This window comes from Moschus berezovskii, chromosome 2, assembly GCF_049115385.1.
Source record: "Moschus berezovskii isolate FMDL1 chromosome 2, NW_MosBer_1.0, whole genome shotgun sequence".
In the NCBI taxonomy this organism is placed as follows: Eukaryota; Metazoa; Chordata; class Mammalia; order Artiodactyla; family Moschidae; genus Moschus; species Moschus berezovskii.
The window spans coordinates 56,530,902-56,675,080 of NC_142461.1; positions in this window are offsets into that span (position 1 = coordinate 56,530,902).

The window sequence follows — 144,179 nt, forward strand, 5'->3', positions numbered from 1 at the left end:
ATGAGTAGGACTTCCCAGGTGGTACTAGTGGTAAAGAACCTACCTGCCAAGCAGGAATTTCAGGAGATGTGTGTTTGATCCCTGGGTCGGGAAGATCCCCTCGAAGAGGAAATGGCAACCCTCTCCAGTATTCTTGCCTGGAAAATTCCACGGACAGAGGATCCTGGTGGACTACAGTCCATGGGGTTGCAAATAGTCATACACAACTGTACACACACATATTTGAGTGAGTAGAATATTGAAGAGGGTGATCTGAGAGTCCTACATTTAGATTTCATACCACTTGCTCTCTTTTTGCCCCAGGACCCTAAGCCAGGTTGTTTCCTGTTCCTGCAAACTCTTACCCCTTTTGTCTGATTATCTCCTACTTTGCTTTCAGATCTCAACTCACATGTCCACAAGAATGTCCTCCCTGGGACTTCACTGGTGGCTGAGACTTCCAGTGTCTAAGACTTCCAGTGTCTAAGACTATGTGCTCTTGATGCTAAGAGCCAGGATTCGATTCCTGGTCAGGGTGCTTAATCCCACAAGCCGCAACTAAGACCTAGCACAGCCAAATAAATAAATATTAAAAAAAGAATGCCCTCCCGAACTTCCCTCATCATGTCAAATCCTGGCACATATGACACTGTAATTTCACTCATGTTTGCCTGTTTACTCTTTTAATTGTGCTCTAACTTCCCCACCAAACTGAACCATGCCTGAGTCCTGGACATGACCTTTTCTTTTTTTACCCTTGCAACCCCAAACTCAGCACAGACCATCGCACAGTACTTGTTTGAAGACTAAATCAATAATGCACAAGAAAGGTTAAAAGGAGTTCTAAGAAAAGATTCTCTGAATCTAGGTTATACACAACTTAATAAGAACTAAAAAGTCAACATTATAAGGAATTACATTTTAGCTCAATATAATGGACATTTTCTGACAATAATTATTTAATGTCCAAGAATTTACTGAGCTATCTTAAAAAGGAGAGTATGTCCCTTGAAAGTATATGTTTATTATGAAGGATATTGAAGAGGAAAATTCTATAAAGAGTTAGAGATGGACTGAGATCAATTCCATTATTTAAGATTTGTTTCAACTAGAAACCTATGGTCACTGAAGTACAGTTTTTATTAATGGCACTTATGATGATCTATCAGGCTTCCCATGTGGCACCAGAGGTAAAGAACACACCTGCCAATGCAGGAGACATAAGAGATGTGGTTTCGATGCCCAGGTTGGGAAGATCCCCTGAAGAAGGAAATGGCAACCCACTCCAGTATTCCTGCCTGGAGAATCTCACGGACAGAGGAGTTTGGCAGGCCACAGTCCATAGGGTCATACAGAGTCAGACAGGACTGAAGTGACTTAGTGCACAGGCGCATATGATGATCTATGTGTGTCAGGATGTTGTTCAGTATTTAACAATGAAGATATTAAATAGAACTAAAAAAATTCTGCTGGAAATGTATGTTCAATATAAGTCAAAACCAACATTTGTGAACTCCGGGAGTTGGTGATGGACAGGGAGGCCTGGCATGCTGTGATTCATGGGGTCGCAGAGAGTTGGACACGACTGAGTGACTGAACTGAACTGAACTGAAAGGCTGCTCTGGACCCACCCTAGCAATCCTTAAAAAGATCCTACAAATTCCTGGTAATTTAGCTAACAGTGAACAAAATCTAGCACTATTTCATGAAATACAACAAAATTCAGTGCCCCCAAACACAAAATTCATCCAATAAGAATTGCTGAGGTTGTAAGAAACAAGAAAATATTACCCCGAATTATATTTCTATTGCCGTATAACAAACTACCTCCAAAATTTTGTGGCTTCAAACCATGATCTTTTATCCTTTCTTATCATTTCTCTGAGCCAGGAATTCTGACAGAGGCCATAGAGAATGCTTCTTTCTGCTTCACAGTGTTTGAGGCCTAAACTGCAAGATTTGAAGTCTGAGGGCTGGAATTTTCTGAAAACTCATTCAGCTACATATTTGGCATTTACGGTATTAGCCACCTTTTGTAAAGGAAGAGTTAACAGAGCAGGTCTGGTGGCTTATTCCTTGCATATATCCAAGAGAACCTGGAGTCATGAATGACCCTTGGACAACCACTGGGAATATGTCCCTTGGATGTCAGAGATTGTTGATTTGGTTATGTACACCTAGAGCAATGAGCTGTGCTATATCAGCTGTCAAGTTGCTCTGCATAGATATCAAGATGAATGAGGTGCACCTGGTTTCATTGTTGGGGTCCCGGGTTTCAGCTGCCATGGCTGGTTGAATAGCAGGATATGCTTATGTGAGCAGCACACCAGAAAAGCCTTGGAGCCTAGGACTCCAACAGGACTCACTGGGTAGAGACATTTCTCACATGTTCCTACAGTTCTCTGCTAGACAGAAAGCACATTCTATGTGGCCTCTGAAGAAGGACTCAAGCCTGTACTGAGCCTCTCAGGACTCTACCCAATGAAAATATCTTTCTGCTGCTTTATTCTGGGCTTCTCAGGTGGCTCAATGATAAAGAATCCACCAGCCAATGCAGGAGATACAGGAGATGCAGGTTCCATCCCTGGGTCAGGAAGATTCCCTGGAGAAGGAAATGGTAACCCACTCCAGTATTCTTACCTGGGAAATCCCATGGACAGAGGAGTTTTGTGGGCTACAGTCCATGGAGTCACAAAGTGTTGGACAGGACTGAGCATATACACATGCTGCTTTACTCTGTATTTCCTGCCATAATAAACTTTAAGTATGTATATAACCTTCACTGAGTCTTGTGAGTGCTTCTAACCAATCACTGAAACTGGGGTGCCTTGGGACCCTCAAAACACCGTGAAAATATCACCCAAAAGAAAGATAGAAGATGTCGAAGTTATTCATTGCTATATCACAAATTACCTCAGATGTAGTAGTTTAAAGCAACAAACAGGAGTGATGTGGACTTTCTTGAGTTTTACACATTCATAAGTGAATGGTCTGTATCTCATGCCTTTGTTGGTTTTCTGTGAGCTGTAGTTTCTGGGAAATGAGCAGCTCTCATTCCTGTAACTCTTGTAAGCCAGTCATTCGTGTGCCTCCTTCATGAGGATTCAGTGCGGCTGTGGTGCTGTTATCCCTCTGATAGGAACTCTAACTCAGTGTAAAGCCCCAAAGATCTGTTACTTTTTTTTATTTTATATTGTACTATATTTTATTTACAGTGTTGTGTTTGTTTCAGGTGTACAGCAAAGTGATACAGTAACAAAAGCAGTTCCCGTCTTTTGATGGGGAGCTCGTGGTTTATAATATAAATGGCATTAGTTTGAGAGAGGGATAACTTAGGTATGGCATTGGGTTGTTTTCTTTTTGCAGCTTGAGGCAGTTATAAAATAATGTAGCTTTTTGCAACTGTGTATTCTATAGTACTTTTTTCATTTGGTGAAATTTTAACTGTTAATGTTTATGGCATTGTGCTTTGTACCATTTATTAAATAAAAATTTAAAATAAATAAAAAAATAAAGCAACAAACATTGACTCTCTCATCGCTTCTGTGCATCAGGATTCTAGGGTTGTTCAGATGGGAGTTCTTGTTCAGAGTCTCACATAGTCTAGCTGCCAGGCTTGGCTGGGTGTGCAGGATCTGCTCTGCATCCAGGCCCACATACCTGGTGCTTGACAGGAGGCTTCATCTCCTTGCCACTTGGACTCTCCATAGGGCTGCTCATGACCCAGAGGAAGTGATCCCAGAAAGAGATAGGGCCCGAGACAGAAGTCACAATTTTTTATCATCTAATTTCAGAAGTAAAATAACTTCCCTTTTGCCAAGTTTATTAGTTACACAGACCAATTTTGGTCCCATATGAGAAATGACTACACATGGGCTGTGTACTATGAGGTGGGGATCGTTGGGAACCATCCTGAAGGTTGCTAGAATAGCTATATTAACATCAGACAAGGTAGATTCCAGCAGAAAGAATATTATCAGAGATAAAGAAGAACATTTCTTAACAGTAAAGTGATCTGTTCCTCAAGATAATGAAAAATTCTAAACGTGTATACTGAGTTTCATGACTAATTCTAAAACCCAAATAGAAGTTTTCTCCATTTGTGCTTATTGTTTCAAGCATTGTCTTAGGAAATATTTGGCACGTTTCTAAGTCCACCTATGTTTCATCATCATCTTCCTATAGTTGTCCTCAGCAATATCAGGGAAATCCAAAAAGCAATATATTTTTTCTTTTATGAAATAATTACAGAAATTCTGTAAAAAAAAAAAATTGAAGTTCATTTTAAATAGCTCTGCTTTAAATAACAGTCAGTAGGAAAATCACCTAGGTATTAAGAAAGGACAGGGGGATTTCAAGAAATTAGAGTTCAGCAAGGCAAACAGGAAATCATAACCACAAATGAGAAACTATGCCAAGACAGCAGAATGTGATGTTGAGGTGACTGATAACTTTTGATGTTAATGGGCCAGCAAAATTTGACATTGATGGTGTCTCAAAAGTGGGGAGAGGCACTGGAAATTCTAGTAACTAGGCCATGAGCACATGAGGTTGAGACTGCCTTGTTCACCACTGACATCTTGGTATCTAGCACAATGCTGGGCCATGTGAGTAAACTAATATGGAATGTTTATCTCTCTTTGGGGGGAAAAAAAACAACCTGAAATGGAAAGTGAAAGTGTTAGATGCTCAATCGTGTCCATCTCTTTGTAACCCCATGGACCCTAGCCCGCCACGCTACTCTGTTCATAGAATTCTTCAGGCAAGAGTAGGGAGTCATTCCCTTCTCCAGGAGACCTTCCCTACCCAGGGATAGAACTTGGGTCTCCTGCATGGCAGGCAGATTCTTTACCATCTGAGCCACCAGGAAAGCTCTGTCTGTAATGGAAAGTGAAAGTGAAGTCGCTCAGTTGTGTCCGACTCTTTGCGACCCCGTGGACTGTAGCCTACCAGGCTCCTCTGTCCATGGGATTCTCCAGGCAAGAGTATTGGAGTGGGTTGCCATTTCTTTCTCTAGGGGATCTTCCCAACCCAGGGATTGAACCCGGGTCTCCTGAATTGCAGGCAGACACTTTAAACTCTGAGCCACCAGGGAAGCGCCTGCCAAAATGGACTAATAACTTTAAAGACATCTGAATAAGGACTACAGAATATAGACTTTTATGCTTCAAGGTTAGTTTATCTGGTCTCTTCTTAAATTCTAACAGCTTGTGATAAGAAAGATCTGGAAGAACATTCTATACAAGAGTCAAAATAGGCACATTTTAGATGTCCCTTGATGTTCAAGACTCTTCATGATCTGGCTTCTACTTGCTTGTTTAGACTTCTTTTTATAGTTCTGCCTTCTGGAAATTTGCCATTCCAGCCAAATTGACCAAATGCCAAGTTTTCTTGATTTAAGTTGTATATTTCTTCCCACTTTTTTTTAAAAATTAGCTTTAACTAAGAAAAACCCTCTCCCACCTCTCTCCCCATCCCATCCCGTCCCTCTGGTCATCCCACTTTTTATTGTTGTGGTTCAGTTGCTCAGTAGAGTCCGACTCTTTGCTATTTGAACTGCAGCATGCCAGGGTTCCCTGTCTTTCACTATCTCCCAGAGCTTGTTCAAACTCAGGTCCATTGAGTCAGTGATGCCATCCAACTTTTTTAATATCTTTGAAAGGAAGAAGTGTTCTATTAATACATCAGTACATTTGGATGATGGCCCTCATTTAAACACATACTCTATTTTCTTCTCTCAGACATTTGACTGAAGGTATTTCTCCCTCTTTTACATCAGTTGAAATCTAATCAGTGTTTCCAATTTAAATTCAAAATCTTTAAAATACCTCCCTGATCAGCCTTCATAAGAATTAATTTTCTTATGACCTACAGTGGTATTAAGATCTAAGTTTACATATTCTGCTTGATATTGTAGTTGTATATGTCCGTTTTATTTTTCTATCTAGATTATAATAAGTATCCAGAGAGTGAAAACTTTACGTTTTACTAAGTTGTACTTTTTTAAATAGCAATTTGTACATATTTTCCTCATTTTGATGATCAATAAATATTACTCTAGGGAATAAAAGAATAAGTTAATAACTATACAAATTATGCTTAAGGAATACTACTTATTATGAAATAATGGGAACAATAACGATATGAGATGATGTCCATGGTATATGGTTAAACAGGAAAAAAGCAAGCTGCAGGATAGTATATATAGAATGATTTTATTTTTGCTAAATCAACCACAATAAATTCCTCTCTTACATGCAGGATATAAAATGTGTGCATATACTTTGAAAGTTGTTTGGAAGGACATAGGCCTAATGGCTAACATCAATTATCTTTGTAAAGTGGGATAGACATGAGGAAATTATGGAAGTTCAAGATACATTTCCCCTTTTTACGTTTTTCTTGACACACATACAACCCTACGTTACTCGCCTTTGGATATTTTTTAAAAAATCAAAAAAGTATGTGAATATATTTTGCAATGAAAATTAAGGGAGAAAAAAAGGAAAGTTCTGGCTGTCTTTCAGATATGTAGCTTTATGGTGAAAAAGAAGAGAAAGCCCCAAATTCAATACATAGAAAGTTGTGAGTTATGAGATATGACAACCAAGAAATAAGACTAATTCAGAAAACTATAGAACAAAATAGTTTTTTGAGCCCAGGTGTAACAGAATTCTAGGGCCTGGTATGGGTTGATTTAAAACCCACTATCCTACAAAACAAAGTGGAAAGGTCAGGACAAAGGAAAAGTAAGTTATTTTAACAAAAAGCCTCTTGCTTATGTTAAGGTATACTGAAACAAGATTCCTATGCAAGCGACATCTCTCAAATGTTTTTCTTCATAAGAGTGCCCCTACCAAAGGCATATTGCAAGTAGAGAATATTGTGTATGTATGTGTAATCTTGTGACACTATCAATATTATAACTAAATACCCTATATGAGATATTTGTATCTTTACCTTTAGTAACAAGTTTTTAACATTTTAGCAGTTTTTAACATTTTATTTAACTGCTATCCATATACCTGTCACTGCACTAAGTGCTTTACCAGTTTTATTTTATTGGTGTCTCCTGACAATTCTATGATATTATTCTCCCCATTTCACAGATGGAGAAACTGGGGCTTAGATGAGTTAAGCAAGCAATGGTGTCCAGTTTGAACTTAGGATGTGTTCTGCTGCTGCTGCTGCTAAGTCACTTCAGTCGTGTCCGAGTCTGTGTGACCCCATAGACGGAAGCCCACCAGGCTCCCCTGTCCCTGGGATTCTCCAGGCAAGAATACTGGAGTGGGTTGCCATTTCCTTCTCCAATGTGTGAAAATGAAAAGTGAAAAGTGAAGTCGCTCAGTCGTGTCCGACCCTTAGCGACCCCACGGACTGCAGCCTACCAGGCTCCTCAATCCATGGGATTTTCTAGGCAAGAGTATTGGAGTGGCTTGCCATTGCCTTCTCCGAGGATGTGTTCTGCTGCTGCTGCTGCTAAGTGTGTTCTAAGTGATGCCAAATCCTTTGCCTTTCCACAAAGGTGTCTGTCTTATACCTATTATTGTTAGACATCCCCTTATTCCTTATTTCACTTTCTTGCCTCACTATTGTGTGAAGGTATGTCCTCATTGCCCATGTTTGTACTGACATAACACAAAGAATCACCATAACTCAGATCAGTTCTTCCATCTACTCAGCTTACTATTTTTATTAGAAACATAATAAGAATGTTCTGCTGGAAGGCAGATGTTCCCAAATATCATTTTCCTCTATTAACTTGTTGTAGCTCTGCTGCTCCTAAATTCACCTATTTTCTTTTTTGAACAGCACCTATTTTCAGTTTTATTCAGTGTAGAGAGAGAGAGAAGTATGTTAATCATCGCATAAAGCAGTCTAGGTTCACCATCCCTTTTCCACCAACTCTGAAGTTCAAAGAGGCTTAAAAAATGAAAGACTTTTCATAACTCAGCATTAAAGCCTGACCAGACCTGAACTTATTTAGCAACAAAACCCACCCTGAACTGACTTGAGGCTATTTGTAATCTTCACTGATCACAATCAATGGGAACATTTACACATTTCACCAGTGAAATGTCAATTTGTTTTAGTACAGGGTGTTGCCCAGACCTCACGCAGGGTTTTATATATGGGTATGATATTGTATACTATGGGTATATGATATAGGTGTGATGTGGTATACTTCCATTTTTACCTAGCCAAGGTCCAAAAAGTCCTAAGTTACAAACACTTCTGGACTCAAGCAACTCAGATACGTGATTTCAGATGTGTTTTCTTTTTTAAACTCCCCAACCCCCAACCAAATCTTTTTTTTTTAAGAGTTAAATTGTCAAGTATTTTCTGATGTCTCATACTTTGACTCTCTGAACATCTGTGGCCATGCTATACAAACACTTTGTGATTTTAGAAAATTCCAGTGTCACAGTGTAGTTTTTAAAACCTTTATTCTTATACAGAAGTCATTACAGTTTCTCCTTACCCCCACCCAACAGTGTCATTGTTCATTGATTTGGAGCCACTGAAACATTTTCCCCCAACGGACAATTTTTCCCTCCTTAGACAATGTCTAAATATGGAAGACATTTTTTATCAGACTTGATATCTGTCTTGTAAGATATAAGTCTTATCAAGACTTCTTTGTCAGTTATTTGATATTTTTTTGAAATGTGTGAAGCAGTTTATAACCCAAATTTATCATTTGTAGGATCAAATTGAAGACTTTAAGGTGGCTCAGATGGTAAAGAATCTGCCTGTAATGTGGGAGACCAGAGTTCAATTCCTGGGTTGGGAAGACCCCCTGGAGGAGGAAATGGCAACCCACTCCAGTATTACTGCCTGGAGAATCTCATGGGCTGAGGAACCTGGCTGGCTATAGTCCATGGAGTCAGAGTCTGACATGACTGAGCTGCTAACACATTTACTGTAGGATCAGATTAACCATGATGTGATTAAAATTAAGGAGATGCAGATGAGCCTTAAATTCCTGACCGGGGTTCATAAATCTGAATTTTTCTAGATATATTTATACAAAACTCACAGTGTTTATCTTCCCACTCATCTGTCACATGATTTTTCTGGTATTCTGGTATCCTGCTCTCCCAACCTTTGGTGCTAAAGCATAGCATATAAATGAACCTTAAATCTGGCACTTCAGAAATTTTTAAACTGTCGCAGAACTATCATTCATTAAGTGGAAATTTTCATGATAGGTGCCTGAGTCATTAAACTTAATTCTAAGAGCCTAGAAAAGATTCCCAAATGAAGGGGAAGGAAAAGCACTTAAGGCAATTCCTTGCTTTTCTGTGGTCAATCAGTTGCTATGACAGTAGACTCGCTCAGAGAACATGTACCTAAGTGCTTAAATAGCAAAGAGTGCTTCTCCCTAATGAATCAGATTCTGTAAGAAATAACTAAGTCTTACAGTATTTATATGAGCACTATTTCAATAATTAGATCAATAACTAGAGCTGCATGGTGGGGTTGAAAACATTCTATTGCTTACAGTTTTTATAAAAGGAAATTCCTTAGTGATTAACATGTATACATATATATGCCTGCTGTTATTTTAAAAGCCTTCCATATAGTTTAAGTTGCAATAAATTGGAAGTCCACACTCTAAGCCATTAATTAATCCTTCTAACATCAGTGTGGTATACATGAATGCAATGATACCCATTTTAAAGACACTGACTAAAAATGTCAACTATATTTCCACCTTAAAGTAACTTTTCATTCAGAAATAAAACTCAGATTCTCTGCTTCCTGAGTAATCGCTATGTGATGACTGCTTTTCTCCACAAACCAAGCTCTCCCTGATGATTCTCAAATCTGCCCTTTGTCTTCACAGAATCCTTGCTGGGCACTCAATGGGGCTGAGGACCTACAAAACGTGAGGAGGGTGATGGTGCGCTCGGAAAACATGGGAGGTGATGTGCCAGCGGAGTCCTGTAGGTTGGCAGTAGCTCTCTCTGAGTTGCCATCCTTGTTAGCAAGTACCCAGGGCACCAGCCCCCTCCACTGCCCTTTCCCAGCTAATCCCGCCGCTTCCACTCCTGAATCCCTCCGAGGAGGTTCTCTCATCAGCCATTCTTGTGCACAGATCTCATTCTGCTGCCAAAAGCAATAAATGGTCTGTCAGGCTTGATGTGCATAGGGCTGTTAGCAAATAGGAACTGAAAGCCAGAGAACATCATCTCCATGAGGTACCAGGGTTAGTTCAGAAAGCACAAGTGCCAGCTTCATCCTTTAGTGATGGGTCCTCAAAGGATAATTGGAGAGTGTGAGAAAAGCCCTAAAGAAAATCTGAAATATATACTGTAGTTGGAGAATTCTGAAAAGAGAAAACATGCTACAGATTTTTTTGCTTCTTTTCTTTCTTTTTAAACAGCCACACATCTTGTTGATGTGCTAAGCACATGTTTCACTAAATGGGAACTTTATTCGAGTTCTCTCATCTTTTAACATTTATTTATTTTTCTACTTCCACTTAACCTTTTCTCTCTTCTTCTCAGTAAGCGTAGCTATAAAGATACAGGAAATCCATTAGCACTTCTTGTCCACTGAGCCAGCATAGTGCTTATCAAGCCTGAGGAGAAGCCAGTGAATGTTACAGGTGTGGACTGCCCTCAGGAAGGTTACATTCTGGGGGCCTGAGAGAGGCTGGGAGCAAAGCCTGTATGGACAAGTCACTTATGTGGTTGCTGCTGTGATGGTCTGGGAGTTGTCGGAAAAGAACAGGGATTTGTTGGTGTACATTATATATTCAGGACCAAGTATCAAAATGAAATCCTGTAATAGGCTTTGGCATAACCGCAGACTTGAATTATCAGGGGATAAATGTTCTTGGCATAAGTTTTATTTAAAAAAAAAAAGACTAAAATAATACAAAAACCACTGGTTGAAAATTAAAATATTTTTTTGAAATTCATAATAAAAAGATACATTGTTATGTCTCTGCATTCTTTGAAAAGAATGTAGTCAAATATACATGTTAAGTAATTTCTTATTTCAGTCACAGTGAGTGCAGCAGCTACTCATTCAGTGGTCATGTAAGGGTTTTGGGTAGAGATTGCCTTTTGTCTAATCTTCAGAAGGCAAGGGCTTCATTTTTATTGATGGTCCTCATCCTTTCCTCCACTTCCTGGGAACTACAGATCCTCTCACTTTTAAGTCAGTCTACATGCCCATCATCTTGGAAGAAATACCATAACCTCCTCCTGTGAGCTTTTACCCAACCAACTTCACTGTTAGGAGATTTCTTACTTGGTTTCTTCCAAAGAGCTAGCCCCAGCTTTTGTTCTCTGCTCCTAAGTTACTAATATACCTACTTATAGCCCTACTACATAGTATCGCTTTGTCCGGAGCCAGCCCACACTCTGCCACAGAAGGATTCCCTAATTTAAGAAATCAGATCTATTAAACAAGCTATCCAGCTCTACTTTTAATGGCCCTGTGGGCACAAGTTAAATGCTTTTGCTGATAGAGTTGTCAAGAAATTGTGTTTGGAACCTGGACTGAGAAACAGGTGTCAAGATCTACAGCTTTGGCCTTGTACCTCCAGGCCAAGATCAGCAGAGCCAAAAAGTTCAACGTCTAATCAAGGGTCCACCAGGCTTCCAGCTTTTCAATGAGATGGAGGAAGATAAATAGATTTGGAGAACTGCCTGGACGCTACTCTTGAGTAACTACATCAGCCCCTTTTAATTATTTATAGAAGATAGATATAAATATAAATGAATCGCAAGCAAGCAAGGGAAATATTATCTCAGGCTCATGGGAAAGTGCTCAAACTGCAGAGTTTCTGGGGATACTGGACCAGAAATGAGGATCCTTAGAGGCCAGCCGGGCCAGAAGAGCCATCTGACCCATACAGGGCATCACACAGGTTCTTGGAGGACAGTTTGAGCATAACCTCCTCAGTGGATACTGGCCAGCCAGATTTACATGAGCCAGTGGAGGACCTCAACAGAAGAAAATAATTGGTTTTGCCTATAATTTTTGTAGATAGATCTCACTAGCACTTCTGACTTGTTATTTCTAACATGTTTACAAGTCTCCCCAGCCTACTAGCTTCCACCTACAAGTTATTATCTTCTGAATTTTAACCTATTCCAAATTAGAATTCTTTATCTAGCAAGAATTTCAAGATGTTTATGCTGCTTTTTTTTTTTACTTCACACAATAATACCATATATACACACATGGGTATCTAGAACAGTGATGTGCAGAAGGCAGAGCCTAATTCCTGCCTAATTCTGTGAGTTTCATCACCTAATGGTCCAGAGGGCACAGAAGCCTAATCAAAAGTATCCACTGGCTTAATGCTTTATGTGTATCCTTCCCATTTTTCTCCATGCACACATATTTCTATACGTGTGGTACTGTTATCTATAAAGTAAAAGACTGGAAGCAACCTAAATATCCAAGGTTAGAGAAATTTTCATCTATACTATATTATAACCAATTGCTGGGTTATTTTTCAGCTATTCCAATAATCTTTAAAATAAAATGTAGCAATGTGAGAAGGGAACTCAAATGTACATTTAAGTGAAAAGGTAAGAATACCAAATGATTTGTATGCTTTAAAACAACCTATGTAAAAATAAAAGCACATGGGGGAATGAGGACTAAAGAACACATACAAACCCGATTAATAGTTCATATTCTAGGGAGTATGATTGTGGGTAATTTCCTTATTTTCAAAATGTCATAGTCTTGATAAATTGTTTTTAGACAAAATGAAGTATATTACACACATGCACATGCATACTTCTTCCAAGACAAAGTTTAGGACTTTAATAGTCCTTGGATTTTATATTGTCACTTAGAAATACAAATAATAAAAAGGTTTTATTCAAACAGGTTTAAGGGAATTTGTTGGGGTGTATCATTGGAAAGTTAGGAGGTGGACCACCTCAGAGTGAGCTGTTCCAGAGATTCGTGAGGTCCTCATTTCCGGGGTTCCACTTCTCTTGACTCTGCCTTGCTACATATTTCAGCCTTTTTGTCACACTTCTTCCCTTGTGACAGAAAAAAGGCTGCAGCAGTTCCATATTAGAGAAAGAGCAAGGTCAACTCTTCCCTAAACCATCAATCAACAGTCTTTGCCTCACTGTGGCTGGACCAACGTAGACCAATCACTGAAACCAGGGGACTGCTTCACTGGCTTAAAGTCAAATGATGCCCTCTGTACACCAGTCTGTGGTAAGCTGGCTACTGTGCACAGATATTTTCTGCCTCTACCTGTGAGAGGATTATACTTGCCCCACCTCACTGACATCAGCTTTGTCCATAACTTGCTCTGGACATTGACACTGAAATACAAATTATCAACATTCAAGCTCAGAGAGTGACAAGGCTATTTAATGCTGTATCTGGCTGCACTGAAACCATTTTGTTCCTCTGCCAAGTAGAAGGGTTCAGAGCCACAATACTCTTTTTCCCTTTGCTACAGCTCCTGGCAAAATTCCAAACAGAGGCTTCACTGTCAGCAGGGTTAGAGAACGGAGATGAAACTCAGGAGAGCTACAGAAAAACCTGATCTGCATCTTTGGTACTAATATTATAAGCTGCTGAGATTTGGGGTTGTTTGTTATTGAACATAAATCAGTCTATCCTTTCTGGCCTTGGGTCCTGGCTTGGCCATTTCTAAGTTACATGACCTTGGATAAGTTATTTCATTTATCTGTACCTATTTTCCTTATGGTAAAGTAGAGATGATATGTAAAATTCCTGATGCAAACTCAAAAATGACAGCTATTATTATTTGTTGATAATAAGAACCATAATTCTTACTCCCATGGGGGATTTTCTTCTAATTTACCTCGATTTTTGGTAGGGAAAAAGGTGTCATGACCTAAAAGAGGAAGTATACTGTATTCTTTTTTACAAAGGCAAAGTTTATAGACCCAAAGTCGAATATACTGATCATCTGTAGATATAATAAGAAATTCTTCCTCAAATATATAAGTGTTAGTTCCTTAGAATGCTCTTATTTTTTTTAAGGAGTAAAAAAAGATTAACCCAAAATTTCATATGGCAAAAATGCTTTATCACATTCAATACCCAAAATGTGATAAAACTATTCAACAGTACAGTTGGCTTCACTGAAGTAATTTTGTTCCTTCTCTGAGGTATCTATTATTGAAGATAGTCAGGCAACGGATATTGAAATAAATGATTTTTCTATTCCATTGTGAAAACTCTTGTGTTCCCTGCACCCCTTCCCACAAAGTGATATATTCTTTTGTGTGTATGAGACAGAGAGATTATACTCAGAGGAATGCAATTTAAAAATAAAATTTCCACTTTCTTTTTAAATTGAGATTATAATTATATCTAGACTTGAATCTTAGTTGACTTAATTTTGTAATCAATAATTATTTTACATTATGGAACACATTTTTCCTTCTCAGACATCCATCACTGACATCTGGTATCTAGTATGTTTTTTCAGATAGTGTAGATTTTATCTTGCTTAGTTTTCTGGTATCCAGTAATTAAAATATGAAGCAATTATTTGTCTTTTTAGATTAAAAAAATGTGCTCTGAAAAATTTAGTGTGAACTAAATCATGGTTTAACTTCATTAGAATGATAATTCACACACGCTGCTATGCAACAAAGCTACTAGCAACTTTGCACATACACATGTATACACAGACACCAATACTCACACACACACATTTCTGGACCCTACTCAAGGACTTGAGAATTACAACTTTGAAAGTGGGGCTTAAATATTTTTGTTTAAAAAAGTTTCTCAGACACCAAAATCTTTGTTTTTAAATATTATTCCCCACCAAAAGAAACCAAGAATAAGGCCAAGGTAGAAAAAATATAAGATGAGCTTAGAACATTTCTTGGGCCAGGAATAAAATTGCTCAAAGAATGGTAGGAGTCATGTCCAAGAGCACAGAAGGTTACTTGATGGGACTCTTGCTGTCCACATTTGGGAATTTTGGGGCATGAAAATAAAATAACAATATATTATAACCCATTGAACAAAATAAGTCTTATGTTGAAATTAAAAAGGAAGAGGGAGGGAAGGAAGGACAGACTTATAATAGAATGCCAACTAATAAATGTAGAAGGAACAATGTAGCTAGAAAATCTCTAGTTGGGTAAGAATCATCAATAGAGGCTAAAACAAATGGGTGAGAGTTTGATGAGGAATAAAATATTTACATTGTCTCAAAGTACCTCCCTATTAATTACTTATCTATGAAAAAATAAAAATGGTAACTTTATAGTGAAAAAGTCTGGCAGGTGCCCCCTGTGCTGACTTAAAGGTAGCTCCCTCCCAAATTAGATCCACATACTAACCTCCCAGGATTAGGAAGTTAGGTGAATGTGACCTTATTGGGGAAAAGGATCTCTGCACATGCAATTAAGTTAAAGATCTCAAGAAGAAATCACTGTGGATTCCTTGGGCCCTAAATCCAATGACAAGGGTCTTTATGAGACCAGAAGAGAAGGCATGGAGGAGAGAAGGAAAAGAAAGCCATGAGAAGTTAGAGGCAGAGATTGGCATGAGGCAGCCATGAGAAACACTGACAGCCACCAGAAGTCAGAATACTCAAGAAGGATTACACACTAGAGCCTCCAGAAGGAGTACAGCCATGACAACACCTTGACTTTGAACTCTGGCCTCCACACTGTGAGAGAAGACTTGATTTAAGACATTGTGATCATTTGTTATGGTGGCCCTAGGAAACCAAGACACCACCTTAACCAAATAATCACCAGTGAGGGGATGAATCGGCACCATTAAAGGGATGAATCTTGTGGGTTTTGATGAGATGCACTGAGAAGTTCACAGCATTACTTTCAAAATGTTTCTGCTGAAATTACACAATCTGAATCTAATCATGAGGACATATCAGACATATCCAAATTGAGAACCATTCTACCAAGAAAAAGTAGTCTGTACTCTTGAAAAACATTGAGGTTATAAAAACCAATGAAAGTCTGAGAAACTGCTCTAGATTAAAGGAGATTAAGATATATGATTACAAAATACTGTGTGTGTCCTTCACTGGAGCCTGGACTGTGAAAAAAATAAAGTCATTTGAAGGATAATTGGAAAAACTTGGATACGGACACTGAATTGAATAATACTGTATTAAAGTTCCTGTTTTTGTTACTCATACTGTGATTATGTAACAGAATATCCTTATTCCTAGGAAATACACACTTAATATTAAGAGGTAAGAGGGCATCTTGCCTGCAACTTATTCCCAAATGATCCAGAAAAAAACAAGTATCTATGCATATGCATAGAAAAAGAATGAAAAAGTACATCTGGCAAATATTAACAAGTGGGATTTAAGAATTCTTTGTCCTATAATTGCAATTTTTCAGTAATTTTGAAATTATTTCAAAACAAGGTTGTTTAAAAAAGCTTACTATATTATTATAATGTGTAACTAGGTGTGAAAACCACTGTATTAAAACTCACTCTTTAAGGCAGTGGTTCTCATCTGTGTGACTTTACCTCCAGACAACAGATAGAAATGTCTGAAGACACTGATGTTTGGCCATCAGTGCACGGGGTGGGGAAGAGGAGCGGAAGTGGAGAGGCCCTACTGGCACCCAGTGTGTGTAGAGGTAGGGATGCTGCTGAAGTGTTAAAGTGCACAGGACAGTCACTTAAAAGTAATTTTCTAGCCTGTTCAGAAACCTTGCTTAAGGAAATTACATTCTTCACTAATACAACGTGGTTCTAAATACTTAAGGAAAATAGCATCTAATTTCTATGGGTTTAGAATAGGGCAAAATTTTATATCAACCAAAGATTCCCATTACAGGTAAAAATATGTCTGCATGTCAAGACTTAGAAACCACCTACAGAAATGCATACAATTGCATGTCATATTATATACCAAACAAAAGTAGTGGGGGAATGAAGAATCGTAGAACTTCAGTTCATTTTAACATCATATAATATTAGACAATAAGTCTATTGCAAATGATTTCAAGGCATTAGAACAGCTTGGCGAAAAAGGATAAATAGATTTTTCTCAAAAACAGTCATCTGTGGAAAACTGTTTCTCAAAAACAGTCATCTGTGGAAAACTCTTCATCCAGCCCAGCATAATGGAAACAGTGACAGATGGAGGGCAGGAGGAAAAGGGAACGACAGAGGATGAGATGGTTGGATGTCCATCACCGACTCAATGGATGTGAATTTAAGCAAGCTCCTGGAGATGGTAAAGGATAGGGAAGGCTGGCATGCTGCAATCCATGGGGTCGCAGAGCCAGACACTACTGAGCAACTGAACAATAAGAACATACTCATAAAGCAGTATGCTGCTGCTGCTGCTGCTAAGTCGCTTCAGTCGTGTCCGACTCTGTGCGACCCCATAGACGGCAGCCCACCAGGCTCTCCTATCCCTGGCATCCTCCAGGCAAGAATACTGGAGTGGGTTGCCATTTCCTTCTCCATGCATGAAAGTGAAAAGTGAAAGTGAAGGCGCTCAGTTGTGTCTGACTCTTCACGACCCCATGCACTGCAGCCTACCAGGCTCCTCCGCCCATGAGATTTTCCAGGCAAGAGTACTGGAGTGGGGTGCCATTGCCTTCTCCACATAAAGCAGTCTAAATATATCTAAATCTAAAGAGATTTCCAGCTTCTATATGTTCAGCATAGGAGAGCTACACAAATATCACTGTAATTAACAAGTGATGAATCCTCCAGTATTTGTCAGGTGTTCACATAGTAAACCATCCACAAAACTCAATGACTCTTAGCAGCAAACATTCATTTCTCACTCATGGGTGTGTGCACTGACTGAGATGCCTCTGCTTCAGGTTCCGGTGTGTTCTGTGGGCCTCTCACTCTGGGACCAATAGCTACCTAGACATATGGCTGCTACCTTATGGCAGAGCACAGACACTCACAAATACAGGCCAAGCTCTGCAAGCACATACGAAACCTCACTTACATCACATCTGCTAATATACTGTTGGCCAGAGCATTCCATGACCAAACCTAAAGCGTGTCTGTGTTGCAATAAAACTTTGTCTATGGATACAAATTTGAGTTTTCCATTAACTTTCACACATCATAAAATGTTACTCTTTTTTTTCCCCAATTATTTAAAAATGTAAAAGCTATTTTTAGCACATGGGCTGTACAAAAACAGGTAGTTGGTCAGATTATGACCTATGGGTCATTGTTTGATGACCCCTGCATTTACCAGCAAAGTCCTTAGCATGTACTGGTCATAGAAGACTGTACAAAAGAAAGGGAAGGAAATAACCAAGGAGTTTATACAGTTGAGAATGCAAAATGCACATTCCGTTCAGTCGCTCAGTCATGTCTGACTCTTTGCGACCCCGTGGACTGTAGCCTACCAGGCTTCTCCGTCCATGGGATTCTCCAGGCAAGAATACTGGAGTGGGTTACCGTTTCCTTCTCCAGGGGATCTTCCCGACCCAGGGATCGAACCCGGGTCTCCCGCATTGGAGGCAGACGCTTTAACCTCTGAGCCACCAGGGAAGCCCAAAATGCACATTAAGTACATGTAAAAACTATTTAGGAACATTAGAAAAATAATATATAGGAATGCAAGTCCGAAGTCATGAATGTTAGGAGACATGGTACCAAGGAGAAGTTATTAAGGTTTAATATTTTAGGACAGAATTCCTGAAAAATTTTTATGGCTAAATACATGGATTCACATTCTTTCCTTATACACTGAGAAAGGAAACTTTTAGAAATAATAAATGAGGAGTTTCAGTCTGCAGTCTGGTTTTTTTTATGATTTTTTTCCTTACATAACATTAAAATAAAACATTATTTTTAAAACAGTATCGCAAAGTAATTTATACAATACAAAAATGTTGAAAACTTTTGATGAGCACTTTGGTTGTTTTCAATTTTCCCCTTATAAATGTTGTGATACACAACCTAAATCTTTACCTAAATTAATCATTTATTTTTAAGGAAAAAATATCTACAAGTGGAATTTCTGAATCAAAGCATAGAAACAACTGTTTTCAAAACATTTTTCTTCTCATTGTTACCTGATATTAAATCTGGTTTTAAAATCAGGAACATTAATGGAAGACAGTTGACTGAGGATATGACAATTGAGATATTGATCACATATAACATAAGAATGCAGTAATATATATGATTTTTGTATATATATAACAGGGTGGGTAAGAGAAAGAGAAGGGAGAAAAAATTTAACGTGAGAATCATCAAAATTCAATGTAAAATGATACCATATATTGTACAAGAATTACTGGTTGTACTAGGAAAACTCTGAATAGCCAGGCATACTCATACTGATTTGTAAATAAAATTAAAAAAAAAAAAACTGCTCAAGTCTGAATATATCTAAATGCTGTAAAAACCTAGGAGGTAAAATTTTTACAAGATATACTAATGTACTGCTAGTAAATTGTTAGACGTAAGAATTTTTAACTACATTCTATTAATTCATTTCCTTTTCTCAATAAATCATTAATAGTGATTCTCAGTAGGGGTTCTTGAGTCTATGGCTGTGTAACAGATCACTCCAAACTTTGTAGCCTGGAACAACAATACTTTGTTACTGTGACTCAGTTCTGTGGGTCAGCTGGCTCAAGTGGGCAGTTCCCTCTGGGCGTCTCTCATGCATCTGCAGTCTGATGTTGGCTGGGGCTGACTCATCTGATGGCTCAGCTGGGCTGAGTGTCCAAGATGGCTCCCTCCCAGGACTGGCAATTGGCAGTAGTGGTTGGCTATGAGCTCAGTAGAATGTGCTAACCTGAGTGACCACATTTGACCTCTCCTTGGAGTCTGTGACCCTCACAGCATGGTAGCTATGCTCAGGGATGGAGTGTCCTGAGAGTGAGTGAACACTTCCAAGAGTGAGGGTTCCAAAAGTTCCTGGGAAAAGCTGCAAGAATCCTTATGATCTAACCTTGAAAGTCCCAGAATATTTTCTCTACTAGACTCTTTTGTTTCAGCAAATCACTCAGGCCTTCCCAGAAGCAAGAGATGAAGCTTTAGACTCTACTTTTTGATGGGAGAGCAGCAAGTTACACTGCAGAAGTACATATGGATGGAATCTATTATTGTGGCCATCTCTGGAAAATTCAGTCCACCACAGTGGGGAGTTGGCAGGAACTCTCAGAAATTGTAGGCTAATTTTTCACATATTTACATCTTTCTCTGAAGAGAAATCTAGAATATTCTTAAGATTCTCAAAGGAATCTGACCAAAAAAATAAAATAAAAAGGAGAAATAATCACTGATCTGAGATTAGATTATAGTCTATTACATAATGAAGTTTATTCTATCCCCAAATGTCCCTTTTAAGGATATTTAATCTCTACCACTATCTTGGAACTGTTCGGCATCTAGCTGTGACTGACTAAGAAACTCATCCAATTAAAAAGTTAAAAACCAGTCAAGATAATTCCATGACTATAAGTTCAATGAAACTGGATAAATACATACACACTCATGTACATGTATAAAACATGCTCTGAATTTTAAACAGAGGGACCTGATCAAATGGTGTTTGTATTTTGGACTTCTGTTCCCACTACATCTGCCTATATTTGACACTTAGAGAACTCTAATCAACTATTGATACTCTACAGACAGTTCAGAGGAAATTTCTTTTCAGATGCCTGCAGCACAATCCTGCACAGTGTATAATAATTTCCACCATGGAGCATGAGATTTGATTACTTTTACCTCAGCATATATAATTATAACTTAGTTTTGATCACAAAATTATCTGGTTTTTGTTACAGCATTTGATTCTGTGGAAACCTCCCCCACCCACCCCAGAACCCATGACAGCCTCAGAGAAATTCCATTTAAGTAAGAACTATTTATGCCCCTCTATTTGCTATTAGTTTCATGAACTTGTCCCCACTGGATTTGGATGGAAGTAGGAAGCGGAGGGCAGAGGATACAGAAATCAATAGCTAGCCATATTCTTCACTAGAGGTTAGCAGATACATAACATCAGTCTAAAAACCAATCCCAGTTCTTTGTTTAAACACACATTCAAATTCAAGACACAGAATTAACTAACATAAGGGAATTTTGTTGCTTCTGCTGTTGAAGTTAATATGTTTAAGTCTCTTGTTGTCTGGCACATTCATCTCCCACATCACCCTTTTCTAAAGCAGTGACCTGGGTCAGTTGTTCCATAACAGTTCATAACTTTCTGATAATTTTTTTTTCCAATTTGTTTTCCATCTTCCATGTTTCTTTAACTAGAATTTAGTTATAAAGACTTGATTAAATACAGAGTAAACATTTTTGACATGGATACTTCACAGGTGGTTATATGTATCTCATGTGATATCACATGAGGAAGTACACAATACCTATTTGCCCTTCATAGATGGGCAAAGATGCTGATTGATAAGTAGTTGTAAAGTTATAAGGTGACCTTTTACCTTCCTTGGAATATCCAGTTCCTCATTGGTTTCTTAGTTTTAGCATCCATAAATATTTGTTGCCTGAATCAATTATTTCATTAGATGTTATAGAATGGTGAATTATTTTATATTCTATTCCTTCTACATGTGTTCATTAAAATCAGTTCAGTTCAGTCGCTCAGTCGTGTCCGACTCTTTGCAACCCCATGAATCACAGCACGCCAGGCCTCCCTGTCCATCACCAACTCCCGGAGTTCACTCAAACTCATGTCCATCGAGTTGGTGATGCCATCCATCCATCTCATTCTCTGTCGTCCCCGTCTCCTCCCACCCCCAATCCCTCCTACCATCAGACCCTTTTCCAGTGAGGGCCTGCTGCTGCTGCTGCTGCTAAGTCACTTCAGTCGTGTCCGACTCTGTGTGACCCCATAGACGAAAGCCCACCAGGCTCCCCCGTCCCTGGGATTCTCCAGGCAAGAACACTGGAGTGGGTTGCCATTTCCTTCTCCAATGTGTGAAAGTGGAAAGTGAAAAGTGAAAGTGAAGTCGCTCAGTCGTGTCCGACCCTTAGCGACCCCACAGACTGCAGCCTACCAGGCTCCTCCATCCATGGGATTTTCTAGGCAAGAGTACTGGAGTGGCTTGCCATTGCCTTCTCCGAGTGAGGGCCTAAGTATAGGCAAAAGCTTTCTCTTGAGGAAGAAGGAAGCTGTGGCTAGGATAAAGGTCAGGATGACTTCAGTTATCTCATCTCCTCTCTGAGTTCTGAGAAGAGAGGAGGAAAGACCTAAGGTGAGTAGAGGGTGGGGATGCACTAGCCTGTTGATACAACATAGCCAGAGACACTCTGAGCCCCTTCCTGCAGGACTGCTGGGTGATGCTGGCAGACAAGGAGATATGCCCGAGCAGCACTGAACAAAGACAGATGAAATACGAGACATATGTTTATCTGTGCACAGTGTCTGTGCCAAGACTGCAAGACTGAGATAGCCAGACACTTCACAGCAGTGATAGAAACATTTCACAGCAGTTTGTCACTTTAAAAGAATAAATTGTATGAATGAAAAGTATACACCATCCCCCTCCCAGCCCCTATATCATCCAGAACATTTCATTGGACAGCATGTGACACCAGCCTGACATTTTGGGGTGTATCACAGGGTTTGTTGCTATTATTTATCTTGTTCTTATCATGTTGGCATTTAAGCACCTTATCACTGCACTTGAGAGAAAAGATCCCATTTCTTTGGGCTCTGTTTTTAAACGAGTGATTCAGGAGCACTGATATACTTGCTCTTTTAATTTTGAACTGTACTCACATTTCTGCTGGGAGGCAACAACAGGGAAAAACAGGTAAGGTTGGCAGCCCTTGGGGAGGCAACAGATGGGAGAAGAGTGATCTGGAAGAAAAGCAAGGGAAGCGTTGGTTCTTTAGGTAAACTGAAATCTGTTTTTTCTGCCTGTAAGATACCACAAGCTGTCTTACTTGCTTCCCTTCTCACCTTTGCCTCTTTTTTTGCTCCCACCCATCTTATCAAGCACAGAAAGGAGCGACTTGCTATGTCCCATTCTCCACTTTCCCTCTAATTAATTATGTTTCTCCCACCTCTGAGGAAAGATTCTTGCCCCGTCACTTCCCACAGTCTTCTTATAATCTTGGAAATTTGCTTAGTTCAGTCCATCATCATGAATTACTGGAAGAAATTTGGTTACTCTTTTTTATTCTTCTAGCCCTTTCCTCAGTCCTTTATATTTGCAAAATATTTGCTTAAAGCAAAGAGTGTCAGTCATTAATGTTCATACGGGATGTTCAGCACCCCATGGAAAGCTTGCTAGAAATGCTGGTCTTCTACCCTGTATTTAAATTCTGATTGAAGAGTGGGACCCTAGTGATAGCGACGGAGAAGACAATGGCAACCCACTCCAGTACTCTTGCCTGGAGAATCCCAGGGATGGCGGAGCCTGGTGGGCTGCCATCTATGGAGTCACACAGAGTCGGACACGACTGAAGTGACTTAGCAGCAGCAGCAGTGATAACGATGAAGGAAGTGAAAGGTTTCAACTCTCAGGAAAAATGGCTTAAATGTATGAGGAGTGGAGGGTAGCTCTCATATCCTATCAACATTCTCATTCCATTGGGGAAGATTTAGCATGATGTGGGAATTTTGCCTATGCTGCATGCAATGGAATATTAGTCAGCCTTTAAAAGTAACTGATTGCTATACACATAACAAGGATGAATCTCAAAGTACTGTACTTAGTAAAAGAAGCCAGACACAAGAGTGCATGTGACAGAAATTTGATCAGTGGTTATTTATGGGAGGGAGGGGTTGATTGGGAAATGATTTGAGGCAATTTTCTTAGTGATGAAAATGTCTTGATTGACAAAGGTTGCAATTCAGGAGTATATGACTTGTCAAAATCTATGTGTACATTTATGATCTGTAATTTTCATTGTATGCAAATTATATCTTAAATTTTTTAACTTGAGTATACCTATTTTGGGTAATAAAATTTTTTACCAATTTATATGCAAAAGAAAAAATAAACTTTTGAGATAGATGATTTAACACAGTGCTGGAGTCATGGAATGCACTTAATAAAAATGTATTGATGACTAACATCCTTGCAAGAGTGGTTTGCTGCAAGAGTTTGTTTACAAGATGCCTGCCTTCAACTCAGCAATATGCTCAAATTCAGCACTGTATACACGATTCAAATTTCCTAACCCTATAAAATATTTTTAGTAATCCTCCATCCCATCAATCTGGCTATACAGCCTTTTCATGAGAGTATAATAAATAAAATCAATACCTTTTATTACTTCACCATCGGAAACTCTTAGTACATCCAGATTCAAAGGCATAAGGCTGCAAACCTGATCCAATCTTTAGGGAGTATTTTAAAAGGAAAGCATATTGTTACAACTTTGTATGAATAAGGAAAGCTATCCTTATACAAAGGATTTCTTAGATTGAAAAGTACATATAAGGGCTATCAATCCCCATGTATAATCTCTAGCTAGATAAGTATAGGGGGGAAAAATCATGTATTCGTTCAAAGAAATACAATTTCCTGAAAATATATGCTGAATGAATTTATATTTATCTCTATAATAAAGAGTATGCACTGTCAAGTCTCAGAAAAATCAGACAAATCACTCAGTAGTACTCATCTTTCTTAATTGTGCTGTGCGTTTCTAGTGGTATCTGGTCTCATAATGCATATGTGACTATCTTCCTTTCTATTTTCACCCACTTTATATTTTTTTGGTTAAAAAATTATTAAAAAATAAAAGACTACTAACCAAACAAGCAAAAGTGTAAATTAAACTAAAGCTTTAGATTAAAGATAATTTACTGTTAGATTATACATCTGCAATGCTAATGACACAAGTTTGAAAAACTTCTTTATCAGTAGGAATTCCTCCATTATTTCCAATTGTTTTGTTTCAAGAGAATTCACATATAGAGGAGAAATAATAAAATATCACAGGAAAGCTGTTACTGGAGAAATATGGATTTCTTTTTCAATTTCAAGAGGATAAAATTTTTAAAGGGGAAAAAACTACAAGAGATGAAAAATGTTAAGGCCAATTCAAAAACTGGAAAAGTTTTAAATCTTTCAACCATCTATAAAAAGTTTTCATTTTGTAATAAAAGAATTAGAGCTTTAACAATTCAAACTCTATGTATTCCAGCGATCTCAAAGTGTGGTATTCAGACTAGCAGCACCAGCAGCACCGGGGAACTTGTTAGAAATGCACACTCTTGGGCCCCACCCAGGCCTACTGAGTTGGAAACTCTGGGGATGGGTACAACCACCTGTGTTTTAACAAGACCTACAGGTGATATGACTGAGCGACCCTCACTCTCACACTATCACTATCCAGGTGATTATCACACAGGGTGAAACCTGAGAATCACTGACTTATTCCAAAAACATTTATTGAGTATCCACTGTGTGCCAGGCTCTAAGAAAGGCACTGGGGACACAAAAATAAAAACTTAACATGACTCATAGTTTAATCAGTCATAAAGAATATCAGTCAGGAAGATTGTTTTCAAATACAAGAAAATAGGATATTCCTCTGGGTAAGGCTGGATCAAATAGAAGTGCTGAGAACACTGAGGAATTCTATTAAGATGAGGGCAATGGTTCTCCGTCAGAATCGTCCGAAAGATTTTTCAAAAACACAGGTCCTGGCCCTTCCCAGACCTCTGGAATCACAGCCTCCTGGAGTGGGACTCAAGAAAACTATATTTTTAACAGTTCCCTCAGTAATTCTGATGTTTACCCAGAGTTAATGATGCTGCTGCTGTAGAGTTGTCTTGGCTTCTGTGCTCTTCACCCCTCCCTGCGGGCAGCTTCTCCCCGCGTTCTGCAATTGCACGCGTGCTAAGTCGCTTCAGTTGTGTCCAGCTCTTTGGGACCCAGTGGACTGAAGCCCACCAGACTCCTCTGTCCATGGGATTCTCCAGGGGAGAATACTGGAGTGGGTTGCCATACCCTTCTCCAGAGGATCTTCCCAGTTCAGGGGTCAAACCTTTGTCTCGTGTCTCCTGCATTGGGAGGCAGGTTCTTTACCACCAGCACTGCCTGGGAAGTTGCTGGATCATAGTAGCTGTATTTTCAGTTTTTTAAGGAGCCTCCAGACTCTTCCATAGTGGCTATACTGGCTTGCATTCGAACAAATGAAATTGCCTCTGGGAGCACTGCTGGTGAGAGGGAATGTGAACATGCCTAGGGTGAAGTGCAGTTCCCCAGGCTTAACCTCTGAATCAGAATCTTTGGGGACAGCGCTCAGGAATATTCTTTTATTTTCTTACATATCCCCAGGTGATTTTCAAGTACACAACAATCTGAAATGTATTGCCTTGTGGATCTCTCTAAGAAGTTACTTTTCTACTCTCCACTACAGTCTAGTCTCCAAGGGCAACTTATCCAAACTCGTTCCCTACCCTTTTTCTGTCTCTTGACATGTGTGTTGGATAAGTAATGGTCCCTCAAAGATGTTCACATCCTAATCCCTGCTGCTGCTGCTAAGTCACTTCAGTCGTGTCCGACTCTGTGTGACCCCGTAGATGGAAGCCCACCAGGCTCCCCCGTCCCTGGGATTCTCCAGGCAAGAACATTGGAGTGGGTTGCCATTTCCTTCTCCAATGTGTGAAAGTGAAAAGGGAAAGTGAAGTCGCTCAGTCGTGTCTGACTCTTAGCGAGCCCACGGACTGCAGCCTACCAGGCTGCTCCATCCATGGGATTTTCTAGGCAAGAGTACTGGAGTGGCTTGCCATTGCCTTCTCCTCCTTATCCCTAGAATCTGTGAATCCTACATGGCAAAAAGAACTTTATAGTTATGATGAAGTTAAAGACCTTGAGATGAGTGGTTATCCTGGATGAGATAGGTGAGCTCAGTATAATCACAGAGATCTTTATTAGAAGGAGGCTCATGGATCAGGGGGAAAAAAAAAAGATGTTACAATGGAAAAAAGAGAGTGTTCTAAAGATGATACACTGCTGGTTTTGAAGAAAGTGGAGGGTGTTGTAAGCCAGGGAATGCAAGAAGGCTTTAGAAGTTGAAATAGGCAAGGAAACATTCTCTCCAAGAGCCTCCTGAAGCGGGGGAACACATGTACACCCTGACTGATCTATGTCAGTGTATGGCAAAAACCACCACAATATTATAAAGTAATTAGCCTCCAATTAAAATAAATAAAAATTTTAAAAAGAAAAACAAAAGAGCCTACTTAAGGAATGGAGTCCTTCCAGCACCTTGATTTTGGCCCAGCATAAACTCATATCAAGATTCTGACCCAAATTTGTGGTCATTTGTTATAGTAGCAATAGAAGACTAATATAATGTGTGAAATACATAGGAAGGAAAGTAATTCGAGACAAGCAGTGCTAATACAAATGAAGCTTATTGCATTTAGAGATTCTTCCTTAAAAAAGATGACCTATTTAGTGTTCCCTTAGCATTTATATTTTATCAAACAATTTCTTTGATTCGGGGTCTTAATTAGACATATAGTTACAATGATCAAAGAAAATAATTCAAGGATCTTAAAAAAAAAGCTTCAGTTGCTTGACAGCAGTAAGATTTCCTCTTTAGATTCAGTCCTCACAGTTTATCAGAAGATACATAAGGTCACTATTGTGTACAGCTAAAGACATCATTCACTATTGTCTACACCAGATAGCTGACAAGCCTAAAAATACTCAGTTTGGAGGAAGAGTCACGAAAAATACCCATAACAGACATACTCATTGTGATGTCATCAGCTACACAATAAAACTTGTGAAGGACTAGAACCCCGGGAAAAGCCTTCAAAATCCTCTTAAATTATCAGCCACTTTTAAAGATAAAAAAAGACAGGTGAACAACAGTCACATGGCCTCAGTCTTTACTTGCTTCAGTCTTACCAATGAAAGTTTCATTTAAGTTGGGGTTCTCAAAGTTGAGTGAACATTGTTACGTCACCTGAAAGGCTTGGTAAAACACACATGGCTGGGATCCAGTTTCAAGGCTTCTCACTTAGGAGGTCTAGGGTGAAGCCCAGGACTTTGCATTCCTCACACATTTCCCTGGTGCTGCTCTGATGTCCATCAGTCCTAGGATCACATTCTGAAAACTGCTGCCTACAGCCATGGCTGTCAATACTGCCTGGGACTTGTTCAAGCCCTCATGCCCCAGCCACACCCCAGGCCAGTTAAGTCTGATTTCCTGCAGGTGAGACCAGGCATCATGATTTTCAAACACCCCAGATGATTGTAATATGCAGCCAAAGCTGTGAACCACTGCCCTAGAGGCTAAAATAGCAATAAAGAAGCTGGGCAGGTGAATGTTAAGGAGATGGGGCAATAACACTGATGTGAGCCGCCCTGCCCTTTTGCTGCCTCTGAGCCCCAGGATTTCCTCTCAAGCAAATGCTTCTCCTGCTTAAGAGTTAAAGTTTAAAAACAGCATCTAGGGGACTTCCCTGGCAGTCCAATGACTAAGACTCTGCACTTCCAATGCAAGGGGCACAGGTTCCATCCCTGAGTAGGTAACTATTAATAAGATCCCACATGAAGCCAGTACGGAAAAAAAAAATCTTAAAAACAGCATCTGATCTAAAAGGATAAGAATATGATGCCACAACACAGTACCCAGTCAAAATATATGATGTTCCTATGACATTCCTATTCCATATTAAAGCTAGGAGAAAATGGTAATCTGTTGAATATGATAATACAATTCTAAATACCATCTGTTTAAAAATTTATAATAGTTCTGTATTATATATCAAGAAAAGCCCTTAATTCAAAGGAATAGTTTCTTTTATTAAGTAAACCAAAAGTTCAGTGCTTTATTTCTCAAGCAGCCCCAGTATTTTCTTTTTCTTTCTTTTTTTATTGGAGGCTAATTACATTAATATATTGGTTGGTTTTGCCATACATTGACACGAATCCGCCCTGGGTGTACATGTGTTCCCCTTCTTGAACCCCCCCTCCCACCTCCCTCTTCCCCATATCCTCCCTCCAGGTCATCCCCGTGCACCAGCCCCAAGCATCCTGTATCATGCGTTGAACCTGGACTGGTGATTCATTTCACATATGATAATATACATGCTACAATGCCATTCTCCCAAATCATCCCACCTTCACCCTCTCCCACAGAGTCCCAAAGATTGTTCTATACACCTGTGTCTCTTTTGCTATCTCGTATACAGGGTTAAGGTTACCATCTTTCTAAATTCCATATATATGCATTAGTATACTGTATTGATGTTTTTCTTTCTGGCTTACTTCACTCTGTATAATAGGCTCCAATTTCATCCACCTCATTAGAACTGATTCAAATGCATTCTTTTTAATGGCTGAGTAATACTCCATTGTGTATATGTACCAAAACTTTCTTATCCATTCATCTGCAGATGGACATCTAGGTTGCTTCCATGACCTCGCTATTATAAACAGTGCTGCAATGAACATTGGAATACATGTGTTTCTTTCAGTGCTGGTTTCCTCGGTGTGTACGCCCAGGAGTGCGATTGCTGGATCATATGGCAGTTCTATTTCCAGTTTTTTGAGGGATCTCCACACTGTTCTCCATAGTAGCTGTACTAGTTTGCATTCCCACCAACAGCCCCAGTATTTTCTATTGGGTTGGCCAGAAAGATCATTCAGATTTTTCCATAAGATGGTATGGGAAAACTCAAACAAATTTTTTTGGCCAACTCAATGTTTTTCAGGCAATTAATGTCCTGTGAGTTGTATCTAAATATTTCTCTCTTCCACTCATACACACAATTTTTATTGTCATGAATATTCATTGGTTTCAAATAAAGTCTAATTACTCGTCACTCACTTCTCAATTAGCGTTTTATTGTTTTACATTCATAGTTTCTATCAATAACCTTAAAATATCTATTAACCCATCAATATACCTATCATTATACACAGAAGAACTATACAAAAATGATCTTAATTACCCAGATAACCACTATGCTGTGATCACTCACCTAGAGCCAGACATCCTGGAATACCAAGTCAAGTGGGTCTTAGGAAGCATCACTACGAACAAAGACAGTGGAGTGATGGAATTCCAACAGAGCTATTTCAAATCCTGAAAGATGATGGTGCGAAAGTGCTGCACTCAATATGCCAGCAAATTTGGAAAACTCAGCAGTGGCCACCGGACTGGAAAAGTCAGTTTTCATTCCAATCTCAAAGAAGGACAATGCCAGAGAATTTTCAAACCACCCCACAATTGACTCATTTCACATGCTAGCAAAGTAATGCTCAAAATTCTCCAGGCTAGGCTTCAACAGTACATGAACCAAGAACTTCCAGATATTCAAGCTGGATTTAGAAAAGGCAGATGTACCAGAGATGAAATTGCCAACATCCGTTGGATCATCAAAAAAGCAAGAGAATTCCGGAAGAACATCTACTTCTGCTTCATTGACTATGCTAAAGACTTTGACTGTGTAGATCACAATAAACTGTGGAAAATTCTTAAAGAGATGGGAATACCAGACCACCTTATCTGCTTCCTGAGAAATCTGTATGCAGGTCAAGGAGCAACAGTTAAAACTGGACATGGAACAATGGACTGGTTCAAAATTGGGAAAGGAGTACGTCAAGGCTGTATATTGTTACCCTACTTATTTAATTTATGTGCAGAGTACATCATGCGAAATTCCGGGCTGAATGAAGCACACGCTGGAATCAAGATTGCTGGGAGAAACATCAATAACCTCAGATAAAAACCTGGCTTAAAACTCAACACTCAGAAAACTAAGATCATGGCATATGGTCCCATCACTTCATGGCAAATAGACAGGGAAACAATGAAAACAGAGACAGACTATTTTCTTGGGCTCCAGAATCACTGCAGATGGTGACTGCAGCCATGAAATTAAAAGACGCTTGCTCTTTGGAAGAAAAGCTATGACAAACCTAGGCAACATATTAAAAAGCAGAGACATCACTTTGCCGACAAAGGTCCATCTAGTCAAAGCTATGGTTTTTCCAGTAGTCATGTATGGATGTGAGAGTTAGACCATAAAGAAGGCTGAGCACTGAAGAATTGATGCTTTTGAACTGTGGTGTGGAAGAAGACTGTTGAGAGTTCCTTGGATTGCAAGGAGATCAAACAGTCAATCCTAAAGAAAATCAATCCTGAATACTCATTAGAAGGACTAATACTGAACCTCCAATACTTTGGCCACCTGATGCGAATAACTGACTTATTAGAAAAGATCCTGATGCTGGGAAAGATTGAAGGCAGGAGGAGAAGGGGTCGACAGAGTATGAGATGGTTGGATGGCATCAACGACTCAATAGAAATGAGTTTGAGCAAGCTCCGGGAGATGGTGAAGGACAGGGAAGCCTGGCGTGCTGCAGTCCATGGGGTCGCAAAGAGTCGGACATGACTGAGTGACTGAACAAAAACAATATTATTTTTGCTCCGTTTTGAAATAAATTGCAAGGCAGCACTACTTTCTAACACATAGCTTTCTACATGCTGCTTAATGTCAGAAGTGCTGTGAAAATAAATGGGGATTTTTGTTTTTTGTAGTATGCCCCAATTACCAGTTCTAATCTGTTCAGAAAATCCTAATACATAATCTGACATGTATGCATATGTACTCAGTTGCTCCGTCGTGTCCAGCTCTTTGTGACCCCTTGGACTATAGCCTGCTAGGCTCCTCTGTCCATGAAATTTTCCAGTTAAGAATACTGGAGTGGGTTGCCATTTCCTACTCCAGGGTATCTTCCTGACCCAGGGATCAAACTCATGTCTCCTGAACTTCCTGCATTGGCAGGTAGATTCTTCACCACTGCACCACCTGGGAAGCCCACATAATCACATATTTACTCAATTCTATCCTAGATTTGTACAGGATATACAGAAAGGTACTTTACTTTGGAGTTTAGCACCAATAAACAAATATCATAAATCCTTTAAGCAAATATGTTTGCAACATACTATAAGAGCTATTAGAGTCACATTTATTTCTCCCAGGTAATTTGATGTAAAAACTTCTTAAATATTTACTTTCTTCAATAAAGGAAATTCACAAATTCTTTACTTCCTGATAGGAATTTAACCTCTAAATATCTCCTTTTCAGTTTTGTTTAGGTGATGGTAAAGGATTAGACCTGGAAGAGTGACCCTACTCAAACCACATCTGACTCTTTTAGTTAATTTTGTTAAAATGATCCTATGTATGGAGAAGGCAATGGCAAGCCACTCCAGTACTCTTGCCTAGAAAATCCCATGGATAGAGGAGCCTGGTAGGCTGCAGTCCGTGGGGTCGCTAAGAGTCAGACACGACTGAGCAACTTCACTTTCCCTTTTCACTTTCACACATTGGAGAAGGAAATGGCAACCCACTCCAGTGTTCTTGCCTGGAGAATCCCAGGGACGGGGGAGCCTGGTGGGCTTCCGTCAATGGGGTCACACGGAGTCAGACACGACTGAAGTGACTTAGCAGCAGCAGCAGCAGCAGATCCTATGTATTATATTGAAGAGTCTAATCTTCTCCAGAACACAGATCAAATTTTTTATGGTAATTTTAATTAGAATCAGCCCATAGGAAAAATTAAATAAATGTGAATTATAAGATTTACTTCATCACTGTCAAAGAAATTAAAATATGAAAATGTATGTCAAATGGGTTGTTAACATCAAATGACTTATACATTTGCACATAAATTGAACTATTTTCAAACTGGAAGGGAGGTATCCTTGAATTTAGTCATACTGAGTTTGTAGTACAAACATATCAAAGAAATTTTAATCTAATTTCTATTTTGCTTTAACATAAGCTTATTTCTGAAGTATATATGTTTTGTTGATATTTCTCTGATAATGTATGGCAGCTGAAAAAAATTCATGTTATTTCAGGAACAGTAAAAACCTACACCCTTATCCCCCTGTGTTTTAGCAAACATAAATGGGGCCATACCATAAGTATCATACTTTAACTGCATTTTTCTTGCTGTTGGATAGTTTTCTACAAAAATACATTAAGATTTCCATGGTAAAAACCATACTCATAGGTCATTTCAACATTTGGATATATTCTAATGTATTTAACCAATCCCCTGTTGATAAACACTTAATTATTTAACTTATAATTAAATGTATTTAAATTATTCATATTGTAGACAATTTCACCAAAAAAATGAACCAATATTACAGCATGTATCTAAATATTTCTTTTGAATAAATTCCTAGGAATGGAATTGTTGGATAAAAGAAAACAAACATTTTAACTTTTCAAGTGTTTACATATAGTACCACATGACTCTCCACAGATTATTCCAAATTTCATTCTTCATGCTCAGTCACTAAGTTGTGTCTGATTTTTTGCAACCCCAAAGATTGTAGCCCACCAGGCTCCTTCTGTCATGGGATTTTCCAGGCAAGAATACTGTACTGGGCAGCCATTTCCTTCTCCATGGGATTTTCCTGGCCCAGGGATCAAATCCACATCTCCTATGTCTCCTGCATTGGCAGGCAGATTCTTTATGACTGAGCAATCTGGGAAGACGTTTCCTCCTTATATTCTTTCACATTCACCAGCAAATGAAAAGGAAAAAAAAAAAGTTTACCAAGGTGAATTCTCACATGAACTTGTTTTAAGTATACAATTAAATGATTTTTAAGTAAATTAACAATTGTGCAACCTTCTCCACAATCCAGGTTTAGAATATTTCCAGCACCCCCAAAAGGCCGCTCAGGCCCCTTTGTAATGATTCCCCACTCCCACCTCAATACCAGGCCACCACTACTTTACTTTCTGCCTCAGTAGATGTGCATTTTTTCCATACGTCATAGAGATGAAATCATACAGTATGTGGTCTTTTGTGTCTGGCTTCCTTCACTTAGCTAAATGTTTCTGAAGTTCATCCATTCTGTGATGCTATCAGTACTTCATTTTTCTGTATTACCAAACAGCATTTTTTATAATTACAAAAAAATAACAAATCCTCTCATTCAAAACAGGGAAGATTCTTGACGTGGGAGTCACTGCCCTAATAGCATTTACACTGACTGAAAGTTCCTTCCTCCAGGGTGGAGAAGTGCTTTGCCTTGACCTTGATTCTACTTTCTGTAGGCGGCTTCTCTTCTCAATTTTTCCTCCATGGTTGCGGATTTTCCCTCTGGGAGATGCTTCCTTGTCCATTTCCATCTTGGTCATAATTCCAGTGAAGTGGGAGGCCTCCTCCCATGAGACCAAATAGCTTTTTCAGCCCACTTCTTGCTTAGGCAAGTTTAGGGGTCCAAGAATGATTTGAAGGCTCAAGCAGCCAAAGGCTTTTTTACTCCAGGTTTATGATTTCTTTGGCAACATGTTTTTACCACTCAGTCTCACATGCCAGGAATACCACTCAAATCTCTTTCTTAAATAAAATTATTAGCTCTGATATCTTTCCTTGCTTCCTCACCCCTATGCCTCTCTCATATACATACAACTTAATGCCAGCATCATTGAGGTCATACAGAGCATGGGAGTCTTGAGAGAGAATGCTATGCCCTTAATATTATAAATTGGTCTTTGTCATGGGGTCCTCAATTAAAAGAATTTTCAATCTTGTTTTCTATTGTTTGGGGTCTAGAAATGTTAGCTTTTCCAACTCTTTGATGCCCCGAATTTCTTTTCTCTCCGTATTTTCTTGTTTTTGCTTGAAAATCATCCAGCTATTTTCTGATTCAGTTTTTCTTCTAATATCTTCCTAACAGAACCTAGTAACAGTTGATAAACATCACATAATTCTGCTTTCCAGTCTCCTCCCCTAGAGCTACCAGCTTAGAGAGTGCTTGATCTGCTTTCAAACTATCCTCAGTGACTATTTTAACACATATTTTTCCATTGTATTACATGGGTCTCCATCTCTCCATCCTCTGATATTAGTTTCCTTACTACCCAGTGCTGATTCCACATCTTTTAGATTTATATTAGAGAGTTGTAGCTCATTTCCAAAGCCAGCATCCCTATTAGTTAAGATTACACTGGTAGTAAAATGAATAAAACCCCCAATTTTAATAGCTTACCATAATAGAGTTTTATTTTTCACTCATATAATATCAATTAGAGGCAGTGGAAATTAGGGCTATTTCGCTTCACAGACCTTCAGAAACAGCCTGACAGATGCTCTGCTGTCTTTAACAAAGGCCATACAAGCTCCCTCTGCATTGACATACAGCCAGCAGGCAAAGGAGAGAGAGGCTGAGCAGTGTGTGAGTTGACTAGAGGCCACACTTGGGAGCACTGTACATCATCTCATCACTTCTTCCCGTGTTCCGTTGGAAATAATTCCTTCTTGAGTGCACATCTTACAGCAAAGAAGGCTGAGAAATGCACTCTATCTCTGTGCCCAGGAGGAAAATCAAACAAGTCTGGCAAACAGTCATTGTCTGCCATAACAGTGTATGAAACATTTAGCTTTTGGCTCAATAATTACAGTCATAAGGATCTTTGCTAAGAAAGTATTCTGAAAAGAAAAGAGGTTTTTCCATTCTGAGGTCATTGAAAATAGCAAATATAAATATACAAAAAAATAGAACATTAAAGGTAGAGCCCATTTATGTAATGGAATATTATACAACAATTAAAATGATTCTTAATAAATGTTTCAGTTCAGTTCAGCTCAGTTCAGTCGCTCAGTCGTGTCCAACTCTTTGCGACCCCATGAATCACAGCACGCCAGGCCTCCCTGTCTATCACCAACTCCCGGAGTTCACTCAAACTCATGTCCATCGAGTCGGTGATGCCATCCAGCCATCTCATTCTCTGTCGTCCCCTTCTCCTCCCGCCCCCAATCCCTCCCAGCATCAGAGTCTGTTCCAGTGAGTCAATTCATCGCATGAGGTGGCCAAAGTATTGCAGTTTCAGCTTTAGCATCAGTGCTTCCAATGAACACCCAGGGTTGATCTCCTTTAGAATGGACTGGTTGGATCTCCTTGCAGTCCAAGGGACTCTCAAGAGTCTTCTCCAACACCACAGTTCAAAAGCATCAATTCTTCGGCGATCAGCTTTCTTCACAGTCCAACTCTCACATCCATACATGACCACTGGAAAAACCATAGCCTTGATTATATGGACCTTTGTTGGCAAAGTAATGTCTCTGCTTTTTAGTACAAAAATGTTTCTGATGGACTATTAAAAAAAAATAGGACACAAATTTGTATATGTATATTTTTTAAAGAGAGTAGCAAAATGACTGAAAGAAAATGTGCCAAAGTGATAACACCTATAAATAGTATGAAAGAATTATAGGTTTGTCAATTTCCTCTTTTTATGATTCTAATTATTCACACTGTCTGCAATGTAACAACATTATAAGCAGGAATATAACACACATTCTTCTAAAATACAATAAACTCACAATCATATCTAGGTCTTCTAGTACTCTAACCACTTTAAGTATCAATATTTTTAGTAATTCATGAAAGTAACATTATAATAAATAACATATCTTTATTTGAGAGGGGGTCTTCACTGGTGGCTCAGATGGTAAAGAAACTGCCTGCAATGCAGGAGACCCAGGTTTGATCCCTAGGTTAGGAAGATCCCCCAGAGAAGGGAATGGCTACCCACTCCAGTTTTCTTGCCTGGAGAATTCCATGGACAGAGGAACCTGGCAGGCTGCGTCCATAGGATCACAGAGTCAGACACGACTGAGCAATTAACATTTTTCACTTTCCATCCATATTTTTTTTTAATATAAGAAGTCAATATTATTATTTAATTGCATATTCTAGAAAAATACTTCGAAATGGATAAAGATAATTTCTTCAGAGATGACATTACTGTAGGAATGCAATTTTTACTTATATTTCTCCACCTACAATGCCTTTTGGCTTCTGTTTTTCTAGACAGCATATTAAAAAGCAGAGATATTACTTTGCCAACAAAGGTCCATATACTCAAAGCTATGGTTTTTCCAGTAGTCATGTATGGATGTGAGAGTTGGACTATAAAGAAAGCTGAGCACCAAAGAATTGACACTTTTGCACTGTGGTGTTGGAGAAGACTCTTGAGAGCCCCTTGGACTGCAGGGAGATCCAACCAGTCCATCCTAAAGGAAATCAGTACTGAAAATTCATTGGAAAGACTGATGCTGAAGCTGAAACTCCAATACTTTGGCCACCTGTTGTGAAGAACTGACTCATTTGAAAAGAACCTGATGCTGGGAAAGATTGAAGGCGGGAGGAAAAGGGGACGAGAGAGGATGAGATGGTTGGATGGCATCACTGACTCAATGGACTTGAGTTTGAGTGAACTCCAGGAGTTGGTGATGAACAGGGAGACCTGGCGTGCTGCAGTCCATGGGGTCACAAGGAGTTGGACATGACTAAGTGACTGAACTGAACTGAAGTTTCATTTCTAAAAATGTCTAAATTGATTTTTAAAAAGAATATATTCTAATTCCTTCTCTCTCCCTTCCTCCATCCCTTTTCTTCTCCTCCCCCTCATTATCCTCTTCCTCCCTTTTCTCCTCCTCCTCCTTATTCCCCCACAACTCTTAGAATGTACAACCGCTAAAAGCATGTTTGATCTTGCATTAATAAATGGCCTTCATCACCCATTCAGATTTTTAGTAGTTTATTTTGTGTATGTCCACTTCCTTCTGTATTGTAGGTAGACAAAAAAGACACTCAAATCACTAAATTTATAACCACACTGTTGGTTTCTGAAAGTTTAGAATGGATGGTAGCCACACTTCATGGTAAGTTTCTATCAACACTTAATTGGCCAGTCTCAGACTCTTCATAATCAGATATTCCCGAATCTCATATACTCACCTAAAATAAAGTTATAATTCTCACCTATGTGCAGTGCAGCAAATCTATTATTGTCAGCATTTAAGTTAAGGGATGTCGACTCTTCTGTTCACAACTGAGGGTTATTTTATGTTAGAATGAATGATGCCCATCTTTCTTAGCTTTTGTGGAGCAAGGATCACTAGTCTGATTACTTAGCCAATTAATCTCCATGACTCATTATCTGTGTTCCCATCCATGGGAATATTATATATCAAAAGATATTGTGAAAAAAAATCAAGGGATAATGTAAAGCATGCTGTGTTCGTGCTTTCTTCATAGGAAAAGTGGTTTGCATGTAATTGTTTTTTCTACTGACAAATGAATTCATAGCATTCTGTCTCCTCACTCTTACTCTTGTATTTATGCAGATTATTTTCTATTATAAATTGTATTTATGATTTTTTTCTATTTCAGAAGGAGAAAGGCAAAACTTTAAATCCAGATATCTTATTTAATACCTTTATGATTATTTCTGTCTATGAATATATTTTTATCTGTTTTACGACAATGCTTAATGTACAGTGGGTAACTGTGAATGGTAAAATCTTATGGAGCTACTAATACAATTCTGGAATCTAATCTTTAATATTTTTTCCAGGGATTATGCAGAAACTTATAATTATGTTTTACTTTGGATTTATCCCATCTTTACTTTATCTCATATTAAAGTGTAATCAAAATCAGCCTGTTTCCATTCAGTTGCAAATCCCTTTCTTAAAGCACCTATTCAAAAGTTTCCCCAATTTTCATTTTCTCTGTCTTTTCTTATTAAATCCTGATATCTAAAAATTGAACCATATAATAGTATTACCATGTTCTTTAAAAAATACAGATCATATCTACTCTTCCTGTATTTTTACATTATAACTTTTTTTTAATCCTTGGCAGGTTGCAATTAGATTTCTTGTATGCCATTGTATTATAGCAAATACCATTATGATGGTAGAAATAATTCACATTTTTTAGTGCACTATTCAGATAGTCTGTTGAGATGCCTCTGATAACAAATGTCATTCCTGTTCTTTAATTACAGTTTTTAATCTTTTCTGGTTTACCATCACTTCAGTAGATTATTTTATTCTGAAATTCAGAAATTGTCTGAGCTTAATAATGTTTATTAGTAAAAATTATAATATCCCATTGCTTTTTTGCCCCCTCTCCTGGTGGATAAGTAGGAGTAACTCCGTTTTTCCAAACTCTTTGACCTGTGATGTCTGAAAGAACTCTGTGGAGCAACAATTCAGGTTTATCATTAGTAACAATACATTTCTGAGAGTGGTTGTTATATGCATTCCACTATTAATAGTTAGTGATCACTACACTAAAAGTCAGACTGTCAAAGATAGGGAGTTTCTTTGGACTGGGGCTGTTGTTTACAGACACAGTATATAATGAGGCCATAATCTTTACATCATAAAAAAAAATCCCTTAAGCATGTATTTAACTGACACAGTTATAATAAGATGAGAATGTGTGCCCTCTGAGGACAAGGTCTAGGTCCCCAAGACACACAACAGTGCACTGGCAACAGGTTCTCACCAAACAAGTATTAAATGACTGTGCACATGAATGACCCTCACTGGTGCATGGGTTCACTCTTTGTCTCTCTTGCCATGGGCAGGGATATCGTTTTCTTAAGGTTTCAGTTCAACCCAAGCAAGCTGGTAAGAATGTGCAATGAAATACAGGGGGAGATGATGGACTCTATCTACAGTCGGGATTGAGGCTAACTTCCTAGTTGTATGATTTGGATCAAGATGTTTTAACTCTCTTAGTCATGATTACTTTATCTGTATCATAGGAAAAATAATGTCCACCTCCCAGATTTGTTATGAGAATTATATGAAGCAATATTTTCAAGTGCTTAGACCCTACACTGATTTGGACACTGATGACTATTAGTTTTTCCTGGGGAAAGTGAAAGTCACTCAGTCGTGCCTGACTCTTTGCGACCCAACAGACTATACAGTTCATGGAATTCTCCAGGCCAGAAAACTGGAGTGGGTAGCCTTTCCCATATCCAGGGGATCTTCCCAACCCAGGGATCAAACCCAGGTCTCCTGCATTACAGGTGGATTCTTTACCAGCTGAGCCACAAGGGAAGCCCTTTTCTTGGGAGGGGGACTTAAATATTTGTAGCCTTGTATGCCAGTCAGCAATTGCCACATAGCAAACCACCAGAGTCTCAATGGTATGCAACAACAAACACATGTTTTTCTGCAGGTCTGCAGCCGTGGCTTTACTGATGACTGGGCATTTCTATGCTGCAGTTCAGGACCAGGTCGGCTCCCTGTGTTTCTCAGCTTCCTTGTCCCTGAGCGCCACCTAGGGCATGTTCCTCTCACGGTCTTGGCAGGGAAGTGAGAGAACATTGGCTAAAATGTCCTGTGAACATTGTCCTGTGGCCATCCCAGGGTCAAAGGATGGGAAAGCGTGTTCCTTACATGTTAGGAGAGAAAGTCAAGGGGAGAGAGTTAAGGTTTCTGAGCAATAATAATCAAGTCTAACACATCTTCAGTAACTAGAGGTGAGTGAAAATTTTAGGTCTTTCCTCCCATATCCTTGCTTCCAGGTAGAATGATAGAATGTATCAGATGAAATTCTGTCCTACATACAGGCAAGCAGGCACAAAAGCAGTCACAAAAGCTGTTGGGAGCTTGACAAAGTCCCAAATCTCTACTCTTTCAGGTGCTGCAACAGCTCTTGAATGAAAAGTTTATTATAGTGGCAGGATTTATCTAAATTTTTAATAGGAGACAAGTAACGAAAACCTTCTAAACCTGAACCTACTGGTCAGAGTCAGAAATCCCAAGTAACTTTCTGAAGGCTACAGTTACTGGGGTTGTGAGATTCTTATACCTCATGCCTCTAAGAGCAGGACTGCCTATATACTTTCATCAGATCTGTATTTCTTTATCATGACTAATTTTATCAACAAAGAAATCATTTCTAATAAACATTCACATATTTTCAGTAATATAACCGTTAAAAAAAATCTCTGGTGTTGATGAAAAATCAGGAAGAAAATTAACTGAAGTGTTGGAGTAGCTCCTGGGGGGTAAGGGTGCAGACTTCCGAGTTCTGTCTTTTCAATGCTGGATAACCATTTGTGTCATGTATTTGTAATCAGAGTACTTCAAGCGGTAACTAACCATCACTTGGATGTACTCTAAAACTGCTACTGTACGCTGAAACTGAATCATTGACTCTGTTCAAGTGTTCTAAACTATGGACAATACAACACTAGTCAGTGTCCAAAAGAATGTTGATTGGATGGTTTCTATACCTGCCATCTTACATTCCAATTGCAAGTCCCTGTTAGACTGTGTCTCCGGGTTTCTTAAAGAAAAAAAATATATAAAATAATCACTTGTTTGGTCTAAGCATTACCAAAACATCATGTTAATCTTTTATTTGCACTGAATTTTTTGTTTGCATCATAAAACCAAGGATGTAACACTGGGCTGATAATAAATGAAAATGGTAATTTAAAAATAATGTCACAGTTCATGACTTCCAGACTTTATTCAGCCTTCACTTAATAGCAAAACACTCAATACAGCATTAGAATTCTTATTCCTGACTTTTGACTAAACAAACTGATATGAGGACAAATTAATCTGTCTCAGGGACTCTTTTATGGTTGTTCCCTTCAGATCAGCTGGAGAGGGGTAGTGTGACATTCCCTGGAATGTTCCTGCCATCCCAAACCTCAGACTTCATAACTGTCCCTGATTACTCATTTATTTTGAGACAGAGAAGAGAGACAGCAGCTGTCTTTGAATATTTGAAAAGGTGTCAGGTAAAACAGAGAGAAGAGTTATCCCATGTATTCCAGGGGACAGAACCAGGATCCACTGAATCTAAAGAGCTGGACTCAACATGAGGGAAAGCAATGCAACAGAAAATTACTGCAGTGTGAACTATAAACACTGCCTTAATGGTCAGGATGACTGCTGCCTGCAGTGCAGTTGAGGGGACAGAATTAGGTGACTCCTAGGTCATCTTTGCTACTAAGATTTTATGAGTCAATGATTACTAGAGATGAATCAGATTTTCTCACTAGGGTTTTAGCTTCCCTTTGGCCATTTCCTTTTCCTTATCTTCCTTTCTCCCCCTTTCCCATCAGAGTAAGGCTTTCTGGCCAAAAGCTTCTTGGATTGTTTAGTTTCAGTCTCAAGACTTGGGTAGCTCTGTGACACTTACTAGCTGTACTTCAGGAGAAGTGTCAACTCCAAATGATTACCCTGAAGTTATTGCATACATTTCTTTAGGAAGTTAATTTCCATAAAAAGTTTTGCTTTCTGCCTAGTCTTTAATTTCTTCACCAAAACTGGAGAGAAAAGATATCACTAAAAATTATAAGTAGGTAGCTGGTATTTCACAAATTTTTGCTTGCAGTCTTCTCTAAAACTGACAAATTTTTCTCATTTATTAAAGTTATTTTCTCTCCACATGCAAATTTTACTCTTAGAAACATAAAATGTTTTAGTTAGAGAATTTTACCCTTACTTTACATTTATAGTATTTCCACAGTCTCTCTTCAATAAATTCTTTGTGTTTATGGCAATTATGGGCACTTTCAGAAGTATAAACTCAGGGGTAATTTTATTATATACAGAACCAACAGCATTGTTAAGTTACTAGAGCTGTTCCCTTTTATAGTTTTTAAACTGATGAAAAATTATTGGAACTCTTTCAAATCATATGGGTTTAACAAATGGAGTTTTATAGATTATTATTTTTCTGGTAATAATTATTACTTGAATCATTCAGAATACTACTCATTTATAGAAGCAAATACCAAGTAGCAATCACTCATTAGTCCTCCAGTTTTTAATCATCAGTTATAAAGTATCAGAAAGACTATCTCCTCTCATTCAGGTGTGTATGCGTGTGTGTGTGTACATACAGAAGATCTTGCTAAGGCTAAGCAATCTCTCAAATGGGTCCCAACTCTTCTATTTGTGAATGCAAGTACACACACATACACACATATATTTATCAAACACTGAGCCTGCTGTGTAAATAGCACTGTAGTCCACCATTAGTCAGTACACTGTAAATTCTAGGAACTTCTCTCAGAGGATCCAAACTGTTCAAACAGAGAAGTCATTGAGTTCCATGTTTTATGCAGTAACTATAGAACACTTGGGCTTTCCCGGTAGCTCAGCTGGTAGAGAATCTGCCTGCAACGCAGAAGACCTTGGTTCAATTCCTAAGTCAGGAAAATCCCCTGGGGAAGGAATAGGCTACCCACTCCTGTATTCTTGGGCTTCCCTGGTGGCCCAGATGGTAAAGAATCCCCCTGCAATGTGGGAGACCTGGGTTCCATCCCTGGGTTGGGAAGATACCCTGGAGGAGGGCATGGCAACTCACTCCAGTATTCTTGCCTGGATAATCCCCAGGGGCAGAGGAGCCTGGTTGGCTACAGTCTATGGTGTCACAAAGAGTCTGACATGACTGAGCAACTAAGAACATAGAACACTTAGTTTTAGGTAGTTTTATGGATGAAGAGATCACTCAGTTGGTCACTTTGCTGCTGCTGCTGCTGCTTAGTCACTTCAGTCGTGTCCGACTCTGTGCGACCCCATAGACGGCAGCCCACCAGGCTCCCCCGTCCATGGGATTCTCTAGGCAAGAACACTGGAGTGGGTTGCCATTTACCCAGGTATGAAAACGTCCTCTCTTTCCTTGGATACCCAGAGAATGTATTGTCAATAGTTCTTGCAGGGAACTGGGCTCAAAGGTCAAGAGATTCTGTTGCAAAATTATCCAAACTAATGTGTACATTTAACAAACACCTGAGGCTGTTGGTAAATAGAACTTTTGGCCAATAGCTTCTGGGGATTAGAGGTAGGTGAGGCCACCTCAGTTTCCCCATATCTTCCTCAACAAGTGGCAGGCTAAGATGAAAGTGAGTCTTTAGCCAAAAATCTTCCAAAATGCTCAAACATTTTTTTTAAGCAAGCGGACACGAAGACAGTCAACCTGAACTGGTGAGTCTGGGGAAGTTCCACTCTGTCCTCAGACTTGCCAACAGGCAGTTAGCATGAAAGGTTCACTCCAAGGTGTATGCCATGATGTTCTAATGGTGAGAATGGGAACATTCTGATCATGTGCTGGTGCTCCGTGAAACGTGGGACCCAAGACTAAAGGGCTTCTCCTTTAGTCTCCTTTGAGGGCTTCTCCAAAGGAATTGGACAGCTGGACTGACCAGATTCCTATGTTTTCATGCAAGGGTGCTTGGAATTGAGAGTCAACATGTACTCTGAGCACCACCCATTCCAGCAGTGAAAAGCTATTCCTTACATTTCTTATGTTAATGAGAAAATCTGCACGTGCAGATTTCCATAGTAATATTTTCAAGTGCCTGATAATCATAGCTAGAGTATGGACTCCTGATCAGGATCCTTCAAATGATAGCTAACTACTGCCAGGTTATAAATGAAAAATTAATTTCATTCTTACATCATGCTGTTTATGCTGAAGTATTTTTAAAGTAAAGTTTTACAAAGATGATATAATAATCTAATATAATCAGGAACACTGTATTTTTTTATCTATTTTCTTGACTACTAATTGAATAACATTGACAGCATTATTGGAAATCTCAAGACTATGTTAATATGAGGCAAATGGTGAAGTTAAGTTTCCACTTTCTCTATCCCTCATCTTATATTTGTGTCTAAAACTAAATGACAAAAATGGCATCTCTTCTAATCTTTCCTCTCTAGCTATTTGCCACCGCAGTCTTCCCACTTAGCCAGATCAGGGGCTTTGGATTTGCTCTTACTGAACCTGCACAATCAAACATATTCGGGTTGGCCACTGTGGTGAGTCAAATGGTGACCTCCAAAAGACATGTCCGTGTCCTAATCCCTGAACATATGAGTGTGGCCTTATTTGAAGAAAGTGAGTTTGCAGATATAATTAAGGATTTTGAGATGAGATGATCTTGGATTATCTTGGTGGTTCCTATATTCAAAGGCTTGTGTTTTTCTAAGGGCAAGGCAGAAGGAGATTTATCATAGAAAGATGATAGAGAAGGAAGAAAGGGCCACAGGAAGACAAGGCAGAGGTTGGAGTTATTCAGCCACAAGTCAAGGAATGCCTAGAGTCATCAGAAACTGAGAGGCAAGGGAGGATTCTTGCCTAAAGCCTTTGGAGGGAATGCAGTCTTATCATCACCATGGTTGCAAACTTCTGGCTTCAGATCTGTGAAAGAATACATTTCTGTTGTTTTAAGCCATAAAGTTTGTGGCAGCAGCCCCACCAGCCTCATACAGTCACACGGTCATCAGTCTTCTTGAGTCTACCTTTTGGATATCTTTGAAACCATCCCTTTACTTCTAGCTCTTGTCACCAATGTAATTCAGACCACCATTACTTTCCACAAATATTTTAATTGATCAGAAAAGAAGTTATCAGGTAGTGGCAAAGCCAACCTTCTAATCTGAGATTTACTGGGGCATGGTCTTACAAACGCTAAGGTTTGTACCCATGATCTGCCCAACCAAGGACTTCTGGAAATAGGAAAATGCTAACATACTGGATTGTCATCATTGACAGACTTACTTAACATGCCTGGTAATTAAGTTGTGCAGGAGAAACATACACAACTTAACTGTACCTGAGTTCAAGAAACTACAAATATTTCTCATCAGGAGGAGGAGAATAGGGCGACAGAGGATGAGATGGTTGGATGGCATCACTGACTCCATGGACATGAGTTTGAGCAAGCTCCAGGAGACAGTGAAGGACAGGGAAGCCTGCTGCAGTGCATGGGGTCTCAAAGAGGTGGACATGGCTAAGCAAGTGAACAACAAAACCATAGAAGAAGAAAAACAGTTTGTTTCTCTTTTGCTACTGCTGCAGTGTGCTAGAAAACACAGGTCTCTTATGAATCTAAACGTGTACTTCTCCTTGGACTGGAAAAATTACAACAGGAAAAGGATTCCAGTGCTTAAACGGATTAGCCAGATTAAACCCTGAACTAACTGATTGGAAGGAGACTTCAACAAAAGCTTCAGGGCAGGGACAGCAATGAGTCCAACTGTAATATCGATAAGTAGTTGTGCTGTTTTCTGAAATCTTCTGAGCTTTAAAGCCTGAAAAGAAAACATCTTTCCTCTAAGGTGCATAGCCATAGGCAGATGTTCCAGCAACTGTGCCAGTCTACTAAATCTAGAGATCCCAGTCTCCTGGGCCTAACTGGGTTATTGATTCCCAACAATTATTTGACTTCAGGAGGCTACCTACTGCCAGAGACTGAAATCTATTCTAGAATGAATATCGCAGCATGTTTTCCCACTGACTTAATGCAATCTCAATAGTCTTTATCTAAAATGTAGGTATTTAACAAATATCATTTCAATGGGTTACTAATTACGGATTATAGGAAATGGTGCCAAGAGTAAATTCTTTAAACCTTCTCCAAGCTTTAGGACACATCTTCAGAATTTCTCTTGACAGCTGTTTACCCATTTTTAGATTCCAGCACTTCATCTTTTCTTTCCTGACATCTCCACCCAGACACTAGAATAATAAGACTAAAAACATCGCAGCATATCAAATTTGGAGGGAGGCGGTGAGAAAATCTGGGAGAACTTTCTACTTGAAGCCTCTTCTGTTAATGTCTATCACGGCTTCTCATTACCCGAGAACAGAAATCACAGTGAAATGTTTCTGTCACAACACATGCAAGAAATAACTAACTGGATTGTAAGGAGACAGTTTTCATTGTATTTATTTTAGGTTGGGTATAGAAATAGACCATCAAGGAGCATGTATATATGCATAAACACAGATATACATTTTGGCAAAATAGAACTGTTCTGTCATAGAAGTGTGACCATAAAGTAATGAGATTCATTTCCTTGTCAGACTCATAGAATAATTCATTTGTCATTCTGTACATGTTTATATTCAATAATTGTGTTTCAAATGCGACACTGAAAAAGCTAAACTCATTTAAGTATATTGGAGTCCCTTCTCAATTCAACACTCACCTGGTTTGCTTTATGACTCTCACTCAAGCTTCATGGTCACAATGAACATCTAGACAAATTAGGTGGAAATAAAACAGTAGGCCACAACACACAAAGCACCCTCGTTGAATCAGTGGCCATCACCCTCCATCCTGGTAATCCAGTTTCATTTGTTCTTGAAAAGTCCTCTTGTCAAAAAGAAAAGTCCAAAAGTCTCCATCTCCTGCATGCCCGACACTTGTATATCTGACATTCCTTTAACTACCATTTGTGGCCCAGGCACTTTATATATATATAAAATCTCTAAAGTCGCTCACAAACGTGCAGATTATGAGCATCATTACCATTTTACAGATGAGAAAACAGACTCATAAAGGTTAAATGACTTGCCTACAGGCTTACAAGTGATACATAGATGAACACAGATTAGAACTTCTAATTACCAATCTTCCGTCTTATTACCAAACCTTGTGACAAAAAGACAAAGCTCTTTATGCCCACAATTAATGTTAAAATACAAATGTAGTCAGCATAGAATACATAAGACTGTAACTCATACTAAGGATCCAATAAGGAAACAGTGGAATATCTATACCTGAAACAGATGGGGTAGGAAGAGGTCCTCACAGAGAAGGAACAGAGTCTGGAGGCCCTGGGAACACAGTGTGCCTTCTCACAATTCTGCCCAAGGAAGGGTTTGAGTTCTCAAAGCCTTTTCTTGCTTTATCTCATTGACTGAAGAAAAGCCCACTTTCATCCTAAAGCTTCAAAAGTAGCAAGCACATCTAAACTACCCAATTCACCATAAAAGAATTGTTAGGAAAATGCTAACACTATCAAAGATGAATTACTTTAAAGGAAGAAAAGATAAATTATATTTTTCTGAAAGACTGAGTCATGCTCCCCTTTTCAACTGATAATGTTATTGCTTTTGGTTTTTCACAATTTTGATATCTTTGCTTAGCCAGCCATGTTATAGAAGAAACATTCTCAGCCACTATCAAGTCAGGGTTCAGGCCTGAGTTCAAATTTTCAGAGTTTAGAGGAAGGCAGTTCACAAGTAACAAGAATTATAATAACCAAAGAGGAAAATGTGGCACGTGAGGCTTTATGGTTTATTCCTTAACAAACCCAAGAGAAAGTGGTAAGGAGCAAGGCTGCTTATATGACAATGTTTACTGTTGTTGTTCCTAAAGTTCAAAGTTTCTTCAGCTCTGTTAAATTTTCAGCATTCTTGACTCAGTCCTGTGTATCTCTACAGTTTTGAGATGGTCCCTTAGAGAAAGTGCTGAGTCATAAAATTAGACACCAGAAGCAAATAAGTGAAAACATCATTGGGTGAGATTGTATTAAAATGCAGTGAAAGGAGTTCCCTAGTGGTTAGAATTCTGGACTTTCACTGCTGTGGCCCAGGTTCAATCCCTGGCCGGGGAATTAACCATATAGCACTACCAAAAAGAAGTGCAATGAAGTCAAGAAATTTCTACAGGGGCCTTGTCTTTTTACTGAAACAAAATAATTTCCCATACCATGGTTGTCTCACTTGCATTGCTTCTCATGTTTGCAACTTTGGTGATGAAAAAAGAGGAGAGGAGAGAAAAGAAGAAGGAAGGGAGACAGGAAAGAAAGAAAGGACAGAGGCAGGCAGGCAGGCAGACATAAAATAAAGGATTTGCTATCAGTGCCCTCTTCTGGAAGCAGATGAGAGCAGCTCAGAGTACCAGAGCCGTGGCCTTATCTTTCATTAGAAAGTAATGATTCATGCCAGCACACAGTGTCAGCATCCATGTGTCAGATGTGATTTGGTGCTGGCATGATATAAAATCAGAAACTGGATTTAAATCCAGCCTTTGTTCCTAATCTTCTATGACCTGGAACAAATTATTTAAACCATTTGGTTCATCATCATCTGAAGTATTATTAGCCACATATCTGGATTAGAATAACCAGAGGATACAGTTAAAAATGCAGAACCCTGGGTCCACCTCATCTTTGGGATTGAAGGGCAAGAAGAGGTATTTTCAATATCTCCAAGGAAATTCTCAAGTAGTGTTCTGGCTCCAATTATCTTTACAACAATTTCCTTAGAATAAGGGAACTGTGGGCTTCCCAGGTGGCACTAGTGGTAAAGAACCCACTTACCAATGCAGGAGATGTAAGAAACATGGGTTCAATCCTCCTCCGGGAAGATCCCCTGGAGGAGGGCATGGCAACCCATTCCAGTATTCTTGCCTGGAGAATCCCATGGATAGAGGAGCCTGGCGAGCTACAGTCCACGGGGCCGCAAAGAGTCAGGCACAACTTAAGCGACTTAGCACACACACAAAGGAACTGTAAAGCCCCTTCTGACTCTAGTACTTAATGATTTTATAAAACAAAAAGAATGATTGCTCAACAGGTTAACAAATTGCAGTATGTCCATACAATGGGCACTCAGCAATAAAGGGGGATAATTATACTTGTGATGACATGAACTAATCTCAAAATAATTACGCTAAGTGAAAGAAACCAGACCTCCCCCAAAAAAACATGAGTCCACTTACATAAAATCCTAGAAATGCAAAATAATCTATAGTCACGGTGCTTGGCTAAGGATGAGGACAAAAAGGAAGGATTACCAAGAGGCATTATGAAACTTCTATAGTGGAAGATATGTGTCTTATCTTGATTGAAGTGACAGTTTCCCAGATAAACTTTATGAAATTGTACTTTCAGTCTGCAGTTCATTGTATATCAGTTGTCTCAATAAAGTTGTTTTAAAAAAGGAAAAAAAAAAAAGAAACAGACCATGAGCTTGGGGAAGCTTGGCCATCCAAGAAGATTTTCTGTCCATGTGTAGAGGATGGCTGAGTTAGAGGCCAGGAAGTACAACTGTCATTGGCCAGACAGCAGGGTGCACTCATTAAACACAGAGGGACCTGCAAATATCCAAAACTGATCCACTATAAAGGCCAGACAAGTCACCTGGAAGCTATAAAAGCAAAAACTGGCTGTGGCATGCACAATCTGGGTGCCAGAAGACTGCCTGCTGCCGAGCCCTTTGCCCCCAATCACCAAAGCCACTGGGGGTGTTCCCCACGTGTCTCTTAGACCTATCTCAGAGTGGAGAGTGCCTGGACCTGCCCACACAGTTATGTCACTGCCCTGTCCATCACACTCAGCCCAGGCTGACATCAGGGCTTTGGAGACTCTGACTCTAAGGACAGCAGTGTCCACCGAAGGTGATCTTGCCAACACAAAGGAGTCTCAAACTGGAGTCACATTGAGAACTTACTCCAGGCCCTTCCAGAAGAAGGTTCCCGCTCCCATTTTCATCTAGACTGACACCAACAATAAAGTCTGTATCCACACATTCCATCCTCTCACCTTCCCAACTGGCTTTCCCAACCGCTCCAACATGGGGATTCACAAAAGCAAATGGCCTCATTTTGAGCAGAGCACATGGCTGGCACAGTGAGTGCAAGGGAACTGCCTGCCCTGAGCTCTAAGCTCTGCTTTCTGCAGCCTTAAAAGAACTTTACTGGAAGCACTGGCAGAAAGTTAAATTGAATAAAGATCAAAGTTGATAAAATTCCTGGTAAACCCACAGATGGTCCACTTTAAAGGCAATAGTCCCATTCACTTCTGATTAAAATGGAAATTGTCTATAAGGAAGCTCCTTGGAACAAAGTTGAATGATGGCACTTTATGAAGAGAGCAGTTCATTACCCTTAAGTGAAAAATGCACAAAGCCATCATTCAGAGGCAGTAATGGGGTACTGATGGGAAAACGATAATTAAAGGAATGACCTAAATTGAGCTGAACAGTTTTGGAGATCCTTCAGGGCACTGAAAATGGAACAGGGACTCCCCCAAATCTGAACTGTCCTCAGATGACCTAGCTGATCAGATGAGTGTCACATTTTAGATATCAGTCCTGCTACCTTTGACTGTCACAGTATAAACACTAGGAACAAGTTCTGCTCATGGTCTCTAGTCTGGTTTTCTGTTTTTATTGTTCTTCCTTTTTTTTCCCCTGGCTTCATCATGCTGCATGTGGGATCTAGTTCTCTGACCAGGGACTGAACCTGTGCCTTCCACATTGAAAGCGCACAGTCTTAACCACTGGACCACCAGGGAAATCCCTGGTTTTTCTGTTTTTGAAGAAGGCATTCACTTCTGTTTTCTCAATTCCTAATATTTATCTCGAGCTGCTAGGTGGACGTTTTATGACCCAGCCATTGTGGGGATGCCTGTATTTGCATAATCACCCTTCTTTCCCCTCCACACATTACCACCACACCCCATTTCCTGACTCCAGAAACAATCAATTTGGTTGGAATCGTACCACCTTTCATAAAGAATAGAAATCCACTGCTATTTACAGAGGGACGGGGGAGCCTGTGGGCTTCTGTCTATGGGGTCACACAGAGTCGGACACGACTGAAGTGACTTAGCAGCAGCAGCAGCAGCAGTGGCAACATTAAATTAGACTCTAGATCAGCACTGTCCTTCTCATCCTTCCCCTTTCCCTTCATTTCAACAGAACATGCAGACCCATAATGATAACATTCTAAATTCCAAAAGTTAGCTACAGATTGTTCTGTAAATCTTGGTGGGTTGTTTGGTAAAGAGCATGAGAATCAGAGTAATTGGAAGTTTGTGGACCCACTTAGGCATAGCTATCCTGTCCTCTTTGCATTTTAGAGATAAGCACTAGCTGGAGGGTTGAAGTATATCCTGTATATATACAGACACACACTGTATATACACAGACACAGCATGTCCCGCTTACAGAGCTAAGGACCAGTTAAACCTACATATGACAAACAATATGGTTTAGATGTTTGGTCAAAGTTCATCTTAACTAAACAACCAAAACACTTGAATCTCCAAATTCTTATCCCATTTTCTGGTGACTTGGAATGATCTTGGGAGGTCAATTACCATCACTGTAACACTATTTTCTTCTAACTCATTACCAAATCCCTTTGAAAAAGTGCAAGTGTTAGTCGCTCAGTCCTGTCTGACTCTTTGCCACCCCATGGACTATAGTCCACCAGGCTCCTCTGTCCATGGAATTCTCCAGGCAAGAATACTGGAGTGGGTTGCCATTCCCTTATCCAGGGGATCTTCCCAACCAAGGGACCAAACTCAGGTCTCCTGCATTACAGGCAGATTCTTACCCTCTGAGCCACCAAAGAAGCCCACCAAATCTCTCTAGGTATACTGAAAATTATTAACAAGAAACACTTTGATTTCCTCGGAGGAAAAGGAATCCAGGAAGATTAATGAAACAAAGTACAAAACAAACAAAGTAATTCTTAATTATTGAGATTTCTGAAGGCCAGGAGGTGTAATTAAATTGTCATCAGCAAACAAACTGTAGGGTGAGAGTTCAGTGTGATGCCTCAGGTTGGACATAGTTAAGCAGAAGGTTCACCTGAAGAATGAACCTGGTAGACAGTCACTCAAGGTTTCAAGTGCCCCATAAGAATCGGGCAGTAATTATAAAATAGGATTCATGGAAGGCTCGTTCAAATCACAGTGAAGAGCTTATTTCTGAAACCATTCATTAAGTCACTGCCTCTGACTATTGCCATGGCTGCAATCCCTTTTGCAGAGTCAAAAAAGAAACTAATTTTAGCTACATTTTCTTTAACCTCTTACCTTTCCTAGGAAAGAATTTTCTTCAGAGAATCTGAAAGTTGAGTCTTCTAGTAATAAACACTTTAGAAGACAGAAAGAAAAATCTCAGTTGAGAATCTTCTTCACAAGATAACTTGAGTCGTTATTAAAAACAAGTGGAAAGGAATGTCATACTGGTCACAGCTCTGGCTACCTCCTCTTAAAAGTACGCATGTGACAGAAAGAAAATTCTCGTGGAAAAATTAGTAGTACTGTTGCCGCCAGAGATGTGGTTATCATGCACGAGTCTGGGAGTTATCAGTCCCTTGTTTTTAACCAGCATAAAATCCGAAGGAGCAGCACACACATCCAGTCCCACCAAAAAAAGTCATTTCCCGTCTGGGTACATGATGGTGCCATGGGGAAGCTCCTTCATCACTTAGAAACACAGTGAATGATTTAAATTAACTCCCGTAAATTTAAATTTGCTGAGCAAGCAATTTACAATTAACCACCAGACGTGATTTTTTTGGTTTGTTTTAATCATCTTAAAATTAAGGCCTCTTACTATTGGTCTGGGGCTTCCCCAGTGGATCAGGGGGTAGAGAAACCATTTGCAATGCAGGAAACTCAAGAGGCATGGGTTCAATCCCCAGTAGGGAACGTTCTCTGGATCAGGGCATGGCAACTCACTCCAGTATTCTTGCCTGGAGGATCCCCATGGACAGAGGAGCCTGGTGGGCTACAGTCCATAGGGTCACAAAGAGTTGGGCACGACTTGAAGTGACCTAGTACACATGCATGCTCTATTGGTCTGCAGGTGTGTGGCCCAGGAAAAGGTGGTGAAAGAGAACTGGATTCTAAAGTGATCTGCAGAAACTCAACTCAGGAAGAAGTGGAGTCTGCAATTCTGGCTAGAAATTCTCACCCACAGGGTAGAAAACCTAACTAGACTGAGGCACCATGGGCAGATTGTAGAAATGAGTGTGCTGTTCCCACAAGGATAAAATGCTTCTCCTCACAGCTCTGCTCCTTAGACTCCTGTGGGTCACGGGGCTCAGTTGTACTGATGCATATGCTGGAATCTGTTGGAACCAGGAACAAATACTGCTTTAATGCTCACATCACACAAGACTGGCTTGGCCACAGAACCCTGGACCTGGTGGCATTCTGCAGGCATCTTTCATTCCTCCCTTCATGGAGCATGTTTGTTGAGAGCTAAACCAAGATAAGATACCAGGATGATGAAATGCCTGAGAAGCAGTCCTTGATCCACAAGGAGACAAGATAACTTTCAAACATCTATGAATGCAACCTGATAAGGCTACAGAAAGAAGGGGGAGCAAGTTCTGTGAGCACATGGGAAGAAGGAGTGTTTTATTCTTCCTGAGAAAGGTCAAGGAAAACTTCAGAAAGAGGCAGCCTTTGGACCTTGTCTTGAAACAGGAGGATGTTGCCACGTGGGGTAATAGGAGAAAAGCACTGTGAGGAGAGGGAACAGCATGAACCAAGACAGAGACTTCACTCCTCTCAGGGAACATCCAGTAAGACACGTGGTTGAAATGAGAGTGACTGGGTGAAGGGTGAAGGGCGAAGGCAAGATAAGAAACTGTGAAAGGAGGTTATAAACAAAATAGAAAGGGTCTTACAAATGATCTAGGCTTTCTCTTTAGACAGTGAGGAGCCACTGAAGTCTTTTACAGCAGGTAAGATGAGATCAAATTTGTATTTTTTAAATAGGCTCTCTGGCAGCATTGTGGAGGATAAATTTGGGGTTGATGCAGAACTTGGAGAAAAGGGAAGCAAAAGATTCTGTAGTATTAATATTTTCCAAGTGTGGAATGAGGAGGTGGACCACGCAGTGAAGAAATGACAGGTATTCAAGCAACCTCTGTTAGACAAGTGATGGACTTGGAAATTTATTGGATGTGGAGATTGAAAGAAAGGGATGTAGGATGACTCACAGGTTTCCAGTGTCTCTATATGAGAGGAATGTTTCTGCTGTTAAGCATGGGAGGGATCAGGGAGGAAGCAATGAGGGAGAAGTTGTGAGTTGTTTGCTTTTGATCTTCAACTGGGGATCCACAGTCAAGAGTTGGAAATGAAGATCTGGATCTCAAGTTTTGACGACATCTGGAAATTGAGGCTATGAGAGCTTAGTATGTCAAAGTATTCCTAATAGGTGGTGATGTTTTAGTCATCTTGTATTCCTGCCTTTTATCACAATACCCAAAATGAATAAATGTCATTTTATTATCCCAAAGCCAAGTGGCACTAGTGGTAAAGAACCCACCTACCAATTCAGGGAGACACAAGAGACATGGGTTTCATTCCTGGGTTGGGAAGATCTCCTGGAGAAGGAAATGGCAACCCACTCAGTATTCTTGCCTGCAAAATCCCATGGACAGAGGAGCCTGGGGGGCTACAGTCTATAGGGCCACAAAGAATCAGACATAATCGAGTGACTTAGCACGCACACAAGCAGAGAAGAGAGAGAAGGGTGGAACCTGAAAAATACCAGTTTCTAAGGACAAGCAGAATGAGATTGAGCCCACAAGGGCTGAGGAAAAACAATGGGATTGGGATTGCAAAAGCCAAGGAAGAAGAATTTCAAGAAAGAAAAAGGGACAGAAAGGTCAAGTGCTCTAGAGCCCAGGGAGGAACAGAACTTGTTAATCTAGGGTCGCTTTTACCTTCCATAGGGAGATGGATATGAATACTAGTCGGGAAATGAGTAATGGGAGTTTGTGTGTTAACTGCTCAGTCGTATCCAATTCTAGGGACTGTAGCCCATCAGGCTCCTCTGTCCGTAGGATTTTCCAGGCAAGAATACTGGAGTGGGTTGCCATTTCCTTCTCCAGGGGATCTTCCCAACCCAGGGATCGAACGTGAGGCTCCTGCATGGCAAGCAGATTCTTTCCTGAGTCACCAGTGAGTGATGGGAGAATGAGAGATAAAACTGTAGGAGAGGAAAATTCATACTACACTTCTAGCGACTTTGGACTTAGACAGGAGATAAAAAGGATTGGAGATTGAAGGAAGGCTTTGGGGGATTGGGTGGATGATTAGTTTTAAAGGATGAAGTAGACTAGAGTGTGTTTATGGACAAAGGGAAAGCCCCTGGTGGACAGAGAGAGGCCAGAGATTAAAGTCAGTGGATGACAAGAGGATGAGCTGAAGGGGAAGAGGTGGGGGAGTGACTTTTGTAGGAATATTCACATCTAAGCCTCCAAATAGGAGGGAAGGAATAAGCACAAACAAGGACTTGCTCCTTACAAATCAGCTTCTAGGATTATAATTATTTCTTGATTGCATGTCATAAATTTCTCCAGAAATGCCTAATTAGAAACATATTCCATAGCACTTGTTCTAATTGATGTTGAAAAGCCAGAAGTCTAGGTTTCAGTTTACTTTGCATGGGCCAAACAGAGGTTTTTACTTGAAGCTCTTATTTTCAGGTTTTTATTTAGGTCTATTTCAACCTTGAGTTAACAACTAAAAATACTGTATCAGACAAAAAGGGACATAAAAAGAAAAGGCATTCCATTTCACCATTAACTCAGTCTTTCAGGAAACACTAGCTCTCAACAGCTGCAATAAACAGCATATAGCCCCAAACTAAAACCCATTACCTGGCTATGCTGGACCAGTTAGGGACCACTGACATTCCCCACAACAATGGGGTTCAAAACTGTACAACTGGGATCACAGACAGTAAAAAAATAAATCGCTGTCTATTGCCCCTTTCACATGACAGTCTTCTTCCTGAATGGGATCCCTGTAGAAAAACCAGAATTCTGGTCTTTGGTCTTTCACAGCTTCAGTTTTATGATCCAGTCTGCTCAATGAAGGTTTGCTTCAACCACAGTTGTAAATGACAAAGGATTTTTAATCGTCATTAAATTTCTATCTCTAATCACATAATATTTTTCTTCTTCCTTTTCTTCATGTACTAACCTTATCCTGAGAAGATACCAGAGCTGAGGTTCCACATAACTAAAGCTTTGGTTTGAATATACCTAGATGAGGAAGAAATAAAAAGAATTTTTGTCCTAAAATACCTCCCTCTTAATTCTGTGAGGGTTTGATGAACGTTGCATATAGTCTCTCCCACTGCCCCCACAAAAGTACCTTACAAAGTTCTGCAGATGGCAAGTGATGAATGACACAAATACCACGTGCCTCTGGCTGAAAGAGTTAAGTCCAATTCTTAACACAAAATGTATTTTTGTTCTCAGTGGATATTTCCATGGCTGTATGGCTACCCTGCACTAAGCCCTAGGGCACCCTGCATCAGGATTGCTCTGAAATCAAGTGGTCCACTTCCCCCTCTGCTCTCCTCATGTGTCCTGTGTCCCCAAGCCTGCCTGGATCCATCTTTGTTTCTGATTAAGATTTTAGTCCAAATTACTTTTTTTCCTTAATCCAAATTCTTTATCTCCCCGCTTCTAGATAAAAGACAGTTTTATATAAGCCAGAGCATTTTAGATAGAAAATATTGCCAAAGGAAATCTCAACATTGGGCTTCCCCCTAATCTTTGTAGGTCATGTATTGTGAACAAGATTACTAGCTAATGACAGAGAAGCTGTCGCCCTCTAATGGATAAAACATTTTCAAATCCTGAACTGTTCAAATGTACATTCAATTTTTTGCTCTGACTCCATTTACCAATCACCCTCTTAAAAAAATTTCTCTTGAAATTCAATTAAGTCTATCTTTCCTTACAAACCAGTTTCTCATTTTATTTCTAGCAAAGGTTTTTTTTCCTTAAATAATTAATATTCAGAAAACATGGACAGATCTAAGACAATAAAAATCCCATGAGTCAGAAATAATTCCTTTTAACATTTTGTATTCTATAATCTTTTCAGTCTTTTTCTCAGCACTCGCATAAACAAACACATATGTCTTTCATATAATCTAATATTCTTTTTTCTTAAATAAAAAATTTCTAGATATAACTGCTTCTTGCAGCCAATGAAATAGTCCAAAGATTCATAAACACACATACCCCCACACACATATACCCCCCACACACATTTATGCTACCCACCAAGATAGCCAAAGTTAATATCCTGATTTGTAACTATCCACACTTGTTTCCACTCTCATACAAACTTTCATACACACATAGATTCTTGTTTTCACAAAATGGGATTTTGCTTTACACATTATTATGAAAGCAACTTTTCTTTTCATACAGTATATCATGGACATTCCTCTAGGTCAATCAATCAAGATCCAATTCATTATTTAAAGAACTGGATTAATATAACATAGCATGAATGTACCATAATTAGTCAATCATTGTCTTATTGACAATTATTTTCAGATTTTTGCCTTATGTACATGCTTTATCCTCAATAATGAAGATTCCCATAAATATTATTATTGGCCAAAGGTTTTACACCTTTCTAATTTTTAAGCACTTTAGAAGTTCTGGTCAAAATCCTTTGCAAAGATATCCTAACAATTTCCACCCTCATTAGTAGTTGAGGAATGTGCCTGTTCCTGCATCCTTGACAGCACTGAACATTATATCTCCTTTTCATTTTTTTTCCACTCTGGTGAATTAAAAATCGTATCTGATCTTACTTTCATTTGCATTTCCCTGACTACTGGTGTGGTTTTGCATTTTTATGTGTGAATATTCCTCTGAAATATATGTTTAAAGGATTTGGGTTTATACTAATATATTTATTTAATCAATCTCCTACTATCAAACACAAAAGTGGTATCCAGTTTTTTCAAGTTATTAGAGATATTGCAATTAAGATCCAGCTGTGTTATTTTGTGTGTCTATTTCCTGAGGCTAAATTCCTAGAACTAGAATTCTTGTGTTCATGAGCACTACTAAGCAAAGAAATCAAGAACATGGGTTCTGGAGTCAGGCTATTGGATGAAATTTATCATTTTATGACTTGAGGTGTGTAGTCTTTCTCTGCCTCAGTTTCTTTCCTGCAAAATGGAGATAATTATAATATATAACACAAGATTGTTGAGAAACTGAACTTATCAGAACAGATCAACCTCTTGGAATAGTCTCTGCTATCTTCAGTTCAGTTCAGTCGCTCAGTCGTGTCCGACTCTCCGCGACCCCATGAATCACAGCACGCCAGGCCTCCCTGTCCATCACCAACTCCCGGAGTACACTCAAACTCATGTCCACAGAGTCGGTGATGCCATCCAGCCATCTCATTGCAGGTGCTAAATAAGCATTTGCTACTATTACGCACATCTTTAAGTCTTTCAATGCATATGTTACAGGACATTAAAAAGTGAAGTTTGGCCTTGGAAACAGTAGACTCCAGAACCCTCGCTCCTACCCACCATGTTACTAAAAGCCATGAAAACAACTTTTTCAGTTTCAGGCATTCAGTCTGAGAAAATAGACCCACATAAATCAAAAGTACATGGATCTGAATTGCAATGATGTTCTACACCAAAGTTAAATGCCTGAACAAAACATCAAGGATGAAAATAAAGGCAATTCCTCCTCCCTTGGATCACTCAGGCAAAAAGGGCTGAGAGTTTGGAAGGAGAAGTGGATTTCTGACCAGAGTGTCTTTAGTTGAGCTGTGATGCGAGGCCCCATCAGAGGGGCAAGACTAGGGGTAGGGAAGCATGGTGACCTCACCATGCCTGACAGCCTCTTCCTTCACCTTCCTCCATCCTCTGGGAAGCCAGAAGATGCAATTAGTAACTAGAAAGAAAGAAAGAAAGAGAAGAGTTCAATGAAGTGACCAAAACCATCGTCCAAAAGATAGGTGGCCCATCAACTGGAGGCCCCAGCTGGGGGAAGGGGAGGAGAAGTCTGACCTCTGAATGAAGATTGAAGTTTGATTAATAGCTTGCACTGTATAGTTTTCATTTCTGAATTGAGCCAGTGTTATGACTTTGATCGTAGGCCAATCTATTCCATATGAGTAAATGGAAAAGTTAGGGGGCCGGCCAAGTTTTCAGTGACATGGGAGCTCCACCACTGAATAAATTTTCAAGGGGTGATAGGAGACACAAATAAAGAACTCATCATGCTTGTTCAATGTAAATGTTGCACATAATAAAACACTGCCTTCCAGAAAACGTGTCTCCATTTACACACCAACAAGCAGCGTTCGAGAGTCTGTTTTTCCCCTCACCAAGAAACCTTGTGATCTAGAATTTGGTTTCCCCAACAGACTTTAATTGTGTGAAAAGAACAAGCTGAGTGGCCGATGCAGATTTATTGCTTGGCAAGTATATTTCTAATGGTAAATACATAAATTGGCATTTTAATTTACCAGCAACCTCTTATGAGATGAATTAGTGTGAATCAGGCCAGTAACACGAAATCTCTTTTGGAGTTGACAGCTGGGGTTCCCACACACCGGCTGAAGCCCAGACTGGGGTCTCGGAGGCCCAGCAGCACGGGGGGCCCCTGGGAAGCCAGCTGGCAGCCAGGCTGCTCTCTTTAGCACCATTTAAGTGGCAACAAGCAGAACAGCAGGCTTTGAGGAGGGAGGACATGAAATGGCCTCCAGGGACCAAGAAACTGGATGTTCACAGACTGAGAGATCCGGTGTCTAATTGCGAAGCAGCTAATCGTAGAGTATCTAATTGAGAAGGAGCATTGGAACAAGAAGCGGAAAGAACCCTTACTCCACTCAGCGCAGAATGAGTCCTGGGTCTCACAATGAGCAGTTCCTGCAGACAAAAATAGCAGGTCTGGGGTGCTGTGTAAAGGTGCTGGCAGTGGGGCGTGTGCACATTACCGTGACAGGCAAACCCAACATCAGGAAAACACTTAGTCTTCCTGTTTATCCCCAGAAGGACTCACAGCCAAGAGCGAGAGGGAGAGGCATTCTTCCTCATTTCGAAACGAGCCACGGCTAATGCTGTGCTCTCCGTTTATAGACCAAGGACCTGCTTGCGCTAAAACTGCCACATATTATAAACCTCACCGAGAAGTGAATCCATCACGTTCCTGCTCCCTTAAGGAATAGTTTTCCCCTGGAGTACATAGCCCATTACTGCATATCTTGTAGAAATCAAATGCAGACTCTGTCTGCCACCACAGAACAAATCAGTTTGCAGAAAAAATGCACATATCATGACATTTTTGTTTTTCTTTAGCTTTAAGGCTTTTATTTCATGATGGTTATTGTTTTGTTCTTTTTCTTTGTTTTAAAGCAGCAATTCTTCTGGCATTACTGCCTTTGGATGTGAGCCAGAGCTAACGAAGGGAAGTCATACTCACCTTGGTCTTTGGTGCAGAGTCAAGGGTGGTGTTGACGCCAGCACTGAACCACAGTGTGAAATAGCTTGAGGGACCTGCAAATTCCTTTTACTTATCTGGGATACTTTCCTGACCCTTTCCCCCGCTTTCCTCCAAGTTCCTGGCTGCATTCCTCGTATGGGAAGAATAATCTCTGCTCTGTCACCAACACTAGACTCGTTGCTCTGTGGGGTCAGGTATTTATTGTTCAGTACTGTTTCCCCATACCCAACACAGGCAGTGGCACACAGGGAGTTATGATGAATAGTGGGGGAAAGAATCTAGGTGTGAACGAAAGGACGATCTGAGTATATTTAAAGAGGACTGAAAAAAGAAATTCAAAGATTGATGCTAATGCTGGACTCTGAAGAAATTAATATTTGTGAAAGGCCTTCTGTGTATAAGTGATGAGCAAGGCACTTGAAATTTCACTTAATTAGCATGCCCCTCAAATCATCCCATAGTTACTGTATATCAGGCTTGCCTCTACCAGCACAAGCTGCTGCTAAAAACTGAGTTATTTTCATAAGAAGTTTAGAAAAAAAGCAGTGATGACTTTAAGGAAAAAAGATCCCAATGGTTTCTTGAGTCAACCTTTTTTCTTTGTGTGCATGCTAAGTTGGTTCAGTTGAGTGTGGCTCTTTGTGATCCTATTGACTGTAACCCACCAGGCTCCTCTGTCCATGGGATTCTCCAGGCAAGAATACTGGAGTGAGTTGCCATGCCCTCCTTCAGGGGGTCTTCCTGAATCAGATATTGAACCCGTGTCTCTTCTGTCTCCTGCCTTAGCAGGCAGTTTCTTTACCACTTATGCCACCTGGGAAGCCTAACCTTTTTCTTGCCTTACATCTTATCAATATGCACAGCCAGATTGTTTGATTCATCCATTTATCTGTTCATCTGTCAATTTTTAAAGGTAAGTTGTGTAGGGAAGATGGGAAGAGTCAAAAGTCGTTTTATCAGGCAAAACTTTTACATTCAAAGATTATTTTAAACATATATATAGGGGCTTGGCTCACTACATCTGTGTCTGGCTTTAGATTTATTTGAAATGATTAGAGATGGTTGGAAGTAGAAAACCAGTACAATACAACTAGGAAACTGACACTGTACAATTTAATCTCTGAGGAGGCACAAGTACCCCAAGTTTCTGCATTGCTTTAGGGGTACCACCAGGAATGTCATACAAAACTGACATCATCTGAAGAATGGGCTTTAATTAAGGTGATCCTATTGTATTGATACAGTCCTAAAGTCACACAACCTTAATCATTGCTTTCTCTTAAAGATGGAGTCTGGGGAGAAAGGATTGTGTTAGCTTTCTGACTGGTAAAATTGTGGGTAAAAAAGAGTTTGTAGTGCTTTACATCGGGGAAGAAATAGTGCCTGATGCATTTGGAGGCCCTGTTGGCCTGATTCGGCCCTTTGTCAGGCCAAGTTTTGTCAGATGGACATCTTGAGATCATTTGTACTTTTCCAACCTCTGGAAAGACATATTTACATTCAAGAAAAGTCATTTTTTCTTCTAAGGTGCCTTTTGTTTTGCATCCAGGATGCAACAATATTCAGCAGAGCTGAATATTTACAGTCTCAAATGGAGGTTGGAGTTTCAAGACTTGAAACTATAGCTGGAAGTTCATTCATGATAAACCATTAGCCTTAATTTTTGTTATTCTAGGCTGAAGCACAGCTGGTTTTGCTCATTTCAGCTCAAGAAAGGGGATGCAATGGATACAAGAACTCTTTTTGTATATTTGTTTTCGAGAGAGTTACTCAAAACCTACCTACTATATGCAGTCTATGAACAATTCAGTTCAGTTCAGTCGCTCAGTCGTGTCCGACTCTCCGCGACCCCATGAATCACAGCACGCCAGGCCTCCCTGTCCATCACCAACTCCCGGAGTTCACTCAAACTCATGTCCACAGAGTCGGTGATGCCATCCAGCCATCTCATTCTCTGTCGTCCCCTTCTCCTCCCACCCCCAACCTTTCCTAGTGTCAGAGTCTTTTCCAGTGAGTCAACTCGTCGCATGAGGTGGCCAAAGTATTGCAGTTTCAGCTTTAGCATCAGCCCTTCCAATGAACACCCAGGATTGATCTCCTTTAGAATGGACTGGTTGGATCTCCTTGCAGTTCAAGGGACTCTCAAGAGTCTTCTCCAGCACCACAGTTCAAAAGCATCAATTCTTCGGCGATCAGCTTTCTTCACAGTCCAACTCTCACATCCATACATTAGCAAGCCACAATTGAGTGAATTTTAGATAATCCCAAAGTAATTGTTGAACACAATGTCAGGTTTTAAATTTAGTAGAGCTTAGGGGGCCATCGGAGAAGGCAATGGAACCCCACTCCAGTACTCTTGCTTGGAAAATCCCATGGACGGCGGAGCCTGGTAGGCTGCAGTCCATGGGGTCGCTAACAGTTGGAGACAACTGAGCGACTTCACTTTCACTTTTCCCTTTCATGCATTGGAAAAGGAAATGGCAACCCACTCCAGTGTTCTTGCCTGGAGAATCCCAGGGATGGGGGAGCCTGGTAGGAGGCCGTCTATGGTGTCACATAGAGTCGGACACGACTGAAGCGACTTAGCAGCAGCAGCAGCAGCAGAGGTCCATGTGAGCAGAACTCTTAATCTTGTCCGTTCCTATGAAAATGAAGCAATAAGGACTTTCCTCCTTGAAACTGACATCATCTTTCTTAACATTATTGCACAGGCACCCAGATATTCACTGAACACAATTCAAAATTTGCCTCAAATCCCTAGGAAGAATCTTGACCATCCCCACAGCTTTTATGTATTTTTTCCTTTTTTTAATGTTAGATTTGATCTCCATTTAAATTTTTAATCCCCTCCTCCATCTAGTCTTTAAAACATGGAATCACAGGAACATAGCTTTTAATGGACTAATCTTCCTGGGATTCCCCACGATGTCTATCTTTGTACATTTTTGTTATTGTTTAGTAGCTAAGTTGTGTCAGACTCTTTGCGACCCCAAGGATAGCAGCCTGCTAGATTCCTCTGTCCATGGGATTTCCCAGGCAAGAATACTGGAGAGGGTTGCCATTTCCTTCTCCAGGAATCAAACTTGCATCTCTTGAATTGTCGGAGGATTCTTTACCACTGAGCCACCAGGGAAGCCCCTTGTGTGTTTTACACACATTCAATAGTAGAGGAGATGGCCCCACTTTTCCTCAGGGGTTCAGATGTTTTCACTGTAAAGTCCCTTAGATGTCATTAAACATAATCCTCTGTTTCCTTTAGTCCAAGAAATAATTATATATCCACTTAGGTATTATTGAGGTCACTAGAAAGAAAAATGCAGCAAATATTTTGTTTGGGCATTTTTTGACTGTTACCATTTAAAAGCAACTTTTGTTCCACTGGTAAGAGAATTACAGATTTCTATGCTATAGAAAGCAATGGATTGGGGCATAAATAAACATGTTTAATGATTTTCTATCTTTTGTGGAGGGAAAAGGGAGTTTTCAGAAACCCATAAGCATTTCTTGGTGGACTAAGAGGACTTTCTTTATGCATATGGGCTTTCTAGCTTTAAAGCTACAGGAAACTTCTATTTTCTAAATCTTGCCTGACAACCAGTGGTTCACTTGTTCTGGGCCCCACACCACATCTCATGAAATATTTTGCTTCTAAGTGAGTTTTGAAAATAAGACTCAAAAAATAATGACAGAAATACTGCTTTTAAAACCCCTCTATATAAGTTCATAATTTGTATGAAAATACAAAAAGCCTCAAATAGCCAAAGCAATCTTGAGAAAGAATGGAACTGGGGGGATCAACCTGCCTGACTTCAGACTATACTACAAAGCTACAGTCATTGACAGTATGGTACTGGCACAAAGACAGAAATATAGATCAATGGAACAAAATAGAAAGCCCAGAAATAAATCCACACACCTATGGACAACTTATCTTTGACAAAGGAGGCAAAAATACACAATGAAGAAAAGACAATCTCTTTAACAAGTGGTGCTGGGAAAACTGGTCAACCACTTGTAAAAGAGTGAAACTAGAGAACTTTCTAAAACCATACACAAAAATAAACTCAAAATGGATTAAAGATCTAAACATAAGACCGGAAACTATAAAACTCCTAGAGGAAAACATAGGCAAAACACTCTACGACATAAATCACAGTCCATGACCCACCTCCCAGAGTAATGGAAATAGAATAAAAAATAAACAAATGGGACCTAATTAAAATTAAAAGCTTTTGAACAACGAAGGAAACTATAAGCAAGGTGAAAAGACAGCCTTCAGAATGGGAGGAAATAATAGCAAATGAAGCAACTGACAAAGAATTAATCTCAAAAATATACAAGCAGCTCCGGCAGCTCAATTTTAGAAAAATAAATGACCCCATCAAAAAATGGGCCAAAAAACTAAACAGACATTTTTCCAAAGACATACAGATGGCTAACAAACACATGAAAAGATGCTGAACATCACTCATTATCAGAGAAATGCAAATCAAACCCACAATGAGGTACCATCTCATGCTGGTCAGAATGGCTGCTATCAAAAAGTCTACAAACAAATGCTGGAGAGGGTGTGGAGAAAAGGGAACCCTCTTACATTGTTGGTGGGAATGCAAACTAGTATAGCCACTATGGAGAACAGTGTGGAGATTCCTTAAAAAACTGGAAATAGAACTGCCATATGACCCAGCAATCCCACTTCTGGGCATACACACCAAGGAAACCAGAATTGAAAGAGACACGTGTACCAATGTTCATCGCAGCACTGTTTACAATAGCCAGAACATGGAAGCAACCTAGATGTCCATCAAAACGAATGGATAAGAAAGCTGTGGTACATATACACAGTGGAATATTACTCAGCCATTAAAAAGAATGCATTTGAATCAGTTCTAATAAGGTGGATCAAACTGGAGCCTATTATACAGAGCGAAGTAAGTCAGAAAGAAAAACACCAGTACAGTATATTAACGCATATATATGGAATTTAGAAAGATGATAACAATAACCATATATCTGAGACAGTAAAAGAGACACAGATATAAAGAACAGTCTTTTGGACTCTGTGGGAGAAGGAAAGGGTGGGATGATATGAGAGGGTAGCGTTGAAATGTGTATATTATCATATGTGAAGCAGATCGCTGGTCCAGGTTTGAAGCATGAGGCAGGGTGCTCAGGGCTGGTGCACTGGGATGACCCTGGGGGATGGGATGGGGAGGGAGATGGGAGGGGGGTTCTGGATGGGGAACACATGTGCGCCCATGGCTGATTCATGTCAATGTATGGCAAAAACCACTACAATATTGTAAAGTAATAAGCCTCCAATTTAAATAAATAAAATAAAACCCCTCTAGAGAAGGAAATGACAACCCACTCCAGTGTTCTTGCCTGGAGGATCCTAGGGAGGGGGAGCCTGGTGGGCTCCCATCTATGGGGTCACACAGAGTTGGACACAACTGATGCTACTTAGCAGCAACAGCAGCAGCGGCAGAAGGCTTCATGGTAACAAAATAGAATGTATGAAAAAAAAGATGCCTAGTTGGTGTTACAAAGGTGTATAAGAAATAGGAGGTGGTTTCTTATTACTGGATGCAGCCCAAAAGACTCATCAAAGATCAAAATTTACTCATAGAATCTCCTTTGTTAAAATAATATTAATATACTAGCTAATTAAAATGATATTAAGATAGTACTGAATTCCAGCCGAAATTATGAGACATGACATTAATTTCAATGACTTAGTATTAGATACAAATAAAGACATACTAAAAACTGTTAAGAGGAAAATCAAAGAACATTTTTTTCTTATGAAATTTGAATCAAGAGCGGCAGGGAGATATCCCAGATATGCAAACCCTTGGAAAATAGATTCCTCATGCAGTATTTCTGAAATAATTATTAAGGATGTGTTTTAGCAAAACACAAAAGCAAATCCAATTAAGGAGGAAACCTGAGATCTAACAAACAGGGAAACCAGCCAAGCAGTACACTACAAAGAAAGCCCACAGTGACACATGTGGAGCAAACCCATAAAGGAACTACACTGCACCATACAGTTGATAGCAAGGTCAAGGGGCCATGTACCAGCGATATGACAAACGAGTTCTATTTTCTTCTAACAATCAGAATGAGAAATGGCAAACAGAACTTTTAAGAAAAACAAAGTGTCTACATGAAATTTGTGGTCCACATGTAATTAAACCAGATACGGTGTGATTTTGAACTCGTTAGAGAGGAGAATCCATGTGACTCTGATGATCACAGAATTCCCCTCTCAAGACTTGAGGTTCAGTCGGAGAGAATTCCCTACTGACCATACACTGCTCAGTTTTGTGATAAATACCCTTTATATAAATATACCACAATTGCTTTTATTTACAGCTGCAGGACAGAATGTAAATTACTATCCTTGAGGACATAAAAATAAGGGTTTAACTAGTGGAAACAGAAATTTTTAGGAAGGAGAGGTATAGGAACACATACGGAGGTAATTTCTTCATCTCTCCTAAGGGGAGTCAGAGTTATGAAGGAAAGATTGAAGTGTTCTATACAATTATAAAGGCAACAAGTGTAGAAGAGCCTCCCACACTAATAAACATTCCCACTTGACATGAAATCTGTCATTTACTTCAGGTTCACACTGTCCTGGGGGGAAAGCATTCTATCCCCTCTTTTGAACATAATTCTCTCTCTAGGTCAGGACTCTACAGATTCCAAGAAGCTTCTCCTGTTTACACTGACAGCTCAAATTTAGAGAGCATTGTTGACCTCCTACTTCCTATAACAAGCACAAGTACTGAGACATAAAATAGAGGGTACACAAACAATAATCACATTCTCTCACTATCAAAATCCTGCTATTTGGCTGGTAAATCCACCCCCCCCCCCAAGCATACAGTGGTCCAATACTAAGCCATCTTTCAAAGGCCGTTTTAACCAGTTTCTGATAGTCACAATTACAGAAGATGGTCTGACATAACAGGAAAATCATGGACTTCTGTGATCAAACTGAGTTCACATCTTGTCTCTGTCTTAATTCTCCGAAACTTCAGGCGAGTTACTTAATCTATCCCCACTTTAGTTTCTCCATCTGTGAAATAGAGACATTGGCACCCACTCAACAAGTCTGTATTGATGATCAAATGAAATAGCATACAAAGCATTTAGTAAAGTGCTTGGCACATAGTAGGTGTCTAGAATACTTCCTTCCCTTCACAGATGAAATCTGCTAACATACATATTTATTCTTCTTTTCCCTTCACTTAAACATATGTGGTCATTAGTAGAACTTTTAAGAAATGTTCTTTCACATCTCAGTTTCTATCGTTCTATAATCAGAATACTAATTAAACAACGTACATCAGAGCCATACTGGTTAAGCCTCGCCTGGGCTAGACCCAGAAGCTGGATTGCTGCTGCCACCTGGTGGCTAAAAGGAGAAGTTGAGGTAGCTTTTCGTAGAAGGTTGGGTGCTATGGTCAAAAGGAAAAAGGGCCGCCCTTCCCCAAACGCTCACTTTAGTAGAGCTTGGTGAAGGCAAAAAGCTTCTGTTTTCCAAACAAAGTGTCTCAAGAGGGAGATACTTGTTAGGTTGCTTCCATCTTTTGGATTAGAAATTAAGGTCAAGGGGTAAAATTCCGCACGCCAATGCAGGAGATTAAATGCGGGTTTGATCCCTGGTCTGGGACCAGCCCACATGTCTTGGAACAACTAAGCCCGTGAGCAACAACTATTGCGCCTGTGCTCTAGAACCCGGGAGTCACAGCTACTGAAGTTTATGCACTGTACTGCCGGTGTCGGCAACAAGAGAAGCCACTGCAATGAAAAGCCGTGCACTGCAGCCAGAGAGTAGCCCTCTTCCTGTAACTAGAGAAAAATCCTCTCAGCAACAAAGACAAAGCACAACAAAATAATAATAAAGAAAAAAGAAATTAAGATCAAGACGGATCATAAGCAAATAAGTAAAGCTGGCAAAGACAGGACTGGAAAAGGTCAGTTTTCATTCCAATCCCAAAGAAAGGCAACGCCAAAGAATGCTCAAACCACCGCACAATTGCACTCATCTCACACACTAGTAAAGTCATGCTCAAAATTCTCCAGCCAGGCTTCAGCAATACGTGAACCGTGAACTTTCAGATGTTTAAGCTGGTTTTAGAAAAGGCAGAGGAACCAGAGATCAAATTGCCAACATTCGCTGGATCATTGAAAAAGAGAGTTCCAGAAAAACACCTATTTCTGCTTCATTGACTATGCCAAAGCCTTTGACTGTGTGGATCACAATAAACTGTGGAAAATTCTGAAAGAGATGGGAATACCAGACCACCTGACCTGCCTCTTGAGAAACCTGCATGCAGGTCAGGAAGCAACAGTTAGAACTGGACATGGAACAACAAACTGGTTTCAAATAGGAAAAGGAGTGCGTCAAGGCTGTATATTGCCACCCTGCTTCTTTAACTTATATGCAGAGTACATCATGAGAAACACTTGCCTGGAGGAAGCACAGGCTGGAATCAAGGTTGCCAGGAGAAATATCAATAACCTCAGATATGCAGATGACACCACCCTTATGGCAGAAAGTGAAGAAGAACTAACGAGCCTCTTGATGAAAGTGAAAGAGGAGAGTGAAAATGTTGGCTTAAAGCTCAAGATTCAGAAAACTAAGATCATGGCGTCTGGTCCCATCACTTCATGGGAAATAGATGGGGAAACAGTGGAAACAGTGGCTGACTTTATATTTTGAAGCCCCAAAATCACTGCAGATGGTGATTGCAGTCATGAAATTAAAAGACGCTTACTCCTTGGAAGGAAAGTTATGACCAAACTAAACAGCATATTAAAAAGCAGAGACATCACTTTGTCAACAAAGGTCCATCTAGTCAAGGCTATGGCTTTTCCAGTGGTCATGTATGGATGTGAGAGTTGGACTATAAAGAAAGCTGAGCACAGAAGAATGATGCTTTGGAACTGTGGTGTTGGAGAAAACTCTTGAGAGTTCCTTGGACTGCAAGGAGACCCAACCATTCCATTCTAAAGGAGATCAGTCCTGGGTGTGCACTAGAAGGACTGATGTTGAAACTGAATCTCCGATATTTTGGCCACCTGATGCGAAGAGCTGACTCATTTGAAAAGACCCTGATGCTGGGAAAGATTGAGGACAGGAGGAGAAGGGGATGACAGAGGATGAGATGGTTGGATGGCATCACCAACTCAATGGACATGGGTTTGAGTAGACTCCAGGAATTGGTGATGGACAGGGAAGCCTGGTGTGCTGTGGTTCATGGGGTTGCAAAGACATGACTGAGCAACTGAACTGAACTGAAAATCTGAGATTATTTCCTATTCCTCTTCTTCATACCTTCTTTGGTTTCCATGTCCTCATAATGTATATTCTCTTGTGCTCACGTGCTAAGTCTTGTCTGACTCTGTGCAGAAGTAAAGCTAACTCTGCTCAAAAAATTGAACAAAGTTCAATCAGAACTCTTTTCTGTCACTAGCATGGTTCAGTTCAGTTCAGTTCAGTCGCTCAGTCGTGTCCGACTCTCCGCGACCCCATGAATCACAGCACGCCAGGCCTCCCTGTCCATCACCAACTCCCGGAGTTCACTCAAACTCATGTCCACAGAATCGGTGATGCCATCCAGCCATCTCATTCTCCGTCGTCCCCTTCTCCTCCCGCCCCCAACCTTTCCCAGCATCAGAGTCTTTTCCAGTGAGTCAACTCGTCTCATGAGGTGGCCAAAGTATTGCAGTTTCAGCTTTAGCATCAGTCCCTCCAATGAACATCCAGGATTGATCTCCTTTAGAATGGACTGGTTGGATCTCCTTGCAGTATAAGGGACTCTCAAGAGTCTTCTCCAACACCACAGTTCAAAAGCATCGATTCTTCGGCGATCAGCTTTCTTCACAGTCCAACTCTCACATCCATACATGACCACGGGAAAAACCATTGCCTTGACTAGACGGACCTTGGTCGGCAAAGTAATGTCTCTGCTTTTTAATATACTATCAAGGTTGGTCATAACTTTCCTTCCAAGGAGTAAGCGTCTTTTAATTTCATGGCTGCAATCAGCATCTGCAGTGATTTTGGAGCCCAAAAAAACAAAGTCTGACACTGTTTCCACTGTTTTTCCATCCATTTCCCATGAAGTGATGGGACCAGATGCCATGATCTTTGTTTTCTGAATGTTGAGCTTCAAGCCAACCTTTTCACTCTCCTCTTTCACTTTCATCAAGAGGCTTTTGAGTTCCTCTTCACTTTCTGCCATAAGGGTAGTGTCATCTGCATATCTGAGGTTATTGATATTTCTCCCAGCAATCTTGATTCCAGCTTGTGCTTCTTCCAGCCCAGCGTTCCTCATGATGTACTCTGCATATAAGTTAAATAAGCAAGGTGACAATATACAACCTTGACGTACACCTTTTCCTATTTGGAACCAGTCTGTTGTTCCATGACTGGTTCTAACTGTTGCTTCCTGACCTGCATCATGGTAGGAAGACATTATGACAGCTAAAATCCTTGAGCAATAAGATCCATCTGATGAAATAAAAGGGGAGAAAAGATCAAACCCCTATTTCCACCCAAAATCAGATTCAGGCAGTCAGGCATCTGGGGGAGATTTCCTTTTGGCCTGGCACAGAACTCCTCTATCAGAGAAACCAAGCCTCCAGGATCCATTCTGAAGTATTTCACACAAAAGTATTAGTATATTTGCATCAACTTCTACTCAGTTCAGTTCAGTCACTCAGTCATGTCCAATTGTTGGATCACAGCAAACTGTGAAAAATTCAACTTCCACTGATCAGAGGAATTTTCTCAATTCCTTTGGGTGACAATAATTTGATAATGTGTTGATTGGAGGAAACTTCTGTGAAACTCTTCAGCAATGTTGTTGTCCAGTCACTCAGTCATGTCCGCCTCTTTTGCTACCCCATGGACTTCAGCACACCAGGCTCCCCTTTCCTCCACTGTCTCCCAGAGTTTGCTCAAAGTCATGTCCATGGAGTCAGTGATGCTGTCTAACCATCTCATTCTTTGCAGCCCCCTTCTTTTGCCTTCAAGCTTTCCCAGCATCAGGATCTTTTCCAATGAGTCAGCTCTTCAATCAGGTGGCCAAAGTATTGGAGCTTCAGCTTCAGCATCAGTCCTCCCAAAGAATATTCAGGGTTGATTTCCTTTTGGATTGACTGTTTTGATCTCCTTGCTGTCCAGGGACCCTCAAGAGTCTTCTCCAACACCACAATTCGAAGGCATCAATTCTTCAGCGCTCAGTCTTTTTTATTATCCAGCTCTCACATCCATACATGACTACTGGAAAAACCACAGCTTTGACTAGATAGATCTTTGTAACTGAAGTAACGTCTCTGCTTTTTAATACGCTGTCTAGGTTGGTCATGGGGCTTCCCTGGTGGCTCAGAGGTTAAAGCATCTGCCTCCAAAGCGGGAGACCTGGGTTCGATCCCTGGGTCGGGAAGATCCCCTGGAGAAGGAAAAGGTAACCCACTCCAGTATTCTTGCCTGGAGAATCCCATGGACGGAGAAGCCTGGTAGGCTACAGTCCACGGGGTCGCATAGAGTTGGACACGACTGAGTGACGGAACGGAACGAACGGAACGAGGTTGGTCATAGCTTTTCTTCCAAAGAGCACGTTTCTTTTAATTTCATGGCTGCAGTCATCATCCAAGTGATTTTGGAGCCCAAGAAAATAGTCTATCACTGTTTTCATTGTTTCCCCATCTATTTGCCATAAAGTGATGGGACAGGATGCCATGATCTTTGTTTTTGAATGTTGAAGACCACCTTCAACATGGTCTTCATGGTGGTCTTCGTTTTTGAAGACGACCTTAGAGCTGAACATATAGCCAGTTTTCTATTTCCAACTTCAGAAATAATTTGAGAGTTTTCTAATGACCTCTCTGGATGACAAACAGATTACTTCTTTGTTTTTAACTTGATCAAGCATAAGAACAAGGAGAGAATTGTTAACATTTCTCTGGCTGTGCATTTTGGCAACACACCAGCTTCAGCTGTTTAATTTACAGCAATATGGCTGTGGGCAAATCAGGCTAATGAGGGAAACTAAAGATTTAGAGTTAAATATTAAATTTATCTTAGTTTTTATTCTTTTATTGGTTGTTCCAACCAATAAAAAACATGCCTCTGGGATACTCTAGTATGAATGTATCTAGCCTGTGGTGCCTTATGTACAGCCAGAAAGACATGGAACTCTAAATTGCACATGGATTGGCCACAGCATTTGTTTTCTCTTTATTTTATATTGATGGTATAACCTCTACTGGTTGAGAATGTGATACATTGATAAGGTTTATGCTGGAAGTAGCTTGGCCGCAGGTTTTCAGTTCAGTCGCTCAGTCGTGTCCGACTCTCCGCGACCCCATGAACTACAGCACGCCAGGCTTCCCTGTCCATCACCAACTCCCGGAGTACACTCAAACTCATGTCCGCAGAGTCGGTGATGCCATCCAGCCATCTCATTCTCCGTCGTCCCCTTCTCCTCCCGCCCCCAACCTTTCCCAGCATCAGAGTCTTTTCCAGTGAGTCAACTCGTCGCATGAGGTGGCCAAAGTATTGGAGTTTCAGCTTTAGCATCAGTCCTTCCAATGAACATCCAGGATTGATCTCCTCTAGAATGGACTGGTTGGATCTCCTTACAGTATAAGGGACTCTCAAGAGTCTTCTCCAACACCACAGTTCAAAAGCATCGATTCTTCGGCGATCAGCTTTCTTCACAGTCCAACTCTCACATCCATACATGACCACGGGAAAAACCATTGCCTTGACTAGACGGACCTTGGTTGGCAAAGTAATATCTCTGCTTTTTAATATACTATCAAGGTTGGTCATAACTTTCCTTCCAAGGAGGAAGCGTCTTTTAATTTCATGGCTGCAATCAGCATCTGCAGTGATTTTGGAGCCCAAAAAAATAAAGTCTGACACTGTTTCCACTGTTTTTCCATCTATTTCCCATGAAGTGATGGGACCAGATGCCATGATCTTTGTTTTCTGAATGTTGAGCTTCAAGCCAACCTTTTCACTCTCCTCTTTCACTTTCATCAAGAGGCTTTTGAGTTCCTCTTCACTTTCAGCCATAAGGGTGGTGTATCTGCATATCTGAGGTTATTGATATTTCTCCCAGCAATCTTGATTCCAGCTTGTGCTTCTTCCAGCCCAGCGTTCCTCATGATGTACTCTGCATATAAGTTAAATAAGCAAGGTGACAATTTCAGTGTAGGATAATAGTAAGCTTTTCTCTTTGGGGAACTTAATGCTAGCCAGTGCCCTGGGTGGGCTTTCCTGATAGCTCAGTTGGCAAAGAATCCACCTGCAATGCAGGAGACCCCGGTTCGATTTCTGGGTTAGGAAGATCTGCTGAAGAAGGGATAGGATACCCACTCCAGTATTCTTGGGCTTCCCTTGTGGCTCAGCTGGTAATGAATCCACCTGCAATGTGGGAGACCTGGGTTCCTTGGGAAGATCTCCTGGAGAAGGGAAAGGCTACCCACTCCAATATTCTGGCCTGGAGAATTCCATAAGCTGTATAGTTCATGGGCTCACAAAGAGCTGGACATGACTGAGGGACTTTCACTTACTTACTTACTAGTGCCCCGGGTAAGTAGAGCAAGCAAGGATGAAGGTAAAGCTATGGTGAAGGCTTGTCCTGATTTGTGAATCTTGCTATTTAAATCTGATTTCATGCATGAAGAGTACAATAGACCCCCTCTCAATGGTGATTTCACTTTGGGAGGTTTTCAGTTACCCAAGGTCAACCATAGCCTGAAAATATTAAATAGAAAATTCCAGAAGCAAACAATTCTTAAGTTTTAAATTGTGTGCCCTTCCAAGTAACTTGATGAAATCTCCTGCTATCCAGGTCTGTCCCTCCCAGTCGTGAATCATCCTTTTGCCCATCAAACCTTATTAGTCACTTAGGAGCCACCTAGGCTGTCAGATCAATTGTCACAGTACTGCCATGCTTGCGTTCAGGTAATGGAGAAATGTTAGTCACTCACTCATGTCCAACTCTTCGTGACCCCATGGACTGTAGACTGCCAGGCTCTTCTGTTAATGGAATTGTCCAGGCAAGAATACGGGAATGGGTTGCCATGCCCTTCCCCAGGATATCTTCCTGAACTAGGGTTCATGTAACCCTCAGTTCAGTTGCTCAGTCGTGCCTGACTCTTTGAAACCCCATGAAACACAGCATGCCAGGCCTCCCTGTCCATCACCAACTCCCAAAGAGTTTACCCAAACTAATATCCATTGAGTCGGTGATGCCATCCAACTATCTCATCCTCTGTTGTCCCCTTCTCCTCCTGCCCTCAATCTTTCCCAACATCAGGGTCTTCTCAAATGAGTCAGCTCTTCACATCAGGTGGCCAAAATATTGGAGTTTCAGCTTCAACATCAGTCCTTCCAATGACCACCCAAGACTGATCTCCTCTTTGATGGACAGGCTGGATCTCCTTGCAGTCCAAGAAACTCTCAAGAGTCTTCTCCAACACCACAGTTCAAAAGCATCAATTCTTCTGTGCTCAGCTTTCTTTATAGTCCAACTCTCACATCCATACACGACTACTGCAAAAACTAGCCTTGACTAGATGGACCTTTGTTGACAAAGTGATGTCTCTGCTTTTTAATATGCTGTCTAGTTTGGTCATAACTTTCCTTCCAAGGAGTAAGCATCTTTTAGTTTCATAGATGCAATCACTATCTGCAGTGATTTTGGAGCCCCCAAAAATAAGTCAACTACCATTTCCACTGTTTCTCCATCTATTTGCCATGAAGTGATCGGACCGGATGCCATGATCTTTGTTTCCTGAATGTTGAGCTTTAAGCCAACGTTTCCACTCTCCTCTTTCACCTTCATCAAGAGGCTTATTAGTTCTTCTTCACTTTCTGCCATAAGGGTGGTGTCATCTGCATATCTGAGGTTATTGATATTTCTCCTGGCAATCTTGATCCAGCCTGTGCTTCCTCCAGGCAAGTGTTTCTCATGATGTACTCTGCATATACGTTAAAGAAGCAGGGTGACAATATACAGCCTTGACGCACTCCTTTTCCTATTTGAAACCAGTTTGTTGTTCCATGTCCAGTTCTAACTGTTGCTTCCTGACCTGTATACAGGTTTCTCAAGAGGCAGGTCAGGTGGTCTGGTATTCCCATCTCTTTTAGAATTTTCCACAGTTTATTGTGATCCACAGAGTCAAAGTCTTTGGCATAGTCAATAAAGCAGAAGTAGATGTTTTTCTGGAACACTTTTGCTTTTTTGATGATCCAACAGATGTTGTCAATTTGATTTCTGGTATATCTGCCTTTTCTAAAACCAGCTTGAACATCTGGAAGTTCATGGTTCATGTATTGCTGAAGCCTGGCTTGGAGAATTTTGAGCAATTGTGCAGTAGTTTGAGCATTCTTTGGCATTGCCTTTCTTTGGTATTGTAATGAAAACCAACCTTTTCCATTCCTGTGACCTCTGCTGAGTTTTCCAAATTTGCTGGCATATTGAGTGCAGCACTTTCACAGCATCATCTTTTAGGATTTGAAATAGCTCAACTGGAATTCCATCACCTCCACTAGCTTTGTTCATAGTGATGCTTTCTAAGGCCCACTTGACTTCACATTCCAGGATGTCTGGCTCTAGGTGAGTGATCACACCATCATGATTATCTGGATCATGAAGATCTTTTTTGTACAGTTCTTCTGTGTATTCTTGCCACCTCTTCTTAACATCTTCTGCTTCTGTTAGGTCCATACCATTTCTGTCCTTTATCAAGCCAATCTTTGCATGAAATGTTTCCTTTGTATCTCTAATGTTCTTGAAGAGATCTCTAGCCTTTCCCATTCTGTTGTTTTCCTCTATTTCTTTGCATTGATTGCTAAGGATCGCTTTCTTATCTCTCCTTGCTATTCTTTGGAACTCTGCATTCAGATGCTTATATCTTTCCTTTTCTCCTTTGCTTTTTACTTCTCTTCTTTTCACAGCTATTTGTAAGACCTCCTCAGACAGCCATTTTTCTTTTTTGTATTTCTTTTTCTTGGGGATGGTCTTGATCCCTGTCTCCTGTACAATGTCACGAACTTCCATCCATAGTTCATCAGGCACTCTGTGTATCAGATCTTGACCCTTAAATCTCTTTCTCACTTCCATTGTATAATCGTAAGGGATCTGACTTAGGTCATACCTGAATGGTCTAGTGGTTTTCCCCACTTTCTTCAATTTAAGTCTGAATTAGCCAATAAGGAGTTCATGATCTGAGCCACAGTCAGCTTCCTGTCTTGTTTTTGCTGACTATATAGAGCTTCTCCATCTTTGGCTGCAAGGAATATAATCAATCTGATTTTGGTGTTGGCCATCTGGTGATTTCCATGTGTAGAATCTTATCTTGTGTTGCTGGAAGAGGGTGTTTGCTAGGACCAGTGCGTTCTCTTGGCAAAACTCTATTAACCTTTGCCCTCCTTCATTCTGTACTCCAAGGCAAAATTTGCCTCTTACTTCAGGTGTTTCTTGACTTCCTACTTTTGTATTCCAGTCCCCTATAATAAAAAGGACATCTTTTTTGGGTGCTAGTTCTGAAAGGTCTTGTAGGTGTTCATAGAACCGTTCAGCTTCTTCAGCATACTGGTCAGGGCATAGACCTAGATTACCCTGATATTGAATGGTTTGCCTTGGAAACAAACAGAGATCATTTTGTTGAACTTGATTACATCCAAGTACTGCATTTTGGACTCTTTTGTTGACCATGATGGCTACTCCACTTCTTCTAAGGGATTCCTGCCCACAGTAGTAGATACAATGGTCATCTGATTTAAATTCACCCATTCCAGTCCATCTTAGTTTGCTGATTCCTAGAATGTCGACATTCACACTTGCCACCTCCTGTTTGACCACTTCCAATTTGCTTTGATTCACAGACCTAACATTCAAGGCTCCTATGCAATTGCTCTTTACAGCATCAGGCCTTGCTTCTATCACCAGTCCCATCCACAACTGGGTGTTGTTTTTGCTTTGGCTCCATCCCTTCATTCTTTCCGGAGTTATTTCTATACTGATCTTGAGTAGCATATTGGGCACCTACCAACCTGGGGCGTTCAGCTTTCAGAGTCCTATCTTTTTGCCTTTTCATACTGTTCGTGGGGTTCTCAAGGCAAGAATACTGAAGTGGTTTGCCATTCCACTCTCCAGTGGACCACATTCTGTCAGACCTCTCCACCATGACCTGTTCGTCTTTGGTGGCCCCACATGGCATGCTTTGTTTCATTAAGTTAGACAAGGTTGTGGTCTGTGCGATCAGATTGGCTAGCTATCTGTGATTGTGGTTTCAGTCTGTCTGCCCGTTGATGCCCTCTCTCATGCCTACCGTCTTACTTAGGCTTCTCTTACCACGGACATGGCATATCTTCACAGCTGCTCCAGCAAAGCGCAGTCGCTGCTCCTTGCCTTGGACGTGGGGTATCTCCTCATGGCCGCTGCTCCTGACTTTGAATGTGAGGTAAGTGACAAATAGATTCAAGGTATGAGATCTGATAGACTGAGTGCCTGAAGAACTATGGATGGAGATCCATGACATTGTGCAGGAGACAGTGATCAAGACCATCTCCAAGAAAAAGAAATGCAAAAAGGCAAAATGGTTGTCTGAGGAGGCCTTACAAATAGTTGAGAAAAGAAGAGAAGCTAAAGGCAAAGGAGAAAAGGAAAGATATACCCACATGAATGCAGAGTTCCAAAGAACAGTGAGGAGAGATAAGAAAGCCTTCCATAGTGATCAATGAAAAGAAACAAAGGAAAACAATAGAATGGGAAAGACTAGAGATCTCAGCAAGAAAATTAGACATACCAAGGGAACATTTCATGCAAAGATGGGCACAATAAATGACAGAAATGGTATGCACCTAATAGAAGCAGAAGATATTAAGAAGAATTGGCAAGAATACACAGAAGAATTATACAAAAAAGACCTTCATGACCCAGATAATCATGATGGTGTGATCACTCACCTAGAGCCAGACATCCTGAAATGCAAAGTTAAATGGGCCTCTGGAAGCATCACTATGAACAAAGCTAGTGGAGGTGATGGAATTCCAGTTGAGCTATTTCAAATCCTAAAAGATGATGCTGTGAAAGTGCTGCACTCAATATGTCAACAAATTTGGAAAACTCAGCAGTGGCCACAGGACTGGAAAATGTCAGTTTTCATTCTAGTTCCAAAGAAGGGCAATGCCAAAGAATGTTCAGACTACTGCACAATTGCACTCATCTCACACACTAGCAATGTAATGCTCAAAATTCTCCAAGCCAAGTTTCAACAGTACATGAACCATGAACTTCCAGATGTTCAAGCTGGATTTAGAAAAGGCAGCTGTACCAGAGATCAAATAGCCAACATTTGTTGGATCATAGAAAAAGCAAGAGAATTCCAGAAAAACATCTACTTCTGCTTTATTAGTTACATCAAAGCCTTTGACTGTGTAGATCACAACAAACTGTAGAAAATTTTTCAAGAGATGGGAATACCAGACCACCTGACCTGCCTCTTGAGAAACCTGTGTGCACGTCAGGAAGCAACAGTTAGAACTGGACATGGAACAACAGACTGGTTCCAAATAGGAAAAGGAGTATGTCAAGACTGTATATTGTCACCGTGCTTATTTAACTTATGTGCGGAGTACATCATGAGAAACGCTGGGCTGGAAGAAGCACAAGCTGGAATCAAGATTGCCGGGAGAAATATCAATAACCTCAGATATGCAGATGTGGCAGAAAGTGAAGAACTAAAGAGCCTCTTGATGAAAGTGAAAAAGGAGAGTGAAAAAGCTGGTTTAAAACTCAACATTCAAAAAACAAAGATCATGGTATCTGGTCCCATCATTTCACGGCAAATAGATTGGGGAAACAATGGAAACAGTGAGAAATTTTTTTTCTTGGCTCCAAAATCACTATAAATGGTGACTTCAGCGATGATATTAGAAGATGCTTTCTCCTTGAAAGAAAATTTATGACCAACCTAGACAGCATTTTAAAAAGCAGAGACATCACTTTGCCAACAAAGGTCTGTATAGTCAAGGATATGGTTTTTCCAGTAGTTATGTATGGATGTGAGAGTTGGACTATAAAGAAAACTGAGCACCAAAAAATCGATGCTTTTGAACTGTGATGTTAGAGAAGACTCTTGAGAGTTCCTTGGACTGCAAGGAGATCCAACCAGTCACTTTTAATGGAAATCAGTCCTGAATATTTATTGGAAGGACTGATGCTGGACCTGAAACTCCAACTTTGGCCACCTGATTCGAAGAACTGACTCATTGGAAATGATCCTGATGCTGGGAAAGATGAAAGGTAGGAGGAGAAGGGGATGACAGAGGATGAGATGGTTGGATTTCATCACTGACTTGGTAGACATGAGTTTGAGCAAGCTCCGGGAGTTGGTGATGGACCTGGAAGCCTAGCATGCTGCCGTCCATGGGATTGCAAAGAGCCGCACACAACTGAGAGACTGAAGTGAATTGAGATACGGCTCCCTGCCATTATCTGATCGATACTCTCTCTTTCTCTTTCCTGTACTCCTTCTCTAGTTTCCATCCTTTCAATGTCCCCCTAAATGTGGACATTAACAAGGTTCTTTCCTGTGCCTCTTCTGTTCTCACACCATCCTCACAGGAGTGGAGGCGTGACCTGGGAAATTTCCGCTCAAAGAAGTTTCCACTCCTTCCCACATGCTGGTGATTCTCAACATTTCCAACTCCAACCTTTCCCAAGTCCCATGTCCACAAGTGCAACTTGATCCACATCCCACAGTAACCGAAGCTCAACCAAATAGTCCACTACTCAGACTATTTAGCATGCCAATGCCCCAAGACACCCCTACCGAAACCCAAACCGAAGGGTCTGTTAGAGATACCCTACTCAACAGCATGGATCAGCCTGGTAAGTCTCACACTAAGTTTTGGTTTTTCATTCATCAACAAAGTTAGTAGTTAATCTCTTAGGGAGAGAAGTTGAAAGGTTTGAGATTAGGGTTGCTGCTTAAAATTGGAAGGGATGGCAGACCCTGAGCAGTTATCCAGGAAGTAGGCAGACACGTGCAATCAGGAAGGGAGGACGACCCATCAAAGTGCCCTGATCCACATGTGACATATGTGCCAGATAGCTTTTAATCTGTTACAAATAAAGAACTTTAAAATTCCCAAACAAAGCAGAACTCCAGAGGATAGTGCCAAGCTAATGGGATTATAGCACTGGAAAACAGGTCAATGGAAAGAATTCTGCCTTTTAAACTGACACAAATAGCTCAGAAGTGCAGGGCTGCTGCTTCTCTTAACCTAGAAGCATTTCTGAAGGTTGGTACAGGGCCACTCTTTACATAAAGCTCGTCTTTCCCATAGAAAACAGGCATTTGTTTCTTCTTGGGTATCTCTCAGAGAGGGCACTAGGGGGATTTGTCAGACTCAAAGCAGGGAAAAGAAAAACACTTCGAGATAACACTCTCTGGCATATGTATACACATGTCAACTGTCCACATCTCCAGGATTCCTCTCACAGTCACTGGAGTCCTGAGAAGTTGAAGAAAGTGGACAGCAGCATTTCAGGAGAGTTTAGCACATGGTGTACCGGCCACAGCTAAGTGCCACCAGCAGCATTGCAGGAAAGGCTTTGACTTCTTGGTGCCTTAGTGTATTCACCTGTGATATAAAGTAGCTGCATGAGGCTGTAAGGGTCTCTGCTGCTCTATGGTTCTGGGATCACAGCATATATTCCTATTCATGTGTAACCTGAATCTCACCACATCGCACCAATATCTGGGTGTGAAAAGAACAGGATATTACTTATGTAGTAATCTGGGGTCCCAAAAGTTGGACACGACTGAGCAAGTGAACTGAACTGAACTGAATCTAGTTCAAAAATTTTAACCTGGATCTAATTACGAGGAAACAATCAGACAGATCCCAGTTGTGAGACAATCTGCAAAACAACTGGCCTGAGCTCTTCCAAAATGCCACCATATGGAAAAGTTCAAAAAAATTTTAAATAAGTCATGCAAACTGTTCCAGACTCAAAAACACTAAAGAGACATGATGACATAAAACTATTAGGATACTTGGAGTAATTTGACTAGGGACTGTTTACATCAGTTAAAATGTATGCAATATATAACATAACTACATATATTCAGTTTAGTTCAGTTCAGTTGCTCAGTCATGTCTGACTCTTTGTGACCCTATGAACCGCAGCACGCCAGGCCTCCCTGTCCATCACCAACTCCCAGAGTTTACCCAAACTCATATCCATTGAGTCGGTGATGCCATCCAACCATCTCATCTTCTGTTGTCCCCTTCTCCTCCTGCCCTCAATCTTTCCCAACATCAGGGTCTTCTCAAATGAGTCAATTCTTCGCATTAGGTGGCCAAAGTATTGGAGTTTCAGCTTCAACATCAGTCCTTCCAATGACCACTCAAGACTGATCTCCTCTTTGATGGACAGGCTGGATCTTCTTGCAGTCCAAGGGACTCTCAAGAGTCTTCTCCAACACCACAGTTCAAAAGCATCAATTCTTTGGTGCTCAGCTTTCTTCACAGTCCAACTCTCACATCCATACATGACCACTGGAAAAACCATAGCCTTGACTAAATGAACCTTTGTTGACAAAGTGATGTCTCTGCTTTTCAATATGCTATCTAGGTTGGTCATAGCTTTTCTTCCAAGGAGCAAGCATCTTTTAATTTCATGGCTGCAATCACCATCTGCAGTGATTTTGGAGCCCAGAAAAATAAAGTCAGCCACTGTTTCCCCATCTATTTGCCATGAAGTGATGGGACCGGATGCCATGATCTTAGTTTTCTGAATGTTGAGCTTCAAGCCAACATTTTCATTCTCCTCTTTCACCTTCATCAAGAGGCTCGTTAGTTCTTCTTCACTTTCTGCCATAAGGGTGGTGTCATTTGCATATCTGAGGTTATTGATATTTCTCCTGGCAATTTTGATCCAGCCTGTGCTTCCTCCAGGCAGGTGTTTCTCATGATGTACTCTGCATATAAGTTAAAGAAGCAGGGTGACAATATACAGCCTTGACGCACTCCTTTTCCTATTTGGAACCAGTTTGTTGTTCCATATCCAGTTCTAACTGTTGCTTCCTGACCTGCATACAGGTTTCTCATGAGGCAGGTCAGATGGTATGGTATTCCCATCTCTTGAAGAATTTTCCACAGTTTATTGTGATCCATACAGTCAAAGGCTTTGGCATAGTCAATAAAGGAGAACTAGATGTTTTTCTGGAACTCTCTTGCTTTTTTGATGATCCAGTGGATGTTGGCAATTTGATCTCTGGTTCCTCTGCCTTTTCTAAAACCAGTTTGAGCATCTGGAAGTTCATGGTTCACATATTGCTGAAGCCTGGCTTGGAGAATTTTGAGCATGACTTTACTAGTGTGTGAGATGAGTGCAACTGTGCGGTAGTTTGAACATTCTTTGGCATTGCCTTTCTTTGGGATTGGAATTACATAGTATATAATGATGATATTATGGTTATGCAAGAGAATGTCTTTGCTTTAGAAAATACAAGCCAAAATATTTAAGGGAAAAATGTCATGATGTCTGTAATGGATCAGGGACAAAAAGTGTGTGTGTGTGTGCGCGTGTGTGGAGAGAGAGAGAAAGGCTAACATAAATGTGGCAAAACCCCTGTAGCTGGTGAATCCAATGGAGACTGTAAAACTTTCATTGTATTCTTCTGTTCACTTTTATTTGGTTTTGAAATTTTCTAAAATTAAAAGATGGGATAAAAAAAATATGTCTGTCAGACTTTCCTACCAGGGCCTATGCCCAGGAAGAAGGGAAGAAACAAAGAAGGCCGGCAAGCCAGGGGCCAGGAGGAACAAGCACTGATTTCTTTGGGGGAGACAGACATCTTGAACGAACACAATCAGAAAGGAGAAGGAGAGTTTGGAGGCTAGAATGACAGCCAGAGAGGGATTTACTTCTCTGGTGGTCCAGTGTTTAGCACAAAGCACTTCCAATGCAGGGGGCGTGGGTTCTATTCATGGTTGGGGAACCAAGATGCCACATACCATGCAGTGTGGCCAAAAAAAAAGGCCAGAGAAAGATGCTCCCAGGATCCACTTTTCTTCGAGATAGACCTGAAAAAGAGGGCTCCCTGGGACCTGAAAACTCTAAAAGAGAAAGAGAAGCCACAGTGCCAGTGCGGACCAGAGCAATACACGTGGAGCAAAGGACACAGTACTCAGGAAAATAACATTAAGAACCTCTTAAAGCTTCAGGTGATCTCCATAATTGGAGCACTTTGGATCTCACCTTAAAGATTGGGGAAATCATGGTACAAACTTCCAGGTACAAGATAAATAAGTACTGAGGATAGAACGTACAACACGATGACTAGCTAGCACTGCCGCAGGGTATGTTTATTTTTTATTATTTTTTATTTTTTATTGGAGGCTAATTATTTTACAATATTATATTGGTTGGTTTTGGCATACATTGACATGAATCCGCCCCGGGTGTACATGAGTTCCCCCTCCTGAACCCCCCTCCCACCTCCCTCCTCCCTTTATCCTCCCTCTGGGTCATCCCCGCACACCAGCCCTGAGCATCCTGTAACATGCATCGACCCTGAACTGGTGATTCGTTTCACATATGACAACATACATGTTTCAATGCCATTCTCCCAAACCATCCCACCCTCACCCTCTCCCACAGAGTCCCAAAGACTGTTCTATACATCTGTGTCTCTTTTGCTGTCTCGTATACAGGGTTATCATTACCATCTTTCTAAATTCCATATATATGCGTTAGTATGCTGTATTGGTGTTTTTCTTTCTGGCTTACTTCACTCTGTATAATAGGCTCCAGTTTCATCCACCTCATTAGAACTGATTCAAATGCATTGTTTTTAATAGCTGAGTAATACTCCATTGTGTATATGTACCACAGCTTTCTTATCCATTCATCTGCAGATGGACATCTAGGTTGCTTCCATGTCCTGGCTATTATAAACAGTGCTGCAATGAACATTGGAGTACATGGTTCTCTTTCAATTCTGGTTTCCTCGGTGTGTATGCCCAGGAGTGCGATTGCTGGATCATATGGCAGTTCTATTCCAGTTTTTTGAGGAATCTCCACACTGTTCTCCATAGTGGCTGTACTATTTTGCATTCCCACCAACAGTGTAAGAGGGTTCCCTTCTCTCCACATCCTTTCCAGCATTTATTGCATGTAGACTTTTGCATAGCAGCCATTCTGACTGGTGTGAAATGGTATCTCATTGTGGTTTTGATTTGCATTTCTCTGATTATGAGGGATGTTGAGCATTTTTTCATGTGTTCATTAGCCATCTTTATGTCTTCTTTGGAGAAATGTCTGTTTAGTTCTTTGGCCCATTTTTTGATTTGGTCATTTATTTTTCTGAGCTGCATTATTAATTGAGCTGCAGGAGCTGCTTGTGTATTTTGGAGATTAATCCTTTATCAGTTGCTTCATTTGCTATTATTTTCTCTCATTCTGAAGGCTGTCTTTTCACCTTACTTATAGTTTCCTTTGCTGTGCAGAAGCTTTTGATTTTAATTAGGTCCCATTTGTTTATTTTTGCTTTTACTTCCAATATTCTGGGAGGTGGGTCTTGGAGGATCCCGCAGGGTATGTTTAAAAGTCCCTGGGTTTAGATCCTACAAGTTCTCATCACAAGGTAAAAATATTTTGTTAACTATCCAAGATAATGGATGTTAACTAAACTTACTATGGTAGCCACTTAGCAATATATGTATGTCAGGTCATTATGCTGTATACCTTAAACATACAGTGCTCTCTGCCAGTTATATGTCAATAAAACTAGAGAAAAAAATGATGGGGGTATCTGTTCCAAGTATGCAGAGAAAATCTGGACTGATTTGATCAGGAAAGTCCATCAAGTTCCTTGCAGCACATTTGAAGTGTTACTGGGTTCATACTGAGAGTAGGGTTTGGGGCGAATGCAGGTGAGTAGGATGCAGAGGGAAGACATGAAGCCAGTTAGGGCAGAAATAAGTAGAGTCCAGGCCAACTTAGAGGCTTCCCTGGTAGCTCAGCTGGTAAAGAATTTGCCTGTAATGCAGGAGACCCCGGTTCAATTCCTGGTTCAGGAAGATCTACTGGAGAAGGGATAGGCTACCCACTCCAATATTTTTGGGCTTCCCTGGTGGCTCACATGGTAAAGAATCTGCCTGCAATGCAGGACACCTGAGTTCGACCCCTGGGTTGGGAAGATCCCCTGAAGAAGGGAACAGCTACCCTGTCCATTATTCTGGCCTGGAGAATTCCATGGACAGAGGAGCCTGGCAGATTACAGTGCATGGGGTCACAAGGAGTCAGACACGACTGGGTGACTTTCACTTTCAGGCCAGCTTAGACAGTGACCCAGTGGTAATCCACTTCAGATGGGATTGTCCACCTCAGCTTAGTCGGTGCAAGAATGGATGCTTTCGGCAGACACACCGGTCCTTGACTTTAATACTCGTCACTCTGGAGGCTTCCCTGAGAAGCATGTTAGAGACAAATTCTGCATCCAAAGGTGTAGAACAGTGATTCTCTTACCTTAAATGAGCACTGGAATCACCTGGAGAGCTTGTTCAAGCCCAGAGTGACAGGCCCCACCCAAGAGTTTCTGATCCACAAGGTGTGGGGTGGGGCCCAAGGATATGAACTTCTAACAAATTCCCAAGGGATGCTGATGCTGCTGATCCTGGGACCACACTTTGAGAATGACTGATATGACATAGAGCAAACGAAAAGAGAGGGGCGTCTCCTGCAGCCAGCTGCGCTAGCTGTATGCAAGATTGAGAAAGGTAAAGGGCCCAACTTTCACCTGAGCAGCTGAAGGACAGGCTCAATATTTGAAAACTCAGCTCAATGTTTTTAAAAGTCATGGGGAAGCAGTGGAGCAACAAGGGAGGACGTGCCCTTGCTGCAGGAGGGGAAAGGAACATTGCTTGCTGGATGGGATTGAAAAGTGAAGGAAGACAGCACAGGGAGTAGCAGCCACTGAAGGACCAAGGCCTCTGGAGACACAGGCTCCAGTTCAGGGATCTGCCAGGGGGCAACTCCAGGAAAGGAGACAGGATTCCCGGGCCTGACATATGCCTGCCAATGAGGCCCACCCCCTGAAGCCCCATGGTCTGCTTCCTAAGACCTTTCCTGACACCTAAGTAAATAGCAGTTAAACATCAGGCAAGTAAACTGGCTTATCACACTCATTTCATCAAAATAAGAGCTACCATTTTTTCAGTGTTTAATGAGATCTCATGATCACACCAGGAACTGCATTATGACACTGGTATCACAGATAAGAAATCTGACACTTGGATGCGTTGAGTATCTTGCCCAAAGTCACACAGCAAGGATGAACTTAAAATGGGTTCTTCCTCACTTTCCTCCTGGAAAGGAAGTTCCCCCTAGGAAACGTTTGCCTACGTGTGTGCTAAGTCGATTCAGTCTTGCCTGACTCTTTGCAACCCCATGGACTGTAGCTTGCCAGGCTCCTCTGTCTGTGGCATTTCCCAGGCAAGAATACTGGAGTGGGTTGCCATGCCCTCTTCCAGGGGATCTTCCCAGCCCAGGCATCAAAGCTGAGTCTCTTATATCTTCTGTATTGACAGGTGGTTCTTTACCACGAGTGCCACCTGATAAGTCCCAGGAAATGTTTATGGGGGCATAAACCTAGAGATGGGGATTCCCCAGTGGCATAGCGGTAAAGAACCCACCTGCCAATTCAGGAGACATAAGAGACTCGGGTTCGATCTCTGGGTTGGGAAGGTTTCCTGGAGGAGGGCATGGCAACTCACTCCAGTATTCTTGCCTGGGAAATCCCATGGACAGATGAGCCTGGTGATCTATAGTCCACGGGGTCATGAAGAGTAGGTCACAACTGAAGCAACTCAGCATGCATGCATGCAAACCTAGAGAACAGAAGGAATGAGGGGCAGGAAGGAAACCCACCTGCCACTGCAGAAGGAGGCTTTAGCATTCATGCAAATCTGGCTGCTCCTTCTGAAAGCATCCTATGAGAAAATCTTACATCCATGAACTGACCTATTTTCTTGTTGCTCTTCTAAGTTAGAAAGCCCTCATAATGTAAAGCAAATAAAGAAAAATGCCTGACTCATACTCCTCTTAAAACCTGCTGCCTAACCCAGGAGACAGCTTTCAGTTCAAGCCTGCTTTCAGCACACAATGCCCACAGCTGGACCCACGGCATATCACCAGCTGGTGACACTGTGAAGGAGCGAACCCAAGTATCATTTGTAGATCCTACCGAGGGGCTGAGAGGTGTGTTTTGCTTGGGAGAGGCAGTCAGGCAGGCATCATGAACCTGAATACAAGCCTGCAGCGTGGGCTTTCAAGAGCTTTGATCTGTTTGTAAAGCTGGTAAAAACGTCTCCATGGGCGCCAAAGCCAAATCCAATACTGTAAAATAGGTTTGCTAGAGAGCATCTTCCCTCCCAGGGACATATTTGCATGAGGTGTAAAATTGCTAAACATCTGACAAGATAAAAGCTGGGAATCTCATGACTTAACTGCAGTCACACAAATGCCCCAAGCCAAGTTTAAAACAGAAATGATGTCTTTAGCCTCAACCACTGCCCAAGTATTGCCACTATGAGAAATTGTCTTCTCTAGACCCTTGGTCTCTATGAGTACAAACAGAAACATAGTTACAGATGGACTCTGGAAGGAAAATTTACTTCTTTCATGTTGTTTTTTGCTGAGAGAAAATCAAGCAGAAATGCATTCCAACTTTTTACAAGTCAATGATAATATTTTATCTTGAATTCTTACCTTCTAAATGATTGGTTTGGGGAATTCCCTGGTGGTCCAGTGGTTAGGACTCTGCACTTTCACTTCTGAGGGTCCAGTTTCAATTCCTGGTCAGGGAACTAAGATCCCATCAGCTGCGTGACATGGTTGAAAAAAATAAAGATTGATCTCTTTTCAGAGTACTGTTGCTCTTAGAAATAATGGAAAAATACTGAATAACTGTAAAGGGTTAATATCAGTTGAGCTAACAGCACTGGGTGCTTTACCCAGGAATGGGGCTCTTTAACTCTCCTGGTGCTTTCTCAAAAAATGGATGTCATGAAAAGTGTCTCATCCATCATACTGAGTTTCTGGGATAGCATGTCATCTCAAGAGAACCAGAAAGACACTGCTGGGCACCAACCTTCAATGAAAAGCAATAGATAATGGGCTCAAAATGAAAAGCATGCTTGATATTTTCTGTTCTATTTCAGCACCCTCTACTATGTTTAGTTTCGTGGTTAAGACCTATGTGATAGGTCCATATAGTTTTTTTCTGGTAATTTCTGTTTAGTCTATCCGTTGTCACATACTATGAGAGCTGGAAGCAAGTGGTGGGCCCCAAATTGCTGCAAAAAATGACATCAAGCCCATGAGGTAAGAGGCAGAAGGAGAATGTCCTGAAAAAAAGGATCTAAAATTGTATTAATAAGGAGCACAACTCATTAGAAAGAAATCGTTGCTTATTAAGTATTTTGATTGCAGTTGCAAAGTAAAAATTGTCAGGCTAAGCTACATAAGGTTCTTAAAGCCATTAGTTAACTCATTGCATTCAAATAATCTTCCAAGTAATTCAGTTGAGATATAACTTAGATATATCTGAAATAACACTGGAATTTCCCATGGGGCGAGCTGGGAACTGTCCATTTCCCAGCAATGCCAGGCCAGCCTGCCCTTCACTTACTGCTCCCCCAGAGGTGACAGATCTCCTGTGAGAGCCTGGGAGGAGAAATTGACCATGCCCAGCACTGTATTTTGCCTTTCAGGAGCAGCCATTCTCCGCTGTCTCCCACTTGGCCATTCTGTGTGCCTCCAGCCTACCAGAGCAGGTAGGAATTATAATTCAAGTGAGGAAATGATAGGAAACCCATTGGGCAATAGATCTATGCTTGTTTACTGATCAGCATTACCTGTAAAAAAGGCAGACAGTTTTCATCAAAGTATCTCCCAAGGAGGACAGGTTGTCCTCTTCCACAACGGCTAGGAAATGCAAACACACTTTTCTTTATAGGCAAAAGGGCACAATGTGATGGAACTGCTCTTGCTGCAGATGGGCCCAATCGTGGCCCACTGCACCTTACCCTTTGCTGAGAGAGGATAGCCCCCTTGCTGAGGACGACATATTAGTTCACATCCTCTATCCAGGCATGTGTCTTCCTGGGTCAATTGCAAACATCGCTTCTGCCCAGGCTCCTTGCCTTCACCCATTTTTGTTTGCTATTCAGCACAGAGTTGGATACTGTGTGCTCCTCCACTCTGTGGTCCCACGCAGATGAGCACCAAGCAGCCCTTCCCACGAGAGGGTTCAGCTGCATTTCAGGAACATAGCATGGGTGAACCCCTTTGCAAGCCTAACTTGCCAAACTACTCTAGAGACTAGAAATGACATTGTTAACAGGCCCAAGTCTTAGGCATGCCTGCTTCTTGGACAGCTCAGTCTATTAACTCACACTTGGTCATTATATCACATTACCTTCTGGACTTTTAAAAACATAATTAATATTAACCACGTGAGAAACTAATGTGTATTTAATAATGTTTATGGATTACCTACAGTGCACCAGGTAGAAACATGGACCCTACACATAAAGAATCCATAGGGGAAAAAATAGTGAAGAGAATACAATAATGTTTATTAAATGTCCTAGTAGAGGACAGGAGCAAGAGCTGGGTGGCATTATTCCAGCTCTCTGAGACAAGGTAGATTTAATGATACCTCATCTTTTAGATTTATTGAAGGGATAAAAGAAGTACATGGCAAAGAGCTAGTATATATTTAATGGATTACTTTTTTTTAGTCTCCTTATTCTTCCTATCACCTCTCCCACCCCATAACTGTGATAGAACTGGGGTGATTAGAGCATGCCCAGCTAAGATTAAACATTTTAAATCCCCAAGAGAAGACCGATTACATGGTCTTCCCACTTTGGGTGCCAGACTGTGTACGGTCATTGTGAACTGGAGTTCATCTGCCCAAGTCATTGATTCAAGGAGGTAAGATAAAGTGTAAATTATTGAACCTACACTATGGATGAGAACCATATACAGGTAACTAATGAACAACCGTGTATACCAATTTATAAACAGCGTAGCTTAGAGTACTATTATTGCATGAAACTCCATTTTCCCTTCACCAGGAACTGCTGGAGCCATACCAGCAATTCCTGGTGTGACTAAGGTAATTGTCCCGATACTCTTACCTGGCAGGCATCGTTCTTATACTTTCATCACCTGGATCCACAGATCCTCTTCTATGTGCCTATGCTGCCTTAGACTCAGGTAAGAGGGCCCTGCCTTGGTCTTAGCACTTTAGAAAAGCCCATCCTGCCTCCCCATGGGGCACATCTAGAGTCCAGGTTCCCTTCTAGGTCCCTCTGTCAGTATCCAAGATGCTGGAATCCCCTGCCAATAGCCCTGAGCCCACTTCCGAGCTGCACGTACTTCTTTCTTGTGCTGTCTACTACAGTGTAGGACCTTGATAATAGTGTGTGTACAATCCCAAAGCCAGTGGTGTGGTCAAGGGGTGCCTATTGCCAGGCAGTATCGCTGGAGCTCAGATAGAGATGCAACTGGTCATAGGGGTACAGGTGGTCTCTTGCTATGTGGTTGGAGCCTGGGTGACAAGACAAGGAGGTAGATCACCGGCCAGAGGACAATGTAGAATCTCTACTTGAACCTGCTTCCAGGTCTTTATGAAATTACATTTAGCAAAGTAGGGGGTTATACCATGTTTTATTTACCAGTTTTTAAACCTGATTAATAGTTTTAAAATATTTAGACTTATATTATGTGAGCTTCCTGTGGTACTCTTGTCCTGAACCCTAGAAATGTTAGGAGGGGGCCTGCTCTTCTGTCCCCTTACCAATATGTACTTTGTGACTATTTCCTTGTATCAGAGCCCTCTTTACTAACTCCATAATATTCTGTGTTTCTGCAGCTGCTCACAGTTCATATTTTATATTTAGTCTTTATCAACTGCATTCGCTTCCTCTAATACCCTAATAAACATCTGCTGCTTATCACTTATTGTGGCTTTTTATATATTCAGGGGTTTAGAGCTTAGAGTTTAGTCTTTTTCTTGGTCACTTCTATTTTCTATTCAGTCTTTTTAGTGGGAATTCAGTTTCCAAATTGAGTCTGAGCATCCAGAGTGATGGGTACATATTCTGGTATCTCTACGCAATGCCCTGTTAGCTGACAGAGTTAAAATATTTCATAATCCATCCCTCACCTTCATTTGCCCACATGGTTGGATGCTAAAGGAGGACCTGTCTACCTGGGGATCCAGAAAGGAGGGAGAATTTCAGCTGAGACGTATAGGAATTTGCCTGCTGGGGAGTGCTAAGATTATACCTTAAATTTATGATGCGTCTCCTGCATCTCCCACAATGCAGGCAGATTCTTTACCTCTGAGCCATCAGGGAAGCCATGATGCACTAGGTAAATTAATTATAAGCATGAAAGCAAAAAAGTCATGTACATACCCACTGGGAAACCCTCAGATATAGCCAAAGATTTTAATCCATGATACAGAGTTGAAAGTCCTCTCTGAGTGCTAATTCCTACATAGCAGACAGTGTGGGGATACTAATCAATGAAACAATGGGAAAAAAAAAAAAGAGAAAAGATTTGATCTAGCAACCCCCCTGTGGCCTTGCCATACTCTTGGTGATAAAGATAATTCACTAAGACATTACATTAGAGAGAAGACAATTGTGGAACAGGATTATTGTGGCATTCACAAGTTTTACATCCCCCAGTCCCTGCATAACCCAAAAAGATGAGAGTCATTTCCAAATTTATATGCAAATTTTCCCTCTGGTAGAAGTATCTGAAAGCAAAATTGGTCCATTGAGTTAATCACTGAACAGGGCACTTCAGTGTGCTCCAGTTCTGACATCTAATCAGCAATACAGCTGCATTTAAATACTGAAGACTTAAAGGATTTGGCTTCTGAAGCAAGGGATTTTCTAGATAATCTTGCCTATAAGGTCCTTGACTTGTGCAGGCAAATGCTGCTGACTATGAACCACGGGAAATTACAGTGCAGTAGTTATATATCTGCTTTTCTCCTGTGTGTATTGTTAGGAGTTTTTCATTATAATTAACATTTGCTTGTGAAAAGCGCCATTTCTCAATTTTGCTGTTGACTTAATATAAACCAAATTTGCAAGTACACGTTCATGCCTTGTCCTCTCCTCTGCAATTAACTCCAACACCAAGCCAGGCACACGGTTAGAATGCAGCACAGTGGTCCTTAGAGTGAATCAAGATGTTCTGCTCAAAAATTTCCCAGGCTGGAGCTCAGGCCAAGATTTTGCTTCTATGAACGGGAAGAATCTAACAGAGCAGACAGCAAAATTTAAAATTATGCTGAAATAAAAATGCTTCTAGGTGACTGCAGTGCAGCATATGCAAAAAAAAAAAATAAAGGAATCATTGCGATAGGGCAATCAGCTTCCATTAAATAGTCTAAAATAAGGAGCTGGGGGGACTTAAAGGATGAAAAGAAATTTTTAATTAAAAGAAAAAAGAAGAAGAGAAAAAAAACAAAAAAGGAAAGAAAAAAAAAAACCACACTGAAATGTTGCTTCCAGTGCCCCCTGCCGGAATGCTCATAATTATGCTTGTTGGAACATTTAGCATAATTAGTCTTCAGCTGCCCATTTCAGTTTTACTCAAGACATAAATGTCAAGTCAAGCTATTAAAAAGCATGTTCTTGAGAAACAGATACTCAGAAGGAGAATTGCCCAGGTAGCAAAGGTACTGCTGGAAATCACAAAAGCCACTGAATATTTGTATTGTTGTGCTGGCTGAATGCACTAATTACCATAATTCTCTTACAGCATATAAACTCTGGGATGGTTTATGGCCACATAAAATTAATTTTTATGTTAATTAGTCTCTCATTTAAGTGAGAGCTAACTAAAGTCACAAAATCTGCCCTGCCCATCTTTTGTGTGGGATGTTTCCTCTCTAAAGATTGGCCCTGTGTGCCCTAGGTTAGAATCGCCTATTAAGGGGCAAGGGTGGCTCCTGGCCTTGAGCTACTGTAAACCAGGCATGTGATTTACTGTCCATCATCTCAGATAAAAATAGATTTTTTTTCCCCCACAGGCAGCTTGAGTATCACTGGCTAGAGTCAACAGAAAACACAGTCAGGTGTCACCGGCTGAGCAGAGGGCGCTGGTGCTATTTTGCATTTATCACAGGCACTTCCCTAGGGGAAATGAGAAATTTCCATGGGTGAGAAGAAAGCAAATTTCTTCTTCTCCAGGAGGAGGCTGTGGCTGCCTCAGCAGCTTCCAGAGCAGCTTTTATCTGAGCCCAGAGCTGGGGATGGGAGACAGGAGGCCTGATGAGGAGAGCAGCCTGGAGACTGGAGACTCGTCTCCCCGACTGGCAAGGGACCAGAAGGGGCTTCCGGGAGCAGGAAGTAAGCCGTAGTAGGGCTCTGGAGTTTATAGACTCCCAGAAGGGCCTCTCCTGGCTCCACGTTTTATAGGTAGGAAGTTGAGATAAAGGAGGGATGGGACTTTGCAAGAGCATGCACAGAGTTAGTGACAAAGCTGATGTAATGTGTGTGTGTGTGTAGGGCTCTTTTTATCAAGTTCACAAAAGTAAGATGTGGTCTCCTCTGACCAAGCTGACAATCAAGGAAACATGCTTATTTAAAAAAAAAAAAAAAAAAACAGTATTTTGAAACATTTGTAAATGGGAGCATTGGAATAGGATGCAAATGTGAGCTTGAATAACTGCAGCTCCGTAAGTAGGGGAAGTTAAAATATGAAAAGAGGCAGGTCAGATGGGAAATCTGGTAACTTTTTGAAATAGAGCTCAACATTTATGTTGTCTAAAATTTCTTTCAGTGATTTTCTAGATTATGTTCCACAAACCTTGTTTAACACGTAGAGAATTTGTCCACCTTCAGGCTCAGAAGTAATGAGTGACGGAAGGTGGTGACTGAATATACGGGACATGTGCTTTCTAGAATTGCCAAGGCATCAGGCCAAGCTCTGTAAGGGGGGCCCAAGGTCCTTGTCTTGGTCACAGACCAATTAAGCTAAGTGCTACTGAAATTGCTTTTTATCATCTAGATACGAAGCAGTTCACAAGTGAGATACAATACTTGATGCATAAAAGCTTAATTCATCAACCTGGGCCTGGTGACTTAATAGTCACACTAAGACTCATATAACACATTTGTGAGTGGGAAATGGGTTGTTAAAAAATGGTGAGGGCTCAGGGGCATCACGGGTATTAGAATTAGCTCCTCATTCTCCATTGAATTGTTTGGAATCACCAACTGAAGCTCTCTAATAATTCCTTCGACAACCACGTCTGTTTATATCAAGGAACTGAATGGCTGGGCTGGTGGAAAATGTGTTGGGCTACCTCCCAAGGCAAGGTTCAACCTTAGCTAAACTGAACCACAATATTGCCTCCAACCTGGAGCAACTGCTGATTTTTTCTAAGATCTCCACTTGCCCTGGGAAGCTACTCCTACAACCCTAATCTATGTGTGGGACAGTTCTGGATGGTTCCTTCAATGTAGCATGGGACCATGCTATCCTGGTCGTGCAAATAGGTTTTTATCCACTTTCCCAGCATTTGTGGAGCATGTCATTTGTAGAAATGGGCTTGGCTATGGTTAGTGGAACAGCCTCCAGCTTCACTAGGGACCACCAAGCCTTCAGACTAAGACATATTCTTTTCAGGTGGCGTCAGTCAGCGACTGAGCAGGGTAATGATAGCCATGCTCACATCCTTCTTGAGGTCCCAAGGTACAAGGGCCTATCCCAGAAGTCCTCAAGCCTTATCAGTTCATGGCACCCTCAGAGTCTCAGTCATTTTTTCACAGCACTGCCTAAACCGAAAGAAATTTCCTCCCAGTTCCTTTTGTTAAATAGTTAGATCCAAACAAGGAAAGGGTAATAGTTTGTAGGGTATCTGACAGATGTTACTGTGTTTCCCTGGAAATTTAAAAATATCCTGCAGTGCCCCTGTATGCCCATGGCACCTTGGAGAATCTGAGTGGACAGTTCTGGAACCTTTAGCATAACCATTTCTACCCAATGCAGGGCTACTCCAATGGGCAGTCTGTGCTCCGGAGCTCCTGGTTGAGCTAGAGAGGCTTGGTCAGATCTGCATTGCAGACTGAAGTCTCCCCCGCCCAAGATACCTTCCTCCCTTTTCCTCTCACAGGCGTTATTATCCAATAAGACCCTGCCCTCTTAATGCCATCTGTGTCTGCTGCTGGGAGAAACAAAACTGCAACGTATCTCTCGTCTTTCAAAAGGCTTACAGTTATCTGGGACAATTTAAGGGAACTTCACGAAATCTATTCTTGAGGTCACATTTAATGAACGTATTCTAAAAGCAACAGAACTGATAAACCTACCAGATCCGATGTCCTATTACAAACTCATTAGGGTTGTCTCACTCACCTTTGTATTGCCAGCATCCAGAGCACATCTGGTCACAGAGAAAGTACTCAGTAATTGTTGACTGCATGTAAATTTTTGAATGAAAATAAACCATGTATAAAAATACATGTTATATATCAGCATTTTAATTAGAGTCTTTAGCAAGACAGTTACAATACGTTACATATTTCTCTTTTAGAATTCACCTGATTTTTCAAAAAGTTCTTCCTATCAATTATATTTTTCTCTCCAAAACTGTATCATAAATTTGTAGCAAAATTTCTGACAGAAAATAAAAATTGAAGGAGAAGCATAGCTTCTCTGTTAGTTGAGCATTTCATCATTGACCTAGAATGCAGTTATTCTCATCAGTAAAATTGATAATAAGTAGATTGGATTTTTTTAATGTGTAGGAAACCCTAGTAAATTTCATCACCCAATCATTACTGGATGAAACCAAGCTTGAAAACACAACTAGGCAAGAAGCTATTTCTGTGCTATGTAGAATCTGTCCCGAGGCATCTTATTGCCATATTTACTACACATTATAATAAGCACATTAAAAGTCTAAGAGAAAGAACATTTAATGAAGGTAAGCCCATCTTCCAACAGAGTTTCAAAGAGAGAAAATTGTTTAATTCTGTTTACCAGAGAAAGTTTTTGAAGCATTTTTGCAAATGTGTTTTATTGTATGAGCAATCACTCAGATTAGAAATAAGAAAGGGATCAACTTGAGTTGGGTTTCCTTGTATATCAGTTTGCCCTCACCTTCCTGGCATTCCCTGTATCATCTAGAAGGAGCATGCATCTGAGAGTCCTCCTGATAAGTCAACCCAAACTGCACTTTTGTGAATGTTAAATGCCTTTTTTAAATGAAAAGAAATACAGTAAACAAAGCTCCAGGAGATTCAGTCCTCTGTCTCCCTTCCCTCCAGAGCCCTCCCGGAAGGCAGCAGGGATGAACTACCTGTACCATCACAGCCTTATTTAATGCATCAGTCATTTTTCACACTCTTCTAGAAGCAGCTCTGGCTTTCAGCTCAGGTGTATCAGCAGATGCCCTGGGACTTCACACCTGCCGTGATGGAAGACATAAACACAAGTTAATTAAGTCTATTGTTCAAACAATTTGTTTCTCGCTGCGGCTGACTCACTTGCAACTGCTTCAGCACAATTTGATTTCCAGAGGTAGATTGCCACCTTCACTCTCGTGTGTGGACCTCCTTCTTTAGAAATTAGTTTCATTTCAGAGACTTCCAGGTCACTGGCAGAATAACACTTAAAAAAATAAAAAAACTACTGCTAATGGATGACAAGCTGCTAAAAAAAAAAAAAAAAAAAAAAAACGAGTAAGTGGTGCTGGTATTTTTTTCACAGCCATGCAGTTTTTCCGAGTAACATCACGAAGGTGAAACTGAAGTGAGTCGAATGTTAGAGATTAGTATTGTGTAGCTTTCTTACTCAAAGTCAAGACTGAAAACTGCTTTTGAAAGGCTTTCAGAGTCTTTCTGGCAGAGTGCAGCATGGAAAATGAATGGAAGATTTAGTCCAAGGAGAAAAATGTAGGCAAGAGACACAGAGGGAGGTTTTAAAGCATGCTGCTTTGTTTTTATACAAAGGGATCAAAGGACAATTCTCACATTAATTGCTTCTATTTTTGCTGTGCATCCTTATTGTGCTTCCATTCCTCCTCTCTAACTGATGTTCTGGAGATTTCTTTTTGTCCTTCTTCCCACCTCGTCACATACCCCATCATTTCTACCTGGGATCACCTGCCCTTGCTCTCTCATTAGCGCCTCTGTGACGTGCAACAGCCACACACTCATGCTGCCCTTCCGTGGGGCAGAGATGCTCCTGGGAGGCAGCTACCTGGCCAGGGATGTCATTTCCCAGCCTCCCTGGGAGTAAGTTGAAGACAAGTGATTGAGTTCTTCCAGCCTTGAACCTGGGAAAATGCATTCTGCTTCCAGACCTGGTTTATTACACACACCTTCTATGCTGTTACCTTCTGTCTCACCTGGCTGGATGTTGATGCCCTGGGCCTCTCAATGGTTCCCTCGCTCTGCCATCCCTCCTCCCCCCACCCAGTCCTTATCATTCTTTCTCTCACCATTGACTTTTCCATAAGCAAAAATAAACTTTTTTGTGTTGTGCCGTTGAGATTTGGGGGACTAATCTTGAAACAACTAGTGGTATTTTAACTAAAGCATTAAATCAATGAAAATAAATAAAGTCTGCTACATGTAATTTTTCATGCTGCAAATATTTATTGAGCACTTATATACACCAATTCAGTTCAGTTCAGTTCAGTTGCTCAGTCGTGTCCGACTCTCCATCTCCCCATGAATCACAGCACGCCAGGCCTCCCTGTCCATCACCAACTCCCGGAGTTCACTCAAACTCATGTCCACAGAGTCGGTGATACCATCCAGCCATCTCATTCTCTGTCGTCCCCTTCTCCTCCCGCCCCCAACCTTTCCCAGCATCAGAGTCTTTTCCAGTAAGTCAACTCGTCGCATGAGGTGGCCAAAGTATTGGAGTTTCAGCTTTAGCATCAGTCCTTCCAATGAACACCCAGGATTGATCTCCTTTAGGATGGACTGGTTGGATCTCCTTGCAGTACAAGGGACTCTCAAGAGTCTTCTCCAACACCACAGTTCAAAAGCATCAATTCTTCGGCGATCAGCTTTCTTCACAGTCCAACTCTCACATCCATACATGACCACGGGAAAAACCATAGCCTTGACGAGATGGACCTTTGTTGGCAAAGTAATGTCTCTGCTTTTTAATATATACACCAGACCTGGTACTAAATTTGGGGGCTATAAGATAAAGAAAAGAGATTTAGTCCATCTTTTCCAGGGCTTACAGAGAAGTCTCTTAATTTTCAAATCATCTGGTTTTTCCTTTTTAAAATTTATTTTTTTTGGTTATGCTGGGTCTTTGTTGCTGCTCACAGGCTTTCTTAGTTGTGGAGAGTGGGGGCTACTCTCTAGCTGCAGTGCATGGTGTTCTCATTGCAGTGGCTTCTCTTGTTGCTGATCACAGGCTCTAGGCTCACGGGCTCAGTAGTTGTGGCACAAGGGCTTAGTTGCTCTGTGGCATATGGGATCTTCCTGGACCAGGGATCAAACCCATGTCCCCTACATTGGCAGGTGGATTCTTATCTGTTGTACCACTAGGGAAGGCCTCTTATCTTCTTAACACATCAGTTCTACTGAATCTCCCCTGAAATCTCTGAAGTAGGAAAGCCATTTGTGCCTATTTCATGTGTATAAAAACTACAACCCAGTCATGACACGGCATTTGGGTAAGACAAATCTAGATCTCTCTAACTGAGCCTCCCATATAGCAGGTCTGTGGAGCCATAAAGAAAAGTAGAACTGGCTTTTCCACAATTACTACCAAGTCAAGAATAAAACCAAACTTCCCAGCCACCAGACACATTAGACCTCAGCAGTTCACTCAGTGATACATTGTGGTGTGAAGCAAAAGATAATAAAAGTCAATGGATAAAACAGAGATACTTTTTTAAGATATAAGAGTCTGGGGTTTTCCCCTTTGCCATAACTTGAAGAAATAATTCATTTTAGGGATCACCTGCATTTAACCATTTGTTTTTGCAATCGAAAAAATAGCGTATATAAAGAAAGGTGCCATAGTTAAGTCAGAGAAGGGTGAATCCAGATTGATAAGACCTGAAATAAACATTTTGCAGATTCCTTTTAAAGAAAAGAATGTGAAATTCTACATGCAAATTTGGTATAGGGCCTATATAGGGCACTGGCAATTGAAAGGCTGTAAAACTTAAGGTTCATTAGTTTTATGGCAAATCCACATGCAAGGTACATTTTTAAAATCAGATGACTAATTGAAAGAAAGACTGAGAATTTTTAAGGTATATTTCCATGTTGATTTGTAGCTCAGTTAATCACAAATTGGTTGTCCATAACCAGATGGACAATCCATCAACTGTTTTCTTGAGTTCCTATTTTCTGAACCATACATCATGTTGCATGCTTATGTTTTGAATGTCTATTTATATCTTCTTACATAAGAGAAGACAACATGATTTTTTTTTAAATGTGAACACTAGTATGGATATTGGAGCATAAAACAATGATGATGGAAGCTTTTTCATAAATTTAGGAAACTTCCTTTAATCTAGTTGAAGAAAACTGTTATTCTCAGTGATCCTCATACCTATGGCAAAACCACAGTGCCATTGCATATGTAAATCAGTCAAGTACAGTACAGTAACTAGAAAATAAATTAACTTGGTCCCTGAATTCTACAAGCTCCCAACAAATAAAATTTCATTTTGAAAAAATCCCTTTCCTATTCTCGAACAATTAACAACCTTATGCTTTGTTGACTTGGGAAAACTCAACTGCCAAAGAAGAACTGTCTACCATGAACTGTTGGCTTCTAGCTCTTTAGTTTGTAGCCCAGGGAGCAATTAACAGGAACACGTGGCTCATCTTTACTCTTGGGAAGCCCAGACCTGAAAGCCTTCACCAGCTAATTATAAACCATGAGTTAGCCTCAGGAGTAAATATGTAACCTAGTTAGAAAGCAGACATATTTCCATAAGTGCCAAGGTAAATGTTGTCCTGTTAAGCCCCTAACTATTAGCCATAAGCTTGAGTCGACATTAACAAAAATTTTCTTCTAAGATCCTAAAAAGTAAAGTGCTACCAAAATATTTATTTTGATTTTCAACTGAATTCAGACAAAGCTATATATTTCACTAAATTAAAAACTCTGAGGGCAAGAGAAGAAGGGGGTGACAGAGAATGAGACGGTTGGATGGCATCACTGACTCAATGGACATAAGGTTGAGCAAACTCTGGGAGATAGTGAAGAACAGGAAAGTCTGGCCTGCTGCAGTTCATGGGGCGCAAAGAGTCAAATATGACTTAGCAACTGAACAACAACAACCATGACCAAAAGTTTAGAGCAATCTACTCTGTGTGGTCATGTATGGATGTGAGAGTTGGATATAAAGAAAGCTGAGTGCTGAAGAATTGATGCTTTTGAACTGTGGTGTTGGAGAAGACACTTGAGTGTCCCTTGGACTGCAAGGAGATCCAACCAGTCCATCCTAAAGGAGATCAGTCCTGGGTGTTCATTGGAAGGACTGATGTTGAAGCTGAAACTCCAATACTTTGGCCACCTGATGCAAAGAACTGACTCATTTGAAAAGACCCTGATGTGGGGAAAGATTGAGGGCAGGAGGAGAAGGGGATGACAGAAGATGAGATGGTTGGATGGCATCACCGACTCAATGGTGGTAGATGAGTTTGGGTAGACTTCAGGAGTTGGTGATGGACAGGGAGGCCTGGCGTGCTGCGGTTTATGGGGTCACAAAGAGTCGGACACGACTGAGCAACTGAACTGAACTGAACTGATTCTGTGTGGTCAACATAAGAAGCCACTGTTAGATGAGCCCACCTCAAAGAACCTGACCAAAAGTTTCTCTCAGAGTCGACATATGGTAAACATGGTTACAAATCTACAAAACTCACTTTAAAAGAAAAGAAACCTCTCTGGTCAATATACTAACAGAACAAGTCTCAGAAATCAAATAATCTGGGCTTGGTAAAAAACATTTTCAGCCTTCTCAATATCTGAAGAAAGATCATGTATACTATAAAGAATGGTCTTCTATGAGCCTAGAAGATTCCAAAAGAAAGAATTCCATCAGTTAAACCACTTCTGTTCACATTATATATAAAAATTCATTTAAAATCAATCATAGACCTAAAAGTATGAGATAAAACTATAAAACTCTTTGTAGAAAACAAGTGTAAGTATTCATGGCCTTGGATTAGGCCATTGTTTCTTAGCTATAACACCAAAAATGTAAGCAACAAAAGAAAAACTTGATAAATTGGACATTATCAAAATGTAAAATTATTGTTCTTCAAAGGATAATGCCACAAAGTGAAAAGATAATGCACTAAATGGGGAAAAATGTTTGCAAGTCATATATCTGATAAGGAATTTATTTTCAGAATATATAAAAATCACAGCTCAACAATAAAGACAAATGGATAAAGGACTTCATAGATATTCCTCCAAAAAAGACATGCAAATATCCAGTGAAGACATGAAAAGATGAGGTCATTGACATCATTAGTCTTTAGAGTCATTCGGGAAATGTAAATTAAAACCACAATGGGATACAACTTCACACCCACTAGGATGGCTAAAATCTAAAAGATAGACAATAACAAGTGTTAGTATACTGAGAAACTGGGAGCTTTAAACATCACTAGTGGAATTGTAGGAATTTGCAGTCATTTTGGAAAATAGTCTGGTAGTTCCTCAAAAAGTAAAACGTAGTTATTACCCTATGATCCATTCATTCTCCTTCAGATGTATGCAAATATCTGTTCAGACAAAAACTCATACATGAATATTCATCTTTATCTATCTGGGGTTTCCCAGCTGGCGCTAATGGTAAAGAACCCGCCTGCCAATGCAAGAGACATAAAAAGATACAAGTTCAATCTCTGGATCAGGGAGATTCCCTGGAGAAGGAAATGTCAACCCACTCCATTTTTCTTGCCTGGAGAATCCTTTGGACAGAGGAGCCTGGTAGACTACAGTCCCTGGGGTCGCAAAGAGTCAGACACAACTGGAAAATAGTCTGGTAGTTCTTCAAAAAGTAAAAGATAGTTACCCTATGATCCATTCATTCTCCTGCAGATATACACTCAAGAGAAATGCAAATGTCTGTTCATACAAAAACTCAAGCATGAATGTTCATAGCAGTACTATTTATAATATTTGAAAAGTGGAAACAGCTTAAATGTCCATCAAAGAGTGGATATGTTCCTGCGATATATTCAGACAATGGAATATTATATGGAAATAAAAATGAAGTACTGATTCATGCTATGACATGGGTGAACCTTGAACACATGACACTGAGTTAAACAAGCCAGACAAAAAGTTCACATGTATTAATTCATTTATATGAGCTATCTAAAATAGGCACATCCATAGAAACAGAAAGATAGTAATTACTAGATGTTCAGGGGGGTGGGGACTAACGAGTGACTGCTGATGAGTATGGGATTTCTTTTCTGAGTGATGAAATATTCTAAAATGAAATAACGGTGGTAGCTGCATAACTTTGTGAATATACTAAAATTCTATACTTTGAAGGGGTGAATTTTATTGCATGTAAGTTATGTTTCAATAAAACTGCTATTTAAAAAACTCACTTCTATTCAGGGAGGAGGGTCATGATCCCTCTTAGCTAGAATAATCTAGGGAATGGAGAACATCATAGTGTGATACCACTGGTCAACAATGCCTTCCAAATAACCCTTTGCTCTAAATCTGAATATAATTTGGCTTCACATTTTCTCACAGAAAATGAACTTTTTAACAGTAGAAGTGAGGATTTCACTGCCCTTTCATTCATGCATTTGACAAATATTTTTGAGCCTCCTATGCTCTGTGCACGAAAATATGCACAAGGCACAGAACAGTGAGCAAGACAGACAGGCTCCCTGCCCTGACAGTTCTCAAAATCAGAGGGGCGGGGCGTAAATTAAAGAAGAAAACAAATAAGCCAATAGTATTTTGTTCCATTATTTATTGGGCTTCCCTGGTGACTCAGTTGGTAAAAAACCACCCACAATGTAGGATACCTGGGTTAGGAAGATCCCCCGGAGAAGGGAATGGTTACCCACGCCAGTGTTCTGGCCTGGAGAATTCCCTGGAGTCTACGACCTGACCTTGCTCTTGAGAAAACTATATGTAGGTCAGGAAGCAACAGTTAGAACTGGACATGAAACAACAGACTGGTTCCAAATAGGAAAAGGAGTACGTCAAGGCTGTATATTGTCACCCTGCTTATTTAACGTATATACAGAGTACATCATGAGGAACGCTGGGCTGGAGGAAGCACAGGCTGGAATCAAGATTGCCAGGAGAAATATCAATAACCTCAGATATACAGATGACACCACCCTTATGGCAGAAAGTGAAGAAGAACTAAAAAGCCTCTTGATGAAAGTGAAAGAGGAGAGTGAAAAAGTTGGCTTAAAGCTCAACATTCAGAAAACTAAGATCATGGCATCTGGGCCCATCACTTCATGTCAAATAGATGGGGAAATAGTGGAAACAGTGTCAGACTTTATTTTTGGGGGGCTCCAAAATCAATGTGGATTCTGATTGCAGCCAGGAAATTAAAAGACACTTACTCCTTGGAAGGAAAGTTATGACCAACCTAGATAGCATATTAAAAAGCAGAGACAACACTTTGCCAACAAAGGTCCATCTAGTCAAGGTTATGGTTTTTCCAGTGGTCATGTATGGATGTGAGAGTTGGACTGTGAAGAAAGCTGATAGCCAAAGAATTGATGCTTTTGAACTGTGGTGTTGGAGAAGACTCTTGAGAGTCCCTTGGACTGCAAGGAGATCCAACCAGTCCATTCTAAAGGAGATCAGTCCTGGGTGATCATTGGAAGGACTGATGCTAAAGCTGAAACTCCAATACTTTGGCCACCTCTTGCGAAGAGTTGACTTATTGGAAAAGACTGTGATGCTAGGAGAGATTGGGGGCAGGAGAAAAAGGGGACAACAGAGAATGACATGGCTGGATAGCATCACTGACTTGATGGACATGAGTTTGAGTGAACTCCAGGAGTTGGTGATGGACAGAGAGGCCTGGCGTGCTGTGATTCATGGGGTCACAAAGAGTCGGACACGACTGAGTGACTGAACTGAACTGATAGCCCATGGGGTTGCATTATTTATTATCTGGCAACAATTTATCTCCCTAACCAAAGCTACCTATAGTCTTTATACCTCAGTATAAGTCCTATTATGTAGTTGAATCTGGACCAGTCTTTATCCTCTTATTGAACCCTGCCCCTCAGGAGTACCCCAAGTATACTCACCCCAGGCCTACTACATTAGGTAGGACCCATTAAAACAATACCTATAAGCACTTAGTTGTGCCAAACACATAGGAAGTGCCCAACGACCACTGTTGCCTCCTGAAGCAAAGTTTGTGTTTATGGTATTGTACCAAATGAGCCTGGGAGGTCTGGTCTCATATGTCTCAGGAAACCAGGTGGAGCTTTCAGAGGAAACCTTCACTCTCTTGACCTCATTCTTTCAGGTTTGGGTATCAAGGACTTTAACTTGCATTTGCACAATTGAGTTGATCTGAATACTTCAGGGGATTTTTTTTAAAGATTCTGGACCCAAACTTGGGGAGATCCTAATGCAGGAGGCCTGGGGAGAATGTGCATGGGACATTCCTGAGTGGTAGGAGTCAGAGACAACAGAGGCAGGCCCAGATTTAAGACATTCCGCATTCCTACTGGGGATGCCAAGCTCAGGCTTGCATACAGTATCTGGCAAGCTGCATCATCCGAATTATCCAACTCATATTCTTCTCCACAGCATTGCTAAAGGACAGGCTCCCCACCCGCTCTGCCCAGATGTACTGGGTGGGAAGTTACAGCTGTGGCAGAGAAGAAGCCAGAGACTGTCCAGTAGAGAAGGAAGATTTAGGCTTTGTCAGGCCTGACCTTCTCAGACAGAGATTTATATCCCATGGCCTACCAAGGGGCATGGGGGGTAAGAGGGAGTTGCTGGACCGGGGTTCCCCATTTACAAAGGAGACTATGGCTGTGTGAGTTAGAGCAAATTTCTTAACCACTCTGAACGTCAGTTTCTTCATCTATGAAAATGGAAACAATGATAGTACTGACCTCAGGAAGTTGTTATGAGGATTAAATGAAGTGTTTACAACTATGAGCCTGGCATGATTGACTTCTAATAAATGTTAGTTAACAGTATAAGCAGCAGCAGTAGCAATAGTAGTATTAGTAATTTTCGAGATAGCAGTAACATCAGTGATTGAGCAACATTATCTAGATTCTGCATCTGTCAAGCTTAGGGCCAGACCTCAAACCATAGTGACCTCACCATGCCATGCCAATCAGCAGACTTTTTTCTTAAACTAAATCTTTGATGTTGTGTCTCTCACTAAAGCAGATTCCTTACTTATAAAAATTAAACCATTAATATTAGTTCCTTACAGATCTCAAGGTAATCTTTTTCCTGGATGTAAGATATAGACAGATGAGATATATGAGAGATTAGATACGTAGATAGGCAGGTAGATAGGCTGATAGGTAGATACAGATAATCAATGGTAGAGTGTTAAAAATATTACCATTTGGATGCTTTAGATTTTACCATGCCAACTTTCACTTGTTCATTGCCTCCAACAAATATTTATTGAAGGCTTATTTGATGAGAAGTATTTTATTAGATACAGCAGATTTGATAGTGAGAGAAGCCAAGCATGCTCCCTACCCTCATGAAGCTTCAGAAAGGGAGGGTCCTAGATATACCCAGAAGGGCTGTGATACATCTAAGGTGATCTATAAGATATATTCCTTTCTAAATGTATAAATAATTTTATTTTACTGCTAGAAGTAGCATCCAATGATTGTTATCCTAATTCTCCAGAATATAAATCACTCACTCTAAGAGAAAACATCTCATTTCTTGGGGATCAGGTTTTGCTGGGTATCATCCATCACTACCCTGTAGTGGGAAATTTACAAAAGGATATTCTCAGTCACAGGTTCTTCATATCAGCAATCACCTAAGAGGTCATTTGGCCCCGCTTTGCTCCTGAGGAGGGACTGCTCCCATTGATATGTCTGAGAAGTATTCTTCCAGCTTCAGGGAAATAGATTTACCTGCAAAAACACATCACTCCCAGAAAGTAGCTTCTCCCTCATGGCATCGTGCTGATTACTTGGAATGACTAGCTTCTCGTGAACGTAACTGTAATAAAATGATAAATTCTCTCAGGCAGACATTTATCATTTCCCATTATCTTGGTCATGGACCTCATGGAGCTTCCTCAGTCAACTTCATCAAACAAATAAAATTAGATTCATGACATTTGAAAAGCAACATGATGATAGTTGTCATTCAAGAAAATTGGGAGAAAGACTGCTCAAAAAATTAAATGCAACAATAAAAAAAATTAAATCCATGAGTCCAGCCTCCAGCCAATTAAAAAGATACTTAAACTGAAACAAAGAGACAGCTTTTAGAGTTTTAACCCTGGTTTCACTTCAAATCAAGGGACAGAAGATGTTAAGGGGGATAATGTTCAATTAAAGCAATTGGGGGATATTTATTAGAATTACATAACTCCTAAATAAGCACAAAGACCTGATTAAGGGCTGAATTGCTCCTCATGACTGCACTAGATCATCACTATATTCTCCTTTATCAAAACCTTTAGGGAAAACATTACTATCTTAAAGAAAAAAATCTAGGGGAGGGAGAAGAAATGAAGCATACTACTTAGTACTGATTGATTTTAAATCTCCACGTGTACCCTTAAAAAGACAATCTGTATCCTATTGACACAAATGTGCATTCTCTAAGACTTTAGTTTGTGTTTTTAGAAATCACTTAGTTTTTTCATATTATTTGAATTTTTCATCCATTTACCTACAGTCTCAATAAGGCAGATAGTTTATTAGAGCAAACATAAAAATAAATGTACATTCCCAAGTGCAAGAAGTGATTAACTTTTGCATTTGATGTTGGGTTTTCCTTTTTAACATGCAATGTAGACATTTAAACACCAGAGGACAGTGTGTGAATGAAAACAAAGTTCAATTACTATTCATCTAATTCAATTCATTTACTTAGTATATCAAAGTAAAATCTTAATTTTAAGTGATTTTCCCCCAAAGACATTTTATGTCATTTCATGCTTCAGAAATTAAAAGTTGAGGTTGATAGAAATGTGAATCATGAGACTACTAATCAAGTTAATTTGAATCATAATGGAAATTAGAAAGATTAATTTCATAAGCAATCATTAATAATGGAAGCTCTCATGTACGAATAATCAAAGCTTTAAGTATTATATGGTAATTAATTCATTACTACGGGTTGCATATTTTAAAATAGCTCAAACCTCCCTTGTTTTTGGTGTGCTTATTAATAGCAATCCTGAGGGAAGAAAAGTTAACAGGTTTCCTTAGGGAAGTTTTCTGCCTGTGTCTTTAAAGGGGCAATAGAGAAAGTTATATTAAATGAAAAACAGGTTTGTTCACAGGTAATTTGCCTTCAACCATGGAAGAAGTCAATTGTCAGCCCTTTCTGAAAGAGGGGAAAATTGTGTTTTTGATGAAAAAGAAGGCCTAAGGTGAAGGATTAATTGTATTATTTTATTGTCTGATATTGAAACTAATATTTTGTATATATTTCATTTCATTTAAAAATGCATTTGCTTTGGGGCTTGATTTGGAAAATGGTTTGGTATGAACTCACTTTTACCACAGCATATGTTAAAAAATTAGATAGTTACATTTCTCATTTATAAGGCCCTGTAGTTTTTCCATAATCAAATGCATATGCAAAACACTTGCTATATGAGTTATTCATGCAAAAATCAAGGTATAAATATATTTGGAATATACTTTTGCACCTTATCTTCTGTAATCTTTAGGAATACTGTATTTTAGTGTTGTTGTAAAGGAACTGTGAAAACTTACACAGCTTCTTAGGAATAATGTAATCTCTGAAGTATATTTCTATCATATGTTAAGATGATGTATTATGTATGATAACTTTCTTAGAGATAAATAGACCTGAGCTTGTTTTCCACATATACTTCCTCCACTTTTCAAAGTTTTCTAGGTAATCTGGATTTGCCCTGGTCTTGATAGTACCTTGACCACAATATTTGACTTCTGTAGTCCTAAGTGTATTCATTCTTTCAGCCAACAATTACTGAGTGTCCACTACATCCTAGTCACCCTTTCTGTGGTACCAGAGATATTAAGAAAATAAGACAGATTGGATCTGGGGAAAGAGTTCTAGGCAGAAGCTTGCAAAGTCTCTGTTTTTCTGAGAGTCTAAAAGAAGATATTTATGACTGACTCGCTGAATAGTGAGAAGAGGAGAAATTGATAAATACTGCTGGGTGCCATAGGGTCTTGATGGGCCAGACAAGGGGCTTGGAATTCATTCTAATTGCAACGAGAAGCCTCTGGAGGGTTTTAAGCTGGGAAATGATTCAACCTGATTTACCCTTTTAAAGTATCATGCTGTCAAGAAGGCAAGTTCAGAGGCCATTACAAAGATAGAATGGTGGTTGGACTAGGATTGTAGCAATGGGAATGAAGGGAAGCAGACAGACTGTGAACATACTTGAGAGTTAGAGGTGACAGGGAGTCAGTGGATTGACCACAGTATGTGAGGGAGGGAACAAAGTCAAGAATGGCTCCTTGGTTTTTGGCTGAGAAATCTAGTGATGGAGAAGCCCAAGTGAGAAGCAGGTTTTCTTGGAGGGGAGGGATACTGTTTTGGCCTTGATAAATTTGAGGTGATTATTAAATATTAAAGTAGAAAAACTGAATTGACAACTGGATATAGGTAACTGAAGCTCAAAGAGATGGTCAGGACTACAACGTTCATCACAGCACTGTTTAGCTGTTTAGCTAGGACATGGAAGCAACCTAGATGTCCATCGGCAGACAAATGGATAAGAAAGATGTGGTACATATACACAATGAAATATTACTCAGCTATTAAAAAGAATGCATTTGAATCAGTTGTAATGAGGTGAATGAAACTGGAACCTATTATACAGAATGAAGTAAGTCAGAAAGAAAAGCACCAATGCAGTATATTAATGCATATATATGGATTTTAGAAAGATGGTAACAGTGACCCTATATGTGAGACAGCAAAAGAGACACAGATGTAAAGAACAGACTTTTGGACCCTGTGGGAGAAGGTGAGGGTAGGATGATTTGAGAGAAGAGCATTGAAACATGTATATTACCATATGTGAAATAGATCGCCAGTCCAGGTCTGATTCATGAGACAGGGCGCTCAGGGCTGGTGCACTGGGACGACCCTGAGGGATGGGATGGGGAGGGAGGTAGGAGGGGGGTTCAGGATGGGGGACACATGTACACCCATGGCTGATTCATGTCAATGTATGGCAAAAACCACTACAATATTGTAAAGTAATTAGCCTCCAATTAAAATAAATTAATTAAAAAAAGAAGTGGTCAGGATTAGATGGCTAGATATCAATACCCCTGAAACTTAACAACCAATGGGAGGAAAGAAATATTAAGCAAATAGTATAAATAAGAGGCCTTCTGAAAAAGAATTGAGCAGGAATAGACTCATATGTAAAAGAAAGATTCAAGACAGCCTCTGAGAGCTGAAGGCTCTGACTTCTTCAACAATATCGTATTAAAGGGTTTAAGATCTTCAATTACAAACAGGACCTATACCTATAAAATGGTATTGCTTAGGGAAATAGAACCATAGTTATATGCACTTTCCAATTCATAACAGCACCAGAGACTGCTTTCCTACCAATTACAAAGATCATCCCTCGTAAATATTACATGGAGCATATGCTTCCACAATGGATTTTGACCTAGAACTAAGCCCCTGTTGTCAATTCTTTTCTTTTTTCTCGCTCAAAGCTTTTTTTTTAAATAGGAGAAAGAGGGGGAGAAAATAGCTTCTAGGAAAAATGAATGCTATTTATTGACAAAAGCGGTATCATATACATGCTCAATCACTCCCTCCCACACCTCTCAAAATTACAAGCTTTTTTTCCCTATTTTGCATACCCATTATTGTAAATTGAGGCCAACATCAAACCTTCCTTTCCAATTTCTCTTTCTTTCTTTGGGACCCTTAAGCAACGCTCTTACTCTAGTGGATGTCATCTTGGTGCCAGGGAACATGGCTCTTGTGTGGCAGGAATTACAAAAGAACAAATAGCTAAGCCTCATCTGCCACGTGATCCATTATCAAAATTTTTATCTTTTTCTTCTGGAATAAGAAGTTGTACTTCAGGGGGAAAAAAGAATATTCCAAATAGTGATTCATATTTTCCCTTTAAAAAACCATACCATAACTTTTCTGAGGCCCAAACTGTTGTTTTCAAAATCAACTTGCTCTACAAAGAGCTCCTCCCCACCCATAAATTAATGCATAAACACACACAAAAATGCATAAACTTACATACAAACAGACTGAACATTATATGTGTATCTTTAAGCTTTAGTTTATGTTGTTTCTGTTACAAAGCTGCTACAAAGGACCTAGTTGAACAATAAAAATATTGAGCACATAGTTATATTTACTGAGTTGATTGAAGCAATCAGTTTTTGCCTCAGACTCTAGCAAAACTATTTAGATGCTTTCTAGATGGTAGTCAAACACTTTTTTCATGAGTCTGTAGTTTCTAAACCATAAAATTTGACTTTTCATATATTTTTTTTCTTTTCTGTGCCTTTGGATTATACCCTCATGCTGGACTGGATCCCTTCCCACTTAGCCTCTTTCTTATATCCTTCTGCTTCTCTTGTAACCTCCAGACCCTTCCTGATGCAATCTTTCCTGCTCAATTCCATCAGATTATGGTTTCCTAATTACCACTTTATGTCACTTCTCTGCTCAAACACGTCAATGGTTTACCATTTCTCCATGAAGTCCAGACTCTTAAATATGACAGCAGCTGACACCTCACTTTTCTTATACACATACCCTGTGAAGTCCAGCTAAGCCAAGCTCCTATGTCCAAGTCAAATGTATCTTCAAATGATCTTCCTAATGACCGACTCTTGAAAAATATCTTATGTTCTCTTTGGCTATTAGTAAACAGTCCACAAAGTGACAGCTGTTACATATCATATACCCTTGCATTATAGATCCTGTGTTTACATAAGTTTTGTATTTTTCATCTTTCCCACTAAAGTCTTTGAAGGCACCTTCTTTCTCTTGTTCATCATGCTGTACCCAAATATATGGCAGGTGCTCAATAAATATTTGTTAACTGGAATTATCAAAATTGTCCGAAAATTTAGTAGTGACATTAATTTTATCCTGATTCAAAGAGCAACTGTTTAAGACTATTCAAACGAAAAGAATTATCCTACTTCCTCTCTCTACATTTCTCTTATTGACTAAAAGATTTCTTATGACTGTGCATTTTCAAATGTGCTTATTGTTCTTGACATTCCGCAAGAACCAGCAGGTTATTGGCTTTAATAAAAAGAGAACTGTGCTTGGGAGGTTTTTAGATAGATCACTAGTCTGCTCCTTGATAAATCAATGGTTAGGCAATAGGTCCATAAACATGTGCTTTTCAGGCTGTAAGCATTCTATTTCTACCCACTCCAGGACTTCACCTAAGCCACAAGAGGAACTTACCCGTTTACTTAAGAGTCTCTAGCTAATAATGTTATCTGTGATGTCTTTTTAAAGCCTTAAAATGTAAGAGACACAAATTAGCATCCAATAATTTCAGTTTTGCCATGAAGTGAGTGGCAGCCAAGCTTGTAATGTTTCCACCAGAGATTTTTCTCACCTGAGTGTTTTGGGGGCTTCCCAAAACACTGAGCTGATGGCACTAGTGGTAAAGAATAGACAGGGTTTGACCCCTGGGTCAGGAAGATCCCTTGGAGGAGGGAATGGCAACCCACTTTAGTATTCTTTCCTGGAGAATCCCATGGACAGAGGAGGCTGGTGGGCTATGGTCCATGGGTTGCAAAAAGTCAGACACAACTTAGCATACATGCACCAGTGCTTTTTAGAGCTCCCTGCAAAGGGGCCAGCCCCACGTATGGCCACAGTGAAACCACAACTTGAGATTCTTGAAATTATCTGGGTTCATCTATCTCTCTGTATCTCTCACCCATGAGTACCACACTGCCCCCACTCTGATTGCCATTTAACTATAAATTACACCAATGCCTGGCAGGAAGAAAGGTTCAAACAGTTTTCTTGTATTTATTATTCTACAAAGACTGTAGGATGCATGTGGCAACAAAGAATGCTGAACTGGGCGCCAATTTCAAATTCAAAAATCAGAGAATAAAACACAGTGTCACCAGAGGGGGAAAAATGTTACAATTATTTCCAGCCTTGAAAAAGAAGTGGCCATCACTGTGGGGATTGTTGGGTAGCTCAACTCAAAGCAGGAAACAGGACCTGTAGGAATATGGTAGGCTTTCATTCAAGTGAGTACAATTTTTAAATTTTCAAACCTTTTTTTTTTTTTAAGCATGTCCATTAGCTTCTGAAAGATCAGCTCTTACTGACTGAGCTGATGCTTTGCTGTTGACACAGCTGTCAGGCTCTCCCTGCAGAAGGACTGAGGGGAGTCTTGAAGCTCACCCCAGGCCTTCCACCTACACACCTTCATAAAACATTCAGGTATTTCTCTGTCTGATTATTGTGCATATACCTCTGTGTAACTATCACTCTCCTAACCAGATGTTATCTCAAATAACCTCAATAGCACTATTATGAAAAACTAGGAATAAGGTATGGGGTTCAGCCAGGATTGCACAAGAAGCTTTTGGCTACAGATCCTGTCTTGAAGCCAGGAGTGATTATTATTACTAATAATTACTGTCATTTATTAAATTCCCACCAGGTGCCAACTGCTTTATATCTGAAATATTGATGAGAAGTAATATTATTAAGCTGCTTGTTATGTGCCAAGTACTGTTACAGATTCTTTACATGTATTTACATGTAGAGATTCTTTACATGTAAATAATGCAATTTACATAAGAAAATGCATGCATAAAGTAGGTAGATCTTTTTAATATATAATTTTACTTATTTATTTTTGGCTGTGCTGGGACTTCATTGCTGTGTGGGCTTTTCCCTGGTTTGTGGTGCTCAGGTTTCTCATTGAGGTGGCTTCTCTTGTTGTGGAGGACAGCTTCTAGAGCATGTAGGCTTCAGTAGTTGTGGCACATGGGCTCAGTTGCTCTGGGCACTCAAGATCCTCCCAGATCAGAATCAAACCCATGTCTCCTGCATTGGCAGATGGATTCTTTACCACTGGATCACCAGGGACGACCTGGTGAAATAACATGTGGTAGTTTGTTGTTGTTGTTTAGTTGCTAAGTCGTGTCTGTCTTTGCAACCCCATGGACTGTAGCCCCCCAGGCTCCTCTGTCCCTGGAATTTTCCAGCAAGAATACTGGACTGGGTTGCCATTTCTTTCTCCAGGGAATTTTCCTGACCCAGGAATTGAACCTGCATCTCCTGCCTTGGCAGGTGGGTTCTTTACCACTGAGCCACCTAGGATGCCTGATAGATGTTTAACAGCAGTGGATGTTTGAGAAAACTGAGATTCAGACAGATTATAGTAAATAACCTGCTGAGGTCACACAAAGAGTAAAAGCTGGAGCTGGGTCACGATGTCTGGAAGCTCCAACAGTCATACCATTGGCCGTCTTGTTATTTTATCTTCTCTGTTTAGTAACTTTTCTTCCTGATAAACATTCCACTTTCATGTGGTGGTGGTTTAGTCACTAAGTCATGTTTGACTCTCGTGACCCCACAGACAGTAGCCTGCCAGGCTTCTCTGTCCATGGGATTCTCCAGGCAAGAGTACTGGAGTGGGTTGCCATTTCCTTCTCCAGGGGATCTTCCCAACCCGGGAATCAAACCCAGGTCTCCTGCATTGCAGGCAGATTCTTTACCAGCTGAGCTACAAGGGAAGCCCACTTTTATACCTAGTTATTAGATGAGGCACCTGAGGTCCAGAGATATTACTTAATGCAGGGAGTAACTGGGGTCCTCCTCAGATAACTTGGAATCCAAAGCCTTGGCAACTGGGCACAGAGCTCTATTTCCCCAGAAATCTCAGAGGATGTCTGTCCTTCTGTATCTGTCTTGAAGTGATGTCTGAGGTTTTCTCAAAGAGCTGCACCTCTCTCTTTTCGATTTTCTATCCCCTTTCTGTCTCTGAACTCTCACTGGAGTCCACCTCCCCCACCACCCACCAAACCCCCAGGGCATCATCATAAAATTGTTCCCTCTTTTGTCTCCTTGGAGGAGGGGCTATATACAGAAACTAATACTTTATTTATCCCATTCTAATTTTTCACAGTCTGAGTGCTGAGTCTGCTGAAAATGCAACCTCAGGTTGTGAAGAGGTAGAACCGAGCGTGGCCCAGGCATCCACCTTTCTTTATGAGTCAGCCCCTGATTCAGACCCAGGCAGCCTCCATTTACTCTAGTCCAATATTTCACTATTTTCTGGCAACAGATTTGCATAGCAGAGAGGGATTTTCCAGTGGGAATTCCAGGCCAGAGTGGGTGAAATATTTTACAGCAGAAAGGCCTTTGTTTTTTCTCATATAGGTCACTCTTGGGTATAGATTTGATTCATAGAGATTTAAAGCAAGGACCTTTTAAATATTCATCTCATGTCAAATTCAAAGACTATGTCTTTTAAAAAAACAAAAATGAAACCTCAGGTTTATTATCATGAAACATACTAAATAACCATGTTTTCCCTCTTTGATCATTAAATATATACATATATCACATATATGAAATAAACAGTGTTGGCATTCATAATCAGGCTTCTTTCCCCACTGCTCCAAAGGATCCTGAGGAATAATGTAGAGTTTTTAAAGACTTCCTTTCTTTACCAACATCCTATAAGTTATGTATTGAAAGATCTGAGCATTTTTCTCTCAGTCTCAATGTACTTTCTTCCAATAATAATCAACATGAAAGAACTAAAACACTGATGATAAGAAAAAAAAAAAACATGATAGTGGAGAAAATAAAGGATTAATACTTAATGCTAATAGAAGTTTGAACATTAAGTATTTTGGACTGTTAGGCATCACTTAAAGGATGAAGAGACCCACCCCAAAAAGATTTAACAGTTAACAAGGACAACCGTAATATCATAAATAAATTAAGCTTGAATAAATACTGATGCTTGCCCTACCTCTTTTATTTTGAGTGCAGAGCTTTCGCACAAAATTCTCATTAGTAATAAATTCCCTTTGCTATGATGGTGACCTCATAGTTTAAAATGCACAGTTATTTTTTTCAGTCAACTTTGGATGTGTTCTGAAGGATTTATCTGAACTTCTTTTTTTTCCAGATACTCCTCTGCTTATATTTGCATAGTCATTTGCATAATGTTATTCCTGATAAAGCCCTGGTTCTCTGAAGAAGAAAATTAGCAATTATTATTTTGCCACAAAATGAATGATAGCACAGGATGTTAGCTACCAACCTCATTTAAAAACTTTTGAAACAGGGCATAAAAATAATATAAAGACATGTACTATTAAAAAAATTACCATCCCATCACACATGGCAAAGACTTCTCTTTCAGAGATTAACGGTGTCCACAGAAGGTCTGGTGGAGAGAGGGAGGAGCAGAGTTGTCAGTTGCTAGAAAGGCAGGGAGAGCAGGCAAATTATTCTGAGCAAACCATTTAATGAGGGCTTTGTTAGCGTGGAGGGCTGCCATGCTGTATGACAGCTGGCACTTAAGAGTCACGTTATTAAGGCAACATAATTCTGTCCATCTGCAGTTCAGCAAAAGGGCCAGTAATGGCCCACAATAGCCCAGAGCAACACTTGGTCTTAATTATACTTTCCCTTATTGCAAAATACTATATACATATATGTTGCATACACCACTATGCACACACACTTTTGTTTAGAATAAAGAGGATTTTTTTAATCTTCTCAACACAACCTTTAAATGACTCTTCTTCTCATGGTCATCAGGGAAGACCTCTGACCTCTCCTTTTCTCTGAGAAAGAAGTGCCCAGCTGTGCTTCCTCCCCAAGTGATGGCGACAGGCATCAAGTCACCTCATTAGCAGGACTGCCACAGACGGGGTGAGGGAGAAGGCTGCCAGCAGAAGCTCGTCAGCACTATCTCACTCACCCCAAAATTAAACGGCTTTTGCATTTCTAATGGATCGAAGAGCCAATGGTCACCAATACTATTTCTGACAATAGCAAACTCTTTTTAAAAAAGGAAACTTAAAAATAAATGTAAGTTTTCCCTTATAACTGAAGTTATAGAACATTTTTGGGAAAAAACTGTAATTTCATTACTTAGAGATAAAAAATAATAAGCTGATAGCGATGTCTTCTTTTTTCTATATTGTATCTGTCTATAACTTGTTAAATAGTAATGTCATACCATTATATTGATTTATAACTTTCTTTTTTCCATATAATAATATTCTGCTAACATCTCTTCCTTGTCATTCAATATGTTATTCTACAACATGATTTTTAATGACAGCCTAATAGTTCAGTTACAAGAATCCACTATTTTTCATTTTGGCCACAACTCTGTGACTAAACAACAAAAATATTGGGCATTTTGTTTGTTTCCTTTTTTTTTGTTCCTTCACAAACACTTTTTCAAACATAAAAAGAAACTGTCAGATAGACACATGAAATAGTCGTAGTATTTCCTGAAGAAATTTCCAGAAACAAAAGGCAACTATTTGTTTCACCATGTGGTTTGCAGGATCTTAGTTCCCTGACCAGAGATTGAACTCGTGCTGCCTGTAGTAGAAGAGCAGAATCCTAACTACTGGACTATCAGGGAATTTCCACAAAAGGCAACTATTGATCTAGTAGTACTTTTCAGTGAATTTGTGTTTTCTTAATCACAGTAGTATCTATGCACATTTTACAAGGAGTCATACACATATACAGGTTAAAAAAACTATTCAACTCCTGTACGATATCCTAATATTCTATAAAATTACACAAGTTCAGTGGGGGTCTCTGGTGCACAGGTGGAAAAGAGTTGTTTATAGCACAGATGTAGGAAGGATGTTCCAGAAATAGGCACAGAAAAGTGGCATTAATATTTCCTCAGATTGTAAAACTCCAGTGTTATTAAGGCCCCTTAAAATGAAAAGCAGGCACTAATTTGAGGTCAGTGATCTGTATCTGTTTTATGTAATATTTTCGGAAACTTCTTAAACAGCAGGGTTAGAAATCATAACATAACTTTCATGCACATTATTACAGGTCCATGCGTCTGTTTGTGTCAGCAGCTAATATTCCAGATCAGTATTTTGCTTTTAAAAAAACTAAAGAGTTTGTATCTACCAGGAAAATTTGTCTATATCGAGTAAGGAGAAGGAAATGGCAACCCACTCCACTATTCTTGCCTGGAGAATCCCAGGGACGGAGGAGCCTGGTGGGCTGTTGTCTATGGGGTCGCACAGAGTCGGACACGACTGACGTGACTTAGCAGCAGCAGTAAGGAAATAAGAGGGTAAACTAGTTTTCTTGCATAAGATAGACTTTTAACACATTTCCTAACTCTTACAGCCAAAAGGTAAAGAATAATGTAGAAGTAAGAGAAAAATAGATATTGAGGAAGGAACAACCACAATAAATCTGTTTTAATAGTTCACACTAATTAAAGTCAGCTCAATACATCTATTTTGAGGTTTTAGCACATTTGATGCAATTTTACTATTTAAAATTCAAGGGGGCAAGTCATTTGCTATTTCAGCATTTAGTTATTTGTAGGTACACAACAACAATTGTAAAATACTTGCCCAAATCTACAAAAAGATATTTATAAGGACTGTACAAATATCTTCCACTATCATCTGTAACGGCAGACCTATAAAATTTTCTCTATTTTTGAATTGGAATAGGATATAACTTATAATAAAAGTTTTAAGAATCCAGATTTAGATAGAATATATTTTTTAAAAACACAGAATGCCTATGAAATGTGGCTCGGGGGGAGGACATAAAATTATGCCCTGTGTTTTTGCAAGTTTTTTATTATTATTATTATATTGATGCAACCCAAGTGTCAGTTGACACTATCCTTCCTTAAAGATTTAAACAAAATTTTGCTTCCTTTCTAAACCCCAGTTGGACTTTGTGACCATCTCCAAAATCTCTGTGCATTTTGGGGTTTACTTTCTGAGTCACTTGTGGTGCCAGGCTTCTACGAAACTCTGGATCTCATGCAAGCATCATGATGTTTCTCTGCCTTCCTCTTCACTGATCCAGTTGTGGGATGCAGCCATTTTTATTTTCCGTAAAAGACTCACACCAGCATTAGGATGTGAAGCAAGATGACACAGATTAGGGTGACCAAAGAGGATCATATATCACACAAGTTCAAATGAAGTCTCAGATATCCTTGTTCATAAAAGTCCCTTGATCACCCTGCTATAGAAATTCCTCATTTTTGATTCAGCCCATAGCTCCCAACTTGCTGCACAGCTCACTTCTCATTTCTTCTCTCCTCCTCTCTCTCCTTTTCCCATAACTACACTTCTGATTGTTGCACATTCAAGGCAATTTCACTGTCTCTTTGCTATTTCCTTCTAAACATGCCCTGGAGCCTCATTTTCTGTATACAAGAGACTTATTAAAGCACTTATCCTAAACAACTACAACTACAGTTTCATTCTACCCCTCTCTCTCTCTCCTTCCAACACACACACACACACACACACACACACACTCATACACAGGTAGCGTGGTAAATACTAAAAATGTTTATCATATAAAATTACTTTTATAGTTACAAAACATGAAATAATGACTTCATAGGTTTTCTTCTCTGTGTTGGTATGGAAACTGCCTGCAGAGGTACTTGGAGAATGCCCATTGTCAGACTGAAATATAAAGTGACAGTACTAAACACTGTTTTTTCTTTATAATCCCCTCCTGCCAAGAGAATTGAACTCAAAAGCTTTCTTTCTCTCTTTCTTTCCCTCTTTCTCTTTCTATCCCTTTCTTCCTTCCTTCTTTCTTTTGTAACTAAGAGGTGTTTTTATTCAAAGTTCCTACAGGTGTTGGCTGTGGTTACTTCTGCCAAGTTACATTCCAAATAGTTGAGATGGGGTCTGGGCTATAAATAGGATCTTTAAATAATGTTCAAAAAAGAAAACACATGTATACACACTCACATATTCTAAACCATATGTAGCCAACATTTGTTGCTAACACAACAACCATTTCCCTTTCCTTTTCTTTATAATAACCTGTTAAGTCACTTCAGTCATGTCTGACTCTGTGCAACACTGTGGACTGTAGCCTGCCAGGCTCCTCTGTTCTCCAGGCAAGAATACTGGAGTGGATTGTCGTGCCCTCCTCCAGGCGATCTTCTTGACCCAGGGATCGAACCCACATCTCTTGTCTCTTCTGCATTTGCAGGGGAATTCTTTACCACTAGTGCCACCAGGCAGAGCCCCTATTTCACCCCTGAAGTGATTCCTCTCCCATGTGACTCAAGGATGAATCATAATTGGTCTAAGCCAATTCTGATGATATAATTTCTCTTGCCAGAGACTGTTTTAAATATTGACATGTGATCTAGTCCTGACAACATATAATAATGAGCAAATACCAACTGGGGAATGTTGGGAAGCGTCCTCTTTGCTCTTAAAAGAAAAAAAAAATCCCAAGGAGGGGATAATCTCTTCTACTGAATGTTTTCATAAACACGTGGAGCTGTAGTCGCTGTCTTGTGACTATTACAGTAAGCTAGAGGATGAGTCTGACAGGATGAGATGGCAGAGTGAAAATATGGAAAGAACCTAAATCCTTGATGATATCATTTTACTTTTGAATTAATCAACCCTGCAGCTGCCTCAACATTTATTTTTTTCCTGAGGGGGAAAAAATTGCCCCTCATTTACCCAGCTGAGTTTGGGTTTTCTGGCTTCTAGTGTGGAGAGAATTGCTTGTATTCAAGTCCATTGACTAAAATCAATGGGTTGGGAAGATCCCCTGAAGAAGGGCATGGCAGTCCACTCCAGTATTCTTGCCTGGAGAATCCCATGGACAGAGGAACCTGGTGGGCTACAGTTCATAGGGTCACAAAGAGTTGGACATGACTGAAGCAACTTAGCACGCAGGCATGACTAAAATCAAACCCCTTTGAACACAATATTTTCTCTAAGTCAGTTGGAGCTGCTATCTGAAGGGCTACCATTTTCATCCTCATGTTTAAAGATGCTTGATCTCATTCACCAGCCACTCTAGAACTGCTCTGTGTTTATGTTGCCTTCTTGGTAATTAATACCAGCTGTTTCTGCTCAGAAACATGACTGTTGGATTCCCTGGGCTTCTTTTTTTTCCCCTTATGCCATATGGTCTCAGGAAGAAGAAGGGTGCTGACAGGGTGATAGGTTAGCCCCATCACAAGAATGGCTCCTTTTGACTCACAGCCAAATTTATGAGAAAAGGAATCACCAAGGCCATCGAGTTTCCGTAATTTGATAAGAGGTCGCTAATAGCATCCATTCGTCCTGTCTCTTGTATGTAGACCTAAATGTGGTTCAAAGATAGCAGAATGACATTTCGTAGACAAAGTCACCATAGTGAATATTCAAAAGACTGACTTGTTTCGAAAGGGCCTCTGTTACCCTACCCTTTCTTGCCATCCGGCCCCAGGGCTTTCCGGATCAGCAGGGCAGTCTTGTCCTGTCATGTTCTTGCTAGTTTGTAATCTCTGTCTCACAAAATCAATGGGGTGGGTGTGGCTGAAAGTGTTGATGGAGCAATAACATCAGGAGGCAGCCATATCCACCTCCAGACATCTGGGTCTCAACCCCTCTTTGTGGCAGGAGTGATGTCTATTATTAATCATAAGTATTCCATGTTTTAAAGTATAACTTTGCAAATATTATAAAATATGATCAATCTACACTATTTATTTACAAGCCCATTATCCTTGAAAATATTTCAGAAGGGGAAAATAATCCCTATGGATTATTCATATATCTTTCAGCTCGTCTCCCAAAGGCCAAAATGTGGGAGAGGATTTAATGGGTGCTGCTGCTATTCTTCATTCCTCTGTCTCCATTTAGGATTACTGATATTAATCCAACTGAAACCCCAGCAAGGGCTGTGTGATTTTAAGCAAGTTTTTAACCACTTTACAGTTTCTTAGCAAAACTAGACTAATAATTTTATTGCCAAGAGTAAGTAATATAATTTAGGTGAAGTGCTTCGCCTAATGCTTGGCAAGAAGCAAATGATCAATAAAATATCAAGTATTGTTGTACTGTGTCATCACTGCTAACAATTCTGCAAGGAATTGAGAGGCACAAATTTAGTTTTGTCATGGTTTTTCTTAACTATAAAATGGAAAATAAAGTCAGTCTAATATTGAAGGATTAAGTAGTTTTAACCTAATGTTAAATTATAAGCATTAGATTTTAAAGTTTGGCGTTATAATGTGTTAGAATAAATTTATTTCAGAATACTAATTATATTCAGAAAAGTAAATTTTTTCTTTGATCATTATAATGCTTCCTTTTCTTTTGCAAAGAAAGACAAGGCAGCAAGAAGGTTGCAATAAATTTTACTCTGATTTTAGACACATAGTACAACCAAGAGATAAGATTAAATCCACAAGAGGGAGACAGGTTCATGCTAAATTTCCTCAGGGAAAGTTAGAGAAAAAAAAAAAAGTACAACTCTAATTGTGTTCAAGGACTTTTTGAAATTTCCAAAAACATTTTAGGTTTAGTCATTTTTTAATGAGTGCACTTTTAAATTCTAAAAGTAAAATAGTATCTTAAAACAAGTTGGCAAACCTTTGAATGTGTGTACATGCCTACACACTCAAATGTCTGCTGGGTGATTCCATTTACAAAAGAAAAGAGGGTGAAAGGAGGAAAAAAAGAAAAAAGAAAGGGGGGCTGGGGGTGTGGGGTGCTGTTAAGAAGGAGAAGGTAAAAGTACTTTAACAAACTCAGCCTACAGGGTTGAAGAGCAGCAGTCTGAGGGTGCCTCCACTCAGTGCCCTGTCAACTCGGGCATTGGGCCCATTTCCGGCCCCATCTGGCAGTGAGTTACGCAAGCGCCTCCATTTAACTGGCTTAGCACTCAGGAGGTCTAGCATCCTCGAGTCTTCCCTTCCTCCACCACATTTCCCTGGGCTGCTCTGCAGGGTCTCTTCTGCCTCCAGATCTGAAGTCTCTGTGAGTGGTCTGTCACCATCTGTTTCTGCTCACCAAAGGTGGAGCCAGTTTCTCAGGGTCTGAGATAGCTCCCATTTTTCTTTCCGGTCCTACACTTGAGAGCCCTTTGTGGACTTTTCCTTTTATAGCTCACCTTTCAAATGGCCCTTAGAGAAAAGGGTCTTGTCTAGAGATGGAGCAGGAGCTTACGGGGCCTTCTCCACAGCCTCTGCTGTAGCTCCTCTCTGAAGTCCCAGATAATAATATCTCTTGCGTATTTCCTGAGTTTTTCAGATGCCAAATCCCACCACCAAATGGAAGAATTAACTATTTGGTGATTATGAGCACAGAACCCCCAGACCTACTGGTGCCTAAGGATTGATATGTTAACCATACTGTTACCTCAACAATAGCCAATCACAGTATTGTGCATGAGCTGATCCCTTATCCTGGGACCTTCCTCCCTCACCCTGCCTTTTGAAATGCTTTGCTGAGGGAGTTTCCTGATGGTCTAGTGGTTAGGACTTGGTGCTTTCATTGCCATGGCCTAGCTCAACCCCTGGTCTGGGATTCTGCAAGCTGTATGGTGCAGCAGCCCCAGAAAGAATGCTTTGCTGAAACCCTTTAGGGAGTTTAGGGGTTCTGGGGATACAAGCTACCCTTTCTTCTTGCTGGGCCCTGCAATAAACCTTTCTCTGTTCCAAACTCTGACATTTCGGTTTGTTTGGCCTTACTGTGCATCAGGCATGTGGACTTGCATTTGGTAACAGAGAGACTTAAACCGAAACCCAGTTCCTAAGCAGAGCTTTTAACGAAGGTCACAACCATCTCACAACATGGCCTTTGCTCCTCCAACTGGGCATAAGGCACCCTCATCCCACCACCCCACCCCCACAGACAGCTCCCATATCTGCTCTCCAGGGCTCTCCCCTGTCCCCTACCGGCTCCTCCCCTTCCCCTTCGACAAGAGCAGACTTGGGCACCTGGAGGGCCAGGCAGTCTGGGAGGAAGGAAGCCACTGCTGCTTTGCCACGTGTCATATGTTTTCTACCAGACACCTGGCAGTTTGGGTCCCTTTCTGGAAGGGGGTGAGGAGCCTGGGAATCAGGAGCTGGAGGAAGAGAGACCTGAATGCAGGGGACTTCCCCAGGAGATGGGCAGTGATCCCAGTCCTGGTTGCACCTCTCTGAGCTTGGCCCTCATCCCCCGACCCCGTCCAGCGAGAATTTGCTTGATTCTGCATGCCAGAGTGGGCTTCCCCTACATGAGGGATGGTTCATTTGCGGGCAGAACCCACAGTTCCCAGAAGCCTTATCTCTTTAAGCTGCTGCAGCATGTGTGTGCCTCCGCTGAAAGACGAGCAATTCAGGCCTCAGAAGGAGCTTCCCTGGCTCCATCACTTCCAGCCTGTGGGATTTTCACCCTGTTACGTGGGGATGATGACACACGGACTGCAGAGCATCATAAGGGTTAAGTGAGGTTAGATGAGTCAGAGATTTCCAAATCAATCCCTGAGGAACCCTAAGCGTCTGGAAGACATATTTAAGAGACCACACTGGCAATATGGAGGGGGCTCTGACAATCACACACACACACACACACTTCAACCAGAATATCTGGTTCACCTTACGTATAAGAGTTGCCTCTCTCTGGATTAGAATCCTCTTCCTTCCTGTGTCCCCATATGCCAGTGGGCTTTCAGACTAGTGGTCAGTAGCCTTGAGCAGGGCTTCCTTGCAGCTCCACTGGGGTTTGGATCCTCCAAGTTCACACCCACCCTACTCCCAACCCTTACCCAGAGCAGCTCCATTTTCATCTGCCCTGTGTCATTTAAAGCAATTCTGAGGAACACTGGTGAGGAGAAACTGGTCCAGTGCTTTCAGTCTGAGAACCCCTGGTGGCAGGCGTCTGGAACCACTCAGATGAGCAGTAGTGATGGGGTGTGATACATGCTCCTGTGAGCCAGAATTGGGTGGGTCCCGGCTTGCCTCAGCTGCAATTGTCGTGCTGGCACAGGGGGCTCAAAATACTTCTCAGCCCAAATACTTACCACGTGCCAATTGACCAGGATTGTTTTCTTTCTTGACTTGTACCAGCTTTACTGAGAAGGAAACTTTGGCTTGAGCCAGAACACCATCTGTGGTGGGAGAAGTGGCTCCTGGAGGGGCAGATGCAGAAGCTGAGATTGAAGAGCACAGCCGCCCCTCACAGCCAGCCCGAACTGTGACAGAGTGGATGGTCTGCTAGTGTGGATTGTCTGTGCCATGGTGCCCCATGAATGAAAGATTCCTTGTCAGCTTAAAACACTATACACACACACACACACACACACACACACACACACACACACACCCCACTCACATTGTGCCACCTGTTCCCATGAGCATACCTAGATCAGTGGGTACAGACTTAGTGTAATAAAAGCTTATCTCTGGGTATTCTTAGTGAGTAAAAAACTGTTCTATTTTTAGTTTATCTAACTATAACTTCCCTGTTATTTATTTATTTTGATTTGAATGGTTTAATGATGTCACAATAGTCAAAAGATGGAAGAAACCCAAGCATCTATCAAGGGATGATTGGATAAACAAAATGTGGAATATACCCAGAGTGGAATAGTATTCAGCCCTAAAATTGAAGGGATATTCTGACACACACTACAGTGTGGATGAACCTTGAGGACATTATTTTAAGCCAGTCACAAAAGTACAGATAACACAGGATTCTACATCTACGAGGTATCTAGAATAGTCAAATTCATAGAGACAGAAAGTAGAATGGTGATTGCCGGGACCTGAGGGGAGGAAGAATGAGAAGTTAGTGTTTTATGGCCACAGAGTTTGGGTTTGGGAAGATGAGAAAAGTTCTGGAGATGGATGGTAGTGATGGCTCTTCATCAATGTGAAGGTGCTTTTGACTGTACACTCAAAAATAGTTAAAATGGTAGCGTTCATGTTATATATATTTCACCACAATAACATTTTAAAATGCTTATGAAATATTTCAAACAGAAAATTATATATAATAACAGCCCATTTATAAGTTCCTGGATTTAATGATTTTGCCCTGTTCGCTTCTTTTTTATTTCTAAGCAAGAAATCATCACAGAAGCAGCTAAGTGTCTCTTCCTCACCCCATCCATTTCCTTCCTCTTTCTCCTCCATAGAGGTAAGCACCTTTGCATGTATCTTCCCATCTATACTTTACCATTTTACTACACAAGAACATATGATATTGTTTTGTGTGGTGTTTAAATAGGACAAAGGGTAGTGTCTTTTGCAGCTTGCATTTTTACCCATCTTTTGGGGGGAGATTTATGTACATTGACCTATGGAATACATCGAAAATCCTGAATAATATCACATTGTTTGAATCCCACTGATAGACATTTAGGTTGCTTCCACTTTTTTGCTATCACAAGTGCTGCAGTGAATATCCTGAGCATGTTGCCTTGAGCACACATACACGAGTTTCCCAGGTGCCCATTCCCAGCAGCAGAACTTTGGGGTTGGCAGGGATGTGCATTTTCCATTTTATTAGATACTGTCAAGTTCATCTCCAAGGTGGCTGTACAATTGAACTCCCACCTTCATCAAAAAATTAATTTGTTTCCCCCATTGTCTCACCAAACTTGGATACTATTACTTTTTTCCCTCTTAATCTAATGAGTATGAAGTGATATTTCATTGAGTTTAATTTACGTTTCCCCATCAGTGAGTTTGAGCAGGTTTTCACAAGTTTCTTAACATTCTAGCTTCTTCTTTAATAAACTGCTTGCTTCCAATACTGAACATTTCATAAGGGCGAAGACAGTCTATTATTTATAGCAGAATATTCATCACCTAGCACAAAATAGGTCATAATTATTTGCTGAATGAATAAATGACTAAGCATTCTGACAGATACTGGTAAAAAATTTTTTCTAATTTTAATGACAGTGCTGTAATTACTCCTGATGGAGTTATTTAAACTTCATGGAGGCTAAATAATTTGCCACTTCCACATAGCTAATAAACTGTGGAACCTAGACACAAACCTTGGTCTCATGTCAAGAGAGCCCAGAGCCTTCATATTTCAACATCCTGCTTCCCTTCAAAATTCAGCCAGGAAAACAGAAGAATAATGGTTTGAGGATCTTTAATTCTGTTAACAATCCTTTGTTTTAATTAAGCTACTTTACCTTGATTAAACCCCTCCAAAAAAGTGTGGTTTAATGTGTGAAAGTACATTAGACTTTGAAAATCATCAAAGGATTTTACTAATTTGGAAGCCTTATACCAGGAGAAGGGAAAAATCCCCTATTTAAAACAAAAGTTGTTGCCAGCTACTTTTCCTCTAGAGACCATTTATATCTGTTGCTCATACTTTTCACCCAAATTGTAGGCTTACACACCCAACTGCCTAGGAGATAACACTTCCTGATGTCTAAAAGACATCTCAAACTTGCCTCTCCAAAAATGAACTTCTGATCCTCATGTTCTGGCCCCCAATCCATTCCGCCCACAGCCCTCCCATCCCAGTTGACGATAGCCCCATCCTTCCAGCCGCTTAGAACAAAAACCTTGGAGTCATTTTTACCTTGCTCCTTCTTTCCCACTTCATATCGCTTTCTTCATCAAATCACAGTGACTGGGCCTTTCATACATGTCAGGCTGAATCACTGCTATGACCCTCAGCGTAATACCCTGGTCCTATCGCCCCATCTCTGCAGTAATCTAATAGGTCCTCCTCCTTCTTCCTTGCCTCCAACAGTCTGTTCTCAACACAGTAGTCAGAGTGATGCTCTGACAACTCAGATCATGTTCCTCCTCTGCTCAATGGCTCTCTATTTCACTTGGTCTAGAAATCAGTCCTCAAAATGGCCATAGGCCTCACAAGATTTATTTCTCCATTCCTTCTCCAAGCTCATCTCCTCCACTTCCCCCCTCCCTGGTCCCCTTGTACAGGCCAGAGGCACTCCTGCCTCAGGGCCTTTGCACTTGTTCTTCCCTGCATCTGAAGAGCTGCTCCCCATAGTCACAAGACTCACTTCCTCTCCTCTTCGAGGTCTTTGCTGAAATCTCACCTTTTCAAGAAATTTAAGTTCTGCTCCACCTCAAACTCCTATATTCCTAGTCCCCTGATCTAATTTTTCTCCTTTCCATGTCATTTATCACATTCTAGCACGACATATATTAATACTATATACTTAATAAATAATGCTCATCTCCCCTTAACTAGAATGTAAGCTCCTCAAAGTCAGGGATACTTTCTGTCTTGTTCACTGAGACATCTACATAGCTAGAACAGTGTCAGCATATCCAGTAGTGAGTGCCCAACTACTGAAGGAATGAATTGGTTTGCCTGTCCAACAGCCTTTCCCTTCATCCCTTCCATACGAAGAAACTCTCAGTTTTAATGGAGAGAATATACCCACGCTAAAGAGTGAATCACAATCTCCTTATCAATAACTAGCTTTGAGGTATGAATGTGGCCCCAGTTTTGGAAAACAGAAAAGTTACATTTCAAAGATAAGATGTTTTTGCAGTTAGGATAGAGACATATGACCTTTGTTTGATCAAGCAGATGCAATGGTGTTAGATTTGGACTGTGCAAGTGAGTACCATGGCTGATATTCTGGACCTCAGGGAGATGAAAGCATATGATTTCTATTGATCAGCTATGGTAGAGTTCTGGTATCATAGGTACTTCAAGGCAGGGAGTCATCTCACTCATGTTCATGTACAACAGCCCTAAGGTTTGGTTGAACATTGTCCCTAATTGTATTGTTACTGGTTAGAAAGGAGAAGGGGACGACAGAGGATGATATGGCTGGATGGCATCACTGGCTCAATGGACATGAGTTTGAGTAAACTCTGGGCATTGATGATGGTTGTAAAGGGTTGGACACGACTGAGCGACTGAACTGGTTAGAAACCTGTTTTTCTAGTGTCCAACTAGAGTGGATTTGAATGTCTTTCTTGCCCGACTATTCTTCCTCCTTTGAACATAATTTTTTGAGGATATAATGTCCAGTGATGTGGCAGCCATCATGTAACCATGAGGTCATGTACTTGAGGAAGAGAGCTAGACTCTGAAGTACCATTAAGAACATTATAAAACCATCAAATTAACCCTGGGACTGATTGCCTCCAGATTTCTTGCAACTTAATAATCAGCATGATAGTGATTTAATAGTTTCTGTATTTTCTGGTACTTTCACTGAACACATACTATCATAGGTTGTACACAATTCTTTGGTTCTATACAAGATCTTCATGTGCTCTTGTTTTGTTTTTTGATTTTAAAATAAGGGTCCCTAAGTACGGCCTGGATGCATGAGCATGGAACAGAAAAAAAGCTGGATTTCTCTGCCTAATGAAGTTAGGACTTGGTATTTATTTATGTTGATAGATTGGAGTGAGAGAGATAAAAGAAAATTGGAAAGAAGTGAGAGATGTGTGGAGATTACATAAAGAGAAAGAAGGTGGCACTTCCATCTAAGTTATAGAAGGCTAAAAAGAGCATCACCCCCCACCACAGTAACAAGAAAAAGCTGCATAACTGTTTACAATAGCCAGGACATGGAAGCAACCTAGATGTTCATTGGCAGACAAATGGATAAGAAAGATGTGGTACATATACACAATGGAATATTACTCAGCTATTAAAAAGATGCATTTGAGTTAGTTCTAATAAGGTGGATGAAACTGGAGCCTATTATACGGAGCAAAGTAAGTCAGAAAGAAAGACACCAATACAGTGTATTAACGCATATACATGGAATTTAGAAAGATGGTAATGGTGACCCTATATACGAGACAGCGAAAGAGACACAAATATAAAGAATAGACTTTTGGACTCTGTGGGAGAAGGAGAGGGTGGGATGATTTGAGAAAATAGCATTGAAACATGTATATTATCATATGTGAAACAGATCATCAGTCCAGGTCTGATGCATGAGACAGGGCACTCAGGACTGGTGCACTGGGATGACCCTGAGGGATGGGAGGGAGAGGGAGGTGAGAGGGAGGTTCAGGATGGGGAAGACATGTACACCCATGGCTGATTCATGTCAATGTATGACAAAAACCACCACAATATTGTAAAGTAATTAGCCTCTAATTAAAATAAATAATTTTTTTGAAAAAAGAAAAAGCTGCATAGATGGCAAAATACAATTCTCTCTGATGCAGCAGAAAGGTGAATTCACACGAAACCAATTAACCTAAAATCTAAGAAAAGAAAGACCCTGCCATGGAGACAGGATATAAGGAATGACTCAAGCCAGAGAGAGAAGAGACATTGGTTGCTACTCATGCAGGTAAGATGAATTCAACAAAGATGTTCAATGGATTACTAATTGCGGTACTGGAGAAGACTCTTGAGAGTCCCTTGGACAACCAGGAGATTAAACCAGTTAATCCTAAAGGAAATCAACCCTGAATATTCGCTGGAAGGACAGATGCTACAGCTGAATCTCCAATGCCTTGGCCATCTGATGGGAAGAGCCTATTCATTGGAAAAGACCCTGATGCTGGGAGAGATTGAGAGCAGGAGGAAGAGGAGGGTGCAAAAGAGGATGAGATGGTTGGATAGCATTACTGACTCAATGGACATGAATTTGAGCAAACCTTGGGAGAGTGAAGGACAGAGAAGCCTGACATGCTACAGTCCATAGAGGTGCAAAAAGGTGGATGACTTAGCAACTGAACAACAACAATATAAGAAATGGAGAATAAATGTATGGGTTATCAGTAGACTCAACACAATTAAGAAAAGAATCAGTGAAAATCTGAAGAGCAGTCAACAGAAATTACCCACACTGAAACCCAAAAATACTGGGGAAAAAATTCTAGAATGTGCAAGAGTTATGGGCTAATCTAAATGGACATAAAAACATGTCATCAGAATCCCAGGAGAAGGGAGTATAAACTAGGAAGGAGAAATACATGAGGAGATTAAGGATGAGGATTGTTTTAAATAATAAAATACATCAACCATGGATCCAAGAGCTTAGAGAATGCCAATAAATAACAACAAAAACATATTTAAACTGCTTAAATCCAGAGATAAAGAGAAAGTCTTGAAGACAGTTATACAAGCCAGAAGAAAATGAAGTGATATTTTTAATGTTCTAAATGAAAACTGTCAACACAGAATTCCACACACAGTGAAAAATGAAGGTGAAATAAAAACTTTTCAGACAAACATGCTTAGAGAATTCATGACTAACAGCTCTGCCCACAAGAAAATTTAAAGGAAAACAATAAAGAGGATCAATGAAATCAAAAGCTTATTCTTTGAAACGATCAACAAAGATCAAGAGAAAAAGAGTAATAATATGCTAATATCTGGAATGAATTATGGGACCTTGCTATAGATCCCCTATATATTATAAGGATAATTAAGAAGTATTATATTACCAACAATTTTGATGCCTGCATGTGTGCTTAGTCATTTCAGTCGTGTCCGGATCTTTGTGACTCTACGGACTGTAGCCCACCAGGCTCCTCTGTCCCTGGGATTCTCCAGGCAAGAATATTAGAGTGGGTTACCATGCCCTCCTCCAGGGGATCTTCCCCACTCAGGGATCAAACCTGCATCTCCTGAGTTTCCTGCATTGCAGGCAGATTCTTTACCACTGAGCCACTGGGGAAGCCCACAATTTAGATAGTATGGACCAAAACTTGCTCACAAATTTATATATAGATATCCTGAGTAACTCTACATCTGTTAAAAGAAATTTAATTCACAGCTAAGTACTTTATACCAAAGATAACTTCAGGCCCATATGTCTTTACTGTCAAGTTCTACCAAATATTTAAAGAAGAAATAATTCCAATAATTCCCAACTCTTTCAGAAAATAGAATACTCCCCAAATAATTTTGTGAGGCAAGCCTTGCTTGATACCAAAAACAGAAAGACATCATGAGAAAAGGAGGTTACAGACCAACATCTCACATAGATATGGAACATGGATGTAAAAAATCCTCATAACAATTGTTGTTCAGTTGCTCAGTTGTGTCCGACTGTTTGTGACACCATGGACTGCAGCACACCAAGCTTCCCCCAGAGCTTGCTCAAACTCATGTCTATTGAGTAGCTGATGCCATCTACCATCTCATCCTCTGTCATCCCCCTTTTCCTCTGCCTTCAATCTTTTCCAGCATCAGGCTCTTCTCGTGGCCAAAGTATTAGAGTTTCAGCTTCAGCATCAGTCTGTCCAATGTGTATTCAAAATCGATTTCCTTTAGGACTGACTGGTTTGATCTCCTTGCAGTCCAAGGAACTCTCAAGAGTCTTCTCAAACACTCATAGCAATAAATACAAATAATAAAATTGATTCCAGTAATAAAAATAATACATCATACCAAATGGAGTTAATCCCAGAAATACAATGTTGGCTCAATATTTGAAAACCAATCATATTATTCACCGTATCAAAAGACTGAGGGAGAAAAACCATATGATTGTTTCAATAGATTCAGAAAACCTCTGACAAAATTACTATTTATGCTAGAATTCTCAGTAAGCTAGGAATAGAGGGGAATTTCTTTAATATGATGAAGGACATCATTTAAAAACCTACAGCAAACATCACACTTAATGGTGTCAGACAGATTACTTTCCCCCTAAAATTGGAAATAAGGCAAGGATATTTACTCTCAACACTCCTACCAACATCCTTCTGAAGATTCCAGCCACTGTAATAAGACAAGGGGAAAAGTGGCATACAGACTGGAAAGGAGGAAATAAGACTATCTCTATTAGCAGATATGATTGTCTACATAGAAAACACCCTAGTTTCCAAATATGAACTAGAAGTAATGGATGAGTTTAGCAAGGTCACATTTTATAAAAAGTCAATATTAAAAAAAAAAATCAGTGTGTTTTTATATACTAAGAATAAGCAATTGAAAATTGAGTTTTTTTAAATGCTCCGTTTATAATAGCATTGAAAAACAAAAATACTTAACTATAAATCTAACAAAATTTGTGGAATATTCATTTGTGAGTGAAAACTACAGAACATTGATGAAAGAAACCAAAGAAGACCTAAATAAATGGAGAGATTATTGTGTTCATAGGTTCAAAGACTTGATATTGTTATATTGTACTCAATTTTCTCCCCAAATTTATCTGAAGATTCAACCTACAACCTAAACCAAAGTAATAGCATGATATTTTGTAGAAATAGACAAGGGATTGGGGACAGGAGGAGAAGAGGACAACAGAGAATGAGATGGCTGGATGGCATCACCGACTCGATGGACATGAGTTTGAGTGAACTCCGTGAGTTGGTGATGGACAGGGAGGCCTGGCGTGCTGTGATTCATGGGGTCGCAAAGAGTCAGACACGACTGAGCAACTGAACTGAACTGAACTGAGACAAGCTGATACTAAAATTTATGTGGAAAAGCTAAGAAACTAGAAAAGCCAAAACAGTTTTTAAAAAGAACATGATTGTAAGATCTTACTTGCTGTGTGCGTGCTCAGTCACTAAGTCATGTCTGACTCTTTCTGACCCTATAGGCTGTAACCTGGCAGGCTCATCTCTCCATGGCATTTCCCAGGCAAGAATAATAGAGTGGGTTGCCATTTCCTTCTCCAGAAGATCTTCCCAATCCAAAGATGTAACCCGTGTCTCTTGCATTGCAGGCAGATTCTTTACCATTGAGCCACCTGGGAAGTACATAAAACCTTATACTCTCTGACTTTAAGAATCATTATAAAGCAACATGGATCAAGACTATGTGGTATTAATGAAAGGAGAGATCAATGGAACAGAATAGAGAGTTCAGAAATGGAGCCACACATACATGGTCAATTGATTACTGACAAAGGTTCCAAGGTAATTGGCATGATTAATGTTTTGTGTTACTTTAGAGGCTACAGGATGTCCAGAAATCTGGATAAACATTATTTCTAGGTGTGTTCATGAGAGTATTTCTGGGAGAGATCAGCATTTGTATCAGTAGACTGAGTAGGGCAGATGGTTCTCCCCAGTATAGGCAGGTATCTTCAAGTCCATCGAGGGCCTCAATAAAACAAAAGGCAGAGGAAGGGAGAATTTTCTCTCCTTTCGTCTGACTGCTTGAATGAAAATAGTGGTCTTCTGCTCTTGGACTAGAGCTGAAAACATCTGTGCTCCTGGTTCTCAGACCTTTGAATTTGGACTGGAATTATACCAGAAGCTTCCCTGGGGCTCCAGCTTGCAGATGGTAGTTCTTCTTAGCCTACATAATTAAATTAGTCAATTCCTCATAATAAATAATTATATATATTTTGTATATAATATAAACATAATATAAAGTACATGTAACAGAAATATAAATATATATCCTATTGGGTTTGTGTCTGTGTGATGTGCCTAGTCACTCAGTTGTGTCCGACTCTTTGCAACCCCATGGACTACAGTCCGCCAGGCTCCTCTGTCCATGTGGATTCTCTAGGCAAGAATACTGGAGTGGGTTGCCATGCTTCCTCCAGGGGATCTTCCCAACCTAGGTCTCCCGCATTGCAGGTGGATTCTTTACAAACTGACTCACCAGGAAAGTCTTTTATGTCTCGGGAGAAACTTAATACAGTAATTTGTTTAGAAAGAATAGTGTTTTCAACAAATTGTGGTGGACAATTGGACATTTATATTAAAAAAAAACTTTGACCCATGTCTTATGCCATATACAAAAATGAATCTAAACCTAAATTTTAATTTTAAAACTATAAATTTCTTAGAAGAAAACATAAGAGAAAATTTTTCTGACTTTGAGTTAGCCAAAATATCTTTATATACCACACTAAAAATATTATCCATAAAAGAAAAAATTGATAGAATTAATCAAAATTTAAAACTTCTGCTCTTTGAGGGACAATTAAGAAACTTTACAGACATAAATCACTGACTGGGAGAAATATTTGTAAAACATGTCTGATGAAGCACTTATAACAAAAATGTATAAAGAACCTTAAAAATGCAATATTAAGAAAACAAACTATCCAATTTTTTTAAATGGGCCGAAGTTTTGAGCAGACACTACCAAAAATGGTATATGGGTGGCACACAAGGACATGAAAAGATATGCAACACTGTTAGTCACTGAGCAAATTAAAAGAGCAATGAGCTATCACTATACAAGTATCTATTCAGTTCAGTTCAGTTCAGTTCAGTCGCTCAGTCGTGTCCGACTCTCCGCGACATCATGAATCACAGCACGCCAGGCCTCCCTGGTCATCACCAACTCCCGGAGTTCACTCAAACTCATGTCCACAGAGTCGGTGATGCCATCCAGCCATCTCATTCTCTGTCGTCCCTGTCTCCTCCCGCCCCCAATCCCTCCCAGCATCAAAGTCTTTTCCAGTGACTCAACTCGTTGCATGAGGTGGCCAAAGTATTGGAGTTTCAGTTTTAGCATCAGTCCTTCCAATGATCACCCACCCAGGACTGATCTCCTTTAGAATGGACTGGTTGGATCTCCTTGCAGTCCAAGGGACTCTCAAGAGTCTTCTCCAGCACCACAGTTCAAAAGCATCAATTCTTTGGCAATCAGCTTTCTTCACAGTCCAACTCTCGCATCCATACATGACCACGGGAAAAACCATAGCCTTGACTAGACGGACCTTGGTTGGCAAAGTAATGTCTCTGCTTTTTAATATGCTATCTAGGTTGGTCATAACTTTCCTTCCAAGGAGGAAGCATCTTTTAATTTCATGGCTGCAATCAGCATCTGCAGTGATTTTGGAGCCCAAAAAAATAAAGTCTGACACTGTTTCCACTGTTTCCCCATCTATTTGCCATGAAGTGATGGGCCCAGATGCCATGATCTTAGTTTTCTGAATGTTGAGCTTCAAGTCAACTTTTTCACTCTCCTGTTTCACTTTCATCAAGAGGCTTTTTAGTTCCTCTTCACTTTCTGCCATAAGGGTGGTGTCATCTGCATATCTGAGGTTATTGATATTTCTCCCAGCAATCTTGATTCCAGCTTGTGCTTCTTCCAGCCCAGCGTTCCTCATGATGTACTCTGCATACAAGTTAAATAAGCAGGGTGATAATATACAACCTTGACGTACTCATTTTCCTATTTTATTAGAACTGTTAAAAGAAAAAAATACCAAGTGCTGATGAAGATGTGGATCAACTGGAAATTTATGAACTGCTGGTGGGAATGCAATATGACATAACAGCCACCTTTGAAAGCTGTCAGTTTCTTATTAAGTTAGACATACACTTACCCCATGATTCAGCTATCTCATTTCCCAGGAGAAGTGAAGACTTATATTCACATGAAAACCTGTAAGTATATGTTTAGAGTGATTTTATTAATAAATACCAAAAAATGGGAAACAGCTCAAATGTCTTTCAACTGGCAAATTGGTTAAAAAAAGAAATGCACACCCAATACAATGGAGTACGACTCACCAGTAAGAACAAACAAACCGATGATTCATGGAAAAACTATCAAATGTATTAATGCTAAGTAAATAAAGCAATATACGGTGTGATTCCTCTTTAATTCCTTTTTTAAAGTTAATTTTTATTGAAGTTGAGTTGCTTTACAATGTTGTGTTAGTTTCTGCTGTATAGAAAAGTGAATCAGCCATACATATACATATATACCTTGTTTTTAGGATTTCCTTCCCATTTGCTGCTAAGTCACTTCAGTCGTGTCCGACTCTGTGTGACCCCATAGATGGAAGCCCACCAGGCTCCGCTGTCCCTGGGATTCTCCAGGCAAGAACACTGAAGTGGGTTGCCATTTCCTTCTCCAATGTGTGAAAGTGAAAAGTGAAAGTGAAGTCACTCAGTCGTGTCCGACCCTTAGCGACCCCATGGACTGCAGCCTACCAGGCTCCTCCATCCATGGGATTTTCCAGGCAAGAGTACTGGAGTGGCTTGCCATTGCCTTCTCCGTCCTTCCCATTTAGGTCACCACAGAACATTGAGAAGGGTTTCCTGTGCTATACAGTAGGTTATCTCATTAGTTATCTATTTCACACATAGTAGTTCTATATGTCAATCTCAATCACCAAATTCAACTTGAAAATGAAAAGATATTGAGAGAAAACAGATGGGTGGTGGCAAGGGCTAGTGGTAAGGTAAGGGGTGACTAGAAAGGAGAACAAGGGAACTTCGGGGGGTGATGCAGTTGTTCTATATCTTGATTAAGGTGGTGGTTATACAACTGAGGGCTTCCCAGGCGGCACAGTGGTAAAGAATCCACCTGCAGGTTTGATCCCTGGGTTGGGAAGCTCCCCTGGAGAGGAAAATGGCAACCCACTTCAGTATCCTTGCCTGGAAAATTCCATGAACAGAGGAGACTGGTGGGCTATAGACCATAGAGTCACAAAGAAACAGACACGACTGAGCAAACACACACACACACACACACACACACAACTGTAGCACTTGTCAGAAGTCATATAACTGCTGTACATTTAAACAGGGTGAACTTTACATAGTATTGATTATATATAAATTATATCTCCATACACTCTTTTAAAAGAATGAGAGGGAGGAAGAGAGCCAGTGAGAGCAAACAGAAGAGACATAATCCAGGGCTCCGAGGAGGTTAGAAATTTATCAGGACGAAATGGTTAAAATTTCATTCCTTTTACTTGAAAAAAAGAAGTCTTTTTCCACCAACATCATGGTGGGAAGTTCAGGAACAGAATGATATAGGCAAATGAGCCTGCAGGATGGTTCAGCCAGTGAGGCCAGCAGCATGTATCACAGAAGCGTCATACCAAGGGAGGTAACAGAATCCAGGGGACCAGGATTCAGGTGAATGGAGTCCAAGCGGGAGCTGCAGCCAGGACATAACAGAGAACTGGGCTGGTTTGGACTGGCCCTGGAGGAGAAGTGAGACAAGCTCTCCTTTCCTCTAAAAGTACCAGAGAAGATAGTCCTTGAATGGACACAAGCAGACACATAGACTATAATTCAAAAAACAATCCAGTCTCAGATTTTTTGTTCTGCTACATACCATCAAGTTGTACTGAATTCATCTTTTACGAGAGAAGTATAAACACAGCCCAAAGTCAAGAATTTGCTTGCTGTTTTTCTGCTTTGTGAATTATCACCACTCTTGCAGATACATTAAACATTTGTTCCACTCAAAGCTGTAAAACAACATTAAGATCCATCTGCATTGCTAACAAACATGATGTCAATGCTGTTAGTTCATAGTATAAAAAAATGGATAGCATCTTTTCATTTTTTTTAAATGATGCAGGGTTTGACTTGGATAAGAGTTCAATGGTGTTCTTTAAAAATACTCTTTTTACAAATGAGTTAGGTTCAGGATTTTATTTGATTTTGGTCAGCTATTCACAAACAAGTATCCTAAGGAAAACTATTTCTACTGTGTAAGCTTTGAAAAAGAGAGAGGAAGAGGAAGAAGGGGGGTCAGATCAGTTGGGAAAATGTGGCACAGTGTTTCCCCTTGGAATTCATGATTCACATTGGTGCTAAAGAACCTTCCGGGAAGCCAACTTATTTAACTATACTGAGACCACGTACATTTAGGTGGGTGTCCAGCATAGCTCCTAAGACAAGGAGGCACCCTGTCTCTTGATTTGAATGAAGCCAGTATTTCCCAAGCTTTAACCAGAGAATCCTTTCTTCTAGAACATCTGTTTTAACAACCTGCTATCATTGTTTTCAGGAACTTCTGAGTCAGCTATTAAAAAAAAAAAAATCAATGTGGAAATTTAAAAGGAAAATTTACATTGCCCAATAAAGAAGAAAAGAGAAAAAAATTTACTAAAAAATTCATCTGATATCCTACTGTCAGATATGGTCACGTCCTTCCTCTGCCATTTAGAGTTCAGCTAAAATCTGGTGAGTTTAGCAGTTTTCTAATTTGGGGTTCTTTTTCTTAGGCCTCGGGAAGTTAATTCAAATGATATTCTGACTTTTTACCACTATCATGTCATGTTTTTAAATGACAGGGTGAAAACAATAATGTGAGAAGCTACAAATTATGCATTTTATAGGGGTTGGAAAAGTTCAGTTAATCATAGTCCTTTTAAGATTGATTTTCACAACTTATCTTGTTCCAGAAGGGTGTGGAAATAGGAACTGACAAAATAGATCAAGGAAGCCAGTCTTCAGTTCTGTAGATCCATTAGATAATGAGGGTATCAAAAATCTTGTAATACAGCTCAGTTCTTTGGGGGGAAGCAAGGAACAAGAGAGGGTTAAAGGTTGCAAAGGCTTAGGAAAGGCTTTAGCCTGATGGAAACACTATCCCCATTGGTGGGCCCACCAGGATGTATGGCCCTCAGCTTCCTCCATCCTCCTTGACTTTGCTAACAGAGTCAGGGCCCTTCTCTCTTTACCTGAGGAGGCTTACAGGGAGGCGCTGACAACATATACTTGCCTGCACGCAGTAAGAGTACTTCCTGCTTCCTCCTTTACCATCTGGGTTTCGTAGTGGATTTCCAAATGCAGGGAGAGGGAGGAGTCCTGGATGCCCTAGGCTCACGTTGCCTAGAGATCCAGTGTGAATCACTCAGGGTTCTGTCAGAGGGGCAGAGTCACTCTGTGTTTCAGGATAAAGTACCTTTTAGAGGAACTAGACCTCACACAAATGTGGGAGCAGCTGGGGAAGTGAAGGTGTGAAAGGGCAAGTTGGGGGATGAAGTGTCACAAACTAGTCAAGCAGAGGAGTTAATCATGTTTCAAGGACTGAAGGGGGATTGTGGAGTGGGGTTGTGATTTGGTTTGCAGGGAGCTATGGCCTTTATTTCTGCTGTGGGTCTGTAGCCTGGTATCTGGCAAGGGGTTCAGGGCTGCTGGTCAGCATGGCCAGTGGTCTGGATGCAGAGCAGAGTGAGGATAAGCTTTGCCCATCCTTCACCACACGGGACTCCAAAAAGACCCTCAGAAAGTGACAGCCATGGCCTGTCTTCTGCCTTTCAAATCTTGTGCAGTTTCTACTTCTGGTCAACTCTAACCTGGCTAAGGGCAGGAAGAGGATCTATGGAAACAAAGTTCCCACCCAAGGTAACTTGGCATAGTGCAACCCACCACATACAGTCTGCACAATTGGCAGGCTGAAAATGTGAAATATGCAAGAGGCCCCTCTGGGCAACATGTAGAATTCAAGGTCAACTTCTACAATGCTCCACGAGCTCCTCTGTTCATTGGCCTTTGTGCTCCTATTTTTCTCCAGGATAGCACTGAAGACATTGTCTTTACTTGTGTGTGCTCAGTGGCTCAGTTGTGTCTGACTTTCTGTGGTCCCATGGACCTTTCAGGCAAGACTACTGGAGTGGGTTACCACTTCCTATTCCAGGGGATATTCCTGACCCAGGAATCCAACCCGCATCTCTTGACTTTGCTTATGTCACTGATAATCAGAACATTGCTAAACCTTGAAAGGAGTGTCAACAAAATGCCATCCACAGAAGAATATTCTGCTCTCTGCAAATTACTCCACCCCTGGAGATGGCCCATGGAGACATCCTTCTGGCTTCCACAGGAAAAACCTTGGACCCTAGCATCAGTGAAAGCTTTCATCAGCAAAGGAAGTTACCTGGTCTCTCTACTTTCAGTCAGTTCAGTCGCTCAGTCGTGTCTGACTCTTTGTGACCCCATGAATCACAGCATGCCAGGCTTCCCTGTCCATCACCAACTCCCGGAGTTCACTCAAACTCATGTCCATCGAGTCAGTGATGCCATCCACCCATCTCATTCTCTGTCGTCACCTTCTCCTCCCACCCCGAATCCTTCCGAGCATCATAGTCTTTTCCAGTGAGTCAACTCGTCGCATGAGGTGGCCAAAGTATTGGAGTTTCAGCTTTAGCATTAGTCCTTCCAATGAATACCCAGGATTGATCTCCTTTAGAATGGACTGGTTGGATCTCCTTGCAGTCAAAGGGACTCTCAACAGTCTTCTCCAACACCACAGTTCAAAAGCATCAATTCTTCGGCGATCAGCTTTTTTCACAGTCCAACTCTCACATCCATACATGAACACTGGATAAACCATAGCCTTGACTTGATGGACCTTTGTTGGCAAAGTAATGTCTCTGCTTTTTAATATGCCATCTAGATTGGTCATAACTTTCCTTCCAAGGAGTAAGTGTCTTTTAATTTCATGGCTGCAATCAGCATCCACAGTGATTTTGGAGCCCCCAAAAAATAAAGTCTGACACTGTTTCCACTGTTTTCCCATCTATTTCCCATGAAGTGATGGGACCAGATGCCATGATCTTCGTTTTCTGAATGTTGAGCTTCAAGCCAACCTTTTCACTCTCCTCTTTCACTTTCACCAAGAGGCTCTCTACTTTAGTTCTCTCTATATAACTTGAGACAATGGAAGAGATGATCTCTAAGGAATGTTCTAGTTCTGACAGTCTATAATTCTACATCTGTGGAAACTTCACATCTGGAGCGGCAAGTCTGCCATTTTCATGCACAGGGTGAAAATCTGCCAAAGAAAACCTCCAGCTTATGGAAAAGAAGAAGCAGTAGTCATCTTTTCTCATTAGCAGCACCAGATTCCGCTACCTCAGCTGGATGCTGGTTAGTCATCTCCAGTAATAACCTCCACTCCGAGCCCCAGGCCGCTGCCCAGGCTCAGGCTGAAGTCTGTGGTCATGAGTCACAAACTCTTAGAGCCAGGAATCGAAACGAGACCGCGAAAGGCAATTTGCCTTCCCTAACTGGTTTCCTAAGAACGGGTTCCTTCCCGAAAGAAAAGAATAGTATTTGTGGCTTATGAAATACCAAGTTGTATTCCCCCTAAACGCATGGCTCCAGATAGAAGTTTTAATCTCCAATTGGAAAAACCGAGATTTTGGTTTTAGTTATCACTGTCGGTTGTTGGAACCAGAGCTCCTTCGTGGGACATTAGGTCACAGCAAATACAGTGCTTAAGAGAACACAATCTTTGACACAATCTGCTCCTGTCTGGGAAATGTGATGAGGCCACTTACTTGTCCTTTCGGTATTTTCCTTTTGCTTAATTTTAGGACATGAATTAAAGCAAGGCTTTGCAGTAGCAGTGTCCTTCTAAGGCCATCCTACCCATCCTCACTCCCCACAGGTGTGCTCACCTGAGCTCCTTGCTGGGATTCTACTAGACATCTAATAAACACTCACTGGCCGGCCTCTCTCTCCTGCTACATTATGAGAAATAACAAGGAGGTGGGGCCAGTCCTACTTTTAGAGTACCACACCCAGGGCAGCCTCCAGTGCCTAATTTCAAAGTTTGAGAGGAAACAGGAAATGCAATTTGCGGACTATAAAAAGAGCCTTGGAGAGGATCAAAGTTTGGATAGAAATGGAAACCCAAGTATCTTCTGCAAAGCTAGCACACTGGGCCCCAGGGAATGGTGGGGAGTGGCTGTATGGACAGTGTTACTGCCAGAATTTGGCCAAGGGAGATAAAGGGCAAGGCTGAGGGTGGGAGTGTGATCCTGGGAATCTAAAATGAGTACATGAGAGGAGAGAAGCATAGAAAACAAGGGAAGAGGCCAAGGAGAAGCGAGGAAGACCACAAAGAAGCAGTGCAGGATTCAAAGATCGAGCAAGATGATTCATGATTGGTGATCTTGCTCAAAGCCCAAGATGAGCTGTTTCTAAGACCTCCCATGGGAAGGGGAGAGGAGTGGGAAAGCTTTCCCAAAAGATCCCTTCCAGCTTCCAGGGGAGGTGATGTCTGTGCTGATCTTAACAACTGGATTGGAGGGAGTTAGTGATACCACACTGACTAGGAAGCCAGACAGCTGGGCACCAGCCAGTCCCCGCGGCATACTATTGTGTCATCTTAGCCCAAGCTGTGCCTTGGTTTCCTCATCTGTAAAGTTTATTCAGTCAACACATCTTTGCTGAGCTAGGCAGCATTCTGATAAATAAAACAGAAATCCCTGCTCCCTGTAGCTTACCTTTTAATGGATAAGAATAATAATCATAATAATAGTCATCATAATAATACACAGCTCAAGGAGTGGTCATTGAAGATTAAGGAGCAAATATATATCAAGCTCACAAAACAGTCACAGCATATATGACAGATGCTCGAGAATGTAATTATTATTTTAATTGTTAGGTGGGCAAGAAGGCAAGGTCATTCCAGTTAGAGGTAGGAAGAATGTGGTGAATATGGAAACAGCAAGGAGTTAATGATGGCCACTTTGATGCACACCAGGGATAAAGATAAAGTTGGAGAGTTGATTTAGGACCCCACATCTTGAGCCCTTAGCACTTCCTACATATCTTCAGAGGCAGCAGGCTCCAAGCGCTAGAGTTTACATCTCAGCTCAGTTATTCAGTAACTTGCTTACTGTGTGACTTTGGATAAGTAACTGGAGCTCTCTGTGCTTTTGTTTCCTGTAAATTGTAGTAACGAGATCTATTTCACAAAGTTGGTAGGGGATTAAGAGGGTTAATACTTGTTAGCTCTTAAAACCTATGGTCACAACTCAGGGAGCATTTAAAATATCTAAGCTTCAATTAGTCATTCCTGTAATTTTTATTTCTATCATCTTCCTCAACTCTCTAGTTTACCCATAGGTTCTACAGTTATTCTTCCTATTTTTTTTTTCTATCTCCAACACAACTCGTCAGGAAGTTCTGCCTTTACCCTTTACTAGGTCTTTGGGATGTTTTCTTTTTCCCTAGGTTTTCTTTTCTACTCTAGGCACTCACTGCCTTGTTCCAATAATAGAGGAGCAGTTTTCTAGTTGGCTTCTTTTTCTGAAGTTTCCTTTATCCCAGGATGTTTTCACAAAGCTGCCAGAATTATCTTAGAGAGTATCGTGCACATGTTTAAGAATCTATAATGTCTATTGCACATATTAGTCTTATCCTGGCATTCAGAATAATTTCATAAGCCCTGCCACCCCAACCACCACTACCACTCTCCTACAATTCCCCTACCCGCTCTAGGATGGCTGACTCAGGTGCAAGACAGAAAAGGTACTTTGCCCTCAAGATATTTGACTGCCATCTGCAGTAAAATCCTTGTTATAAGCCTGGGTCTCATCAGGAAACAGATGGTACATTCAAATTGGATACTTTAGGTACAGTTAATAAAAGGACTATTTACAAAGCTTTGGGTAGGATTCAGGGAAACAAATAATGGGGAGTGTAGTACCCCAGGGGTTGCAACAGTCAGGAGCTGTTATCACCCACTAGGCCTGGAGGTTTAAAGGCAGAGTGTAGTTAACAGAGAAAGGTAGTTGTCTGGAAAAGGCTGTTTGACAAAAATTGGGACCTTTAGTAGAGAGATGTGGGCAACACATGGTAACCTAGCAAAGAGAATGGGAAGTAAAAATGCTCTCACATTCTTTTTACCCTCTGATTTTCTCTGAATTCAACGAGAAGC